Source organism: Centropristis striata, chromosome 18 (assembly GCF_030273125.1).
Source record: "Centropristis striata isolate RG_2023a ecotype Rhode Island chromosome 18, C.striata_1.0, whole genome shotgun sequence".
NCBI lineage: Eukaryota > Metazoa > Chordata > Actinopteri > Perciformes > Serranidae > Centropristis > Centropristis striata.
This window is the reverse complement of record NC_081534.1, coordinates 27,221,831-27,325,755: the sequence shown is the minus strand read 5'-3', so window position 1 is coordinate 27,325,755 and position 103,925 is coordinate 27,221,831. Positions and strand designations below refer to the sequence as shown.

Genomic DNA, 103,925 nt, shown 5'->3' with positions numbered 1-103,925 from the left:
ATTTAAGTTGCCCATCCCTGTCTTAACTACACGTTGCACTGTAAAACAACATAAATTGAGTTAAATTAACTACTCAACAAGTGAAACCGACAAGTGAAAATTTCCCTGAGAAGTAAATAAGCAAATTTAAAGATGTTTTTTCCAACATGCTGAATCATTCTTATTCAATTAATCGCAGAGAGTAAGATGAGAAGATTGATACTTTCCCTTTATCTCTACAATAAATATGTCAATTAACCTAGCTTAGCATTAATACTACAAAAAATGAAGCATCTTTTCTGTAAATAGGCAACAATAATTATCCAACAAGCATCTCTACAGCCCAAAAACTTTCTGTGCCAGACAAAAAAATGGTCTGACATACTGTATAACCCTCATTAAACAAAGACATTTCATTTTCACACTTAGGTTTTTGTATGATTGAACAAAAGTTCAAAGGAAGTTAATTTGTTAGTTTAAGAGGTGCAGATAGGCGGCAAGACTTCAGGAACATTGCCGGGTTTTGAAGCTAATTTGCACAGTGGCATTCAAGTCATGCAACTGTGACTCATTCACTTCTCGCTTTATGTTCAATTTTTACTTCTGCCAATTGTATTGACACTTCAAATGTAATTAAAGTGTTGTTTATGTGTTAAGATTATCTAAAGAAAACATGCAAGTACCAAAACTTTGTTGTGCACAGAGCTGATTTTCTGAAAAAAATCCAAAATCCAATAAAAAAATTGTCATTGTCGAGCAAACCAGGCCGAGTTTAACCTCCAAAATCAACCTGGTCTCACAGAAATCCGTGAAATAGCCACGGATTTCGCTTAACTCAAAATCCGTGGAATAGCCACGGATTCGCTCAAATTTCCGTGAAACTGACACGGATTTCGCTACAATGCAAGTTAATGACATAGTCATATCCCGTGGCTATTCCAACATACAAAGTGATTATGTACATTCACTGAGTGAATATTTAGAAAATAAAACATATATTTCTCGCTACAAATGTGATCAAAATCCATTTTTATGCAGAACTTAAGTCAAAATATTGATTTTTCACTAAAAATGAGAGAACTGTCCGCCATGTTTTTTGTTCTGACCGCTGGGACCTTGAAAGTCACGTGACTTGGAACAAACCAATAGCCACGGGATATGACTGTCATTAACTTGCATTGTAGCGAAATCCGTGTCAATTTCATGGAAATTTGAGCGATTCCGTGGCTATTCCACGGATTTTGAGTTAAGCGAAATCCGTGGCTATTTCACGGATTTCTGTGAGACCAGGTTGTCCAAAATATATTATCTGTACAGCAATCTATAGCCTCCAACCTTTTTCACATATGCAGCAGCACCTTCCAACACCTATAAACTCTCTTTGATGTGTTAAATCGGCGGAGTTCTCATTTGAAATTGATCTTGATTAAAGTGCTTTACAGTGTGACTAAAGCACTAGATATTAATAATTTGGGGACTTTACACTGGCCAGAGAAGATATTTCACATTAGAACAAAATAAGCATAAACAGATTAAATCTAAATATATCATGTATCAGTGTTGGTCTTTAAGGTACTGTATGTTTGTGTTCATCATCCCTCCCTGAACTGAGGCAGCTTTGTCCGGTGCAGCCGCCTCCCTGCAGCACCAGCCAACACCGCCACACTCTGAATGCCTGCTTTGTGTTCACGCTCACCTCCTTTTTTGCAACAAATATTTGGGTGAATGAAAATCATTGCACGGTATTGAACTTAGAGCGGAAACAGAAACAAGACGGTTATTGTGTTACCTTACAGCTCGCAGGCTAATAAAGCAGCTCGAACACTTTATAAAACTGGAAATAAAACCATAGAAGTGACCTGACACATACCGAGTTAGCTGTGTAATGAATTGACTTTTTCCTATTTTAGAAGCATTGTGCAGCTCTGAGAAGTCTGCAGATAGTTGGAAATGTGATTGAGTCATCCATGTGTTTTTGTACTGATGTGGTAAGTGACCAAAGTATGACACAAATCTGTAATTCAGTCATACTATATGAATGTAGAGCCACAAATGACTATTTAATTTGATACATTGTAATTGTGGGTAGCCTCTTCAAATTGGTTTCACCCATTGGAAGATTATGGCACAATGAGCTCAACGGTTTTCTTCTTTTTTCTTTATTTGCATCTGTTTTTGGTCAAAACATATATTTTTTTAGAGTTTAAATGTCTCTTTGTGGTGATTTAATGTGTGGTCATTTTCTATTTGTAGTCTTTTTTCGTCATTTTTTGGTTTATTTTGTATCTCTTTTGGAATTTTTGGTGTCTTGTGTTGGTTGTTTTATGTTTCTGTAGTCAATTCAAGTATTTTTGTGACTCTTTATAGTCATTTTTATTACATAACACAAATAGAAAAACAAGTTATTGTTGTATTTTAGAAGCCAAAGGTTGACAATTTTTGGTATTTCTACTTTGAGAAATCACAAATAATATGAAAAAGTTTCAAATAAATTGTTTGTTTGATCGACAAAGCAATTAATTGACGAATCATTTCAGTTCGAGTTTGATTTTTATGTTGCTCATTTGATTGTTCACAGTTGGAAACCATGAACAACCACAAAGGTCAAAACAAGGATGAACACTTTTTTCAGGAATCCAAACTAAAGTCTGGAAAAAGTTTGAAGTCTTGGACTCATGGAGTACTGGAACAGCTGTGTGAGTGCAGCCGTCCTGCAGACTCACACACATCTGTAGCTCTTTGCTGAGAGCAGACGCTCGCTGTCCCAGTCAGTCGCTCCTCCCCGTCTCCAAATCCCAGAGCCCTGCCTCAGTCGCTTTCCCTGGAAACTCTGCTGCTGGATTCTTGTGGCATTTTAACTGGCATACCTCCTGTTACAGCCACACACACACATACACATACACAGCCACACACACACACACACACACGGAGACATTTCTTTTTATGTCATCATTTCCCCTGAATAGATGCTGATCGCCATATGTCTCTTACTGCTGATTTATTTAATTTCACTAGAAAAGTCTGGTAACCAGGCCTGACATTTAGCCAAATTAATAAAAGGCCTGTTTATGTGTGTAAGAGACAGACAGACAGACAGACAGACAGACAGAAAGTTTATGACCATGGTATGCTCATGTGTACAGGCATGCAGTGTTTTCTATTTGCAGCAGCCATTTAAGCCAGAAATAAATGTTAAAGAAGTCAAAACATACAAATTGTACATAAAAACATGACACCTTAACTATTTAACCCTTAATAGGGCACTCATTGAAATACTTGCAAATTCCAAATTTCAACCCTAGAGAATATTGGAGGATATTACATACTGCCAGAGTGTGTTAAAAAAAAAACATACGGACCCAGGGGAGGGGGGTAATATTTTGAGAAAAAAAGTTTACGAGATTAAGGTGGCAAATGTGAATCTGCAAAAAAAAAGTTGCTTTTTTCCACTTTTTTCTCGTAAATCTGCAACTTTTTACGCGCAGATTTTCCACTTTAAATCTCTTAAATCTTAAAACTTTTTTTCTTGTAGATTTGCCACTTTAATCTAGTAAATTTGCAACTTTTATTATTACTTTTTTTATTCATACTTGGCGCTAATATGCCGTCATAGTCAAGTTCTCCTCGTACAAGTCATTGAAGAATAACTCTGTACGACTGTTTCTTGCAGATTTTTTTTCTAAATTTTTCATTTTTACATTGGAGGTCAAGGTGAATAAAGTTAATATTATTATATTATGATCATACTGATTGGTCAGATGTCATGGTGTCACCGTCTGTGACGTAGCCTGATCTTTGCTGATTAGCTGAAGAAATCCATGTGGTTCTACGACCAAACAGAGAGACATGGGGACCCATTTTGATATCCACTGAAGTTACCAAATATAGTTCTTCGCCCGATAAAGGGTTAAAGCAACTGCAAGAAACTTTCATTTTGTGTTGATTTTTGGCGCCCCCTGTGGACAAAAGCAGTAGTGCTTCTATGATATAGCATAAAATTAAACTCTTGCAGATTTTTTTTTTTTTTTAGGTGGCTGAAATATGTTTTCTGCTGCTCTCATTTCACAGCAGTACATTGACTAATACACTGACTAAGTACCTCATAGAACCCCACTTTAATAAATCTAAGCTATTCCTTTAAGCTGATTTAATCATTTAAATATGGATTAGCTGAATGAAAGTGCATCATCACAAAGCTGGGAAGAGGGGCTGTGTTTTCCTCAGCTTATTAAATTGTGGACATATGTGGTTTACTTTGGACAGTGATGAAATCCTTCTTAATAGGTTTTGAAGATTCGTCTGTCTTTGGCTACAATAAAAAATCGTTCAAAGGCTTAAAATGAGTTATAAGCTCTTGATAGGTGGACACAGGAGATACATTTGGACAGGGAAATGTTCCTTGAGCTTAACTAAAACCATTTAAAAGGCTGGAAAAAGATGCATCACCTGTGATGTTATCCCCCTGTGTAAATCTGCAGAGTTCACACAAAGAGTGGAAATGGGAGGTGGGAGCAAAAACACAGCGATTTCCTGTTGTTTGGCAAGAGAGGAGAGACATCCTGAACGAGGCAGGGTGAGAAAACAGACAACAGGGATGTGATTTGGATTTGTTTTTAAATACCTGAGATTTTTAGCTTCTGTGTGTTTTCTCTCATTCACTTGTTTAATGGGAGATTCCTGCTGCTGCTGCTGCTTTCCAGGATCACATCTCTGAGGGAAGAAGGGTGAGGAGGGAGTGAAAGAGAGAGACAGACAGTGCAGAGAGAGAGAGAGAGAGAGAGGGAGACTCAGAGGGAGTTCTGCTGCTGAAGTAAAAGCAGAGTTATTAGGAAGCAGAAAATGGGACCGGCTGCCACCTCGCTCGCTCTCCTGTGTTTATGTTCTCTGGGTGTGTGTGTTCCTACAGGGACGGACGACGCAACACAGGTCAGGACTGTTTATCCTCACACTCAAATAATGTGCATTTTTTTTGGAGATGTTACTGTTGCATGCCTGTTTCTTTGGGGGAAAAACACTGTATCCATTCACACGGAGTACTGTACACGTGTGTAGCAGAGATTCAGGTCAAGTAAATCAAGAAAAAGATCACAACATTTAAGATACTTGAGATATATATTAAGCTGAGATAGCTGAAGTGCAAACAAATGCTAGGCATTAAAGATTATTATTTATGATCATATAGAGAGAAGCAAATCAATCCAGCTGTTTTTTTCATCTACTAAGACTTCATGTGTGTTCCAGACTTCAAAATAAAATACCAATCTTCTTCTGTGAGGCGATAATTCACCGAGGGAACATGTTGATGTGATTATAATACAGTTGATGATACTGATGATAGTTTTTGTTTTTACAATATTAAAAGTTAAATACAAGATTGCTAATACCCCATCCGGCATGTAATTAAAATAAATACAGTTAGCTAAACATCTTTTTATGATCCTTGTAAAAGTAACTTAAGCAGTGATGGAAAGTAACTAAATACTGTACTTAAGTATAATTTGAGGTAATTGTATGAGTATTTTCTGCCACTCCACCACATCTCAAACTGACAAATATTGTGCTTTTTTACTGAATTAAATCTATTTGATGACTGTAGTTACTTAACGAGATCATTTTATTGTTATGCAATACGAAACAGATATAACAAAAAAGTTCTGTATTATTAGACGTTGCCTTTACCGGCTGCAACATTAAAATGATGGACAAATGAATGCATCAATAATTATGATCCAGTCAAATAATATATGCTGCATTCAAAATTAGTTATTTTACCTTTACTTTAAGTATATTATGATGCGAATATTTTAGTATTTCTTACTTAAGTATGCATTTGAATCGGTTTGAATGCAAGACTTTTACTTTAAAGTAGTACTTCTTGTTCTACATTTTATGACTGCAAGGAAACATAAAAACAAACCTACAGCTCCAGAGACCTGCAGCTTCTATCTATAAAGATCTAAAAAAAAAAAAAATTAATTAATTGAGCTTCCTCGTTCCATAGCTTTCATGAATCTGTAATTGTTGCCACATTGTCTTAACCTGATTTCCTGTTTCTACTATAATTAAATAGAGATTTTAAAGAGGTCCAGATGTGCACAAGTAGATAATTAGCATTTTAGATATAAACCTAATGAGCCTGGGTTTGATTTCATGGTGAAACAAATAAGTGTTGACACATTTTTCTTTGTGTGCATCAGGCATCCCTGTCAGAGGTGAAGAAGGCGAGAGGGGACGTTCCTGATATTCTTCCAGAGCCTGAACCAGAACCAGAACCAACCAGCCCATTGTCGGACTTTGAAAACTCATACAACTATGTCTGTGAGTCTCTGCATTCAGATCCAGTTAAAGTTTAGACAAACACTATAACATTACTGTGTAATATCTGTAATATCTGCATTATCATCATTAGTCTACATAACTATGTTTACTTTAATTCTACCTTTTTCTCCTCTATCCTACTTTATTCTGTTCTGTTTCCCAGTGTCCAGACTGGCCGGGATGGACCAGGCCATCCACAAGCTGAATGTTGGTCACTACACTCTGGATGTTAAAGTCAGCCAGTTAATGGACCGTCTGATCAGGATGGACTGTAAGACGATCACATTCCCCCACAAATGTTCCATATTTCTCTCTCTTTATGGACTTTTTACTTTCTTTTTTTTTTAGAAATGTATTTTATTAATTTCTGTGGGTCATCATATTAGGTACCAGGAAGTACATCAAAACAACAAAAATTTAAAAATAGCAATTTCAGAATTTCATCAGTATTTCATCAAAATCAAAGTTACTTCAGAATTTCATCTGTCTTATTACGTTCAATGCTTCCCTCAATACTAATAATTGGTTGCAAACAACCTGAAAACACCTCTTGCACAAGACTACTCTATCTCAGTGCTGGTCCACATTAAAGACCGGACACACACAACAACAAAAATTAAAAAAAAAAAAAATCTTTCTACCAATAATGCATTGCACTTTTTAAAATCTATATTATCCACATTTCCACTACGTCCATCAACTTCTTTGTAAAATGGACAAATCAAGCATTAATGTGGCGCGCCCCTGTGCTTAAAAAGTGTAAATTTTCTGTAAAATAAAAACAAACTAAATCAATCAACTTGAGCTTCATTTGTCACAATAGATAAAAGTCAGGAGCATACTGCCCTGCACCGACTTTGACTTTTGTTTTTGTTCCTGTCACCAACAGCTAAAGTCGGGGAGCTGGAGGACACCATCCGAGAGGTCTACCAGCACAGTAAAGACAACCGCAAGCAGATGGGAAGACTGGAAGGTATCAGTTACTTTAACACAAACACAACACCACAATAATGCTAATTTAGCTCTGTGTCTGCAGTGTAAAATAAACATCAGTTTATTTACATTTAACATAACTTCATGAGATAAGTTGACGCTTTATAGCTTGTTGTGCTGCCCCCTGGTGGCAAAAAACCTGTATCTACCTTAGTTGTACCATATTGTTATACTTTTAAAATAAAATGAAAAATCTGACTGATAGCCAAGTTTGTGTGGAGAAAAAGGACAGACTGAAAGATGCTAAACAGAGACAGAAATGAATGCATAGGAAGTTGTACTTAAGGTTGCCTTGGTAGGGACTTGTCAATCGCAAGGTAGCAACACCCCAAAGCATACCCTGCTTTATTGTCCATTTTACTCTAAATGGGGCCACTATTTACAAAAAGATCATCATGCTGTATTGAAGGAGACCTGAAAGTAGCCTTAAGAATCTTGAAGTAATTAATCAAGTGAGAGGTAGAGTAATTTCTTCATAGACTTTCATACAATCTGACTACTTTTTGCAACCAGTCGCCCCCTTCTGGCCGCTAGAAAGAATGCAGGTGTTAGGAATTTCACATTGGCTTCACTTTTTAGACCCGGAGGTTACATCTACTTCTTTTATATAGTGTATTGTTTTAAGACTGAATGGGTCTTAATTGCTAGTAAAAAATCTTCTTCAAGACAATTTGATGTTAATAGTTTAAATAATGGCCCCATTTAGAAGAAAATAGAAGATAAAGAATCATATGATTTGGGGTGTGGCTACCTTAGATTGACAGGTGGCTAACAGGGCGAGCTGTCATCAGGAGAGAAGCAGAACAATGCGTATCCACGGAAACGTGTCAATAAGATTATATATAACGTTATATAAAAAAGGACGTTTACCGGTTTGGTCTCATAACTTTGACCCTTTCACTGTATTTTCACTTAATGACAGTTTATTTGAACATTTTGTTCAGTAAAAATGTCTTGTTCAGCGTTTGGTTGGACTAACAGACACTCTAAGGAGTCGCTGTTCAGTTTTCTGAGGTCAGCAACATAAGTTTAGTTTGTTTTTTGCTAGCCAAAACTAACATCCCAGTTAATGCTAACATGAATTAGCGGCTTCTCTCAGTCAGGTTGAGGTGTAGAGAGGCTGTAGTCAGTGATCAGATCCCTCTCGCTCCTCCACAGTCCAAATATGGTCTGCTATGGTCTGGTTCTTTTTGTCTATATGTCTTTTTTTGTGTATTCTAAACATGTGATCAAGCATCTGTCTTGTTTTTCTCTGCTTCTTAGGCTGCCAGAAGGGACACAGGATGGGTTACAAGTGTTATCTTGTGTACAACAGCCATGAGGACTACGCCGGAGCGGCCCGGAAGTGCATAGAACGCGGCGGCCGCATGGCGATGCCCCGCGACCGCAAGGAGCAGGAGGCCCTCGCCGACTACGTCAAGTCCTTCTTCCACCCGGGGAACTGGCCCGTCTGGCTGGGCATCAACGACCTGCGATCAGAGGGCATGTACCTCTTCGATGACGGGACTCGGGTCACGTACTTCCAGTGGCGCAAACACTTCCTGTCCAGCCAGCCGGACGGCGGGAAGCGGGAGAACTGTGTGGCGATGTCGTCAGACGATGGAGACTGGTGGGACCACTACTGCGATCGGACCATGAACTATCTGTGCGAGTTTGACGACAGGGTGGGACTTTAAAATGAACTCTTGTTTTATCTTTGACCTCCATCAGAAATCAAAGTCCATTATATTTTTAAATAACTTATTGCCCTTGAAGGGACACTTTAAACTTACCTGGATTGGCTGTAATCAAAGGTAAGGTAGTCCTCGATTCTCTTTAGGAAAATTACGTAACACTTTACAATAACCATCATTTATAAATGGTAAATAGATTATAAACCGTTTATAGGCCATTTAGAATGGTAAATACATAATTTATTACTGTTTAACTAACTAAAGCATTTATAAATGGGTAATAGATGGTGTATTAATGCAAGTTTATAATTAATTTACCATTGACAAGCAATTAAATTATAATTAATAGTTTATCAATTGTTTTAGTTGCACTCATAACATTTTTAACACCATATTTAGTATGTTAATGATTTTGAAATTATCCATATACCTTTAAGAAATTGGTTGAAACCATTCAAAGATTAAATATGTATATAGCACATTGTAAATGGTTAATAATCGGTTTATAAACCGATCTAAAATCTATAAACATTTCTTAGATGGTTATTGTAAAGTATTACCGAAAATTATTATTTTATTTCTATATGCAAACAGTGTAGCAGTTTCAGTATATTTAGCAGTATTTCAGTTTTTCAGGTGTCTTAAATATGCAGAAAATTCATATATTGTTATTTAACTGACTGAATAAGACTTCAAATTATGTATGTATTATAAATATTGTATTATTCATGCAGCTGCAGCAGGTGATATGAATGTAAACCAGTCAGGACTCTGAAGTGATTACATGCCTGGAATCCTAAATATTTGTTCAAAGTTTCCAAAAAAGGGAAAACCTGAAAAGCTGGAAGACTTTTTACTTCAGGATCAGCACATACTTAACCTCTTCAAGACATAAATCAATGTGTGTTTGGGCTCAACAGGATATATGGAGTGCTCCTGAGCTCCGAGGGCATTTTAACAAAGTCTGGTTAAACTGCTGATTCTTTAACATCTGTGACAAAAACCTTTTAACCATGGATCCCTTTTCACCCCCCCAAAATGACCCATTATTACTGTATGTAAATGTATTCTAAGTCCTACAGTGTAAGTGTAAGAAAGAAAAAAGAGAGTTGTATATAAAACGCTGATTGTTAATGTTTTTCATAAATCTTTACTAAAAGTTCACATGGTTTACAGCATCATTCTCTGATCAGTCAACAAAAGTTCAGTAGGTAAAAGAGAGATAGGTCTTATCAGATGGGCTGGGTATCGTTTTAGATAAAATAATGTCTTATTTGTCTGATTAGTTCAATTTGGTCGCCTGTCAGTAGGGTCATATCTCCTTTGTGCAGGTGTCAGCACTGTCTGCCAGAAGCTGTCATAAACTGAATTTAATCCAGTTTTAAGCCACATTTTTATAATGCACTTTATAGATCTTGGTGGTTTGTAACACTAAAATTAAAGTAGATAAAGGTTTATAGAAATCTCACATCTGGATCTGAAGTTGTCAGAGAAAAAGCTGAACAATTATCATCTCAGGTTGCAGCCTCTGCAGGAAATACTGTGTTGGAGAAACACAGATTTTTTTAACATGAAACCACTTTATTCAGTGTTTTACCAGTTATCATCACCAGGTCTGTTTATTTTGGAGTGGAGGATATTTTGCCGATAAAAACGTCTTAAAGAATTAAACCTGAGGGAATCCAAACCAGGAGAAGCTACAGGCTACATCTGCACAATATTTAAAATCTTCTGTAATTGTTTTAGCAGGAAAGAAGTAGACATTCTAAAATGTTCCATGTTGTCATTTACATGGAACTATACAGTAACTTTGTCCAAAATGGCAAAAAATATATATAAATTACATATTTAAATATTGGATGCAAGTTTTTGGTACTTAACTTTTTAGATACTCATGTGCTATGGACACATTTCAGTCAGCTGTAAAAAGGTATTAAGGTTTGATACCCAGCCCGACTCATCAGAAATCACAAGTTCTGTTGAGTAAAAGTGATTTTTAGCATAAATGTGCTAACAGTACGTGACAAATGATGTGCTTATTGTATTTATAGATATAAACAGATCAGATTTCTTTTCACAGCAGGAATCATATCTTCTTTTTTTTTATCTCAAAGTGCATTTTTATCGAAATATGTACCTTAAAGATTTAGAAACAAAGGATGCAACTGAAGCTGCAAAGCTGCTTAATGCACCTTTAAAGTAAAGTCTTAATAAATGCCATACTGTTACAGATCACATGTAACATTGCTAAAATCAGTGTTTTAAAAAATTAAATAACATGTATATGATATAAAATTCATTATTATAAAATTACACTGTAATCAGGTTTTATCACTTGAAAATACTCCCATCACAACACTGACACAACAGAGGAGATCAGTTGTCTTTGACTTAAAGTTCTGCATCGGTCACATTTCTTCATGGTGTCATGAGTGTGACATGTGACGTCATAAACGTGAGTCAAAGAGCTGCTCTTCCTCTGTGGTGTCAGTGATGTTGTACAAAAGGGGAACCACTTAAACTCCCGTTGTCAGTGTCTCCAGTGTTGACACATCTCTCACAGCTTGTGGTTGGTGGAGCAGCCTGGAGGGTCGGCGGCCTGCAGGATGGTCTTCACAGTGGGCCGGTCCATCGGGGTTTTACACGGGTGAGAAAGAAGGACGTTCCCTGCTTCGTCCAGCAAAAAGTCACCTCCCATCTGAAAAACATACGAACACATTAAAGCTGCGTCATTCAATACTTCTGACAGTGTTTCAACATAATGCCACAGTTGATTTTTTTTTCTTTGTTTGCTTAACACTATTCTTGGAAAGTGGTGTTCCTTTTTTTCATAGTGACAGTAACTGCAACGACTTTGAGGCATTTCATTTTTTGGTGTCAGATAAAAAAAAATAAAAAAAAAAACTTCCCTAAGATACCTTGCACACTGAGATTATTTTTTTATTTTTTTATTTTTTTTTAATTCAATTTTTAACTCCCCTGATTATCTCATCAAATATTCATTCGTTTTTAAATGCCAGTACCATTACCATCTAAATGCCAGTTTGATTACATCACACTTTATGAGAAAACTACAATTACCATCTTGTAAATGACTCCACAAACCAGCCAATTTGCAGCTTACATCAACGTCTAACCAGACTAAAATACAGCCATGACAATAGACAAAGCTTCAAATATGGATGTTGCTGCAGTGAAGCTAAAAATGTGGATGCTTCACACATCTTTTAACCCAGCAGCGGAGAAGATCTAAACAGTCACCACAGTTTTAAGGTGGGCATGCAAGATTAGTGTCACCAATTCAGTATCTGACCAAATGTGAAATATGATCAAATTCTCTCCTCCTGTCCCTGTGTTATGGTGTTTAATCATGTCCAGAAAAGTGTTTCTGCAGAATAATATGACATCACACTACAGCTGACCCTTTGAACAGAAAAGGGCAGCATTTCATACTTTTATTCTCTTAGAAATAAACAAACCTCACTTTAAAATGCAGGGTTATTCTTCACAGCACAGTGAGTAGAGTTCATGAAGAGTTATGAACATGTCCAGCAGTTAATTCTGCATGCACATAAATCCCGCCCTGCATTTTGGCACTGTTCCTCAGTTGACGTCATTTAGGGCCTTACATCAGCACCTATATATCAAACAAATTGCTGTGTCGTCCATTTGTACCTGGTAGATATCTTCCAGCAGATGAGCGGGGACATCAGGGAAGTCTCTGTCCACAGCTCCGTACTCTGAGTACTTCAGCAGGCAGCTGAACTTCATCACCTTGCTGTAGGACGAGCCCAGGCCAAAACTCCTGTATACCTGCGGCAGAAACCAAATCCGCTATGTGAGGAAAGTTGTGCATTATATTCTGCAGAAATACAGCTTGGCAGTTTATATAATCAGATACAAGACATCCACTTTTCATGCTTAACCCTTAATAGGGCACTCATTGAAATACTTGCAAATTCCAAATTTCAACCCTAGAGAATATTGATATATTACATACAGCCAGAATGTGTAAAAGAAACGTACGGACCCGGGGGGTAATATTTTGAGATAAAAGTTTACGACAATGCGCAGATTTATGAGATTTAAAGTGGTGAATCTGCGAGAAAAAGGTTGCTTTTTTCCCTTTTTTCTAGTAAATCTGTGACTTTTTTCTCGTAGATTTGCCACTTTAATCTAGTAAATTTGCAGCTTTTTTTCTCGAAATATTAGCTGATTAGCTGAAAGAAATCCATGTGGTTCTACGAGCTAACAGAGAGACATGGAGACCCAGTTATGGATATCTGCTGAAGTTACCAAATACGGTTCTTCGCCCGATAAAGGGTTAACGACCTAATCAGTTTCTTCTCACTCACTCACACACTTTAACACACACAGGATTGACGACTGATTCTGTGGAATTTTGAAAATGGTCTGTCTTCATATTTGGTTGATTGCCCTTGTTTCCAGCTCATATCTGCAAACATCTGGTGGTTGACTTTTCAGAATATATGTTTTGGAAGCTTCAGCTTACTGGACTTTATGACACATCGTCAAACAGCTGCTAAATCTCCTGGTTCCCTTGGCTTGTTCACTGCTGAATCACAGTCATTTTGAGTTTCATGCACCCGCCAACCAGCACTGAATATAAATACAGAGACAATATAATATAATATAATGCAGACATACATTTAATGTACTGCAATCCGATTCTTTATACTTTAATTTTACAGAACAGAAGAAGATAAATCCTAGTTCTGTTAGAAATGACTCAATGTCCTGTGTTATTAAAATGTACACTACTGGTCAAAAGTTTTAGAACACACCAACTTTTCCAGAATTTAATTGAAAATGATGCAGTTTAATGTCTCAGTGTACTCTGAAATGAATGCACATTTGCAACATTTAAAATTCTTTATTGAGCAAGATAGTGTTTTGAAAGTAAAAAAAAGATTCAAAATCACATTTTATGTTGGACTAAATTTCTAAAAAAAGACAAAATGACAAAAAAAGACACCAAAAGACACAAAATGACTAAAAAAAGAAACAAAATGACCAAAAAAAGACACAAAATGACTTACAAAGACATGAAAAGAATTCAAAAATGGACAAAATAGCCCAAGACTCCATAGAGTTAAGTTGTTAACCCATTTCTTGTTCCCTGAAAAAGGCCTACCGTACTTGTATAATTCTGAAATGTATTATTTTTCAGTTTTGGTTAACCTTACCTTTTTTTATTTACCTCTGGCAGTTCACCACTTACCTTTGTACCCTTTCAAGCTGTTCATTTGACTTGAACTGCTTGAATTTCAATAAAAAACTGGAAAAATTGGGGTGTTCTAAAACTTTTGACCGGTAGTGTGTATCAGTTGATTGAGGTAAAAACACACATCCTGACCTTCCTCTGTGGATCCAGCAGCATGTCAAAGGTAGATCCAGTCTGCTCCAACCACACCTTAGCTCCCTCCACACCGCCAAAAGAAACCACCAAGACCTTCACTGACCGAGCCTCCAGGCCAGCCTACAGAGACACAGAATGAAAGATTAAAAATTAAACTTGAACACTGCTTACGAGCCACCTGTAGATATTTTCTGTTGCTTCTTGGGGATCTGTTCAATTCACTTCTCCACATTTTTGTTTGACTGCAAGCAATTTATTAATAGAAGAGTAAAGGGTTAGTGGCTGCAAGGCCATGGAAAAAATGTTGGATCCCTTTGTCGCCAGAACAGAGAAAAAAAGATTCAGGAGTCCATGTGATTAAAGGACTAGTTCAACGTTTTGGAAATACGCTGATTAGCTTTCTTGCTGAAAGTTAGATGAGAAGATCGATACCACCCTCTTTAGTCATTATAGCTTGGAAAAGTACTGTGTAATTAACCCTCTGGAGTCTCCAAAAGCTCCAAAGCATGACTTCTTCATGACATCCAGACTAGAAAACAAAGCAGCGTGGAGCCCTACTGTAAATTTACCTCTAAAGTTCTGGCTGTAAACTCCATGAGGCCAGTTTCAGTTTGATGATGATATACCAAGTAAAACTGGAGACAAGCTCAAATATATTTAGTATAAAATGCTCTGAACTGGATGTAACCCTCGTATATGTTATATTTGCAACCTTTGTTCACATTTGCAACATTTATAATTCTTTATTGAGCATGATAGTGTTTTGAAAGTAAAAAAAATGATTCAAAATCACATTTTATGTTGGATGAAGGGAGTAAAAAAAGACACAAAATGACCAAAAAAACCACACAAAAAAAGACACAAACTAACTCACAAAATGACCAAAAAAAAGACACAAAATAACTAAAAGACAAAACAAAAAAAGATACCAAATGACCAAAAAAAGACACAAAATGACCAAAAAAGGCACAAAATGACTTACAAAGACACAAACTGACCAAAATTGTTACGCTAAACAAGACACAAATAAAATAGAGCCACACTAGAATAAAAACCAGAGTTGGATGACAGGATCACACACAATCACAAGATCACATTTATGTCTTTATTTGTTTCAAAATGTTGATCCAGTAAGTCAGAATAAAACATCAGTTATTATTAGGTCATATAGGTGAGGTTGTGCTGAAAAAAAAATAACAACATGGCATTTAAACATTTTTAAGTGTTGTATACAGGCAGGATGAAAAGGATTCAAAAATGGACAAAAAAGCCAAAGACTGCAAAGTAATTTTGTTAATCAATACAAAAAGCAGGTTTGCAGTGCTATGTGAGGACATGCTGACAGTCGAAATTATTATCCAATAAAATTGAATAACTACCATGAGATTAAAATGAAGGTAAACTCACCTGACTAGCCTTCAGCTCGGCCACGTGGTCTCGTCACGGCAGTCATCCAAAATGTCGGATGAGGACGAGCAGTGGCTTCTGACCTGGATGCATGTACTGACCCAGGGTCACACTCCTTTATACAGCAATGACACAAGAAAAAAGTGTAAATGGTGGTCTTTATACTGCTAAACAAGCAAATTGTGGTTTTTGATTAACAAGGTTGTTAGAAAACATTCAGGATCAGGCTGTGAGCAGCAGGGCATGAACTCACTTTCCACTTCGTGCATCAGTGAACGGAGTATCAGGGTTCAGGCTGTCGGCCATCTTTCCTCCAGACAGCTGTCTGTCTGTCGTCTGCAGACCCCTGTCCACACTCTCCAGGAAAGAGTCCCACTCACTCTGCACACCAGGGAGGAAATTAAACAAAGCCCAGTACATCAAGTCAATCATAGACTTAAATACAAAAGAAGTTAAATACATAAATTACGTATATATACACACAACTGCTTAATTAAAGTCATTATATGCCAAATTTAAAAACTATATACATTAAAAAGGTGAAAAAGTTTTATAAATACAAACCTCGAGCTCCAGGAGTTCCTCCACCTGTTCTCTCACTGCTGCATGGCTGGAAAAATAGAGAAATTCAGCGATCAAGAAGCATCACCACCATACTTTATATCACATTAAAATAACTAAAAGGACCTTTTTCCTATTTTGTTGATTTTGGCGCCCCCTGTGTCAAAAAGGGGTATTACCATGGTGTTACCATGAGCACCACTGCCTTGTGTCAAGAATAAAGATCTTGATCTGGCGAGCACAACCATATTTTTTGGGGGGTTGAAGAATGACGAAACTAATTTTTAAATACCATTTTTATTTTTCAAACAAAGCTGTTTGTTGGATGCATAGCTGTTTGTTGCTTAGTATGACTAATAACAGTAATACGACAACAGAGCAACAAAGTATTGAGTAAAATGTAATGTTTGACAAAGAGGTCAGGTTATAATATATGTGTTCTCTTCTCTGTTTTTTTTTTTTGCATTTTGCATTTTGCTTTGTTAAATGTTAAGCGCTGTCTTGTTTGCTTTCTCAGTGTTTTGCCTAAAAAAAAAGATTTCTTACACAGACAAATATGTACACTATTCCAAATGCTGGAGGCATTACAAGCAGGGACAGAAATTAATGACAGAAAACCTGTAGTAACACCTAAATAACTCACTCACTCAACATGTCTCAGTCACATTATCATGGCTGGACTACAAATTATAAATACAATTTCCATAGTTACAAAAATAACATATATATATCCCATTAATTTGATTATGCACTTACTGATAAAACTTCTGCCAAATGTCCTCTGCTTCATTCTTCTTCTTCACTCCAAGGCTGCACAACAGAACAACACACACAATTAATTCAGACAGTATAAACATATTTAATTGAATATTTGAATTAAAACATATTGACTTAATTATTCTTTTGTAGGTGACATGTCCAAATGATTCTGCAGGTGCTGTAAGAACCTCACTTTTTGTAGAAGTCTGCTCCAGCACTGATCAGGCCTAATAAAGTGGTGATCTTATGTGGGACAAACTTCTCCAAGGAGTCTGTATGAGAACAAAGGGCCATTGGTCAGGGTCATTTGTGCAGTGTCACTGTATTGGCAAAACGCATGAGAGAGATTACATTTCAACACGTCCAACACGGTGACTTGATCACACTGATCTGCTTTAACAACTCACAAGGTGTAGCCAACTTGTAAAACATTCAAAAGGAGACTTATCGGAAGTTATCATTAAATTACATTATATGGCAACTGGGTGAACAGAGTGATAAGAAATGCATCTGTAGCATGACAGCAGTGGTGAAAAAAATACTGAGAGCTATTACTTAATTAGAAGCAGCAAAAAAACAATATAAATATTCTCTTCTTAACTACATAAGTACTGGCATTAAAATGTACTTCAAAGGAAAGAAACGCTTGACTTATACATCCTTTTGATGAGGAATTTTAACATTAAAGTTAAGATCTAAAATGTAAAATTTTCAGCAAATTTCCGTTTTCAGAGACTCATTTAACTTCAGGTCGACAGTAGACATCCTCAAGAGTGTCCCTCAATTGATTTCAGGACATTCTGATGTGGATTTCAAAATAAAATACCAACAGGAGAATATTGCAGGGGATTTTGACACATTTTTGGGGGGCATTAATCAGGTTTTCCAACAATATAAACTACATAACTAATTGGTATTATTAAAGTGGAAAAATAATTGACTGAAATAATGTTTCTAAACTTTTTGGGGAGTTTATAATAATAAATATAACTGCTACCATCATTTATAAACATTTTAGCAGCTCCTCCAAACAGACATCAAATCCAAATTTTAAAAAAGTAATGCTATTCATTGAAATATAACCCCAAAATGTCAAACAGTAGTCAGATCTATAACAACGCTATTTTATAGTTACTTTCAGAGAGACTATCAAGTATTTTAGATATAAAATATTGCTCTATAAAAGTAACTAGCAACTATAGCTGTGTAATAAATGAAATGAAATAAAAAGTAGGCTACACTATTCCCCTTTAAAATGTAGTTTAGTATAAGTACAAAGCATAAAACTGAAATAAGTATTTCAAAACTGTAGTTTAGTACAGTAATAAACTGTAATTAGTTATTTTCCCCCAAAGCTTAAAAGTATGCTATTATATTCATTCCAACTACAATGGACGTTTTACCCATGGTAATGAAAATGAAACTCAAACTACATTACTTGCATTTTAATGCTGTTGTGCTTGTTGGGAAGTGCATTTATGTGATCAAACTAAACTAAACATTATATGCGAATTTATGTTGTCTCTTCTTAAATTCGGCGTACATACAATATATTTCAAAACAAGAATTGGACTAAAACCTTTTATTATTGTTTGACATGCTTTTCCTACAATCGTCTTCTCAGGTTTAATTACAGCACAAAATTAAGCGGTTCTTTATATCTTCTGTATGCCGAATTACTCTTAAGACGAAACAAATTTATTTGACATAGAAGTCATAATGAAGGTGGTGAATACCTCTCTTGGCAACGAAATACATGAAAAAGGTTAAAACTTTCAATGAAGTCTGTCACTACATCCTTCTAATCGCTCCTACCTTCCGCCTCCTGTTTGGCTGACTGCAGGAGGACTTTTCCCAAGTTGACCAACAGAGTCAGAGCGCTTGTTACAGTCTCCTCTGACACAGACCCGTCCTCAGCCATGACCACCGGCTCTTCTCTCACGCACACTGACAACTGAGAGTAAACTGACAGCCATGTGAGCTACAATGGATGCTGACCACGTGACAAAAGCATGTGACGTTTAAGCCATGAATGGGATTCGCCAATCAGCGCGGTGAAGTTAGTGTCAAGTTGGATATTCAACACTCATATCGTCACAGTGTTAAAATAATCGCCTAAGTAATTTTTTTGTCAAAATTGTTTTTTTTTTTTGCCTAAATCATCTCCTCATAGCCACATATGGTAAAATCACCTCCATCCTCAGTTGATCAGATCATGTGATTTTACCCCTTTAAGATAATGGCCTATGTCAAGTGTGTGACTTAAGCGGATTTATTATGCCTAAATCAAAATAAAATGTGACTTAGGCAATTTTTTTGAACATGCCTTTGTGACTTAAGCAAGATATGGTAACACTTTATTTTGAAGGTGTCTACATAAGAGTGACATGAGCGTGTCATAAACATGACATGGGATGTGTCATGAACATTAATGACACTTTGAAGTAACATTAATGCTCATGATATTTGTCATGTCATGTTTCTGACAGGCTTGTGTGACTCTTATGTAAACACCTTCAAAATAAAGTGTTGCCATATCTTGCCTAAGTCACAAAGGCATGTTCAAAAAATTGCCTACGTCATTTATTTCTCTTAAGTTACATAATTTACACACAGTGTTATTACTATGCCAATAGCCATCCTTTGTTACATCCTTTTTGAGTGAAATGATCAATAAATGTCGTATGTTACACTTTTGGTGAAGTTTTTTGTGTTTCCTGCAAAACTTGAAAAAGTGACTTAGGCGATTATTTTAACAGGGTGACGATATAACTACAGTTCTGTATCTATCATTAAACAACCATACATTCCGAACAAGTATATTGTATCATACTTATATCTAACTCATATCAACTTGAGCACAGCAAAGAGAAACTTATTTTTAATACAACATTTACGCCTTATGAATACTTTTATTTGTGATTAAACTAGATGACATCACAACCAAACATCAAGCAAGTGCAACAATGCAAGCCTACTTACTAGTCCAACAGCTTTATGTCCAGCTCAGAGTCTTTTCTCCTCTAAATTTCCTCCGTCCACTTCTCAGAGCCTTTCCTGAGTGGCCCTAATCCTCTTCTGTGGAGTCGTGGCAGAGCAACCGGTGGAAAATATTTTCTCCATAAATTATTATGCCGCTGTTGTGCCGTATTAAGCACCCCTGCCGTGAAAAGCAGCCCCTCGTCGCGGGGAGTTTACTTAGGAGTTTATATTCAATGATAAGTAGACCAAGAAAAAAAACAACACACTGACACTTCAATATACATATATATACATATATATATATATATATATATATATATATATATATATATATATATATATATGTAAATATATATAATATAAACTCCTAAGTATGTGTTTGTGTGAGTGTATATATATATATATATATATATATATATATATATACACACACATATATATATATATATATGTATATATATGTATATATATATATATATACATATATATATATGTATATATATATATATATATATATATATGTGTGTATATATATATATATATATATATATATATATATACACTCACACAAACACATACTTAGGAGTTTATATTATATGTATTTACAAATATTATGGAAGACAACACAGTAAGCAGGCTATTAATTAATGACATCAATAACCATTTACCCGATTTTTGTTATCTGTGACTGTGATTGTGGGAAAGTATGACTATTGTGGAATCCATGAGCGCATTTAAACATGAATCATTAACACAAAACTGGACGCTAAACAGAACGTGACATGGAATGAGAATATAATTTTTGTCATTGTGTGTACGTTGTCATGTAGTAAATTAAACATGAGCATTTAGTTCTTTTTTTTTTTGTTTTTTTAGAAACAAGAAAAAAAAGCATTTTCTCCACCAGCAAACTCCGTAAATCACGAGGCAGAGCAGTCAGAGAAGAAAAAAAAAACAGAAAATATTTTCTCCATAAAAACTATTAAGGGTTACTTGGAGCTGGTGGTGTATCAGTGCCATAAAGCTAACGTTAACCGTTACTTTTCAAAGCAGCTAAACACAGGTAGGTCAGTGTTGCTAGGCAGAAGTTCAGGTAAAGCAGGTGCATAATTATTTCTGTTGAAAGAGGCAAAAAAATAAAATAGTTGAATAAACAAGTATATCATATGTTGTCTAATTAATTAACATATTCATTTTTAATATAATTGTATCCCCTTTTTTAAAAATGATTGTCCTAATGTACCTGCCGATACATGTAAAATCAGTTAAATTTTAAGCGCAGGTCTGTAACATGATTCTGTTCAAATTAATGTAAGAGACACATTTAAAAAATATATAATATAAATTTATCAGAAACAGTCAACAACTCAATATAGTAAGTCAACATGTTGACCTCATTTCAGTTTGACAAATCTTATACATTGTTTCATCATTTTAGTCAAATTTTGGACCTTTTTCCAGGTTTGAACTAATTCAATGAGTATTTTTACAGTATCATACTTAATTTATTTCATGTTTGGTTTTTTAAAATAATCTTGGTGTAAGTAGCTTCCAAACTTTCCAGAGTATTACAAAAACAAAAAAACAAAGACAGAGCTTGTTAAAATTGTCAACCAGTTTTATTGACTGCTGAACATTCATTCAATAAAAAAAAAAATTCCCTCCTTCAAGTTTTAAGCTTTAAGAGCCCACCATAGCACTTAACGACTGGGTCACCCAGTGCAAAACAGAAAACAAAATGACAACCAGTCAGCACAATCATTGATATGAATAAGAAAAAAAAAGCAAACAAAGCAGACGGTCAGTAATGCAGGAAATAAATTAGATATGCCATTGAACAGATCAGTTTGTTTTATGGATCCAACAAAATGACAAAATTAAGAAACTGGACATTCAGTTGAGAACTACTGCATTAGTGGCATTAAAGGCCTCTAATTCATTACAGATGCAATAAAAGAGAAAGAAGAATTGCTGAAATTTGTTCAGATATTTCCAGGTGAATTACCTGCAGAGCTTGTTTCCTCCTTGTGCTTAAACCAACATTGATAAGTCATTTAAAAACACAGGCACTAATGTAGCCTCAATATCACGTTTGTTTCATATGGTTGTAAACATCACATCCTCTTTGTAATAATCAAGTAATGTCCCTTGCAGGATCACAGAATTTCATCTCAAATTATGAAAATTAAAAAATCTGTTTCATGATTTCCATAAAATTACTTTTGTGTAGCCAGAATTCAGTCTTGTCACCTGATCGTACTTTTTAAACTTATAAACTTTCACTACAGAGAAACAGAAAACCACAGACTTTTTAAAATTTGCAGCCGATTGAACGTCTCTCTGAGGATTTCTGAGACCTCTTTATAATGTTTTTATGACCAGTTTTTTTTAGCGATATCTGTGGGTTTGACAAGAAAGAAATGTGGCCATGCAAAGTTAACTCAGTCACTTATGTTGAGACAAGTTTAGACAGTATTTGATGGGAGGAATATGAACTATTTCCTCCCAAACTATTGCTCTTACAAAATGGCTCATAGAAGCAAATTCAATCAATGACATCATAAGAAAATCCAGAGATGTGAGAGACGCAGACGGCCTCCGATGAGAGCTAAAGGAATGAAGACGATAACAGTATGTGCTGTGCTTTTACCCCAAACCTATAATTAATCCTCGACAAGACCCAGCAGTCAGAGACGTCAGAGAACATTCAGGAGTCTTTATTTCTGTTGTTTAGTTTCATTTTGATACGAGACATGTAACAGAATAAAATTTAGTCTTTCTGTCACATCACTAAAAGGTGCATTTCTGCCAATGTGATATAGAAGTTATAATGACAAACTTTCTCAAAATAATGACCAAGTATCTCAACTTATTATCTTTTCAGAATGTTTCAAATTATTTTTGAGACACAAAGTCATTTTTTGGTAAAGTTTCTCATTATTTTGAAATAATTTGTGATTCTGAAATACAAGGTTTCTTTTTTAAAAATGTTATTCTGGCGAGTTTTTCCATTTTTGAGATACAAAGTAATTTTTTTGAGATAGTAAATTATTATTTTCAAATACTACCAAAAAGCAACTTAATACCTACTTACTTAATATTTTTACGAGGAAAAAACAGGCCATGTTTGATAATTTTGTTCAATAAATCACTTAAATAATGAATTTGTAAATTAATTAAACAAAATTACATTGAAGGGACTTGAAACCAGGAAATGTTTGGCTTTTTTTGCTAATAATTTTTCACTAAAAAGATTATTTGATTGTCAAAATAATTGCCAATTGATTTTCTGTCGATCAACTAATCGCTGCAGCTCTACTGAGGACTTTCTCTCTGAATCTCAATCAATCTCTGACTGTTGCTCTCGTACTAGTTCAGCAGCCAACCCATCTTTATTGGTCACGTTAAAAGAAAAGCGGGGTTCAGTACCCGATAAGAGAAGTGACACTTCCTGCAAGTGTCGAGAAAACAAAATTAAAAAGAGACTGCTTCAAGTATCCCAAGTGGAATTCAATAGCCCTGAAGGTTTTTGTTTCATTTTTTTTTAAATCCCAGAACTCCTTCTCTGCTGATAGGCTGGACTCTGTGTGTGTGTGTGTGTGTGTGTGTGTGTGTGTGTGTGTGTGTGTGTGTGTGTGTGTGCACAGCAGTGGTTAAAAAGTCATTTTTAAAGTGCCAATTACAAACTTGAATGTTAAATAACACCTGATTTTAAGTTCAATCAGCGAAAACTAAAGCTAAGATTTAACCCGAAGATAATTAATGATTTAACCATGACTGTGCAACGTAAGATTGTTCATGCTGATGATCATGAGATTGAGGACCGTGTGCTTTGTGTGTTTCTGTGTGTGTGACGCCTATAAAGCAGAGAAAAAGAGAGAGCGGACAGAATCGCTTCTGCAACCCAAACTGTGTGTGATGGAAAATTGTCTCTCATGGTCCAACAGCATCTGATAAGTTTAAAGTCACAGGTTTACGTTTAACTTCGAAATAGAGATGTTGGAGGTTTATTGTCTTATGGCTCTATTGTTGATTATATTTTATGACATCACTCCGTTTGATGATGGTCACAATTTCCTCTCCTTTTAGAATATTTTAACCGCTTTACCTTGACATCAAACAGCACTGTTTAACCCATTTAAGCCAGGAAAGTATTACCGCATTTCTACCATTAAAACCGGGGGCGCTTTTGCGTTATTCTACCATTAAAGCTGGGAAAGCGGATACGTTGTTTTGTAGTATTTGTAGTTTTTTCCACCTATTTTCGGTCTCTTGGCCAATGAAATGCATCAGAATACATGTGGGAGTGTCGCAATGCAACATGGGACTTTTCCAGAACTGAAATCATGGCGTAAGACGACTATAGCGGAGGGAGCTCAGATATAACAGCTATAAGCTCTCAAATACTTTTTGAATTTCATTTCTATCCGCTACAGAGGCTGGAAAATCTATTATTTAGTACACTTCTGTTGAATTTCCAGAAAAACTTCAGGTTTTAGGGGTTATTTTAAAATCGCCCAGAGGTTTTACAGGCATTTTAGTCCTAAATGGGTTAAGCTTGTCTGGGGGGAACTCAAGCTGTTCCTTCTGCTCTCTTAAGTAATTTTACCTTGCAGAACACAGCAGTTTCTGGTCTACTGCTGCCTCGATCATTAAGTTTGTTTGTGTTATTGTGTGACTTTGGTGAATCCTGAACTAACCCTTTAAAAACACCAAAGTCACACAATAACACAGACAAACTACCTGATTGTGTCATCAGTAGACCACCAACTCCTGTATTCTGCAAAGTAAAATTACTGTTCTTGTCAAAGGAGCCTGGTGGTTTGGAAGAGAGCATAAAGTCATTGAAAAAAATATTAGACCATTGTTTTCTTCAATTTCTTGTTAATAACCAAAATCATTATCAAGAAAACCATGGGAAATGTCTAGATATCAGCTCTTAAATCAAACTCTTATGAGCTTTCTTTTGTTGCTCTGTTAATTGTTTCTTGTGGTGCTGAAGTTATTATTTTAGTGCTGACAGCAAAGTTATGATTTAGGATTCCTGCCAGCATTGGCATACAATGCATTTATGAGTGGTGTAAGAAGTCAAACTTTTAGAGAACACAGCAGTATTTTGAGGGGTAATTTAATAACAAAATAAAAATGTTTGTAGCTTTCTGCAAAAAACAAATAATTCTCAATACTTCACAGAGGGATAGCCTTTTTGTAAAATAATGTTAATTGCCTCAGATCTATCCAAATGTGTCATGACTTTAAAATGAAAAAGAAAGCCATTAAAACCATTAAGAAGCTTTTGGAGGACAGTTTAGTTTGGGTTGCAGAAGAAGACAGTCCCTTTGTTCTGCCCAGTGTCGAAGCTCCATTATTAAGACTTGAATTAAACTTTCTGTGCAGAAGTTGTGTTAGGACTTCTTCGGACAGTGTGAGGATGAGTCTGTGTTGAGAACCTCTATCATCGTTCTGGTGGACGGGAAGGTCTCTGCTACAGACGGAAGACTCTGGTACCAAGCTGGTAAACTGTTGGAGGAAGTTAAAGTGTTAAAAAATAACAAAGTCTCTGCCAAGAAGAGGAATAACACAAAACAAAGAACGTGTTTTGTCTTCCTACCTCTTTAGGTTCATCCAGTTCTTTGCTGTTTTACTGAAGCCGTCTGGACTGGGTGTGGTCATAGCCTCGAAATCCACCAGCTGAAACCATATTTAAAGAACACAGTTAAAAGGAGACAGACTGTGGGTGCATCTTCACATAAATAAATATGCATTTAAGGCTTACCAGGGCTGTCATTGATTAGAATTAATTTTAATTTAAGAATAAAACTGAACATAATGAAGGACATTCAACAAGCTCTCTGCCTGAAGAAAAAGTTCAGTTGAACTGTTCATAAACTTCAGTTTTCTGGAACCTGATCAGATTTCTTTATTCTTTTTTGTTTCTGGAACAAAACGTCTGCTGGCAGTTGTATTGGGTGAGAATTACAGCCAAGCCTCTTCTTCCAGACGGCTGGAATAAATGTGTTGGGGGTGGGACGACGACTTGTAGGGGCTTTGTTTTCATCAATGGAGTGGATGTCTGGCTCTTATGTAATGTACACCTTTCATTTGGACACCAGAAGAGAGATAGGATTCACTGATCCTCACCTACGTATCCTTTTCCATTCTGTATTTTATCCTCACATTAACACCCTTTTCAGAAAATCAAACATTGTGGTCTGTATTCAGCTGTAAAAGAATTGCCTATTGTGATTCAGACATAAGTGTCTTTTACCCTTTATTCAGATGAATCTCCGTGTGCTTATGAGATATTTGGCATCTGCCACATAAGAGCAAGCGATACTACAGCCTAAGAAAGAGGGTAGTATGGTAACAATGGAGAAGTAACCATTTGTATTGCTGCATAGTAGAATTCTCCCAAATGTGATTGTTTGTGTCTTCCGCTCAGTTGGGTTAAAGTCCCACCAAACCATCCCCTTGGTTGGGTTAAAGTTCCACCAAAATTTCCCCTCAATTGGGATTAAATCCCACCAATTCTTTCCCTCGGTTGGGATTAAATCCCACCAATCCTTCCCCTGTGTTGGGTTAAAGTCTCACTAATCCATCCCCTTGGTTGGGTTAAAGTCTCACCAATCCATCCCCTTGGTTGGGTTAAAATTCCACCAATCCATCCCCTTGGTTGGGTTAAAATCCCAACAATCCATCCCCTTGGTTGGGATTAAATCCCACCAATCCTTCCCCTTTGCTCGGTTAAAGTTCCCCCAGTCCTTCCCCTTGGTTGGGTTAAAGTTCCACCAATCCATCCCCTTGGTTGGGTTAAAATTCCACCAATCCATCCCCTTGGTTGGGTTAAAATTCCACCAATCCATCCCCTTGGTTGGGATTAAATCCCACCAATCCTTCCCCTTTGCTGGGTTAAAGTTCCCCCAGTCCTTCCCCTTGGTTGGGATTAAATCCCACCAATCCTTCCCCTTTGCCGGGTTAAAGTCCCCCCAGTCCTTCCCCTTGGTTGGGTTAAAGTCTCACAATATTTCCCCTCGGTTGGGTTAAAGTCCCACCAATCATTCTCCGTGGTTGGGTTAAAGTAATTGAATTCAGACGTGTCTCTTGTTAAAAGTTTTTTGTAAAATACATTGTCACTCAAGGACAGACCCAGGAAGAGTTGCATCAATGCACAGGGCTCATATTTACCTTTCCTTTCGGGATCCTGCCAATGACTTCTTTACCACTCGCCATCAGCGCCCCCATTACGACTGAGTAGGCCACCACACTGAAGAGAAGCACATCAGGAAAACACTCTTAAACACTAGCATCATCTCTACAGTTAAAGGAATAGTTCTGTTGATTGGGGTTGTATGAGGTACTAATCCATGGTCAGTGTATTCACTAGCCACTAGATGGCGGTTGATATGGCCGCAGTTTGGAGAAGCAGGCAGAATTACGGATATCGAAGCTGAGAAATATACTGCTATGAAATTTACTAAAGCCACATAAAACAAATCGTGTACAGTATTTTGAGAATATTTTCAGTGCTTTACCTTGCCGTCAGACAGTCCTGTTTGGGTATATGCTAGGGAACTCGTGTTGTTTTCTCTGCTCTCTTCAAAGCCACCAGACCTCTTTGAAGAAAACAGTAATTTGATCCTGGAGGTTGTTTTTTTTTTTTTTTACAGCAGTTTCAGGTCTACTGCTGCCTCCATCAGTTAGTGTATGATTATGTGACTTTGTCGAATCAGAACTATATAAACATAAAAAGGCCTGCATCGCAACAGGATGAAGCAGTAAAAAATACTCTACATACAGCGTACACTTAATCTGATATTGGGGTTTTTTTTGGTGGCAAAAATACATTTCACCCCTGCTCACGTACACAGCAGTATATTGCTTATCTATGTCCTTGCTCTTCCCCAAACTTGGGTGTGCCCGTCACCATCGACTAATATCTCTAGTAATACACTGACTGTGGATAAGTATCTCATACAACCCCACTTCAATATATTTGGCAGGTTTCATCACCAGAGACTTGCCAGAAACCCCATGTGAGTCAGAGGCAAACATCTCTGGTTTTATTACCTGTAATTACCATTTTTTTTCTCATGTTGTTCTCTCTGCTGTCTTCTAAGCCACCAGACCTCTTTGACAAAAACAGAAATTTGATCCTGGAGGGTTTTTTTATTTTTTTATTATTACAGCAGTTTCAGGTCTACGCTGCCTCCATCAGTTAGTGTATGATTATGTGACTTTGTCGAATCAGAACTAACAATTTAAAACACCAAAGTCTAAAGTCTAAACTGACCAATTGAGGCAACAGTAGACCAGAATCACCCATGTTCTACAAGGGAAAATTTCTGTTTTTGTCAATGGAGTCTGGTGGCTGCAAAATACATTTTGCTCACGTACACAGCAGTATATTGCTTAACTTCCATGTCTATACTCTTCCCCAAACTTGGGTGTGCCTGTCACCATCTACTGTAGGTAATACACAGAGACAAACATCTCTGATTTCTCATGTTGTGGTACGTGCAAGCCTAATGTCAACCAATCAATGTTGCTGTCAGGTATGCCACGCTGTTTTTGCCAGAGGTGAGCTGGCTCAAAGCCAATTAACTAAAGTACTGACATTTTAAAATGGGAACACAGATTCTCTTTGTCCCATAGGTGATTTCGTTAGGTAATAGTGAACGTTATTGCTTCAGGACTGTTTCATTGACACATTACCTGGATCCTCTGGAGAGGGGCATGAGGTTGCAGAAGTAATAAACCAAGGAGAGGATGAGGTTACACACGGCATCTGCATCCTGAAAGAACAACAGTGATCACAAGGTCAACTGTAAAGCCACAAACTACATGAGTTTCTACAAGCATGACTTTTTTAACCATCGTCACTGTGTGAAAAACACAAAAGGGAATATTCATACTGTTCCAAGTATCTGATTTCAGATCAGATTAAACAAGTGATTGATGGACTTTGTTAGACGTCACAGCTTTCAGCATAAATCAAGTTGCAAAAACAGAACGCTAAACAATAAGAGAAACTAAGCCAATGTTGACTTATTATCAAAGCTTGTACATTCCCAGAAAGTGTGTGCGGCAAAAATGCCATAAATTAGGTATTAAAATGATTTTCCAATTTAAGTCAAATCTTTTAGCCAACATCAGCCCTGATCCAACAGTGATGAAAAAGAAAAATTTAAGAATTGAATGATTTTCCAAAAGTTCCAGGATTTTTTTTGTTCTGTCTGGATATGTCAGTGATTAGCAACAACATTTATTTTTAACACTGCAGTGCTTCATAATACATCAGTAATCACCTGAAGGGGAACCAGGAAAATAGGATGTATTTTTTGCATAGGGCAAAACATAACAAAATGGCTCAATGAGGCTCAACTTTGAAGCCCGGGCTGTAGATTGAAAGCCTGATCAATAGAATACATAAGTGCTGTTCCCGGAATGAGGCGGGTCTCACTCGCCGAAACGCCCCTAATTTGATTGTGAGCTGTCCCTAGCGGCCGTTTGACCAGCCAATTTTTGGCCCTGTCGAAGAGCAGGGCCGTTTTTCTCCCCTGAAAAAAGCCTGGTTGCTTATTGGATAGAACGCTAAGCGGGATGTGACGTAGCACTCGACGCCACAAAAACATGCGCCATTTTTAAAAGCCGGTGAAGTAGCGAGTAGTCACAACCAACAAGAATCATAAGCCCCTTTCATAGTGCGGTCCTGCAAATGTCTGGCTATATTGCTGGAAAGATCTGTGCTGGTTTTTTGCCTTAGGGCGTTCATAGTGATCCCATGAAAGCAAAGTGATTTTCTTCATAGTGCAGTCCAGCGTTGTGGAACGAGGTGCACAGTAGCACAGTGCTAATAGGCTACGCAGTATTTGTCCACTTAGCGATCTCTGTTTGTTTACAACAAGCACTGGACACTGTGCACAGTTAGCGATGCCAGATGATTTACAACCAGCGGCGACCCTTTACCCTAATGGAAATGCATCTCATCATGTTATGCCATAATGGCAGTTGGAGCAAAAATTGTGGATTTTAATGGGTTCGAATGGGACACATTTGTCCTAAAGGTCCAGAGTGTCACAACAGTTTTTTATAGGTTCTAAAAACAAACAAAACTATCCACACATCATTGCCAAAGTTGATGTCATATACATCATTATATCCAAACTGATCACAAAGTGTCTTTCCAAGAATGAAAGAGTTGATCAGGAGCCTCTTTCACGCAGAGATGTTGCTCTATAAGTGGAATTAAGGTCGGCCGTTACGACGGCCTTGCTTTGTTACACTAGACAAAACAAAAGCGGCCTTATGTCGCCTGACAGTGTGTTATCTTAAAGGTCATGTGATCATGTGGCAGCATTTCTGGAGCAAAAGAGAAGTGACATGTATGCAATAGCAATGGCTTCAAAGTTGGTTTGTGAGCCAACCACCCGAAGCCAATTTGCCAAACTGACAACTTAATGAATAATTGTAGAACTCTCAGAAAGGTGAGAGAAGGACAGAGACAGACTGGTGTGTGTGTGTGTGTGTGTGTGTGTGTGTGTGTGTGATAATGTGTGGAAGGACTTAATACTAATTCTTAATAACTTAATAACTTTGACCCCCTGTCAGTCAACCTGCACATCACAAGACTGTGAGCATTCAGCCATGCTGGATGTGCCTTTTACACAAACATCAGCTCACCTCGGTATTTTTTTATACAGACAGTAAGGCAGAATATTCCTGCCTTGAACAAGGTGCGTCAAGAAAAAAAAGGGCTGGCTGAAAGGGCTGTACAAAAGTAAGCAGTAAAGATAATAAAAGGGGACGCTTAGAACCTACTTCCCAAACATTTTAAACTAACCATTAGCACAAAAGACTTTAAATTATTATTGAAAAACATCTCTTAAATTGAGACATATACTAGTTATTAATAAATGCACTCCATTAAAGGTATAGAATAATATGGTTCAGTAAAGAATACGAACCACTACGTAATAAACACAGCTATATAGTATTAAACTATATATAACATCTAGCTTTAAGTAATAAAGGGATATTAAATGTAAAGATGAAACAACATCTCCTAAATGGATATATATGGAAATTATTACTATCAATTTACTATTAAAAATATAGAATAATATGTTAGTAAGGTATATTAACTACTATGTAATGAATATAGCTACAGTGTATTAAACTATGTAGGAAATCTATCTTTAAGTAATGGATATTAAACACAAAGATGAAGAATGAAATTCTAAAATGTAAAGAATATATAAAAGAGTATATAGAATGTATAAAAGATCCTGATTTTTAAGCTTTGCTATCTTTTATATTCTTGGTTTTATTTTTGTTTTTCTTAGTTTTTTTGCTTCACTATTCCCATTGTTAACTCTTTAAGTTTGTTTTAATTTAGGTTGTATGTACTGTATATTATATGTCCGACCCCAGGAAGAATAGCTGCAGTTGTGCTGCAATTTTTATTTGTAAAATTACTGTGATATTCTTCAAAGAATTAATTTAATTCCCTCCTCCTGCACAGGGGAAGACAGGAATTACTTTCTGTCTGACCATCTCCTGCTGCAGTGATCCAGTTCACAGTATGTGGACATAAAATAATATGTTTGTGATGGATACAACTGCAACACAGGGTGCCACCTAATCATAATAATTAATTATTTTACCTTTTAATCAAATTGTTGTTCATAAAATCTCATGTTTCTTTTTCCCCCCAAAAAAGGTGACATCTTGAAATGCTTCGTATTCTCTGAAACCCAAAGATATTCAATCTGCCACAATATAAAACCGAGAAAAGCAGCAAATGTTCATGTTTGAGAAGCTGCAAGCAGAGAATGTTTGTCATCCTATTTTATTTTCAGAGATTAAGAGATCTCCTCCGCAGTCTGACTTCTGCCTACAGAAGCTGCCTAACTCAAAAATAAATAATTAAAAAAATGTTTTAAAAAATACTCAATAAATATATTTATATGCAATTAAATGTACCAAAATAGTATTACATTAAAAAAATTAAAATAAACTCAATTAAATGAAATGTAGATATTTATTTACTGATAAAATATGACATAAATTGATATTTGTTTTAATGTGCTTATTTCTTTACCTTTTTAATAATCCCTTTTTCTAACCAACTTTCTATATGATTTTCCATTTTTATTTATTTTCATACATTTTTAATTAATTATTTTTGCATTTATTTACACTTATTTAAAACAACTCATATTACGTCACATTTTATAAATTAATTAACGCTATTTTTTTCAATGCCAAATTAATGCATTTATCATTAATGTATTTTATTACCTCCCATCCTCTGAACAATACAACTCAGGTGAATGGAAGTTTGTTTGTGCTGTCTAAAGCATTTAAAACATCCTGGTAACTTTGGACTCTAGTCCATAAATTTAATATGTTGTCATGTCTCTAATCCCTGTAATAAAGATGAGTCTGCTCTCTGTTATGTGTGGAATGCTGATGTCATTTCCAGAAAGCAAAACTTAACTTCCAGTTAAGTGCAGAGATAAATCTTACCCCCAGTTCAGTGGAAAGCATTAAAGCTTTTCCTTTTGCGGTGAGATCTTTGTAGATAGACTCGATCTCAGACTGATACTGCTGCGTCCGCTCTTCTGTCGTCTGAGTCTCTACTGAGAACAACATGTTGCCCACCCTGAAATACACAAAACAGTTCACAAGTGGAAATTAATAATCAGTTAATCTCCTTCTGTCGTCATAGCTCAACCAAACTGTCGCTGCCTGCTGTAAGAATACGTTTTTCAATGTACTTTAACTCTGGTGTAACAATCAGAAACTCTGTAGATCCGTTAATTTCATTTATATTCAGTCAGGTTTGCAGAAAAGTGTTATTTTATCCTTGGATTATTTTCAAATTGGGACAAAATATCAACAAAAAGAAAGACACGATAAATTAGTAAACAGAAAAAAAACAACTAAGTAGTAAAAAATGGAAGATGTTATAAATAAGTAAACAGCAAAAAAAAGGTATAATAACTGAATAAACAATTTTAAAAAACAGTTAAAAAGGCATTTAATAAATAAACAGTAAAAAGCAAATAAACAGAAAAATATATATTGTAAATAACAGCAAAAAGATATAATAACTAAATAAACCATTAAAACAACAATATTTAATATATAAGTAAAAAAGTAAAAATAGTACAAAAAAGAAGTAAGATATAATACAAACAGTAAAAAGCAAGTTAACATTAAAAAAGAGAAAGAATGATATCATAAATAAATATAAATATATATAAGTTAGTAAAAACTGTAAAAAATAAGTAAATAATAAAAGCAAGATATAATCAGTAAAAACTGTAATAAATAAATAAAAATAAAAACACAAAAGCAACATATAATTAAAAAATAAAATAAAACGATTGAAAAAAATCAAGATTTAATAAACAAGTAAATTATTTAAAAAAGCGAGATACAATAATATACAATAAAAAACTGAAAAAGTACAGAAAAAGATTTAAGAAATAAATAAAGTAAAAATCAAATTACCAGTAAAAACAAAAAACAAGTAAACAGTTAAAAAAAATTAAGAAATAATAAACAGTGAAGAGCAAAGTGTAACGGTTGAATTAAAACATTAGTACTGCACCAACCAAAGAAATTATAATAATGCATCTTAGTATTGTCTTTCTTAAAATAAATACAGCAGAAGTTGACAGCTAAAATATTCTCTGGCAGCCTGTGGTGTCATGGTACCTGTCTCCAGTGATGGTGATTGTGAACCCGTCGTACTCTTTCCCGAGGTCCTTCATGCTCGGCACCTTGGAGTTGACCGTGAAGCCATCTCTGGTTTTACTATTGAACTGCTTCAGGAAATAAATCACACACAACCATCCTGGGTTTTCACTGCTGCACTGCTACAAAACATAAAACAACCTTTAAGAAAATAACAACTAAATGCTGCGCTGCTTCAAATATCTCAAACAGTCAATTATTTGGGCACTATAAACCAACTAAATGTTGATTATAGAGACATATCTTTTTTTCTGGTGCATTTAACAACAGGGGTGTCAAACTCAAATACACAATGGGCCAAAATTTAAAACTTGAATAAAATCGTGGGCCAACATTGAACAAATAAACCTTTTAATATATACCAAACATGTTTTGCTTTAACATTAAATATGGAACCAGCTACGCTTATAAACATACAATATATAACCAAATAGTGCAGACATGCAAAATCAAATTTCAAATTAAAAAACACATCAATGTCATTAATTTATTAAATAAAAATCGTATGCCTCTTTTCTATTTGCATCCTTCTGATTTAAATATCAAAATAAACTTTTTCAACAGGTTAATACATTTAAAAATAATATTAGCAGTAAATGCGCTGTATAATACCGGCGGGTCAGCTTTCATAGTACAATAATAATATAATAATTTGGTATTGCCTCGCGGGCCAAATAAAATTACACTGCGGCCCAAATTTGGCCCGCGGGCCAGAGTTTGACACCCCTGATTTACAACATGCGCACATTACTCTTCCCGCTTTTCGTCCTTACCTTCATTATAGGAAGTAGATCTTCCACTTTATTCACATTTTCGAGAGCCTGCCGGACCTCTAAGAGTCCTCTGGGGTTGTACGCCCTGACAAACAACAGCAACAGGAGCTTGTTAATTAAAAAAGTGGCAAGGAAACAGAAGAGTGAATAAAATATTCATTTATATATGCATCAGCACTTCCTCAACACTCTCATGTAAAAAAGGAAAACATCATTTACATAATCCTCATCATAATTCTGCTTTGTATGCAGCATACAGTGGGAAACATTAACATAACTGCTGTCAAATATTTTAGGTGAGACATGCTGATTGGCTTCTTGCATTTATGGCTCTTTTTTTAGATTCATTAAAGTGTTTTAATGAATGCAAATAATGCAAGAACTCAGGTAGTGCACATTATTATGATCAAGTGTGTTTTTGAAGTCACAGAGCATAAATCTGCATTTATTTATCTTATTTATTATATAATCTATACCTATATTTATACTGCATTTTTATACAATTCATTCCTGTATATATTGCAATATGTTTCACAATTACTGCTTAATGCACTTCTGGTTAGATGCTATCTGCATTTTGTTGCTTTGTACTTGTGACATGTGCAATGACAATAAAGTTGAATCTAATCTAATTTAATCTAATCTAAAAACGGCATGAAGTTTGGGTGTAATTTACCCGTGATACACCAGTATTCTGTCTTTGATGAAGTCGAGGATGTTGTCAAAGTACGCCAGGTATCTGATGTTGATAATCTGTCCCCTGAGGGAGAAAAAGGAAGAAAAAATGAGTTCAGCAGTGGTGTTTTCTTGTCAGACTCAAGGCTACTGTTCATTAAAAACTGAAAAAAGTGGGTCGTGTTACAGAGAATTTAGCTGAATGTTTCTGCAGTACAGAGTTGAGAAAAGCAAAGCTTGGCTCAAGGGACTGATGAATGATGAGTGTATGACGCCACCTGCAGCCAAGTTGTTACCTGATGAGGTTGATGTGATTGTTGAAGCCTCGACTGAGACTCCTGGCGGGCATCTGGTCTAACCACAGAACTGGCTGGTCTGGATCTGCGATCCTAGGAGGACAGGAAAAACCTTGTTAGTCTGTCAGCGATGAAATACAACCAGCTAAGTACTGAGGACTCCTTGGTGGAACGTGATTTTGGTCAGAAGGACAGAGGAAAAGTTTACTCTCTTCCATGTCTGCATTTGCTTTAACCCTCTGGGGTCTGAGACTATTTTGGCCGTTTTTTAATACTTTTGATTTTGCCCTTCATGTACCACATAAAAAATGTTTACTATACCCATATTTGGTATCTTTTTCACCTATATGATCTGACAATATTTTTTTATCACTTTAACCTACTTGATCAACATATTGAGCCCAAAAATCATGAAATCGGGGTTGAAAAATTATACTTTTTACGACAATAAAAACCCCAAATATGTCCAAGGCCATGTTTTGGAACTTGAAAATGTAAACATAGGATGCAAATATGAACATATAAAAAGGTAAACATTTAAATATAATAAAATTATATACAAAAAAGTCCCACAAAAACATTTTTTTCCTTGTTAGCTGCAACTCTTCAAAACAAACTATGTGTGAAATTACACAGAGAGCTACACCAACGCTCACATTTTTTGTACTATCAAATTAAAACTATCATATCTTTGGTTTTACATGACCTAGGAATGTCAAACAAAAACTGGGAGAAAGTTTCAAGTCTGTACTTTGGAGTGAAGTTGATAGCAGCGCTCCATATGACCTGGTTTTTTTGTTAAATGTCACATAATCTGATAATGCCTAAATCATTTATTTCTCTAAAGTTACATAATTTACACACAGTGTTATGACTATGCCAATAGCCATCCTTTGTTACATCCTTTTGAGTGAAATGATCAATAAATGTCATATGTTACACTTTTGGTGAAGTTTTTTGTGTTTCCTGCAAAACTTGAAAAAATGAGTTAGGCGATTATTTTAACAGGGTGACGATATTACGATAATACGGCCTGAAACTACTCAGGGTGCAGAGGGTTAATTTACGTACATGTCTAAATACGAGCTTCAGTCTAGACTCCTTTTTGTGAATTGGTGGTTATCACATATCAACATCTGTCTTCTTCTTCTCCCTCCTTTAATCCCGTGTGTTTCAGGGTCATTTCCTGCAGATGATTAGGATTCCACAGTTGCTCCTGAGCTGCACTTAATTTCTCTCCAAGAATTTTTAGGCGTTTTGGCCGTTATTCTCATCAAGCCAAACCAAATTCTCTCTTGGATGTTTAAAAGTAACTCAACACTAAATCCACCTTTTGAGTCAATTAATTATTTCTACAGTCTGACTTTTATTTGGGACAAACACAATGTTTAATCTGGACAAACTCCTTTTGGGCTTCTACGTTCAACTTCCACTCTCATTAAAACAAAATAATTACTTTAAATCTTGAGTGTAGCTGCTAGAAAAACAATTAGAAAGAAAAAAGCTTAAGACAGACTACATTAGAGGACTGGTATGATGTTAATGAAGTCTTTCTAATGAAAATAATCCCCTTCGACACGAGGCCTCGGGAAATTAAATTTGAAGAAAATAATAGAGAAGTGGAAAATGTGTATTTCCCCAAAACATCTTTCCTTCATTTAAATGTGTTTATTTAAACTTTTTCATCACTAATGAAAAACACCCAAAGTTCTGTTTTTGTGTTTTGTTACATTGTTAAAAGCTGAAAAGATGGAACATTTGGTAAACATATTCTGTGAATGATGACTGTGTGAACATCTGCTGTTAAGTGATCCCATATGCAAATAAATAAATAAATAAAAACTATTTCTACATTCACTGTATTATACTGGATCATACCCCATTGATCCTGTTCTATAGCGTTCTAAACAACACATTATATTCACTTTTTTGCATTTTTCCAAAGAAAGTATTCTCGTAATGTCCTAAAATGAAGTCCTGTTCACCCATCTCCCCCCATATATATACAGTGCTCAAGAAAACATAAAAGCTTGTTAAAAACTAAAATGTTATGTTATGTATTTGGTAAATACCAAACTGAATTGACCTTTTTATACCCAAATTTGAGCCTGAAGCTGAACATTCAACGACTAAAAGGTATTTTTCTGTTCAGGAATGCCAGTAAACAACTATAATTTGACATCTTAATCAAGAAATAATGACGTGCTTTACTATTTTTACAGTTTTTTGGGAAAACAGTAAATTTGAAAATTCATGGATAACAATAAAAATTGTATTTCATGTCTCAAACTTGCGGCCAATTCCGGCCCTCATGACGATATTTTGTGGCCCCCACCTTGATATGAAAGTTTAATGTGAGTTTTATATGAATGGCACTTTACTGTGTTGTGTGTGGAAGGTCCCTTTAATTATTTTTTTGGTAATTTTGTGTCATTTTAAAATAATTTTGTGTATTTTTTAAAATAATTTTGTGTCTTTTTTTGGTAATTTTTTAAAATCTTTTTTTGTTATTTTGTGTCCTTTTTTTAGTAACTTTGTGTCTTTTTTTTGTATAATTTTGTGTCTTTTTTAGGTAATTTTGTGTCTTTTTGTAATAATTTTGTATCTTTTTTAGTAATTTTGTGTCTTTTTTTGGTCATTTTGTGTCTTTTTTGGGTCATATTGTGTCTTTTGGGTAATTCTGGGTCTTTTTTTGGTCATTCTGTGTCTTTTTTAAGTTTTTTTTTTTCTGTTATTTTGTGTCTTTTTCTGGGTCATTTTGTGTCTTTTTTTAGTAATTTTGTGTCTTTCTTTGGTCATTTTGATACTGCCTCCAGCGGCCCCCAGGTAATTTGAGTTTGAGACCCCTGATCTAGGACATGCTTTATACCAGAACAGGTGGTTTTAAGAAGTTAAAGAAGTGTCCTCACCTCCTCCATTTGACAGCTATGTCGAACATGTCTCTCCACTGCATTTGCCTGGTCTTGCCGTTGACTCTCACTTTAGAGTTGCTCCACGTTCGATGCATGGCCTGCATCACCTCCAGAGTTGCTAAACCCATGGCTAAAAAAAGCACAAACAGCTCTTATTTATTGCTACTGCTGTTGTTAACATGTAAAGCAGGCATGTCCAAACTATTCCAGAAAGGGCCATGTGGCTGCAGGTTTTCCTTCCAACCAAGCAGAAGCACAACAGGCAAGAGTCATTTAATCAACTGATCTCAGGGTTCAAACAGCTGATCAGTCGAATCAGGTGTGTATGACTGGTTGGAACTAAAATCTGCAGCAGCACGGCCCTTTGTGGAGTAGTTTGGACCTGCCTGGTGTAAAGTATGTGTGAGAACATCAGTGGTACCTCTGTGTATTCTCCTGTTAGGTAAGAAACCAGGAGTGTCGTACTGCATCAGCGCCCCCAGGTGGTCGGCTGTGCAGATCAGCTTCTGGACTTCGTTGCTGTAGCTCTCAAAGTTCTGCGGCAACACGTCTCTGCAAAACCACAAACACGGGAAGAAATGCATTTTCTGGACTGTGGCTACCTTTCAACCCAAGAAAAAGAAGTTTCAGTGTGCCGAGAGAGGCATGAAAACATCTGCCCTGAACACTGGGGCTGTTATGCCTCGTAGAAAACATAGAAGGTGTTAGCTTTCAACCACAAGAAGCCGTTTGACTCGACTCTGGGCTGCAGAAAACTGGTACAAACTGTGGTGCAGGAAATAAGTTTGGTGATGGTTCCTGATTTCTTAGACTGAGTAATGATGACTCACTGGAGGTCAAGTGCAGGACACCCTATAATATCATCTAATAAAACCCAAGAAAATGTATAACAACTGGACTGGAAAATGAGAATCAAATCAAAACATTGCAGTTTTATGGCCTTCCCTGTTACCATTCAGCTACCAACTGATTCATCTCTTAGTAGTTTTGTTTTTGTTTGAACTTCCTTTTATTGGCTATAAAATGCTCCAGCTCGTCGAACCTACTTGATATGTGGCTGCAGGCCCGGCTGTTCTTCGTAGTCTTCTATTAGAAAAGGGAGGTTCTTGGCCCAGTGGTTCTTAAAGTTCCCTGGTAAGTCCTGGTCCACGTTGTACTCTGCCACCGGGATGTCGAGGTGGGAGTGCAGGTAGCGAGAGTACTCTGGTAGAGAAACACGACAGAGAGCAAAGGATTTTTATTAATAATCTATACTTGGTCTGCTTCCACCTTTACCTACAGTTCTACATCTTTAAAAAGAGTATGGGAAGTTATTGTGTTTGTTCCCAGTCAAAGTAAAGTCAGGCCTGAAACAGGGAAATAAGGTGATTAAGTATGCTTTAAACTTCTTTAAAACAACTGTTATCTGAGTAGTTGTGATAAAAGCATTTTAATAGAGTAGGATGTTCAATATCGTCACACTGTTAAAATAATCCCCTAAATCATTTTTTGTCAAAAAAATGTTTTTTGCCTAAATCATCTCCTCATAGCCACCTATGGTAAAATCGCCTACATCCTCAGTTGATCAGATCATGTGATTTTACCCCTTTAAGATAATGGCCTATGTCAAGTGTGTGACTTAAGCAGATTTATTATGCCTAAGTCAAAATAAAATGTGACTTAGGCAATTTTTTGAACATGCCCTTGTGACTTAAGCAAGATATGGTAACACTTTATTTTGAAGGTTTCTACATAAGAGTGACATGAGCGTGTCATAAACATGACATGGGATGTGTCATGAGCATTAATGACACTTTGAAGTAACATTAATAATAATTAATTAATTAATTAATAATTATTAATTAATAATTAATAATACAATAATACTTGTCATGTCATGTTTCTGACAGGCTTGTGTGACTCTTATGTAGACACCTTCAAAATAAAGTGTTACCATATCTTGCTTAAGTCACAAAGGCATGTTCAAAAAATTGCCTAAGTCATTTATTTCTCTTAAGTTACATAATTTACACACAGTGTTATTACTATGCCAATAGATATCCTTTGTTACATCCTTTTTGAGTGAAATGATCAATAAATGTCATATGCTACACTTTTAGTGAAGTTTTTTGTGTTTCCTGCAAATAAAATATGTAAATGTGTCCATTATATTATCGTGTGTGTGTGTGTGTGTGTGTGTAGGGACACCAACCTCTGAGGTATTTCACTTTGAGGTATTCAGAGCTGGCCTTCTGTCCCAGCAGAGGGTCGTTCAACATGACTTTCGTCTGAGCTTTGATGCCCTCGTAGAACTGCCCCATCGCCACGTGACTCAGACCCTTCATGTACTGACACACCTCGTTGTAGGGCTCCAGCTGAAGACACCTCTGCAGGACCAACAGGAGGAGAGACATTCAAAGTAGGTACAAAAAAAAAATTAGAAAGGTACAAAGGGCTGGACAAAAACAAATGCTAGAGATAAAGTCGGGGTTCGTACACTTTTTCAGTGGTCAAATTCAAGCACTTTTCAAGGACTTTCAAGGTCCATTTTCAAGCTTTTCCAGGACCTTTCAACGGTTGTAAGTTGCATGTTTTAGATGAGTACTTACATGCTAAAAGGGGTAATTTCACTCAATGATACCGGCAGCGATGGTTTTACGCTTTTAACAACCAAAAGTACAGTTTGCTAATTTCAATATTCAATTTAGTATTTTTTTCATTGGACATGTGATTATCTATTGTCAGACTGCATGAGAAATCATGCAATACAGAAAGAATTTCAAGCATTTTCAAGCACTTTATCCAAAATCCAAACCTTGAAAATACAACATTAAAATGTAATCATTTTCAAGGATTTCAAGCATCCGTATGAACCCTGTAGAGTATATGTCCTAGGGCTGCACCAAATAGTTTGAAGCTTCATTCATTAACAGTGCACTCTAAAAACAACAATCTAAAGCTATTATATTGAGGCTACAGTAGGCTGGTTGGTTGCATGTTCCCGAATTTACAGCCTCCATTCTTCAGACCAAAACTTCTGCACCTGCTGTTCGGACTTTAAGTTCAAAATGAAGCAACCACTTTAAGTTTTTATTGCCATGTGTGTTCTATTGTGACATAAAGTTGCTATAAGCCTCAGGGTGCAGTTATTATTATTTTATGGCATTATTGGCTTGGCTGCCTGCCTACGTGTATTTTCATGTTGACAAAGTTATATTAAAAAAGAAAGTCTTACTCATTTAATCTGATGAATTACTTTGTTCAAATTGTGGATTTTGTTTAGTGACTTTAAGAAGGGTGATGTAAAGTCTGACAAAAGACTTCCTCGAAGAAGCTTTATTCAAAAACCTCAATAGAAGCTTTGAATGTAAATAATGACAATAGGTGCAGCCCTGAACTATGGTATAAAAGAAGTTTAAATCTGTTGTCTAAATGAGTATTAGGCCAAAAATATGTACAACCCCGAATCCAGGAAAGTTGGGACATTGTTTAAAACGTAAATAAAACAGAATGTGATAATTTGTTAATCCCTTGTGACATATATTCAATTGAAAACTGTACAAAGGTGATACATTTAACCTCTGAAATGGGGAAGGGTAAGACAAAAGAGCTTGGATTGTGTTTTAGCAACATGCACAACACACACAACTGCAGAAACTAGAAGATGTTACCTTTCAAATAAAGCCTCATACATATATTTTGGTCTTAAAGTTCAAACTTTTATTGGTCTAATCCTAACCCTTCCCCTACCTCTAAACCAGGGATGCATTTGAGCATGAAATCTTAAAAGTTCAGTGTAAAAATGCACAAAATTACTTCTTGCAATTAATGTTGGTCTGCTGTTCTTGCACTGAAAAGAAAAAATCACAGTGGTTATTTTTTATTTGCTCCAAACCTTTTGTATTCCTATTTATACTGTTATACACTGCAAATTATAACAACGAACTTAGATTTAGAAGTGTTAGATAATTTACCTTGTTTTAAGAGTTCATTTCTTATTTTAAGCGTTCAACATGCCTTTTTCTAGATTTAACAATCTTAATTCATGACATCTTGTCAAGTGAAATTATCTGTCCATGCAGATTTAGTGTTTTTATCTTGTTTTTAGACACCTCTTTTTTGCTGTTATACATGCATTTGAGCATGAAATATGTTAAGTTACTGCACTGTAAACATATTTAAAATAGCAGTTTCATCATATCTGGTTAAGTGCACGGTCCTATATGCTCTATATGCAGCTCATAGCAAAAATCCAAGAGCATTGAATACATATTTTCTTTGACCCTTTATAACATATACAATCTAAAGTCACTGTAATATGAATTATAATCTATTTGAACATTTTTTTATGTATTTTCTGACATTTTTAGACACTGTGAGCAACAAAATTCATTACTTTAACACATTTTTTTTAATAGAAATAAAAAAAACAATGAAAGTTTTTTTTCTATTTTTTCTTTGGCAAGCACTTAAATATGCTCAAGGGTAGCTGGTATCACCAAAATGTATTTTATTAAAATGTACACATATTTTAATGCAAACAATTCTATCATTACCGTAACATTTAACCATTTTTTCTCAACAATTTTCATTCAGATTTTGTTCTTTATACATTGTTAAAAACAATTATATTTGATTATATTCTGTTAAATTATACATTTTTAAACAAATGTATATTTATTTTTATAAAGTTTATTAAATATTTATTGTATATAAGTGTGGGGAAACCATGACATTTTATCTGGACGCATTACAGTAATGAATTTGTAACTCAAAAATATGTTAAGAAATATAGAAAATATTATTTTAGCGCAAAACAATGAATTGTGCCTCATTATGGCTATAGTGTTCATTCATATAAAAGTGAAATATATTTAGTATTTAGTATTTTAGTATATTTTTATATTTAGTTTCATAAAGTATGTCCTTATAATCTTCACAGACAGAACTCAGACTGGCTACATGAGAATCACCCAGGTGGGTTTTAAGAGGTAGTTGTTTAAACTTTAATTTGTAGATTTACACATTTCTGTGGATTTTCTTTAACTGTGGTTTTTCCCACCTTGAAGTTGCCGATGGCCTCCTGCAGCGAGCCGTGGTGGTACAGCATCATGCCTCGGAGCTGCAGGGACTGGATGTGGTTCTGGTTCAACATGAGGGCTTTCTGGAAGCTCTCCATGGCTGACTCAAAGTCCCCCAGCTCTCTGGAAAGAGGAAGAAGAGATACCAAGAGAGCAACATGTTGTTAGTAAGGTCGGAGAGAGGAAGAAGAGGTAGGCACTCTCAATTCCTTAAATATAAAAGGGCACCTTTCATGTTTATCCACAGTGTAAAAATAGTAAAGTCTGTACCTGTAGGCCTGGCCGAGGCTCTTATAGGCATCTATGAAGTCGGCCTTTAACTTCAGCGCCTCTTTGAATGTCTCAATAGCTTCCTGGCAAGAAAAAGCACAATAACTATTAGCAGGAAATTGCAAAAGGGAACGTGTGGAGAGAAAATACATTCAGATTCAGCAGATGGTTCAGAGCTTTAATCAGAAATATCCAGATTGTGTTGTTCACAAACATAATCGCAGTGTGACTCAGACGTGGCATACTGCAAACTCTGGCATTATAAAAGAATGTGGAGAGTAAATAAAATGAAATGGAATAAAGAAAATATAATGATAATGATGGGGGAAGTGGGCCGCTGCTCGTTCAGCAGACAAAGGGCATGTTATTCACACTATTTTCCTTTCTCACAGAAAAAAGGCCTCAGCCACAGTTTGCACTGATAAAAAGCAGATTGTGCAATGTTGACTTTGCTTCCAGGAGGACTGGCTGCAGCAGATTCTACTATCACCAAACGGCACTTTGGTACAACTCTCACTTCAAAATATAGCTTCACGACCAGAGCGACAACTCTATCTGATGTTTAGTTGCAATGCTGGCTCTTTTTTTTTCGCTACATTTTTCAGTGTTGTTGTTGTTTGCAGTCAACTGTAGATGTTGTTCAGGGTTTCCCCCCAGGAAATTGGTTAGCTAAGGGTTAGCAGTGGTGATAGACATGACCACACACACACACACACACACACACACACACACACACACACATTCTTGTACTTCTATCTTTGTGAGGACCCTCATTGGAACAGTGAATCCCCTTGCAAGGTTATTATAGTTTTGGATTTTTCATTAGTTTTAGTTTTTTTTTTTCTTTTTTTTTTTCAAATTCAGTTAGTTTTTAGAGTTTTTAGAGTGAGTTTGCTAGTTTTAGTTTAGCTTTTATTAGTTTTAGTTTTTTGTAATGGGGTAATTGTTGGGTGGGAGATTAAAAGAGGTCACAGTAAATTTTGCCTTTATTTCCTTTGCCTTATCCATCTTCATAATGTATGAAAAACGCTGACAAAGACGAAAATGAAAGACATTTTCAATATAATTTTAGTTAGTTTTGTAACCACACAATACAGTTTCAGTTAATTATCATTATCATGTAACCTTTAACCCTTAAAACAAAGTCTGAAATCTCAAAAAAGCCTTTAAAGAAGTGAGGACCGGCTGAAATGTCCTCACTTTGCAAAAATGTCCTCACTCTGTTGGTTAAAAACGTGTTCTGGTCCTCACTATGTAGGAAGTACAAGAACACACACACACACACACACACACACACACACGTGACTGGATGAAACACAGCGACTGAAGGCGCTTTGCAGACATGCAGACAAGCTCTGCAGCTGAAAACCTGCAGATGAAAAAGCTTTTCAGAGTGACTTTTCAACTAAAATTGCAAATGGACTTATTTTACAAAACTTGGTCAAAATGGACAGAATATGTTAAGCCTACAAGTTCTGACTTTATGCAACTAACAACGACTGCTGCAAATAATGATGCTAGGAGAAAATGATGATGCTGTGTGATATGGGTACCCCCCACCCCAACTGTTCCTGTTCTTTGTTCTGTATAAAATGTTTAAAAATTCCTCAATAAAAAGTGAATTTAAAAAAAAAGAAAGAAAGAAAAAGCTTTTCGGTGCTGAATGAGGCTAAAATTGACTAGAAAAACACAATTAGAAGTAAAAGCTACTACAACTGGTTATGTAACAGCGTGCATGGAGCAATGAGTTTTGAGTTATTTGAGCTGCTTCACTGAATAAAAAGTATTTGCTAAATTAACAAACTAACTGATGAGAGGAAAGAGCAGTCAACTGTTCTGCTGGCAGCGAACTCTCTTCTTTTGTCAGTTTACTGAAAACAAAAGCACCACATTGTATATTCAATATACAGCCTTTAATGTATGAACTTTGAGGTTTATTAGGGCCATTAGACAAACTGCCTCCATAACAAATTGATACAGGAAACAACTCTTTACTGAGGCTCACTCATAAAAACTCAGCGTGATGAGGTTTCCTCTGGTAATATCATGTTAGCCGTTATAAATGAGGTAATATAACACACATATAATATGCATGCAACACCATCTGTCTGGTGCAAGTCCTCGTTGATACTGTGTCTCAATCTCTTCATCTCCTTTCAACATTTCGCTTATGACTAAATAATTCTGCATGTTTCAAACGTAGTATCAGTTAAGCTTGTAGTTTTTTGTTCTCATTTTCACCATAAAACAAAGAGTGCTCCAAATAATTTGAATAATCGGTGGTCTTTATAATCCTCTGGGGTCTATGATTTGTTTGAAGTTCCGAGGTCGTGTAAAACCAAAGAAATGATCGTTTTAATCTGATAGTACAAAATTATTTAATCAAGTATAAAAGTAGGATGGGACGGGGCAGACGTGGCATTTTGCAAAAATGGAAAAAAAGGGGGTCTAATAATCTAACACTGCTCCTATAAATAAACATATTTTATGGTAATTTTCTGTGCATAGTTTTATTTTATTTGAATTTTACCTTTATATGTTCATTTGCAACCTATGTTTACATTTTTTAGGTCCGAAACAGTTCATTGAGCATATTTGTGGTTTTTATTGTCTTAAATAGTATAATTTTATTGCAGATTTCATGATTTTTGGGCTCAATATGTTAATAAAGTGTGTTAAAGTGAAAAAATAATTGTCAGATCATGCTGAAGTTGTGCTGAGAAAATACCAAATACCAAACATGAGTATAGTAAATATTATGTGGTATATAAAGAGCAAATAAGCTCAGAGCCCAGAGGGATAAAGGGGACCCAAAATGACCCAAAACACACAAGACAATTTCTCAACACACTGAAAAAACTGCTCCACCAGTCTGACAATACTAGATGTCTAAAAAGAAAAAACAAATTTGCATTTTCAGGTTGTGTTCCAATGAAACGACTGTCCCAATAATATCGCCAATAAATAAATAAATAATGCAACAAGTTAAATATAAGGCTTCAAGTAGACATCATAATTGTGATTGGTGATTTTAAATGTTAAATTCTTTAAGTCCAATGTCATTTCTTCTTGTGGTTTTATTTTGTTGTTGTCAGTTAATTGTATTTGATCTGTTTTATTTCTGTTGCACAGCACCTTGTAACTTGTTTTTGAAAGGTGCTATATAAATAAATAAAAGTTATTATTATAATTATTATTTCTTCTATAATTGAATTATTTCTTCCAACAATTATTAAACAGACCGAAAAAATCCTGTTCGGAGTATCTTCATATAAAATACACAGATTTTCTTAAAGCAGAGCATTGATTTAAAGTGATTCATGTCCCTAAACGTGTTTTTAGTGCCAAGAGGAAACTGTTCACATCAGTGTACAGTAAACAAAAGCTTTTTATCACGTTGAAAGGTCATAAAAAGCAATAAACAGATTGTTTGTACAACGAATGGTATTTCAGGAGCCAGATTTCCACCTGATCCTTTCATGATCAACACATGCAAAACCAAATGTGAAGATTTGCATCCGTACCTTGAGCATGCCTCTGTGGAAGAAGGTGAGGCCTTTGTACAGCATGGCGATGGGCTGATTCTTCTTCAGCTCCAGAGACTGCTGGAAGTCTTCCATAGCTCCCACATAATCCTGGGGAAGAAATGCAAAGCACGGGATCAGCACATGAAGGTGTGCATGTTCAAGTGCATGTAGAGAAGATTTGATAATCACACCTCTGAGATGAAGAGCAGTGTCCCTCTGTGTCTGTAGAGACGGGCTGAGGGCTGCAGCTGGATGGCTTTGGTCAGATCGCCCAGAGCTTCACTGATACGACCCAGAGGAGACAGGATCTGCAACAGGCACACATTCAATAGAGGAATCCTGAAAATCATGTGTTTTATACAGAAATGCTGTTTTTTTTTTTCTTTAAGAAACATTTCTTGGCTATTAAATGTCTTTTCCTGCAGACTAGTATAACTCATGGGTTTCAAACTCGCGGTCCGTGGGCCAATTGCGGCCCTCGTGATGATATTTTGTGGCCCTCACCTTGATATGAAAGTTTAATGTGAGTTTTATATGAATGGCACGTTACCGTGTTGTGTATGGAAGGTCCCTTTATTGTGCAAGCTGGAGCTTTGTTTCACTTGTTTCTATGACGATGTTAACAAAAAGAAAGGCAGCTGCTACCAGACCGTTTATTATCTGCCGTGTTGTTGTTACCGGAAGAAGTGGAAATGTTATGTGATGTAATTTTGTGTCTTTTTTTGTAATTTTGTCTTTTTTGGTAATTTTTTGTCTTTTTTTAAATAATTTTGTATCTTTTTTTTTGTGGTAATTTTGTGTCTTTTTTAGTAATTTTTTGTCCTTTTTTGTAATTTTGTGTGTTTTTTTGTAATTTTTTGTGTTTTTTGGTAATTTTTTGTATTTTTTAAATAATTTTGTATCTTTTTTTGGTAATTTTGTGTCTTTTTTTGGAAATTTTGTGTCTTTTTTAGTAATTTTTTGTCTTTTTTTAAATAATTTTCTGTCTTTTTTTGGAATTTTGTGTCTTTTTTGGGTCATTTTGTGTCTTTTTTGGTCATTTTGTGTCTTTTTTAAGTAATTTAGTTTTTCTGTCATTTTGTGTCAATCTTTTAAAAAATAATGTGGGGTTTTTTTGGTAATTTTGTCTTTTTTAAGTAATTTAGTTTTTTTTCTGTCATTTTGGTTTGTTTTTTTTAGTAATTTTGTGTCTTTTTTGGGTCATTTTGATACTGCCTCCAGCGGCCCCCAGGTAATTTGTTGAGTTTGAGACCCCTGGTATAACTGGTTTGATCATTCCATCTGAAAATACTGAAAATCAATTTGCATGTGATCCATTATTTCTGGTTGATGTAAAGTTGTGCAGGATTTCCTCTTAGAGAGATCTATTCTTCTACAGGAAAAGGTGGAGTGAGCATTTTCAAAGTAAACCTGATCTTCAAGATTAGGATTTTAGGAAGACAAAAGCAAAAAACTATTTAGATCATGGACAAAGGTTGCCACGGTTAGAAAGTATCACAGTTTCACAGTATCATGGTATACGCTATAACACAAGTATTATTATTATTTTTTATTTTTTATTATTATTATCAGTTACAATTACCCTTAAAAGGAAAACTTATTTGGTTGAAAAGATACTTTATTATAATTTAAACTTGAAACCATTTTTTTATGACAGTATGTGTGAAAAAAATATTTTTTTAAAAGTAAACACAGAATTTGTATATATTTATTTATATACAGTATATGAAAGAAATTTTTTTTTTAACATTTACCATGAAACTGGTGAAATGCTGCAACCCTATTAACAAACTTGCCCTTTGGGTTGCAAAGTGTTTTTGAATTGATTTAACGATTTGTTGTTGATGAGTGTATTAAAATGTAACATAAAGTGACATTCAGTCTCAGTCAGAGTTGTGTAAGTGTTTCTATGTGACCTGCATGTCTGGTTGATTGCACCAGAGCTGCATTCAAGTAGCTGACGACTCACAAAGAGGAAGCAGCTCGAGCTCAGAGTGAAACCAGGGGAAGGAGACAGTGGTGAAGATAAAGTCACGTGACTTTGCGACCGTTTGTGTGTCTAAATATACACAATCAGAACATCGTATGTTCCTTGAAAACGAATGAACTCCTCTCAGGGAGTCCCCAGATCAGTTTGGTGTGAAAACGCCCGATGACTCCTAGAACATCTGCACACAATCTACAAATTATTTTGCCAAACAACAACTTCTGACTGGATCTGTAACAGACTGTGCAAATCACACGTTTCCAAGGAGACAGTGGTGCCCGACTGATCAACATCTAAACATAAAGTTGATCAGATAAACTGAAGAGGGGACTAATGTGCAGTTTCAGGTTAAGACTTGTATGAAAACATAATTAAAAAAATGATTTTCAGGGCATCTTTGATGCTTTTTCTTATATTCTATACAGGGTTCGTACACTTTAGCAGTGGTCAAATTCAAGCATTTTTCAGGACTTTCAAGTTTTTCCAGTATCTTACACCTGTTGTAAATTGCATGTTTTAGATGAGTACTTACATACTAAAAGGGGGAGATTTCACTGAACCATACCAACAGTGATGGTATTACACTTTTAGGAGGAACGGTCTTCATTTCAGATAGGCTACTCATTATTTTTTACATTGAACATGTGATTATCTATAGTCTATAGATGGATATAGTCAGATTGCAAAAGAAATACAGTAAGAGTTTCAAGCATTTACAAGCACTTTATCCAAAATCCAAGCACTTTTTAAACCTTGAAAGCACCCATACGAACCCTGTCTATCATATATACACAATGTTACAGTTTGTTGTTCATACCAATTGTGGCGAAAAACTTCAATTAATACGGTAAACATGTGTAAAAGTAATTCCTTAAAAGGAAAAACCAGGTTTCTGATGGTTCTGAATGCTCTGTTTCCAACAGTTTTTTCTACTCTTGGCTTAAGCTGACTTCTATATATGGTCATCTGATCCAGGCACGCTTCAGCAGTGATTATCAGGAAAACCTGTAAGCTTGGCTGTTCATTTCTCCCCAACTTCCAGTTACACTCCTGGAACATTACTTAGTTAATTTTTGTATTTAGCTTTTAATGGTGATTTTTCACCGCAAAAAGTGCTGCTTCTGTTTACAGTATTTTCACTGCTTAAGGTATATTCATGCAAACATCAGGGAAACCTGTAATCTTGGATGCTGATGTTGTTAATTTCTTCCCAATATTAGATCCTATTCCTGCTGCAACATGTTTGACTGAGTAGTTTTTGGTTCAGAAGCTTTAATTGGTGTTTTTTCACAGCAGCTATATGCTGTTATAGTCATCCTCAGATTGGCCGTCTAGCGGCAAAGACAGTAGTGCAGAGAAAAAAAAGCACTAATGTGGAAGTCCCGGAAACGCTGACCAATCAGAGAAGATTTGGCTTTTCAGAGGGTGGGCTTAAAGAGACAGGTGCTCAAACGAAGTGTCTCAATAGAGGTGCAGCAGCCGTGAGCAGAATGAGCAAAAAAAAATGTGTTTTTTGAACATTAAAGCATGTAAACATGGTCTTGTAGAAACTAAAAATACAAGTATGAACCTGAAAATAAGCATATAATGTCCCCTTTAAGCATCTTAAAGCACAGAGACACGAAAGCACTAATGTAGAAGACCCAGAAACGCTGACCAATCAGAGAAGATTTGGCTTTTCAGGGGGTGGGCTTAAAGAGACAGGCACCAAAATGAAGTGTCTCAAACAGTGGTTGAATAAAGGTGTTTTGAACATTAAAGCATGTAAACATGGTCTTGTAGAAACTAAAAATACAAGTATGAACCTGAAAATAAGCATATTATTTAATTAAAGGGTGCAATTAATTAAAGAGTGCAACAAAACCGACATGTGCAATACAATTGATATGTGCAAAACACTCAATTCACCTCATGTATAAATTATAGCATTTTAAGTAACCATTTATTTATTTTTATACTTATTTATTACATCACATGTCCTTGTTCTTGTTTTTGTCCTTGTTTAGCTCGGTATTTTTTAAATGTTTTTACTCATGTTGTTTTGTGTTATGATTGTCATAACTTTGCACCTTATGCAGTGGCACTTTCAATTTCGTTGTATAGTGAACTATATAATGACAATAAAGACTATTTGATTTGATTTGATTATGTCCCCTTTAAGCATCTTAAAGCACTTAAAATCTCCTATAAAATGAGTTTGTGTCTCAGAGGCCAACCCATAACGATGAGGAGTTACTGGCTCACCTCTGCTCTCTGTTCGTAGACCTCTGGCCAGTTCGGCTCGAGGGTGATGACTCTGTTGAGCTCGTACAACGCCAAGTCAGCATTCTTTATATCCTGGCACGGAGAGACAGGAAAGGGGGGGCAGTTACATTCTGTTGACATAAACTTTAATATATGGTGGACAAAAAAACTAGGAGCAGAGCCACGAGAAACTATGAAAACAAAACCGTCTGTCTGCCTTTTTTCTCCTGGAGGGCACAGTCTCAGAAGCGCAGAGTCCTGGCAGGTTTCATTTGCATTCACTGAATGACACGGTGAGTCATTCTGCCGTTACCTGAAACTGCTGCTGTCACCAAAATACACGATGCCTTTTATTTTTCCGGAGAAATAAACCAAAGGCATCCAAAAAATGCATGCAGACAACAACTATCTGTGCTGCCGAATGGTTTAAAATCTCATGCTGGCACAAAAAGCATGAATAGGAGTGCAGCAATTAAAGCAGACTGAACTTTTAATGCAAATAAAGGCAGTGGGGTGATTCTCATGAAGACAGTCTAAGCTACGTCTGTGAAGATTATAAGGACATACTTTATCAAACTAAATATATTTCACTTTTATATGAATGAACAATATAGCCATAATGAGGCACAATTCATTGTTTTGTGTTTAAAATAATATTTTCTATATTTTTAAACATATTTTTGATTCACAATTTCATTACTGTAATGCATCCAGATAAAAATGTCATGGTGCACTCTGTAATCTAATTTAATTATTTTTCTTCTACAAATCTATCAGTGTTTTTGTTCATTTTCGTTTGTGTATGTGTATATGTGACTGTTTACATGTACATATATGTATAAAAAATAAGAAAAGGATAATTGTATTCCTGTAATTGGAAATGTTTTTATTGTATTTTTCAATAAAAATATAAAAAAATAAAAATAAAAAAATGTCATGGTTTCCCCACACTTATACACAATAAATATTTAATAAACTTTATAAAAATAAATACACATTTGTTTAAAAATGCATAATTTAACAGAATATAATCAAATATAATGTTTTTTAACAATACATCTGAATGAAAATTGATGAGAAAAAAATGGTTTAATGTTACAGTAATGATAGAATTGTTTGCATTAAAATATGTGAATATTTTAATAAAATACATGTTGGTGCTACCAGCTACCCTTGAGCATATTTAAGTGCTTGCCAGTGTCTCTGAAAATGTCATAAAATACATTAAATTTTCAAATAGATTATAAATTCATATTAAACAGTGACTTTAGATTGTATATGTTATAAAGGGTCAAAGAAAATATGTATTCAATGCTCTTGGATTTTTGCTATGAGCTGCACCATGTTCATGAGAATCACCCAGTGGATCAATAAAAAAACAGACAGAAACTCTGGAGCTGGTGAAGTATGAGTCACCTGCTGTGATGAATAATCTAAAGACCTTGATTAATGCGACAGCAAAGTATTGAATTATGCGTTTCCAATAAATAATCGAGCAGCAGCATTTTCTCCAAGAAATATTATTCGGGTTAGAAAGTGTTCATATCTTAATGAGAGCAATAATAATAACTTAACTCCAGCTATAGCTTTATCATTCAGTTTATTACATTGTAAATGTACTTATGGACCTAAAGACAGTTTAATAACTGGCTGCTCATAGTTAATGTGGCTCATTTCTCCTGTATTTTAATGGCTGGTAGAGAAGTAAGTAATTATCTTTTTATTGCTTATTTAAAAAGACAGTTATATTAAAAATAAATCAATAAATGACTTGATGAATACATTATGCCATTAAATTGACCAAAAATAATATTACACTTTAATTTAAATAAACACATATATACAATAAATTAATATATCATGTTTAAAAAGCAGGAAAAGTAAATAAATGGTGGAATCAGTGCCAGGATGAATAAATAAAGGGGCAAATTAAAACAGAAATATCAATAAATATCACATTTTATCAATTAACTATTGCCTACATCTATTTTTTATATTATTTTGGTAAATTGAATTGCATACTTATTGATCCATTTTATTTTTCTATCAAATCATTTATTTATTTATTTGTGATTTTGCAGCTTCTGCATTTCATATTACGAGGTGGCCCATTAAAAACAACAAAAAATACAACAAAAAAATTGTTGTATCGAGAAATAAAAAATTAAAATAAAAAATCTTAAAAACTTAAATAATTCTAAAAGAAAAAATGTACAATGCACATGTGCACAGAACTTAATTACAGCCCCATAAAACCCAACAAAAAAAATCCAACAAAATTGTCAGATAATAAAAATAATAATAATAGTAAAAAATAAAAAAAACATCATTATTATCAAGAAAAAACATTTATAGTGCATATTTCAGGGAACTGTCGACAAATAAAAGAAAATATAAAAGCCATTATTATTATTATTATAAAGAATATTCAAGGTTCATACACTTTTTGAATGGTCAAATTCAAGCACTTTTTTGGTGGTTTTACACTTTGAACAACCAAAAGTACAGTTTGCTAATCTCAATATCAAATTTTTTTTTTCATTGAACATGTGATTATCTATAGTCAGATTGTAAGAGAAATACAGTAAGAATTTAAAGCATTTTCAAGCACTTTAACCAAAATCCAAGCACTTTTCAAACCTTGAAAATACATTAAAATGTAAGCATTTTCAAGGATTTCAAGCACCCGTACGAACCCTGAATATTATTTTTGAAAAAGATGTTTTAAAAAAGTGTTATTCAGGCCAGACAGTGCAGTTGTATTCCACGTCTTTCACTCACCTGAAGACTTTTCTTCCCGTAAGCTATCCCTCTCCCGTAGATGGCACTGACCAGCTCTGGGTCGCCCTTTAATCAATATAAAAACAAGTCAGGAAAAAAATGTTTGGCTTCAAGACAAAGACAGTAAGTTGTGTTTTGATTTTAGGTTGAAGCAAAATAGCAAAGTGGCGCAAAACAGAACATCTACTGAGTGAATATCAGACACACCTGTAATAAGAGTGAGAAGTGTTTGATGGCTTCATCATAAAGACCGTTGCCTATCAGAACGTAGCCTATAGCTGCAAAGACAGAACAAATGAGGGTGAATAACTGGGAACATGTGGCAAAAAATCATATAAATCCATCCAGCATAAATACAGTTTTTATTCAAAACAGCATGCAAACTTACCTAGTTCCTCGTTTGTGTTGTGGTTATCTACAGGGAAGGGGATTTTTTTCTGTTCTATAAACAACTTGGCCTGGTTCTGTGAGAGATAGAGGCGAGATAAAAACATAAAGGTGAAAAAAGGGACACAGATCAGTAGGCAGCACTGGCACGGAAAAAATAAAAATAATGGTTTCCTGTGTGAAGAGCCAAGAACTAGTTTTATGTTTCTTTGAAAGTTTAGTCACTGCTGACACTTTGCTGTATGAAAAAGTATATTTAATATATTTACAAAGCAGAGAAAAGTGCTGTGAATTAATGTCTTTGTCAAGAACATTTTGCTCAGTAAAAAAAGGTTATTTTTTACAAGCTTTCCAGCATCTCACAAGGTTATTCTGAGAAATTAATCCCCGGGGAACGGAGAACACAATCCTTTCAAATGTCAAGGGCGTTTACGACTGCCAAGCCAAATTCTTTGTGCAGCAATAAATATTGTGTGTATTGCATCTTTTCCTCCTTCTCACAGTGCCACATTGTATTCGCTGTGTAATCCCGAAATGAAGAATGGCAGCACGGGATGCAAATTTGACAGCATGCAAATGTTGCTGTGGCGGCGCTTCGGGTTTCCAAAACGGCAACGAGACAACTGACGAGGCGAATGCTTGCTGCATTTCTATCATCAGGAAGCCTTACATGACAAGTAGCAGCAGCCACATCATCACAATGACACACTCAGGAAGATATTTTCTTCACTGCTCAGATATAAACATTACAGACTTTTGTTAGGCTTTTCTAGGGATGAAACAAAACCTCCAAGTCTTCTGATTTCCAGCAGTGATGTAAAGGTTTACTAAGGCTGCATTCACACCGAATTAGACAGTGCAGCACAAACGCCAGCAATCCCATTTATTTGAGTGGGGGTAAGTGTGTTTGTGCTGCAGCAGCCAGCAGGCAGAAAAGTTGAAATGAATTAAACTTTTGGAAAACAACAGCCCGAAGTCACACTGCAGTGGCCAACCACGTAAGCAGCGAATTAGTGGGTAAAGTAAAAATCCCTGTGTCTCATGGCTAGGGTTGTCAAAAGTATCGATACTTTTTTGAGTATTAGTAAAACGTTGTATCCGGATACAGTACTCATTTTCAAAAGTATAGAGTGTCTGAAGCTTGTTATCATAGTTGCAGTTTCTTTTTTGCACAACTGTTTTTTATTATAAATATTTAACCTGTGGTTCTGTTAATGTTTACATGTTGCATTTTTATTGTTAATAAAAATATTTCTGTTAAATTTTGGGGTCTTTGTTTTGATCCTTGTGGTATCAAAAATGGTATCGAGTATCAAATATTTTCCTGAGTATCAATATCGAGTTGAAAATTTTAGTATCGTGACAACCCTACTCATGGCCATGAACAGCTTTGGCGTAGGGGTGCACCGATCTATCGGCACCAATTTCATTAATTTTGCGGAATCGGCAATTGGCCGATTCTTTTACGTCAAACCGCAAAAGTCTGAAAGTGCGTCTGCACGTACGCGTTCTTCTGCATGACTGTGTTGTATGTATGTTGTATTATAACAAAACCAAAAACTCAGGACACTTTATTTATGGTTGCAGTTCTTTTGTTAGTTTGTCCTGTAAATTGTTGCAATTTATTTTTAGTTCAATATTTTATTAACTACCTCAGACATTGTGATTTCCTTTATTTGTTAAAGAAAAATACTGCTGTGTTATTGTTCTTCAATAAAATACGATTCAAACATTGAAGGTGTATGCTGTGAGTTGTAAAAAAAGAAAATCGGAATCAGCAGGTCAGGCTTTTTAAAAATCGTGATCGGTGATCGGCCAGAAAATTGCAATTGGTGCACCCCTACTTTGGAGGAAGAAAGTTTTAATAAACTATAATGGTAAAAAAAAAAACAGAATAAAAGCACCTAGCATCTTTCCTGCAACAAGCTCCTGCAAAACAGAGTCTGTCCACCTTTTCTTTCTTAGCTGTTGCGATATGAAGTCGCCTTTAAGTGTGCAAAGAGGTGTCAAGATCTTAGAGACACTCGGAATCAAAAACAATAATTGTGAAAGGACATTTTTCCCACACCCTGCAGCTAATCGTTGCATCACCTGATGGTGTGACTGCAGCCTCAGGGTGTGGTCAGCACACTGACATTACTGCTGGCTGTTATCACAAGAGCAGATTTGAAACTGTCAACCAAAGAATGTCACTGATTCTGTTCAGCTTGGTAATAAATCAAAATGCTTATTTATCGTTGATATGCATGTGTTAAATTGTTGTTTCTGTGAATCAAAACTGTCTTAATTTTGTCTCAAAAGTTGTTGTTAAACTAATAATCAAGGAAAAAGTATCAAACTAAAACATGAGCATAGTATAATGCTTCATCTTAAAGAATGAGAAGTTTTCTCACTTAATTCAAGAATGTAAGACTGGAGAGCTTGTAACGCTGCTTTTTAGATCAAATCCAGCTGTTAGACACACACTCGACTAGAAATTATATTTTTAGAACAGTTATAGACTTTGGATCTGTATAATGTGTGTGTGTGTGTGTGTGTGTGTGTGTGTGTGTGTGTGTGTGTTTGCATGTGAGATCTCACCAGTATCTTCTCGGCGTTAAGTGAGAAAACTGACTCGCAGGGCGGGTTGCTTCCCTCCTCACAATCTGGGTCTTCCAACTGTAAAATGGAGGATTCTGAAAAGAGAAATATTCAGCATTTAACAGAGGAAATGTTATATATTTGAATTTCAGACCGCTATATGAATGTTAAATACATTTTTCAAGCTCCAATCCTGCCGAACCATTACTCCTTTAAGTTAAATTTAAACAGTTTTATACTTCCAGGAAAAACGTGTCTCAGATGTCAAGCAGACCTGACCCAGTCCTGTTGGCATGTCAGCAATGTGGTTTCTAATAACTCCATTAAGTTCTGCAGACCAAATGTCACTTCACTGAGGAGTTGCAAAAATGTAATGTAATGGATTCGTCTACAGCTTTTTTTCCACATTTAAAAATTAGTTTGATCAGCCTATGGCAAGACCCATGCACCAAACTCTATTAAAATCTTGGGTGTTTAAAAATGCAATTTTTAACAAAAGTATTTTCGCATGTTTTAGTCAATTTACTGCCAGGCATGCAGATTTTGTTAAACAATTTGTCCCATACACTAACGTTTGTGAATTTTTCAAGGTGGATTTTTGCATGGCAACAACTAACACCATGGCAAACACACCATTTCTTCAGGTTTTCTTCAGAGATAAAAATGGTTTAAAACATGCACAGGTGCTGATTTTTTAAGTTGTGATTGAATTTCCAAACAAAGATGTAACTTTGATAGTGATATAAACTGACTCTTTGTTCAGAGAGATGGATTACACAACACGACTGCAGAGGAGGAAGAAAAAACGCTCTGAAAAGGTCAAAATCTATGTTACACTTGGACTGAACCATGCAAAAAAAACTGTCAGGAATGACTTACAATATTCATTTAGCTCAGTTCAAAGGCATTGAAACAAGCAGCTGTAATCTCAACAGAATGTCAACTTGTTCAACCAGTTCAACTGTCAATGTCTTACTGTCTCCTCACCAAAAATACAATGCCATCTGTCCACACAACCAGTCCTGGACACATCTTTCAACATCTTTAAATGATCTGATACATAACTGCACTACAACTTTACATGATGTAACGTATGTATGTACAGAAAAACTCTCCTATTTTTCATTTAAGTCATATTCTTGTATATTGCCGTTAAGTATTGTCATATTTTTGCTCTATTTTTGCCTCCTTTTTGCTTCATTACTCAAAGAGTTGCAGGACAAATTATATATCAAAACGTGCAGTTTGATCGGGATTGGTGTGCTATTACTTTTCTCAACGGAATATGAATTTTTAGCAAAAAATAACAATAATTAGAGATTTTCAAATGTCTACTTCTCCGGCATAATTTCACCTAGAGACTCCATTTAAACTTTAAACAGTAGACACAAGTCTTGCGTATTGGTGTGTTAACGCACGTTTCGATAGGTCATATACTTTTTTATCAATCCCTGTTCAATGACCATGATCATTTTTGGAGAAATTCTGAGATTATAATGGGTGTGTATTGCATGGAATGTTCATGTCAGAGTGTGTGACATCATCGCTCAGAGTGGGAGAAGTGGTCTGAAATTGTCTGAAATGTTTCTCTTTCCACACTCCTCCTGGCCACAATTTACACTCTATACACATTATTTTTTTCAAATTTGTAGACAAACTTGTTATGTCTCTCACAATGTGCTCAAAAAATCTGAGAGACATATGGAATTTAAATGGGCAGCCTCCAAGTGCGGCCACGTATTTCTCTGCTCCTCATTGACTGTAATACAAATATTTTCTGAGAAAAGCAGAACGGACCCGTTTTAAAATTGCACATGTTTGTAAAGTATTTACTGTAGAAACACCAAAATCATATCAAAACGTTCAGGAAGTCCTTGTGATGCTCACGGTCTGGGTTTTTTTCTGATAGGAGCTATCGTTTGGTCAGAATAAGCCCAAATGTGAGACGAACGCAGAGGAGGAAAAAACTCTTTTTCTCAATGTTTCTGTGGGTCTCTGCCTAGGTTGCCTCTGTCGTCATTGACAACCACCTGAAGTTGCCATGGTAACCTCTGAGCCTCAGGCCAGAGCCACAGTTAATTTACGGCTGACCCCTGTCTCCCATACAAAAATATCAAGTCTCTGTCAAACACACACACACACACACACACACACACACACACACACACACTTTCAGAATTTTCCCAGAGGAAATGTTCTTGTTTCTACATTTCTACACACTGTGTCATAAAAGCTGCCGCGATTTTATTTTTTTAATTCTAATAAAAATAAAAACTATACAGCTTGGTGCATCAGATTTAAGCAGAATCCACCAGAAGCGAATTGCCTTCAGAAAAATGTCTCATTTACACTCTGATAAACGTGTGATTTTTCAGTGGAGTAAAACAAAAACAAAATCGCGTATTTTTTTAATGGAGTTTGGTGTTGACCTCTTGGGGTAAGCTAAAACATGCCGGGTTTTTTTAAACCGTTTTTTGTCGAGTTTCCTTATTGTTTTGTACACAACAACACACTCCCACTCCTTCGTTACTGCTCTGCCTCTTTTGTCTTCGGGTTTAATTCCCGTTTAACCTCTTCCAGCTGTAAGAGCACGAGCTGATCTCAGGTATCTCTTCTCGGCTGTCACCGCTTGTTGTTATTAGCTTATCTCTCAGTTTAGCTTAGCTCCGCGGTGACAGTCGGACCGGGGAGGACGTGGCAAAGTAGCCGAGCAAAGGAGAGACTTTTACCGCAGTCAGCCGCGTACTCTTCCCACTCGGACAGCGAGCTGCATCCCTGCTTGTGGAGCTCGTTGTTGAACAGAGTGAGAGTGGAGAAGAACTCGGAGGAGAAGATCGCCCGGCTCAGGTAGAGCACAGAGAGCGCCACCACAACAACAGCCCGGCTGGCAGGGGCCATGTTGTGCTACATGTGTGTGACGCCAGAGAGCGGAAGCTGCTGCAAAACCCGATCAAAGCCGAGCGGACACGCCCCCCTCACGAACGAGTCACCGCAGCCGGAAAGGGCGGTTGAACTACAGTTCCCAGCGTGCTCTGCGGCTGTCAAACCGGTTCCTCTACTGTTAAGCCGGACAGAAAAGAAACAAATTGTTTCCGTCATAACTTTCAAATTAAAACCAAACTCATACTTTGTGTCGTTGTTATAAATATTTTTTTTCAACAATCTACACATACAGTATATTTACAGATTCATGTGTTATTTTCAGACAGATATCCCCTCCCTGTCCAATAAAAAAATAAAGATAAATAAAATAATAGTGTGCACTCCCAAGGCAGCTTTGTGTTTGGTTTGCTTGAATTTGTTTAAATAAAAATGTGTCAATTAAAACTTATTTACTAATATATATATATATATATATATATATATATATATATATGCATATATATATATATATATATGCATATATATATATATGCATATATATATATATATATATATATATATATATATATATTCATATATATATAAATTTTTTTCATATATATATATATACATGAAAATTAAAAATACTGATATTAATAGCAATCAAATTAAGACAAACATGTCATTTGCTTTTCAGATTAATTTAGTCATTTAGCAGATGCTTTTAGCCAAAGCGTCTTACAGGAAAAAAGGGAAACAATCAAGGTATAGTGCAATAAAAGCCATTAGTGCAGCAATAAGTGCTAGTGACGATTCTTTAAGAAGTAGAGTTTTGGTTTGGTGCTAGGAGAGAAGGTGCTCTCTGAAGAGCTGGGTCTTCAGGAGGTTTTTAAAGGTAGAGAGGGACGCCCCTGCTCTGGTAGGAACTGGTAGTGTGTTCCACCAACGGGGAACAAGAAATGCAAAGAGTTTGGATTGCCTTGGATGAACAGGTGGCAGAGTCAGGCGCCGTTCATGACAAACATAAAATATTCTTAAATAAAAAGTAGCTCAAAATATATTTTGTATAGTATAAAATTGTACTATAGTATGAATATATAGTTTTTGTGTCCACAGTATTTACTTTATTCTAACATGTCAGAGGGTGTAAAGTATAATTTTTTGTTATTTAAATGTAATTTTTTATATGTTTATAAATGTATAACCTTTAATAGACTGTTATACACCACAATATCAGAAATCAAAAGCATACATTAGTGGATTTTAACTACTGATGCTGATAAATAAATATTTGCCTCTGAAATGTAGTGGAAAAGAGGTATAAAGTAAAATAAAAATGGAAATACTCGCGTAAAGTACAAATACCACAAAATTGTACAGTATAGTAAATCTGTACTTTTATTTTGAAGGCGAAGCTGTTTGGAACCGTCTTATTTCCGCTGTGGTTGCCTCACATGCTAGTGGTGTGTTTGTACAGTTTCCAGAGTAAATAATGGGGAAAGATGGCTTTAGATGTGTTGAATGTAACGAAAAAGCAACGGAGTTACACCGGGATTACAGTAACGGGATCCTGACGATAACCATATGTGTGCGTCCACTATTCTTCTTGTATTTGAGTCGTTTTGGCTTCTGTTTATAATGAAGATGCTAGCTAACAGCTAACGTAGATCTGTCATTCCTCTTCTCTAAAACTAAACTTTACTCTGTGTGTGTTTCTGCAGGAGTCCTGCCACAAACCAGTGGACAAGTACATTGAATATGACCCAGTTATCATCCTGATTGATGCCATTCTGTGCAAGACGCAGGCCTTCAGACACATTTTGTTCAACACAAGCTTGAATGTAAAGTAACATCCAACTATTTTAACTCCTTTTGCAAAAATGCACAAACAGTAATATTTTAATCTAAACTAGATATTCTGACAGTGTGTAAATACATGCATGTCTTGTGATCATAACACGACTAAGCACATTTAATTAAGTATAAATTCGAGGCACTTTATTTGAATATTGAGTATTTAATGCAAGTTTCTATTTCACTTTAAACTATATTATTAAGTAATAAACAGTTTGAAAGGGATCATTCTGCATAATTAGTACTTTTTTGTACTCTAATTTTATTTTGACTCTAACACTTTAGTTAAATTCACTCAAATGTTTCAATAAATGACTTTTGCTCAGTGTTTGAACATAAGTATGTACTTACGTTCTTATACAAATTTGAGGTACTTGTATGAGTTTTTTCATTTTTTGCAACCTTACACTTCTACTCCACTATACCTCAGAGGTATTTATTGCACTTTTAACTCCACTACATTTATCTGACAGCTTTAATTACTTACTAGACGCTCTTTATCCCCTTCCTGTCCAGTGAAAACCATCTCCAGATGTGTTGATATTGAATATTTGTGTTAAACTTCCTCATGTGTTGATGAAATTCTCCTACTTCTGAAGCTAAATAAAGTTAACAACCTTAAACATCTAAAGCTGTAATGTACAAAATGCAAATTAATGCAGCAGTACTATTGATACAAAAAACAGATATGATAGTAAAACTGTAAAATAGTAAAACACAGAATAACAAACTGCACAAATAAATGCACTTTTACTTTGGATATTTTAAGGACATTTTGCTGATGAGACATATTTTTACTTGAGTAAGGTTTTAAATGCAGGAATTTAACTTGTGGTGGATTATTTTCACAGTATGGTATTAGTTTTATTTATACTGATGTAAATACTGAATCACTGGTGTTCAGGTATACTTAATGTGTGTGTTTGTGCGTTTTCTCCAGATCCACTGGAAGCTGTGTGTGTTCTGCCTGCTGTGTGAGGCGTACCTCAGGTGGTCTCTGCTCCACGGCTCCGAGCCGAGCAGCGACCCTGCTGACATCATCAGGTACACCAAGGAGTGGGAGTTCTACGGCATGTTTGGATTGGCCGCCCTCGGTAAGACGATGAACCCAAAAGCTACATTATACATCTGTTATTCTGCTGCAGTGTTAACATGGAGCTCCAGAACCACAAATCTAACTGGAACACATGGATGTTTACAGACTGTGGTGAACTGTAACAAAGTACATTTACTTAAGTACAGTTGGGTTTTTTTAAATACTCTTATTGGTTTTTCAATTTTATAAGCACAAAAAAAAACAATACAGACAACAAAGCCCAAAACAAAAGAAGTCCCACCCCAAACTAACAGAGCGTTGCACTATATATTTCTATTTTTACATAAAATAAGTAAGTAAACAAAAAGACGACAAGAAACGGGTAAACGAAGAGTACATACATAAAATAAATGAAAGGGCAGACAGTCCTCATCTTCAAACAAGCAAATTAAGAGTTATAGCTTCTGTAAAAAGCAATGCAATGGTTCTCAGATCCTCCAGAACTTGTCCGATTTGTGATTAAGGTCATGAGTCAACTTCTCGGGAGGAATAAGAGCAGAAATCTGTGATATTATCCACATGTCAACTGTAGGAATCTGGGGAGTTGACCACTGCACCAAGATACATTTTTTAGCCAAAAACAAAAGATTTTTCAACAGAGATTTTGTGTCCGTGCCCGAGAAATTGTCTGAAGCATGATTAAGTAGATAGAAAGAAGGAGTCAACAAAAACTGTTTACCAGTGACCTCCTGGATTACAGAGTGATCCCCCTTTCAGAAAGTCTGGATGTGGTCACATGACCAAAACAAGTGGATAAATGTACCTTTGTGTATATTACATTTATAACAAAGGTTGCAGGTGTTAGTGAACATTCTCTGGAGGCGATCTGGTGTGTAATAAGTTCGGTGAAAAAAATTAAAGTTCTGTTCATGTAAAGTACAGTTTTTTTAAGGTGGGCCATTTTGCCTCAGGGGCTGCTTGATTATGGAAAAAACTTCAAATCACGATTATTTCAGTCAGTATTTAGATTATGATTATTTAACATGACATGAGCAACATTATGGCTTTAATATATATTTTTTTAAAGTTTGGCTTTTTAACAATGGATTGTCTTTAACTTCAAATAGGAATCATCTGAAAATAAAATAAAATGATCTTAAATAAAAAATTATGAACCGGGTTCGTACAGGTGCTTGAAATGAAACCCTTGAAAATGTTTGAATTTTAATGTTGTGTTTTCAAGGTTTGAAAAGTGCTTGAATTTTGGATAAAGTGCTTAAAATTTTATCTGCATTTCTTTAACAACAAAATCCTATAGAATAGAAATATAATTAGTTGGAGAACCTGTAATGAAAATGTAAAATAATCATTTTCAGTATGTATGTATTCAAAAAAATATGTAATAGCTGTAAGATGCTGGAAAAGCTTGAAAATGGACCTTGAAAGTGCTTGAAAAGTGCTTGAATTTGACCTCGGAAAAGGTGTACGAACTCTGTATAAAGTGTTAAAAGATAAATTGAACAAATAATACACAATATATAATGACAATAATTAAAATAAAATAATAATAATAAAAATACAAATAAATAAAAAAATAAAATAAAATAAATTGGATCAAAATAAATGAGATCAACTATGATATGATCAATCTACATAAGATATATTCAATATATAAAAATAAAGAAAAATAAATGAGACCAAATAAATGAGATACTACATAATAAGTACTAAGTATAAGTACATTTTGATGTGATTTACAGTTATTAATCTATTCATGTGTCTGTCGTTGATGCAGAGCTGATGGCGTTCTGCGGTGGCGTGCTGTGGTTCCTTTGGGTGGTGGTTGGCGGTCTGCAGGGCGGGACCCTGGAGCTCCGCCTGCTGCTCAGAGCGCTGCTGCTGTCCTGCTACGGGAAGGTGCTCCTCATCCCCGCCGTCATCTGGGAGCACGACTACTCGCCGCTCTGTCTGGGCCTCATCAAACTGTTTGTGCTCACCTCAAACTCCCAGGCCGTCAGAGGTAGGAGGACGTTTTCATTTGAATCATATTCTGTCATTTATTGAAAATAATAAGTATTGAACCAGGGTTCGTACGGGTGCTTGAAATCCTTGAAAAGGCTTGAATTTAAATGTATTTTCAAGGTTTAAAAAGTGCTTGGATTTTGGGTAAAGTGCTTGTAAATGCTTGAAATTCTTACTGTATTTCTCTTGCAATCTGACTATATCCATCTATAGACTATAGATAATCACATGTTCAATGTAAAAATAATGAGTAGCCTATCTGAAATTAAGACCCTGTTGGTATGGTTCAGTGAAATCTCCCCCTTTTAGTATATAAGTACTCATGTAAAACATGCAATTTACAACAGGTGTAAAATACTGGAAAAGCTTGAAAATTTACCTTGAAAGTCTTTGAAAAATGCTTGAATTTGACCACTGCTAAAGTGTACGAACCCTGATTGAAGTAAAAACTAATTTAAGACATCAGCAGCAGCACCGTTTATAGATAAAATGTCCCTTTGACTCTGGTTTACAGTCAAATTAAGGTTCACTTTTAAGTTGTTTTTATTAAAATACCTTGATAAATATTAAAGGTATTGTGTCGAAATGATATACCATTTAAGATAATATTAAATAAATAAATGAATATACCTACGAAATGAATAAATATGGCTACTAAATTAATCCTGAAATGAATACAAAAATAGAAATAAAAGTAAATATATAAATGAGTCAACATAGTTAAATAAATAAATAAATAAATAGTATTTTATTCAAATTTTATTTGAAATTTCAAAGTTTTTCAAAGGATTACTTTTATATATTTCAGGGAAGTTTTATTCCATTTTTTGACATTTATGTTTCTTAAAAAAAAATCTAATAAGAAAATACATTATTTAAATAAAAACAATATATCATTAAAAAATAGTGAATTATTTCAATGAAAAAATATATATATTTAACTATGTCTACCCATCAATATTTGTTTAGGATTTTTAATTTACCCAATACTCACCAAGAAAATTATGTTTTAGAGAAATTAGCAGTAACTTTGATTTTGAATTTGAATCCTGAAATAAATACAAACATAGAAATAAAAGTAAATATAAATATATAAATGAGTCAACATAGTTAAATATATAAATAAATAAATAGTATTTTATTTACATTTTATTTGAAATTTCAAAGTTTTTCAAAGGGTTACTTTTATATATTTCAGGAAACTTTTATTCCATTTTTTGACATGTATGTTTCTTTAAAGAATTCTAATAAGAAAATACATTATTGAAATAAAAACAATATATAACAAAAAGATAATGATTTCAATGAAATATAAATATAATCAATAAAGATATTGATGGGTAGACATAGTTATATATATATATATATATATATATATATATATATATAAATATAAATATATATATATATATATATATATATATATATATATATAAATATATATATATATATATATATATACTTTGTCTACCCATCAATATTTTTTGTAGGATTTTTTTTTATTTTTTTTTTTTATTAATTTAAACAAAACACAACATAAATCACCAATGGACAAACACAGTAAAAAAAAAAAAAAAAAAAAAAAATAGGATTTTTAATTTACCCAATACTCACCAAGAAAACGTGAGTTTTAGGGAAATTAGCAGTAACTTTGATTTTGAATTTGAATAGACACATCAGGGATGAACATTAAAGCTCCAGCAGGTGGCAACTAACTCTTTGTTTGAAACAAATCCCCCCTGCTGCTGCTGCTGCTGCTGCTGCTGCTGCTGCTGCTGCTGCTGCTGCTGCTGCTGCTGCTGCTGCTGCTGCTGCTGCTGCTGCTGCTGCTGCTGCTGCTGCTGCTGCTGCTCAGAACCCCAGACCCTGAGAATAAATACATTACATAACAGAAAGGTTTCAGTCCACGTTTTTCCACATTGTGCAATTATTTCTTCCTCTGCAGCAGCTCTGGAAACATAAATCTGCTCGCTGTGCTTGGCAGCAAACAATGACATGTTGAGTGATTGATAGTCTGCTGCTCTGACGAGGACTTTCTGTCCGTCATATTCATAATCCAGAACAGCATTTCTGCTGTCAGCTGGAACAAAGTATTGAAATCAGCCTTTTCACTGATACCACATCGACGTTCAGTGTTTCAATAGGTGACTTTCACTCAGTGTTAGAACATAAATAAGTACATTTACTTATGTGCTTATACAAAATTGAGGTATTTGTACAAGTTTTTTTAATTTTATGCAACCTTATACTTCTACTCCACTATACCTCAGAGGTATTTATTGCACTTTTAACTCACACTACATGTATCTTTCAGCTTTAATTACTTTTTAGACAGTTTTTCATCCCATTCCTGTGAAAATCATATATCTTCAGATGTGTTGATTTTGAATATTTGTGATAAACTTCCTTCATGTGTTGAGGAAAGTATCTTACTTATTAAGCTAAATGCAGTTTTAAACAACCATGAACATCTACATCAGGAAAAACCAACATACACATTACTGCAGCAGTAATGTTAATCCAAAGATACCATAATAGTAAAACACTGACAGAATATTTTTTGCTGATTAAACATTATTTTACTTGAGTAAGATTTTAAATGCACTACTTTAACTTGTAGTGGAGTATTTTCACAGTGTGGTATCAGCACGTTTACTTCTTGACTCATTGACATTCAAGTTTTAAATCAAAATTTTTTTGGCCAATTTACACTCTGTTTGAACTCAGTATTACTGTACAGTTGCACTTAAAGATTAGATGCCTTCACCTGTACTAACAGCAGTCTAACAGCAATCTAACAAACAAAACTGACGAGTTATGTTCATTAAAGAAATCTTATTAAATTAGAAACCAAACAGAAAAAGACTAATAAATTTAATCAGATGAATCACCTTATTCAACTTGAGGATTTTTTTAGGGTGAAAATAAATATGAAATGTGACAGACATTCAAGGGTTAATTCAAAAACCTCAATAGAAGCTTTGAATGTAGAGTAAATAAAGTCATTAAAAAGACATGACAGCTTTACTCTTTACTGCTTTATTTTGATTCTCTATAAATGCATTGCCTCTTGTTTGTACTAGGGATGCACAATATTATCGGCACGTTATCGGTATCGGCTGATATTGGGCTCCTGTTTTAAGTTAAATTTGAATTTAAGCAGCAGTCTGTAAGGTACATGTAGTTTTATTCAATTTGGGTTTAATTGCTCTACAGTCACATGTTCCCAGTGAACACAGGTTATGTTTAGGGAAAAAAATATCAGTATCGGTAATCGGCTAAATGAGTTGTAAAAAATCGGCATATCGGATATCAGCAAAAAAATCCTATATCGTGCATCCCTAGTTTCTACTGTACATAGCAGCAGGTATGAATGTGCTTGGTGAAGGTTTGTAGGCTTAGTAATGTTAAATCTCACAATATACTTTAAGACTGTCATGGTTTGTAGTTTGTTGCCCCTACCTTGCAAAATTAAGGGGTAACTCCTAAAAAGAATGGTGTGTCAGTCCTAATTTTAGGACTCTTAAAAGCTCTAAAAGTTTGATAAAGCAGTTTAAATCGGCTCCTAATTCTGTGTAGAAGTAGTCAAGAGGACTCAATAATCCTAAAAATGGATGGAGGACAGTTTTCTAGTGGTCAGATAAAGTGTTTTTTGACTACAGACATACCTTAACTAAAATAAAAACAAAAACTTTCTCTCGAAAAATAAAATGTTTTTATATTTGTCTTATCTTCTGTCTCTCCTCCAGTGATCCTGAACAGCAGCAGACGTTTATCTCTGCTGGCTGTGTGTGTGGGACTCCTGTCAGAGACCTGCGTGGCTCAGGCCTGCAAGAAACTTTCATGGAGCATCCAGGACATGTTGATCTGAGTGAAGGACACAAATGTCAGCTATCTCTGGGAGGAATATATATATATATACGTCTGTGGACACCAACCTGTGCCAGAGAGAGACGGTTTAATGAAGCCAGCTCTGAAACAGAGACAGAAAGCTGCAGAAGAGACGTTATTCCTGTTATTATCGTCACCCTGTTAAAATAAAAGCCTAACTCATTTTTTCAAGTTTTGCAGGAAACACAAAAAACTTCACCAAAAGTGTAACATATGACATTTACTCAACACTCATATGACATTTCACTCAAAAAGGATGTAACAAAGGATGGCTATTGGCATAGTAATAACACTGTGTGTAAATTATGTAACTTAAGAGAAATAAATGACTTAGGCTTTTTTTTTGAACATGCCTTTGTGGCTTAAGCAAGATATGGTAACACTTTATTTTGAAGTTGTCTACATAAGAGTGACACAAGCCTGTCAGAAACATGACATGACAAGTATCATGAGCATTAATGTTACTTCAAAGTGTCATTAATGTTCATGACACATCCCATGTCATGTTTATGACACGCTCATGTCACTCTTATGTAGACACCTTCAAAATAAAGTGTTACCATTGCTGAAGTCACAAAGGCATGTTCAAAAAATTGCCTAAGTCACATTTTATTTTGACTTAGGCATAATAAATCTGCTTAAGTCACACACTTGACATAGGCCATTATCTTAAAGGGGTAAAATCACATGATCTGATTAACTGAGGATGTAGGTGATTTTACCATAGGTGGCTATGAGGAGATGATTTAGGCAAAAAAAAAACAATTTTGATAAAAAATGACATAGGCATAGATTATTTTAACAGTGTGACGATTTGTACTCTTTATAGAGAAATAGATCAATCTTCATTTTGGAGGGATATTTAAGACGTGGCGGCGGTTGTTTTTCATTTTGTTTTTAAAGTGGACGACAAGCTCAAGATTCCTGTGAGATTTTTATTTGATGGAGGGAGGAGGTGCATCATGGGAACGTCCCCGGATCTTAATGATTGTTTCTCAGGGCGGCTCTCTCTCTCACAAACACGACTCTGAGGTTGTAATGTGACAATAACTACTCCTCTGTTTGGACACGACCCAGACAACACTCCTCACATTCTGCAGCTCATTGCTGAAATGCTTGGCCTAACTGACACATACATAAACACACACACACACTAACACACAGGGTGAATTGTGTGTAAGTGAAATAAGAAGAAGTGGATAAATAAAGCAGACAGAATTTACTTTCCCGGTATTTATTTCTATGCTGAAAGTTTTTGTGTCAAAGTGACATTGAAATCCAGGTTTAACAGGGTTTAGTCTTTTATACTGTCAGTTATCAAGATTTTATTTTTATATTTGACATTATGAGGGCTGGACCTAACGACTCATTTTTGAACAATCAATTAATTGTTAAAACCTGTCAGGAAATAATTGAAAATGAAAAAAGACCAAAAGTGAAATGAAATAGTGTAAATTAAAAGCCCCCTGTCCAAAAAAATGATATAAAAATAAGAACTTTGTTTTTCCTGAACAAAGAATTGATGAATTGAAACTTAAACCATTGGAACTATTAAAAAAAAATAAAAAAATAAAACTGATGAAATTCTTAACTCAATTCAACTTTATTTATAGAGCGCATTTCATGCTTCACAATGGATATACATAATTACAGTTAAAAAAACAAAACAAAACAACAGAAAACAAACAAACAAAAACAAACAATTAGAAAAAATCAATTACAAATAAATTGAAGAGTGCAATCTATGCCATATTCACCACATACACACTTACTTACTCACACATGGGCACCCACTCCTACAACCACACATGCACGCACGCACACAGTTCAACCGAATGCTGTTGAAAAAAGATAGGTTTTTAATATATTTTTTAAAATGGCTACTGATGTGGCATGTTACAGCAGGGTTGTTTATTTGTCACGTTTTACTGAATGTCGGCTTAAATTCCTTCAACATCAAACTGCTGCGTGAATCTCCCCAGACGTCTGATTCACAATCACCATAATTAAACACTTTACCAAACCTCCACTTACTGCCCCAGGACGGTATTTGTCTGTAAACAGAACAACGTCCAATCAGTAAAACAAACATCTGCAGCCGTCCGAGAGTCTGAGGAATGAGGGGAATGTATTTACTGCACCTACAGTATGAAGGGACAGATGAGCGGCCCCGGCCCCGGCCCCTGGCGTCGGCCCCCAGGACTCTCTGCTGCCGGACACGATGACGAGAGGAAAGGAGGAATTCTCTCTGAATAAAAACCATCTGCTGAAGCAGATCTGACCAAAAGATCACAGATAAAGTGATGGACTTTGGTGCTTTCAGGGATAAAGTTTCAAAGCTTCTTCTTTGTTTATTTCCCTTTAAATAAAATATCTGATATCACTGCAACTGTTCCTGTTTTTATTTCTTCTTTTTTTTTGTCATTTCCTTTTTATTGGTTTTTGAAATGAACAAACGAACAATCAACACGAAGACTTATAAACAAATACAGAAAATATCAAGGAAAAAAGTAAAAGTGTACAAAAGGGGATTGGAAAACACCCAAAAATAAATGAATAAATAAAATAAAAAGGGGAAAGGTACAAAGAAATGAAAGTATTCTGATCGTCCAGTCTGAGATTCCTGTTTTTATTTCTTAACGTTGTCTCTCTTCCTCCTTCTTCAGTGTTTGTTTTCTTTATCTCAGAGATAAAAAGAGACATTTTACCATCTGAATCTCACTCCTTCCTCCATCTGGTGTCTATAAAGAATCTCCGCCTCCTTCTGCCGAGTTTGTTTCGTTCACCTCAGATGGTCCTTTATGCTGTTATTTATTTGTTGTGCTGTGGATGTAATGTGTGTGTTATTTGTGGCCTGTATGATTTGATTTTGTGGCAATTAAGTTTCCCCCACTGAGAATGAATAACGTTTTCTAATCTAATCTCAAACGGCACTTACAAAATGTTCTCCAGTTACAGGAAATGAACAAAAGCGACTCTGTTGAAGCCACTTTAGGTCCTTTGATGATGGTTTTGAGGGCAGTTGTGTGTGTGGATTCCTCAAAAATAATCATATTTTCATGTTAAAATTCTAAAAAAATTTTACAGAGTGAAAGTTTTCTCTCTGGAACTCCTGAATGTTTTTTTGCACCAAAGTCCTGTGTCAAAAGTTAATATTTATATCAGAGAAATTATCCTAAATATTCTGTTATATTCAATGCAAATCAAAGTGTATTTTTCCTTTGTTGCAAAATAAACTAGAAGGACATTTACACTGCAAAAAAGCCAACTTGTATTTTTTTGGCCTAAAACAGTGATTTAATTTGCTAAAACTTGGAAATATAAATTACTGACATTTAGGGCAATAATGTAAGTTAGCACAACAAAGGAAGCCAGTTGTCTGCTCAAAAACAAGTTTGTGAGTTGTTGTTACTTATATCTTTAAGTTGGGGTTCAAAACAAGGGACAATAGTTCTGCTAACTCTTATTTCTTTGTTGTGAAATGCGGGAAAGAGGTGAAATTAATTCGCGAAAGCGGCTAACTGATGCTAGCGGCGCTGCTTGTTACAGCTACAAGAGTAGCCATTAGCGTATCAATGCTAACTCAAAATTGTGGTCACAACATTAGCTGACATTCATAGCGGCGTTACAGTCATGCCAGAGAAATTCAGAAATGAGCAAACTCAAAAACAAAACTTAAAATATTTAGTTTAATTGTCCAACTTAAAATTTTATCGAAGTTTGTTGCCTTGAAATTTTGAGTTCACCCAACTTTTCTTTTTTTTGCAGTGCAGAGAGCGTAGATCACCAATGCAAAATCTCTATCTTGCAATTTGAACGCAACTGAAAAGATATTTGTGTGATTTGCATCCACTCAATGAAACTAATCCCTGCAGTTTATCTGTAATCCTCCTGACAAACAACCCAAACTGGAAACATAGCATCCTTGGTGGAGTTAATAATATTAAAATATCTGTGGCTTTCTGTAAGAGACGAGCCCTGAAATTTGGCAGCACCTTCTGTTTCTGTGACAGATTAAATAAAATGAACTTGTAGAGCGAGTTGGTCAGGAGCTGCAGAGAAACTCTGGTAAATACTGCAGTATGTGCTCTCTGAACTGTCTGTTGATGACAAGATTAAATACAATATTTCTATTTTTAACACAGTAGATGTGTATGTGATTGGTGCATGTATCTATATGTGTGTGTGCTGCGTCTGCGTGTTATTACAGGCCTGTGAATAGTTGAGAGACAGCACACGAGTGAGGAATGTTTTGTTAGGTGTCCTCACCCTGGGTGGATCTCTGCTCCCGTCTCACTGGAGACAAACTCAGTCTGGATCATTATCAGCTTTAAGGCAAAACACTACAGGCAGAACAAATAAAAACATTGTTTACTGTCATGCACTGGGTCATTTTTTAGAGATTTTGGAGACTTTTTTGCTTACATACCATGAGTGGCTGAAATAAAGCTTCCGAAATACACATTTAGGTGTTTATTTTACAAACACACACAATTTTTTCCTTTTTATATTTTTATTTTTGTTGCATTTATTTTTATTATTATATTTTTTATTTAACTTTTTTTTAAACATTTTCTTTTAGATAACGATATCATTTGTTGTTTAAATAATTATTTTATTGTATCATTTTTTATTTTATTTGTTTTATTATTATTATTATTACATTTATTTATTTTACAATGTCTTTATTTTAAATAATGAGGTATATATTTTTTGTGGTATTTATTTTTATTGATGTATATATATATATATATATATATATATATATATATATATATATATTATACACCTTTTAAAAACACTTATTTTACATAATGATGTAATTTATTATTTAAATTATAATTTTTTATTTTATTTGTTTTGTATTTGTTTGATTGTTAATATTATTACATTTATTTTACAAATGTTTTATTTTGAATAATGATATATTTTTTTGGTATTAAATTTATTATATTTATTTCTTTTTAAAAACATTTCTTTTAAATCATTATTTTAGTAATCATTAGATTTGTTATTTAAATTATTTTATTGCATTATGTTTTTATTGTATTTTTTATTATTTTATTTATTTAACAATTTTTAAAAATCTTTTAAATATTTATCTTTAAATATATTATTTAAATTAAGGGTTATGGGAGACTCTTTTCTCAGGTATGCTGCAAATTTTCAGATGCTTTTCTGACCTGTTTTTAGTCTTTTACACTCTTCAACTGACACACAAAAGTGGAAATAAGCACAGTGCTCAACATGTGTTGTGTCTGTCTAACTTGTCTAACAGTGTTTGAGTCCTCAGGACAAAATGTTTGTCAGCAAAGCAGGTTTCTAAAGGTGGAATCTGGAAAGTGTTGGTCAACTACTGTGGCGTGCAGAGGTTTAATCTGACTAATGAGATTACTGTAACAGCAGTCACCTCTCAGCCGTCACCAGTCTGGACCAGTGAGGCAGCAGCCAAGGAGCTGGAGGCTAAATCCAACCTTCACTCAATTTAGACTCTCCTGGTACTAAAAAAATGATTGCTTTTGCTCAAAATTTAAATTAAAATGATTTTTACCTCATAAGATTAGACTGGAGGTCATATCTGATGTCATTTTTCATCTAATAATGCATCATTTCAGCCTTTTGTATAGCCACCCTCTCCCTCTGGAACTCTATCCCTAAAAACATCAGAGACTGCTCAGACCCATCCACCTTCAAAAAACGTATCAAATCTGTTCAGTGTGTCTAACTAAAAAAGACAAAACAAAAAAGACAAAATGACAAAAAAAAAACACAGAAGAAGACACAAAATGACTGAAAAAGACACAAATTAACTAAAAAAGACACAACAAAAGACACAAAATGACCAAAATTGTTACGCTAAACACACAAGACACAAATAAAATAGAGTCACACTAGAATAAAAACCAGAGTTGATGACAGGATCACACACAATCACAAGATCACATTTATGTTGGTTTTTCTTTGTTTCTTTTTGGTTCAAAATGTTGATCCAGTAAGTCAGAATAAAAAAATCAATTATTATTAGGTCATATAGGTGAGGTTGTGCTGAAAAAAATATACCAACATGGCATTTAAACATTTTTAAGTGGTGTAAACAGGCAGGATAAAAAGGGTTAAAAAATGGACTAAATAGCCCAAGACTCCACAGAGTTAATGCATGTACTATGTGTTTCTTTGATGGAGAATCCACACCGTGCAGCTCTGATGTGTCAGTCTGTCCCTCCCTCCCCGCGGAGAGAGTGATGCGCACCTTGGATTTGCTCGCTCAGTCAAGATTATGTTAATCTGCTCTAATCTCCCAACAGACGCTCAGACGGGCAGCACGAGACCAGAGCACAGAGCCCAGAGCAGAGAGGCAGGAAGACAAACAGGCTTCACATGATGAAGCACACTGCACAACTGTCTGCACAGCAATAACACATCAAAGCCCCTCTATGGAGCTTTAAATGGACACTTGTTTTCTGATTCAGTCACTTCGTTTGACGTCAGCTCTGCTGTAGTGCAGCTGCAGGGAGGTTTCACTGGTTTGTTTTTCAATTCTGGCAGCAATATCTTGACTTTGAATGGCTTTTATGGACCTAAATGCTGTTTTGGATCTCTCCCAAACTGATAAGGAGAGTGGAAGGACAAATACTGAATAAAAAACACTTAATTTTGTATTAAAAGCTTACATTTAAACATGAATGTATATGAGGTTGAAAATAAATTATAATGGACAGCTTAAATCAAAAATATATTGCACGGCCACAAAAAAATTAAGCAACAATACAATGAAAAATAAAACAGTTAAGATGCCAATAAAAGGATGAAAAAAAGACCAAAAAAAAGATAAATTACAAAATAAATATATTTTTCTTAATTTAAGCTCATGAAAAATGTGTTGCGTTTGTGTTCAATCAACAAAAGGATGAGAAAAATACACAAAATATGAAATTTAAAATTTACTTAGTTTAATTGAGTTTACTTGAGAAAAGTGTATATATTCATTTCAAAATATATGTATAAAATTGAAGACTGAAAATGCTCAGTGAAAAACAAAGCCTGAAAAACATTTAAAAAAATTATTTTAACTGCCCTTTTCTTTTTTCCTGTTTTTTCCACACATTTTTAAAAAATGTTTTAACTTACTAACTAAATCAATTATATTTCAAAAATAAAGAAATATATATTTATTTTAATAAATACATTCTATAAATGTATTGAAATTTTATTTTATATATTTTTTAATATATTTTATATTTTTTTCATTACAATTTTTTTATTGTGGGTTATGGGAGACTATTTTCTAGAGTTTTTTCCAGTTTTTTTTTTTTTTTAGATTTTGTTTTTATTTAAATCTTTAACATTTCTCCAGTTAAATGAATTAAATTGTTTTTTTTAAAAACCCCACCTTTCTGATTATTACAAACTCTGTGATTTTAAAAGAACAATAATCCCACAGCAGTGACACCAAACCAGCAGAAACATGCTGCACACATGCAGTCGAAACAAGTGTTTCGTGACCCATTTCTTCAGTCTCACAGGAAGGTTTGAGTGTGAAAATATAAACAGTGTTACCATCATCAGTAATTCATCTGCAGCTTCCCCAGCACGACGAGCTGCTACATCAAAGCCGTCACATCCTGCTGCAGTAATGATCAATTAAAGCGGAACCGCTCCGGCACCACAGACTCAGGACCAAAATGCAGATCGGTGCATTTAAATGCAGGTCAGAGGGAGATGCATTCAGGAGAGAGAAAGGAGGAAGTAGGAGAAGAAGAAGTAGGGCAGCAGAGTAGAAGAAGAAGAAGAAGAAGAAGAAGAAGAAGAAGAAGAAGTAGGGCAGCAGAGTAGTAGTAGAAGAAGAAGAAGAAGAAAAAGAAGGAGAAGAAGAAGTAGGGCAGCAGAGTAAAAGAAGAAGAAGAAGAAGAAGAAGAAGAAGAAGTAGAAGTAGAAGTAGAAGTAGAAGTAGAAGAAGAAGAAGAAGAAAAAGAAGGAGAAGAAGAAGTAGGGCAGCAGAGTAAAAGAAGAAGAAGAAGAAGAAGAAGAAGAAGAAGTAGAAGTAGAAGTAGAAGTAGAAGAAGAAGAAGAAGAAGAAGAAGAAGTAGAAGTAGAAGTAGAAGAAGAAGAAGAAGAAAAAGAAGGAGAAGAAGAAGTAGGGCAGCAGAGTAGAAGAAGAAGAAGACTGCAGTTTGGTCCGAGAGCTGTAAGGTTTAGATTTTGTGGAATGAAGATAACAGCTGATATTTTTATTGCTTTATTATATTTAATTGGCTTTTTGGAGGCTGATCCAAACTGAAATATCTCAACATCTATGGGTTGGATTGACATGAAATTTTATAGAGACATTCATGCTCCCCAGAGGATAAATCCTACTGACTTTGATGAAGCTATGAGGTTTAAGTTTGTAGTTTTAAAAGAAATATCTCCAAAAATATTGGATGAATTGCCACAAAATGTGGTTATTTTTTCCCCTCTGGGTGGATTGTAATGATTGTGTTGATCTTTTAATTTTTTTTTCAGGTCAACATTTATATTTGTCAAATTATATTACACATATTTAAAGTATATTATTATTGTAAAAAAATGTGTTTTCTATTTTACAAGAAATAAAATAGTTCATGCATAAAACTGCTTGCAACAAGGCATCTGGAGCTGAATAACCAGCTCAGGAATTCTGTTTTTCTATTATTTTTAATTATATTTTTGCGCTTTGAGTACCATAAAAAATTGCCATCTAGTTTTATTATATTCAAAAGAGGAAGATTTTGATTCTGGGTTGAACTGTCCCTTTAAGACTCTCAAATGAATCCAAGATTGATATATTTGTCATGCAATGTTCCAGTTTTGTTTTTAAAGAAACTTGACAGCTATTCAATTAAGGAATATATTTTAATAAGTTTAAGATATGCAAATAAAACCAACTTTCTACAACTTTTTTTTGCATTTTGTCTCCTGGTCAAAGACAGACTTAAACTTGATTTACGGCCAATTTAAATATTTATTATATTTAAAATATAACTGAGTACAGCTTTATGCAGCTACCATAACTTATTGACTTATGTTGATTCAATTTCAAGTAGAAGAATTAAAAAAAAAAAAAGCTCACAGCAAACCTGAAAAGTATGGAATCACTTTATTAAATCCATATCAGTTTAATAATAACTATGATAGCATTGAGAGTAATTGTCCAAAGAAACAGTAGTATGGTCATTCATAGATCAAAGAACAGGAGAGATGAAAACAACACAGGCTTCACATGTTCCAACACAAAGCACATTTACACCTTTTTCCACTATTATTTAATGAATGATTATGATGAATGATGATATACAGTATAAATATGAAGTCAGACATTTCACTTTTCTTTTGTCTCAGATTCAGATGATTTAAATGGCTGCAGCCAGTAATTAGAAAAGGTAGATAATAGGCTGATTATTCAGCATGTCGATGCTAATAATTGGCTGTAAAAATGATTAAATTACATTTAATACCTCTTTTATTCGTCTCAATTACAAGCTACAGTTCAACTGATATAACCCAGGTCTTAAACCAGGTCTAGTTAAGGAGAATGAATTTGACTTTTAGTAAAAAAATTCACATTTTTTATGTATTTTTGGAGTTTTTCAGGAGGAAAATGTTTGTCATTTCACAGCTCATCTCCATATAAATCAACACGATTGGAGTTATTTTGTGTCTGCATCTTTCCTACATTTCCCAGAGTTCTTAGTAACAACCACTTAAGCAGGGCGTGAAGCGAACACTGAGGCGTGGTTGTGATTACAGCACTCACTTTAGTTTTAGGCCACTCTGAGTAGAAAACTCTCGTCCCGTCTCTTCTAACAACTGATTTTTCTTCATGCGATTGTCAAAGTTGGTGCAAAAAACGGCAGCTTTTGAAAGCGGCTTTGATTAGTCAGAGAGTCGCACCAAAACTTGACACTTACAGAGAAATAAATCCATTATAGTTGCTGAAAATATACCCAGGTGAAAAGAAAAGGACACTGAAGTAAAGACTCAATTTAAAGGGACAGTTCACACCAAAAAATCACGAAAATAGATGTTTTTTCTTTACTGTAGTTCTGTTTATCAATCTAGATTGTTTTGGTGTGATTTGCAGACAAATATCTGGAAAGAGGCATTGCTGTAAAGTTCTTTAAATGTTTTTCTTCTTTTATGGCTTTTTAGCACTACAAACAGAGTGGAATAGGAATTTACAACAAGAGGTCGAAAGGCTTGGAAGACTTATTGATTTAAAGGCACTTAAATATACTTAAATAAAACTTTTTACTAATAAAAACCTTTTAAAAATACACCTTTTCCCAACTTTGTCTCAACTTAAGGTACATTTTAATTATATTTTAAGTGCAAAATCATTCCAAATTCTAGTAATTTATATTTAAACAGTATCAACCACACTTTTTGAGTAAATTAGAAATATATTTCTAATATCTTAGTGCATAATTAAATCAGAAAACTACATTAAAATAGACTTAAAGTTTTAAAAAAAGTACTTAAGTATATTTAAGTGCTTCTTAATTGTGTTTTTAAAATAGTAAGGTACACTTAAATTGTATTTCAACACATCTTATGTATCCTAAGTACATTGTACATTTTAAAAAGCACATTTTTAGTATATTAATCACATGGAAATATGCTAATATTTAACTTAAACTAAGTGTACTTCAGTGAGCTTTTATTCTTTACCTGGGTATATGTTTGAGACATCACATTATGTACATTTGGTTTTCTGTGTAAATGTTAAAAAACACCACCAAATAACAGCGTGTCACATTACAATCGTGTTCAAATGTTTATAATTTTTTTTTTTTTTATCCCTCCAGGGTAAAAGACATGTTGGTAATTTCATCAACAAAAACAACATTTTGCCATGTTTACCCTGAGATGACATCACCACGTTTACACATCCAATAATCACGTGAAAAGGGGGCGGGGCTGTAAAAGTAGGAAACAGACAACAGTTAGCTGGTGTTTAATTTAAAACACGTTTCTTACTCTTTCTTTTGTGCTGGATTTAGTTACTGAACAAGGAGCACCGTGTGCCACATGTGTAATAACACAAAGAGGATCAGGTAGTCGTACTTTTTGGGGGGGAGATTTAACACACAACAACCACAAACAAGTGCAAAATCTTAGTTAAATACTTGTTTGAACAAGTGAGGAGTGCACCATGTGGTTTATTTTTGCATGCGACATGACTGGTTTTAAGGCTGTTAACAAGTTCTGGGAGTTAAAGCTGCTTCGTGTGGAAGATTTTAATGGATTTCGGGAGTTATTCCATGTCCACGTTTGTGTACAATGTCTGGAAAACATCAACCAGAGACAGGAACTCACATTTCAGAGGGAGGAAACATTAGAAAAACACGCCACTCCCTGCAGCTGCATCCTCGTCAGTAAAATGAAAAACCTCCAAATCTCTAAACACCTTTTTTAATCAGCTCTTGCTTGTATTTTCCGGATTTGTGTATTGCTGTAATACACCACCGGTAAGGGATTAAAGCAGGTTGCAGAAGTCGTTCAAATTCTACACGTAGCAACTTTAAGTGCATGTCGAGCAATTCAAATGATAAAAACAGTTTAGGTTTTTTTATTCTCGTCCTCCACTTGAACAGCGAACCGCAAGTCTGAAACCTGCCGGTTCACAAAGGCACTGATTGTGTTGACATCCAATAAAACATGTGGGGGTCAAGTTTGTAGAGAAAAAAAAACGGCATCAAATAGATTTGTTTGATCAAATGTGCTTCAGATTGGGTTGGAGGGATACAACAACAAGGTTTTAACTGGAAATACTAACAGCATTCAGATTAGGGCTGGGCAATAATTCAATACATCGTCCTTCATTGGCATCATATGGTGATAAAAACAAATATCAAGATATCGTGATACTATATTACAGTCTGATTTGATACTAACAAGCACTATGGCTGGGTGATATGACAATATTTATCACCTGAACAATATAAAAATGCTTCTTGTATAAATTTTTCTATAATACTTTTACCACAATGTCAAAAACTAGTGGCCCAAATTGCATTACAACAAGGTTTACGTTATTTATGTTCTTATTCTTGCAGGTTGGGGCTGTAGTTTTTTCATATGGACAATTTATCAACCAAATAACCAGAAAACATTCTATATTGTGATATGAATCGTTATTGAGATAGTAAATTATCTATATAGGGATAGAAGATTTTGGCCATATCGCCCAGCCCTAATTCAGATGCAGATTTACTGCAAAGGACAAAATGTTGAGTTTTATAAACTGTGGCCCTTTAAGGACTGGGATTTGTATTAGAAAACATTCAATCCACCCACTGGTTTCCCCTCAGTTTACACTGTTGCTGTTTTTAGGATTATTTGTGATTTTGTTAGCAACATTAGCTGCTAATCGCTGGTTCCCACTGCCATGTTGAGATCCTTAAACAGGCAATCGATATGTTCTGAATTCAGTATACAGCCACTTTAAACTTCAATACAATACAAAAGATACTCGATACATTGTTTCGATACCACTTTCGACACCAAGTCCTTGGTACACAAAAAACAATGTTTTTCTTCTTTTTTTAAAATTTAACCTGCACACAATGCTGAAAATAGTGACGAAACAGAATTTTCTTCCCTTTGTGCAGCATCAGGTTCAAAAATTGAATTATTTCTAAACTTTAAACACTGTTGCATAAGTAAGAAAGATTGTATCATTTAAAACAGGTGGTATCGAAAAAAATATCAAAGTATCGACAGTTTTGGCAACTTTAGTTCTATTGCAGACTCTTGGGATGCAAAATGTAACTAAAAACAGAACGTATCCAATTCAGAATTCATAGTGCATTTTTATAAAAAAATAAGGTTTGTCAGTTTGAAGATTAAATATTGTCAGTTTTTTTAATTGGATATGTCAAAAAGGAGTAGTACATTCTGGTTTTATTTATGTTTTAGACAACATCCCAATTTTTTGGGACTCAGGGTTTTATTTAGAAACTTGTATTTTGGGCAAAAACATGACAAGTTTTCTTTATTTTTGAGTGACTAGATAGTGATATGTTGACTTGTATGAAATCATGGGTTTGCTCACACTGGCTGATACTTTACTTTGGATCCAGGGCTCTTTACACACTGTTTAGTTGCAGATTTGTTCAGGAATAATGAAGCAACTGAGACTTTCACTTGTCATTCAGCGACAAAAAACATAGGAAAAAAACATTTTCTGTCTGTTTGAGAGGGCTAAAGGCAGAGCTGTCACTGCTAAATGACAGGAAACATGTTGAGAACTGTGGAGACATTCTTCAGGACATCAGATGTCATTAGGAACTTTTGAAATAAAAATGTAACCATTCATGATCAGTTGAGTATGAGAAACTTTTTCCAGCACTTTTAACCAAATACATTTCATTTTGAGTGCTCTAAATTTTCTTTGGTTTTGTGTTTCACAAGCACACAAATAGTGGAGCGGCCCACGAACAGATGGCGTCATACGATCCGTACAGACACAAAATCAAAACACGACTGAAACGTTCCGCACCTTCTCAAAGTGGAGGTGGGCGCTGAGTGACACAACAGCTGCTGAGTGTTGCATGCTACAACAAGTCAGAGAGAGATGTTTAGATATTTAGGAAGACTGCACTGATAAGTCATATGTGTAGCAGAAATATTTGCACATCCAAATGTCTTTGCACGTCGCTGGATAACAGCATAAAAACAACAATTTAGAGTCCATTTTCATTATTTTTCCGCCATCCGACTCATCGATAAATGGACTAATCGCTGCTGCTCTAGAAGTTTTTAAACAGCAAGCAGAGATCCAACAGGAACTCCTGAATTAAAAACACTAGCTGTTATAATATGAGCTCCCTTTTTCTGTCTTTACTGTGTAATAAAACAGAAAATATTTTGCAGTATCGATAGTATTGCTCTCAATCAAAAATGCTCCATTGAAAGTCGAATAAATGTGATTAAAAATGTATAAATGCAAATCAAACATTAAAGTTTTCAGAGTCTGATTCAAATGCAAAACTTTTAGATTTGCAACTAAAAGTTTTTGATTCATATTAATACATTTTTTATCACAAATTTGCAATAAAACATTTTTTAATTGCAGCGGCCAACGTTTTTCGCTCAAATCTTTTGTTTTATTACATAGTAAAGACACAAAAGTAAGCCCGTATTACAATATTCTTAGTTGTCTTGTATTATAAACTCTCCATCTACTTCAGTTTTAGGAGGCTCAGATACTTAAACAGCCTGTAGAAAGTTTGCAGGTAAGTTGAAACAGTATAATGATATCCATATGCGTGAAAAGCATATAAACGGATGGATATATTCCTGTATATTACCCGTTACATGCCTCAGATGTAAGTTAAATCGCGTCCAGCCTGGTGTCGAGCCTGTATAGTGGAACTCCAGGTACCTGCTGGATGCTGCACAGCATCAGTTTAATGTAAAATACAAAGTATTAGTAGAAAGTACCCTGTATTCAGCTCAAAGCTGCTACCAAGCCTGCAGCTCTGTGTTTACAATGCGGCAACATCTGAAGGTTACCGTGACAACAGAACACATTAGTTCCAACAAAAATTGAACTTTCCCCATCAGATTTAACGTCACTGTGATATATTAACAGACAATCCAACTGCAAGTATGCGAGAAGTTGATCACAGTTTCTCATTTCTTGGCAACATTTATTCGATAGAGCATATTTAGAAGAAAAGTCTCAAAGCTGGTTATGTAGGAAAAAATGGCAGAATAAGTCATTTTTCCTGGTTATTTTTAATCAATGCTGGCTAGTTAACATTTGCTACCTGGCTGTGTTGATGTTGATTATAACTTCAGCCTTATTTTTTTAATAGTTTTCATAGTCGTTTCTGTCAGTTATGATGATTTTGCGCAACTTAACTGCTGACTTCCAAGATTTCAGAGCCGGAGTAAAGTGTTATTACTGATAGGAATGACGGCAATGACTATGAGAACCAAGTTGCAATAAGCTAGGATTATGCTTTAACTCCTCAGTCGATGCTTCATGAAAGAGATTATCCACAGCTGAGTAGAAAACAGAACTTTCCCAGATCGAAACCATCTGGGCCTTTCACCAAACCAGCGAAAATTTGCCCGTAATGCATCCAAACACTGTGAAGGTTAAAACTGTTTCCAGCATTTTGAACATTTCACATTTTCAGAGCAATATCTGCCCCGTCGAAACAAAAAAAAAAAAGGCAGAAAAGTGTCACTCCTGCACCGAAACTCACTCAGTTTCAAGCATTTTTACACTGCGAGCGAGCCGATACGAAGACTTCACCTCTTCTTTCTCCATTCTTGAAGTCTGAAAACTTCTCTTCAGACCTTCTGGATTTAGATAAATGAATGATTTCACCACTTAAAAAGTAACACACACACACTGTCTCCATCGGCCGATCGTACGTTTGCAGAGTTCAGGTCTTCCGTCCTCTGTGCGTTCACTTTTGAAGCCCCGTTTTCGGGACCTCCCCCAACCTGTAAATGCTGTACCCTTGTTGCCGGGTAGAGTTGCAGTACAAAACTTCCGTAGAGAGAGAGAGTAACAGGAAAAGCAAATATCTTGTTATTTATATTATATAATAAATAATACAACTTTGTTCATATATTTTGTATATGTAAAAAAAAAAAAGGTTCTGCCAAAAAAGGGTGACTGGCGAGCAAAACCACTGGATATAGAAGCAGCAGCAGAGCCGTTTATAAAAAGAAATTATATATATATTGCCTAATTTTGAGTATATGGAGCCTTCGAATACAATCCATCCACAACTCCTGAGTTTTAGAGCAGCCGGCCGATCAGCTCTGCAGTTTGATGAAGCTCCTGGTCGCGCTGCAAAAAAAAAAAAAAAAACTTCTGCAGCACAAGCAGGGGCGTGTTTCACCTGAGGGGGCAAGCTGGAGATCCAATAAGCTGCTATCGCTAACCATCTAGTTCATTCTCAGGTCTTTCACCCCCAAAAATATGCATACATCTGCAGAAAAAGGCCGAGAACGAGGCCTCAGATGGTGACGTGAAAGGAGTCCCAGCTGTCGTCTTTGCCGCCGAGGCTCCCGTTCTTGGCGGCGCCGTCCCCGACGTCTCCGTCCGGCTGCTCCCCGGTGGGCGTGGCGCCGGGCTCCGGGTAGTACTCGTCGTCCTCGTCGAAGTAGCCGTTCTCCATCATGCAGGAGGAGGCGGCGCTCAGGTCCTGGCAGCTGCCCTTGTACTCCTGGATGGACTCGTGCAGCGACCACAGCTGGCACAGCAGGGACATGTCCTGCTGACGCAAACCCACCTGGAGGAGAGACGGCAGCAGGGTCAGGATTAATACGCATTTATGGTGGAGTCATTTCATGATTTGTTTCAACAATTTTTTTATGACAATGATTTTTAACTGTGAATTAACAGGCACACAAACAATAATACAAAAAATATATATATACATATACATATATACATACACTACTGGTCAAAAGTTTTAGAACACACCAACTTTTCCAGAATTTAATTGAAAATTATGCAGTTTAATGTCTCAGTGTACTCTGAGATTAATGCACATTTGCAACATTTAAAATCCTTTATTGAGCATGATAGTGTTTTGAAAGTAAAAAAAAGATTCAAAATCACATTTTATGTTGGACTAAAGGACAAAAAAAAAGACACAAAATGACAAAAAAAAGACACAAAATGACAAAAAAGACACCAAAAGACACAAAATGACCAAAAAAAGACACAAAATGACAAAAAAAAGACACAAAATGACTTACAAAGACACGAAAAGAATTCAAAAATGGACAAAATAGCCCAAGACTCCATAGAGTTAAGTTGTTAACCCACTTCTTGTTCCCTGAAAAAGGCCTACTTGTATAATTCTGAAATGTACATTATTTTTCAGTTTTGGTTAAGCTTACCTTTTTTATTTACCTCTGGCAGTTCACCACTTACCTTTGTACCCTCCCTAGCTGTTCATTTGACTTGAACTGCTTGAATTTCAATAAAAAACTGGAAAAATTGGGGTGTTCTAAAACTTTTGACCGGTAGTGTACATATACATACTAACTTCAGCTACAAGGAAAAATGCGAAGCTGTGTAGTGTAGTTCTGACACAAACTGCAAAAATCAACTGTATGCACATGCATGCATGACCATAAAGTATCAAAAACACCCAAACTAAACATTAAATCTGCTTTTAAACAATGATTTTAAAAGTAAAAGTGATACAAGATCTTTCTTGAGATAATCATTATGTCATCATTTTGTCCGACCACCAGTCAAAACTTAATAAATCTGATATATTTATTTATTTTTTACTACGAAATGCAGCAAATCCTCAGACTTAAGAAGCTGGAACTAGCATGTCATTGTATCTTAATGGTTAAGTTATTAACAAAGGAATTACTGAATTACTTTTTTGTCAAAAAAGCAATAAAATCGATAATGTTTTCAGCTTTTCAGACACCTATTAGTCAAATTACATCAATAACACACCAACAGTGCTAAAACAAAGAGTCAATCCATTGATTATTTGATCAAGAGAAACATTATCTACAAAATGTTTACAATTGATAAATCATTTAAGTTATTTAACAAAGAAAAATGTCAAAAAAATTGACTGGTTGCAGCCTCTAAAACCTCAATATTGGTGCATGTGTGTATATTTTTGCAGTTTGATCTTTGGACTATTGCTCAGACAAAACAAGTGAAGCTTGATGGTTTGTGTTGACTTTATCATGTCTTGTATGAACTTTTCTTTCATCCAAAAATATAAAAACAGGATAAACAGGAGATGATAATAATCCTTAGTTGCACGCACCCCTAACTGACATTATGACATTATATATTCAGGGCTAAAAAAAGGCTTCTGACAGGGTTGAAAAGGGCATTTCTACTGCATACCACTCAGCTGACAGTGCAGTATGAACTGAGGGTCACTGCATTGTCTTGCACACAAACTACAGAGGCAGACATGAAAGTCAGACACAGTTAAAAACAGCTGAAAACGAGCGCTTTGCTCCATAAACCAGAGGAGCGGCCTGCAGATTCTAACATATTGGACCAAAACAAGTTATTAGACAATGAACTGCAAACTCATAGTAATACATTAACAGCAACAATAAAAGCAATAAGCCTGCAGTAATGAGGGAGCTGCTGCAGGGAGGGGGGGGGGGGGGGAGCATGTGAGGCAGAAATAGGATTTACTAAAGCCTGTAACAAAAATCCAAATGGCAAAGGGATAAAGTTTCTGCAACAGTTTAACCTCTTTCATCTAAATTACTAGCTATGAGAAACAGCCTGTTGTTATGTATTGACCAACAACCATTAAGAAGTCTGCCCTGACAATGAAATCTGGTCTGGTTCTGTTATGAAAAATCCCTGCCACAGGCAAGGGAGTGTGAAAGAGTGTGCCATAAGTCTTTCTCTGTTTACACCTCAATAAATGTGACATGTATTAGCTCACTGCAGGGTTTAATGCTTGCTCGTGTGCAATGAAAAAAATTATACAGAAGCTAAAAAGGTATTAAATTGAGCTTAGAATAAAAATCAGCACGAACCTAGTGGCTTAAATTGTCTCATCCAGTGCAAAGCTGTTCCTTATCCTGGTTTCTTTTGACTCTGGGGTTCTTAATGCCAGACTTCATTTGCAAAAAAACGCTTTTTATCTTGTCATGCTTACAAACGACTTTGTACACTGAGCAGCATATAGAAAGCCACACTTTAGGAATCAATAGGTCATTTCCATAAAATCGGCAGACATACTAATCACAAAACAGAGCTGATGACAATGCACAAAGAGGCTAGTCATTTTGGGCTTTTTTTTTAAGCATGAAATCTTAAAAGTGCAGTGTAAAAATGCACAAAATTACTTCTTGCAATTAATGTTGGTCTGCTATTCTTGCACTGAAAAAAAAATCACAGTAAGTGGTTATTTTTTGTTTGCTTCAAACCTTTTGTATTCCTATTTATACTGTTATACATGCATTTGAGCATGAAATATGTGAAGTTACTGCACTGTAAACATATTTAAAATTGCAGTTTCATCATATCTGGTTAAGTGCACGGTCCTATATGTGGCCCTGTGGTAGTGAACATGAAAAATTGTGGCCCCCTCCAGTATTTAAGTTGCCCATCCCTGCTCTAATATATAAGAGGGCTGCTGCTGGAAAAGCGAGATCCATACCAGAAAGTAGACATGTTCTTTATAAAATGTGGTTTATGTTAAATTGTATGCATGCCGAATTTACCAGGAGACTCTATTAGTTTGTAAAAGCCTTAAGTTGGGTGCTAAAAAGAGTGCAAGTTTGTGCAAAAGCCAGGAAACACCAAAGTACCCGAGTTTCTTTAGGGAATTTGGCTGTATGCGAATGCAGCACATAGGGATTAAACGGCGTGAACAAACCAGGGGTGAAAAACGGAGCACTTTCTGTTCGTCAAATAAAAATGAACACAGTGGTTGAATTGTTACCATTTCTTTCCGCAGGAGAGCCAGAGCAGCGTCGAGGTTGGCCGGCTTGTTGGCCAGCAGGTTGTCGGTGTTGTTCCTGCCCCGGCTCAGGTCGTCCTGGATCATGGTTTTCTTCACGTACATCCTCTCCATTTCTCTCCAGGAGCCGCCGCTCGAGTTCAGCAAGCCGCTCAGGCTCTTCGGCAGCGGGGGCAGACCCTCGATGCAGGCCATCCCCCCCAGCGAACCGTTCGTTGACTTACCATTCATTGTCCCGTGAGTTGCTGAGCGAACAAGTGCTGCGTTTCAACACCGAAGTTGACTGCTGAGTGATTAAATCCTGTAAACGCTGAGAATAAACAGCCGCCTCCCGCACCAAACAAACCGAGCAACAGCCGTGGTTTTCTCTGCCCAGGGCGGCCAGCGACGCCACGTCAAGCTACCCGGATTTAAGTTATTGGATTTCCGGTACGAGTATCAAAATAAAAGCACCGTTGATTTTTATTTTTTTAACTAAAAAGCAGTGGGTTCTGAAAGCATTTTTTAAATGTCTCAATACAAAGCTTCATTTTAATGCTGGGTTAGGTTTGAATAGACATATTGGTTTTCCAGTGTACCATATGACCACCTTACAAATTGACCTTCTCCATCCATTGATATATGGGTCATTTACGTGATCTAACCCAGTGTCAGTTGGTGTAACCAGTAATTTTCTTCCCATAAAAATCTGATTATATACAGGAAAATAATTGTGAACTAAAATGAGAAAAAAAAATACAATCCACGTCTACATTACAACACTGTGGTATATTACACATTTGACATAATTTGTCAAAAATTTAGAAAAAAATGGTTGTATTTAGAATATATTCTGCTCAATATTGACAAAAATGTGTAAATGTAGAAATGCTAAAAAAAAAAAAAAGTGATGTTTTTTAAAAATTATTTATGATTTATTAAGGACACACAATTATCCATAGTGCATAACTTAAACACACAATTTATGAAAAACAAGACAAAAAGTAAATACATATGACTATATATGCAAATTCATGTAAATAGGTAATGATGAATTAATTACTTAATATGGTACACATGTGTCTTTTATTTTAATCATGCAGTATTTTGATAACCATCCCACTCCAAAAAAATCTTAAAGTATTACTATTAAATAGCAGCAAGAATAACACTGACAATTAAAAACAAAACAAAAAAGATAAAATGATTTGGAGAAAATTCTGCAAAATTATATTTCGTTTTTTTGAGGGTCTCAATGTGGTGTTGACATTTTGTGGGTGCCAAATAAAATCAAAACAATACTAGCTATTTGGTTTCAACCAGGTCATTTTGTGAAAATATCTCCAGGCTGAAAACTACTACCAATGCTAAAATAAATTTTTCACAGACTATGGTGGTGTTAACCTTTTGATCACCAATACAAATCAAATTTAAGACATATATCTTGTGGTGTAGCCATCAATATAGTCTGCCATTCCATTTAAAGTACTCAGCTTTTATTTAGACTTGTGACTTCCGGTCTTGTTATGTTATTGTGGTATACTTGATGATGCTGGATTGTGGCTGAGTAGTAAAATCCGCTTCCTGTCCTTTTAACACAGTGGCTGTTGGGCGTCTCCCTGCCAACACTTTACAGGCAGGAAAACTGTGTCTATTTTTTCCCAACTGTCATGTTAATTCATATTTCATTTCACATAATACACATTTAATAAATTATTTAAAAAAATATTTATTCAAGTGTGTGATCTTTTGAATGTATTAATCTTTACTGTGAAATAACCTGTGTAATGTTCTCTCTCCAATAATGAAACATTTAGTTTTTAACATTAAACTGAAATGCCTGCCTATTGTTTTAATGTGAAATTGTGTTCTGTCGAGTCACTATGATAAAATGAACTGATAGATTTTGCCCCAGCAGAGTGCAGACAGAGGGTTTGAGGTCATGATGGGAGTGTGTGTGTGTGTGTGTGTGTGTGTGTGTGTGTGCAGGACAATAGTTTAGAGTATAAAGGACAGATGGTGGGCTTCACTTCCCCCCCAGCCTGCAGTCCCGTCACAACAATAACACAACAATAACCCTGAAATCAACACACAAAAGCATCACACACGCTCCTCTGCAAAAGAGGAGCATGTGCTGTACCACACACACACACACACACACACACACACACACTGAGTCAGGCAGATGGATGACGCCTGAAGCCTGGTATTTCTAATCGTTCTACTGAAATAAATTAAACTTGACTCATTTCCCCACAGACAGTTAAGACATAAATACTCGTAATGTGGTTCTTATAATTACCCCGCAGAACAGCCAAGTGTCAAGTTTAAAAAAAAAAACACAAAGAAATAAATATTTGATGATATTTAACTTTCATAAATCAAAGTATTGGTCAAAATTTAATTGGCTGTTTCTAAAGCTGGCAGATATTGTAATTTCTTAATAGGAATAGTATAAATTTGCATATATTTGATATTTATAAAACCCTGAAATACACAAAATGTAGTGGAAGGTCATGAGACAAGTCAGAAATACAACTTTAATAAATAGTATTTAAAGTTAAGTAATTAAAATAGAGTTTTAAAAGGAATATAAATCTTTATCATTTTCCTTCAATCAGTTAGTAACAAAAGCTAACTAGCTAATGCTACCTAGAAGCTAACGATAAGGAAGTTAGCTAGCTAACTCCTTTGATATTTCTTTGATACTTGGGGAAAAAATTAAGTTAAATTAATAACACACAAAACATAAACAATAAAGTTCAATTTATTATGTTATACACCAAATTAATAATAATAAGATAGTGGCATATTGTGAACTTCTAGTTAGCCATAGCTAGTTAACTTTGTTAGCATTAGCTTGCTTTTTTAGGTATCGTTACGGTTACAATAATTTATTACTTAATGCTACAACCATATCCAGTACAGTACATAAATTATTAACACTGGGTAGTGTAGTTTTATGAGTAAAGTTAGCCAGGGTAATAGTTAAATAAATATCTAACTATTTTATTGGTGTGTTAACTGCTATGTAAGCTAGTTAAAGCTAGTTAGTATATTAGCTTGTTGGCTCCATGGAAAAATTCTGGACTGGGAAAATTCATGCAAACGCCCAAACAAGTCAGAAAAATACCTTGGAAACATTTTTGTACCCGACTTGCTAAGTTGACGTCATGTTTGGTAGAAACATGGTGGATGGAAGAATCCTAAAATAAATAATAAATACGATAGAAATGTTGATTTTAGGAAAGTTTTATAAACACTTTGTAGTTGGAAGAACTCCTTCCTGACTTGGGAAACTGGGACCATCCAAGGAGTTTGTGAATGCACCATTAAATGCACTATAACACACATATCTATACTGTTTCTCTGTTTATAAGTTTTGCCAGTTTCAGGCTCCATATAACAATAATAGGACCAAAGTTGTTTTTAAATCCACCTTAAATATAATCAGAATGCTAAATGTGGACATACAATACAAAACCATTAACTGTGATTGGTCTGGGATGGATAATCAACTTACTATATTACTTTTAAACCATTTTAATTAATGTTATGAGCCAACACAGTATTATATGTTCGACCTTTAAAGCATCACACCCCTGTGCATACAGCCTAATCCTGCTCTCAGAACAATTAGCCATCAGCTAACGGTCCACAGCTGCACAGTTTAACGAGACTGATCAAGGACAATCTGTTTGGAGTGAGGGCTTTATGAGCAGAAGGACCCATCACCACCATCACCACCATCACCACCATCATCATCATCATCATCATCACTGCCCCCTGTGATCAGAGGATTAGGCGTATGATGGCACCCCCTGGGGATGCTTGTAACCGTAGCAGGCTTTTGTTAATCTGCCTTGCTAAAAAGCACAATGCATCAGTTAACGTAGGCCGGCTAATAATGGTATAAATATATCCGCTTATGTCTCTGCTGGAAAGCAATATATCTTACTAAAGACAAACAAAATTGCATGAAGCACTCATGTCGGCACACGAGAGCACTTGATTTCTCTTTTGTTTACCTTCATTTTACTTTATTTTGATATTTTTCTTCTTATTGTGTTTTTAATGTTGTTTTGTGTCTTATCTTAAGCTACTTGAACATCTGTTTATAAAAGATTATATACAATTTGTCCATCAGCAGGAGATTTACTCACAATTTTGATAATTAAATGATAATTTAAGCGTTTTATCAAACTAAATGTCATGTGTTTGCCGACTCCAGCTTCTCAAATATGATGATTTGCTGCCTTTTTCTGCTTTTATATTACTGTTATTTGAATATATTTGGGTTTTAGACTTTTGTTTAGACAAAATGAGCAACTTCAAGACGTCACCATGTTATCTTTTGGGAATTGTGACGGGTATTTTTCACTATTCTAACATTTAATAAAGTCATTAATTGATTAATTGGAAAGTATAGAGTTTCAGTTACAGAATAGCTGATCATTAAAGTTAGCATTAGTTGCAGACAAATAGTACGAATGTTGTACATTTGCTTTGCCTAGTAAGTGCCTAATAGTATTTCCACCATGCACAGAATGTACTATTAATATTTGCCATAATAAATAAGTCATTTGAGGTTTTCCACTACACTTTAAATCACGGATATGGCATCTATTATAAAAAAAGAGCATAACTCGTCTTTAAAAAGCTGCTGGAGTTTGGTGACTTGAAATATTTTTACATAATACAGACTGCAAAAATATATTTAAAATTCATAAGCAATATAATTTGCTGATAAATGATCTTTGCTGTGAAAAGAACTGGTGCCTCTACCAGAAACAATCACCCCAAAGTGTGCTTCAGCCCCAAGCAGTCGGCAGAACAATATTGCATTGAACTTGGAGCTTGTCTGGGATGCATCATTGTCAGAGAGACACAATAGGGTCTGAGGGGAAGCAGGGAGGGTGTGTGTGTGTGTGGTGTGGTGTGTGTGGTGTGTGTGTGTGTGTGTGTGTGTGGGAGGTCAGCTTCCTACGGTGTGTCAGTGTGCAGCAGGTCAGGGAAGCAGAGTGTCCGGTAAGAACAGCTGCTGTCACTGACGTGAGTTTTCCTCTGCTGAGGGGCCTCTGGAGGGGAGAGGGAGCAGGATGACGTATGGTAATTGTAGGAAAAAAGGGTGTATACTGGTATGCTTTATAATGTAAAACCACTAAATAATGTATATCGTCACCCTGTTAAAATAATCGCCTAACTCAGTAACTAAGTTTTGCAAGAAACACAAAAAACTTCACCAAAAGTGTAACATATGACATTTATTGATCATTTCACTCAAAAAGGATGTAACAAAGGATGGCTATTGGCATAGTAATAACACTGTGTGTAAATTATTTAACTTAAGAGAAATAAATGACTTAGGCAATTTTTTGAACATGCCTTTTCTGACCTAAGCAAGATATGGTAACACTTTATTTTGAAGGTGTCTACATAAGAGTCACACAAGCCTGTCAGAAACATGACATGACAAGTATCATGAGCATTAATGTTACTTCAAAGTGTCAATAATGTTCATGACACATCCCACGTCATGTTTATGACATGCTCATGTCACTCTTATGTAGACACCTTCAAAATAAAGTGTTACCAGATCTTGCTTAAGTCACATTTTATTTTGATTTAGGAATAATAAATCCGCTTAAGTCACACACTTGACATAGGCCATTATCTTAAAGGGGTAAAATCACATGATCTGATCAACTGAGGATGGAGGTGATTTTACCATAGGTGGCTATGAGGAGATGATTTAGGCAAAAAAACCCAATTTTGACAAAAAATGACTTAGGCGATTATTTTAACAGTGTGACGATATGTGGAATCAATGTATGCAATAAAATATAATAAAAACACTAAATTATGCGTTCAGGTTCAAAATGCACTTGACATTCCTCTGCTCTGATGGGTAAAACAGCCTCTTCCTCCTGTTGAAGTCAGGAAACAACAGATTATTTCTCACTGTGGTAATGTGTCTGCTGCCTTCAAGTTCTTCCCCTTGTCAACAACGTCTGAATTTAGAAGACAATGGGAAAGTAACAAAGCAGATTTACTCTACTTCAGTACAATTTCTGAGGTATTTTTGTTTTACTTGAATATGTCCATGCTACTTTTAACTTATTCTCCACCCCATTTTCAGAAGAAATATTGTACTTCTTACTCCACTACAATTATTCAACAGCTACCTTTTGTTGTTACTTTTCAGCAGTGGTGAAAAGTAACATTTACTCAAGTACAATTTCGGGGCACTTGCACTTTACTGGGTTTACTGACACTTTTCTCCAATTTAAGCTACTTTATCCTTCTACTCTGCTCAATTTTGCAGGAAAAACTAGTATGTTTTACGTTCCTAAAATGTCTTTGATAGCTTTTGTCAATTTGTTTTTTTATATTAATACAAATCCTGAATCAACTAATAAAGTATCATATATTATTTTTACATTAAACTGCCCAGCAGGATATACAGGGACACCCATAAAGTTGTAATAATTTTGTTTTCGGACACAATCCTCTGCTAATTGTGGTTTTATTTTCATTGTGATATATTTGGAAGTGAGTAAAAAAGTGCTGAGGAGATATACACTTTATCTGTCAAGAATAAATCCATTATTAGTAAAACAATATTTAGTATTATATTAGTCACAAGAGCCACTTTTTGCAGAGCAAATACCTTAAAATTTGATATCCTAATTTTGATGCATATACCTAAGTAGGATTTTACTTATACTTGGAGTATTATTGTTGTATTGGTACTTAATAAAGTCATTCTTATCATTTTTAGGCATTTTAAAATTTCACAATTTTTAACAAAAAACGACATGCTATAGTATAACTTTTTTGTTTTGGTCCAAATTTTCTAAATCCCATAATATGGTGTTTTTCTGTATAGTTCGACTTTTTTTGTTTCAGTCCAATTTTTGGACAAGTGAAAATATGGTCTTTTTCTGTCATGTATGGACAAATTATATTCTAATATGTATCAACAGACTATAATAAAGTCATTTTTTAAAATCATTTTTAGGAATTTTAAACTTTCACCATTTTTGATAAAAAACAACATGCTATTTTAGTTTCGGTCCAATTTTTGGAAATCCCATAATATGGTGTTTTTCTGTCATTTATGGACAAATTATGTTCTAATATGAATCAACAGTCTTTAAATGATCTTCAGACGTCTGCCACACCATAAAAGTGGATATGATCAAGGAGACAGGGAACTGCACTTGTGCTCACTTAGGCCTTCATCAGGTTAAATTAAGTTAAAATGACTTGTTGCTCTTTCAAGTCCAGTATTTCACTCTCAGTTTCTCCTTGTAAGGCGTTACTTCCAAGTGCAAACGTCAGAAACGTGCCTTATCTATTCCAGCAATGAAGGTTGGAAATAACAAAGCAAGATCCTTTTTCTTCCTCTTTGAACGTCACATTTTGGGATCTCAAACATCAGAGGAAAAACCTGCTTTCTCTCAGATCTTGTTCACTTCAAAGTGTGGTGCACATCAGCTGTGCACGTGCAGCCAGATGGTAATCACAGATCTGAGCAGCAGCAGACTGTGGTAATTGAAGTGGGATGGCTGTATGCTGACAGGCTTTGTCACTGCTGCTGGCCTCGCTCCAGTCTGTCCTGCAGGGACACGAGGGCGTAGTCCTGATCAGCAGCTGGCCTCCCCCCTGACTGACCTCTGACCCCCCCTCCTCCCCCAGCAGCTCTGTTACACACTCTCATTCAGATTTTTCCTCTCAGTGAAACTTCTTTTACTATGAACAGTTTTGAGCGCTCAACGTGGTCTTCAATTGTTTTTTTGATGCACTCTATATGAGACTTAGCATTTTTAACATGTAAACAGGTAAAATTAAGTGTTTTCCAAACTTTTCAGAGTTTGTACAAGCCCTGAGATTCATCAAGTGTTGTTGTAATATATCATTTCAATAGTTTGAGGTGAAATATTATTATATTACTATTACATATTATATACTGTCTAGTCACTATAACATTATTACCATATCATCAGTATAATTACCATCATCTTGCCACTGTACCTTACCCACCAACTTATCTTCTTTTTAATTCCTTAAGTGTCCTTGTTGTATTCTGTGTTTTTTCTATTGTTGTTTTTATTCATTCTACCTTGGTATTTTATTCTATTGTATTTTATTTGACTTAAATATTGGACTACTGTGTCAACCGAATTTCCCTTCGGGGATGAATAAAGCTATCTATCTATCTATCTATCTATCTATCTATCTATCTATCTATCTATCTATCTATCTATCTATCTAGATTATTAACAGTTACATACTGGCATGAATGATGCTCCACACAAAATTCTCAGGTAAATAGAACAGTAGAAATATTTTATTTGGCAACAAAATCTAAATATATTTAGCCTTAAAAACAAATGCAACACATAACAGTGGAACATAGATATGCTTTAACAGTAAAATCAGCATTTCCAAAATACAAAAATGTCAATAAAAGAACATCCTCTGTCTTTCTCCTGCAGATCTGCTTGATGAAGTACATCAGTGTCTCCGTGCACTGTCTGACCCTGCAGTGTGAATGCGAAAACGTGCAGAAAATAAATAGCTTGCGAGCTTGAAATCTGATTCCTGCAGATCAGCAGAGGTCAAGTCAGTGTCTCCTGCTGTCTGAAGGACAGCAGATGCAGATTTGAGGTGAAGGATGCAGCAGGCGACAGGAAGCAGCCAACACATCCATCCATCCGCCCCCAGAGGAGGCTGGAATAACCTTTCTGCACACACAGCTCTGCAGATTCTGGTTTCATATCGATCAAATTAAGTCTCATCAGTTGCTTCAATACTGCAATACTGCTGTTTGCAGCCCTACAGTGAAACTACAGAACAGATCAGTTTGATAGAAAGTTCTATAAAAATGTTGTCCTTTCAATATTTAACATGGTTAAAACAAGGATGCTTCAGTTTCCGATACATAAAGTCGCACTTGCCACCAGCAAGTTTACAAAAAAACACCAACAATTCAGTTCTATGAAACAAATTCAACTAATTTCCCATCTTACGATGTTGAATTTGCTTTATGGAACCAATTAACTTAAAATGAGTCAAAGTAAATAAAATAAGCCTGGCTTATTTAGTAAACTGGCTTCATGGAACATGTCCCAGACAGAATTGACTGAAATTGTGTGTTTTTTGTCTGAGTAAAATGACAATTAATTCAAGTAAAATCCAGTTAAATGACATTATCTGTGAAGCCCTGCTGTTCTCTTGGTACACTAAGGCACAAACTTACAACAGGCTCTCCTGAGAGAACAATCACCATAATTACAGTGAGGTTAAACTGACGACCACAGAGAAAACAATCCAATCAGGTGGTAACAACTGTGTGTAGCCATTCATTTCAAAACCAAAGTGGAATCATTTCACTTAAAAGGAGAATCTGTGCAACACCAGATGACCTCAACACAGCAAACTCTCTGAAACTCAGTTAGTTAGTGCACCTACAGTACTGGACACACCTTCTCATTCAATGCGTTTTTCTTTATTTTCATGACTATTTACATTGTAGATTCTCACTGAAGGCATCAAAACTATGAATGAACACATATGGAATTATGTACTTAACAAAAAAAGTGTGAAATAACTGAAAACATGTCTTGTATTTTAGATTCCTCAAAGTAGCCACCCTTTGCTTACTAGAATATAAGACATGTTTTCAGTTATTTCACACTTTTTTGTTAAGTACATAATTCCACATGTGTTCATTAATAGTTTTGATGAATTTACAATGTCAATAGTCATGAAAATAAAGGAAACACATCGAATGAGAAGGTGTGTCCAAACTTTTGGCCTGTACTGTATGTCCCCTGTCACTGTCTCAACCTGCTCCGAGGCACGAATCAAGATGCTGGTTGATCTTTGACTCCTGCACCTTTGCTTGGCACACAGGACAGCTGACCATCAGCGCAGAGGAGGAAGAGGAGGAGGAAGACGAGGAGGAGGAGGGAATACTGTGAAGAGAGGAAGCTGAGGAGGATGAAGAGGAGGTGGCAGTGGCGGTGGCAGTTCTTTGCTGCATTGCAGGTGATTTCGTCTCCCTGGACGCTGCTGAGCTGCTGCTTAATGTCTTCTGGAAGAAGTCAAAGATGCTGGAGGAGCTCCTGCTGTCGTCCCAAGACCTCTTCCTCGACGCCTGATTACCAGCAGCAGCACCTGATGTACCGTCACTGTTAGAGTGGCTGAAATACTTTGACTGTGTTGGTTTACCAGGACTACCTTTGGTTCCTGAAGAAACTACAGAATGGCTACTAGGCTTAGATGTTCCAGGAGAGGAAGCTGAATGGTTATTTCCCTGTTTAGAAAAGATGGAAGATGTACTGTTTGTTGTCAATGAATCTCTGGTTTGTGTGTTTGAGGCAGAGGTTTGACTCTCTGACCTCCTGAGGTTTGTACTGTTGAAGAGGTCTTGAATAGACTTCTGTCTGTTTTTATCTGCTGCTTTGCTGCTGTGGGGTTTGGGGATTTTCACCGGTGAGCCGTTGATGTTGATAAAAGCTCTGGTGTTACCGACAGACCTCTTAACAGGGGGCTTCTGCCCCGAGGAGGTAGCTGGTCTGCCGGAGGGAAAGACAGGAGAGATTCCTTTGTTATTCAGACTAGGACGAACCGGAGAGGTGAGACTTTTCGCTGGAGATGAAGGGGTGAAGGGTTTCTGTGGAGATGAAGGCACTACTGGTGACTGAGAAGATGTGGAAGACTGTGATTTCCCTCCGAGTAGGAAGCCTTTGCCACTGAATGGGATGATGTTCCTTATGTCCTGTAATCCAGGACCTGAGGGGAAAAATAAGCAAATTTGAGTCAGAAAACAGACTTTTTTTAGATGTATGTGGATGAGTATATGTTTTGTGTTTATGTAAATCTTGTAGGGTTGTCAAAAGTATCGATACTCAAAAAAGTATCGATACTCAAAAAAGTATCGATACTAAAACCTTTTATCCGGATACAATACTCAGTATCTGAAGCTTGTTATCATAGTTGCAGTTTCTTTTTGCTGTTTTACTGTTTTTTATTATAAATATTTAACCTGTGGTTCTGTTAAATTTTACATGTTGCATTTTTCTTGTTAATAAAAATATTTCTGTTAAATTTTGGGGTCTTTGTTTTTATCCTTGTGATATCGAAAATGGTATTGAGTATCGAATATTTCCTGAGTATCGGTATCGAGTTGAAAATTTTAGTATCGTGACAACCCTAAAATCTTGTGGTATTTGTTTTTAATTAATCTTAAGGTCATATTCCCAGCACACGAGTAATGAGTTCTGGGTTTGAAAGGCATGTTTCTCAACAAAAAAAAGTGCCAAAATTACACTTATTTTCATAGCCAGAAACCGTAAAGACAGAAATAATCATCAGATGGGCAAATTTATGAATCTCCTCGAATGAACCGTGCAGGACAACCACTTCGCTCAGGAAAAAATAACAAGATAAAATCTTAAAGTAGTGATATTTAATCCAAATAAAATATTGCCAAACAAATTGCACTAACCAGATCCACTTAAAAACATTCAATTCTGAGCTTCACAGTGCACCCGGGAAATCATGAATGACTCAGCTGAGACGAACTGTTGTGACTAAAATTAATCGAAAAATTAACAGAACTGCAAGCTGTTCTTAAGGAAAATTAAACTTCTTTCTGACTATATGTTCTCTACTTTACCTAACTGATTGTGCAGTTTCCATACTTGGGGTTCAGAGGGTTAAATAAAAAATATTTCCTGCCTTTTAAGGTTAATAGCTACTTCAGAAGAATATGCAGAAGAGGATCAAGCTCATCACCTGGAGTTGTACTTGTAGGCTTTCCATTTTCTGGGGCCTTCTTCTCCGAGGTCTTCCCGTCCTTTTTACTGTCCTTCTTGCCTTTCTTGCCGTATCCTTCAGGCTCTTTCACCTTGGTGTAGGTCCCTCCACACGTCCTCCTGTGGTCCTCCCACCAAGGATCCTGAGCAGATGGAGCCCGGTTCATGGCCCTCTTCACAAACCCGAAATAGGGCTTGCGGTTTTGACACGGCCCGTTACATTTCCACCAGTGCTGCCGGTACACATCAACCTCATCGTGGAAGCTGTGGTAGACCTGAGAAGAGGACAAACTTTATTTTCTTCTGACAAGATAAGACAATATCAGCCAAATATCGTCACACTGTTAAAATAATCGCTTAAGTCATTTTTTGTCAAAATTGGTTTTTTTTTGCCTAAATCATCTCCTCATAGCCACCTATGGTAAAATCGCCTACATCCTCAGTTGATCAGATCATGTGATTTTACCCCTTTAAGATAATGGCCTATGTCAAGTGTGTGACTTAAGCAGATTTATTATGCCTAAGTCAAAATAAAATGTGACTTAGGCAATTTTTTGAACATGCCTTGTGGCTTAAGCAAGATATGGTGACACTTTATTTTGAAGGTGTCTACATAAGAGTGACATGAGCATGTCATAAACATGACATGGGATGTGTCATGAACATTAATGACACTTTGAAGTAACATTAATGCTCATGATACTTGTCATGTCATGTTTCTGACAGGCTTGTGTGACTCTTATGTAGACACCTTCAAAATAAAGTGTTACCATATCTTGCTTAAGCCACAAAGGCATGTTCAAAAAATTGCCTAAGTCATTTATTTCTCTTAAGTTACATAATTTACACACAGTGTAATGACTATGCCAATAGCCATCCTTTGATGCATCCTTTTTGAGTGAAATGATCAATAAATGTCATATGTTACACTTTTGGTGAAGTTTTTTGTGTTTTTTGCAAAACTTGAAAAAATGAGTTAGCCGATTATTTTAACAGGGTGACGATGTGTCAAACATGTAATAGAAGATTCACCTACAGATATTTTTGTCCCAGTGGCATCGTTGATCCGGTTCATGTGTTTGCAGAACTCAGGGCCGTGACCATCTCTGTCTCTGTTGTTCTGGGTCACAAACAGCAGCGCGTGAATCATTTCGTGAAGGAGAGTCTGCGGGAACAAAAGAATTATAATAATGAATAATGATTCATCTGGGAAATTCTGTCAAAGGAAGGACATTTGTTCTTTTTCTTTGCATTTAATAATCTGCGTCATACACTGACACACATTTACAGCTGGAACATGGGAGCTGAAGGCAAAAAGTCTCTGACATTAAGAGGATGAATTGTTGTTATTAAGTATAGAGGGAATTTCTTGCTTACCTCTTTAAGTATTCAGAATTTTAACATCTAATGCCATGATAAGAAAACCGTTTGTTTACATTTCAAGCCTTATAACAAGTAATTGTACCAGTGTAAAGAAAACTTAAATGATACTCAGCTGTGTGGTCTATTTTCAGTGTTACTCTCATCTTTTTATCTTTAAAGGGATTGCTATTTTGAAGCAAATCCTTCTCTGTACTGCCGATTTAAAAAATATATTTTTAATAACAGATGTCAAAGAGGAATTTGATGAAATCCCTTTTGAAAATTGAACATCAATGTAACCTTTCATCTCACCTCCACCAGGTCTTTTCTTGGTCTCAACTTCAGCAGAGGCTCACTGAGTCTTATTGAACATAGACCACCTCGGCCCTCATAAGAACAAACACCAGCACACCTGCAAAAAAGAAAACATTAGAGACCGACAGTCCTTTCATTAACCACACTAGAAAGATAATTGCACCCTACAGCCCTGGTCTACTGTGTTGTATAACCCTTTGATGCACCACATATAAACACCTTCTAATGCACAACATGGGGCAAAAATGACCCACGTTAATTTCCCATGTTATTTAATGCTGGCTGTGTGTTTGAATATGTATTTTTTATTACAACAGATCATTATAGCCATTTTTCCTTTCATACTTGAAGAAATATAGTTTTTGTATTATTACATCAAGTTTACACACGTGGGTCAAAAATGACCTTGTGCATTAGAAGCGTAGTGATACAAAAAGTGATACACTAAATTAACAATTTGAGGATATGTGTAACTATGTTTGTCTTATTTTTAAGGTTTAACTTTAAAATAGTTGTTAGAACCACCAGATTACATTGGAAAATCCCATATTTTAACATTTGAGACTTATATTTTGTCATTTTGTGTATTTTTTTAGTAATTTTGTGTCTTTTTTAAAAAGTAATTTGGTGTTATTTCAGTCATTTTGTGTCTTTTTTTGTTGTAATTTTGTGTCTTTTTAAAAAATAATAATTTTGTGTATTTTTTGGTCATTTTGTGTCTTTTTTTAAAGTAATTTTGTGTCTATTTTTGGTCATTTTGATACTTCCTCCAGCGGCCCCCAGGTCATTTGAGTTTGAGACCCCTGACTTACAGTGTCATCCTTGCGCTCCACTTCACCTCGACACCGCTGAGTTTCCCCCAGAAAAACGTGTCATTAAACTCCAGAAACATGGCTCTGACATCGGGGTTGGGGTCCAGTGTCTCCCAGGACGAGTCCACGATGGACAGCGGCCTCTCGGGCTGCGCTTTCGGCTTCCAGTAGGGAACAACATCGCTGCCACCTCCGGCTACCTCCACTTTTCGTTTCTTGCTGCTTTGTCCGAAGTCATTATCATCAAAGCCGCTAGATGAAAATGATGACGTCTCGTATTCATTGTTAAACTGCTCCTGAAGTTGGATGGCGAGCAGCAAATCCGCATCCATTAAAACAGAAACACTAGAAACAGGTGACGTAAGCAGAGGTAGCTAACTAGCCACGTAGCTGTTGTTTACGTTGAGTTAGCTTGCTGAAGCTAACCTAACTGGCTAACTAACGTAGCTTGTACAGGACTCTCAAACAAGTGACAAATTCACCAGAGCAAGAGTACAGTCAAAACATGTACAACCCGTACAAATACTCAGATTTTATGTCATGATTCGATTAAAAACATTCATATATTCATGCTGGACGAAGGTGTTACTGCTGTCAGTCCAGAGCTAGCGCCAACGGTTGGTGCGTCAAGTTTACCACAATGCAATCATAGAATATCCGTTAGGGATTTCAAAATAAAACTCCAGTATATGTCTTTACTGTAATTTTAAAAGATATTTTCACTTTGACGATGTAGTATTTTTTTCGTTTTTTTGAAGTACATTTTAAGCAAAATATATTTGTACCTCTTCTATAACTGAGGGTAGTATACTAATGCTGTTACAAATCGTTGTAATATTTGAATGACAGTTATTTCCGGTTTAGAGTTGAGTAATTCTCGCACACTTGATAAAACTTCCGCTTGTTTCGAATCACAGCAAAGCATTCTGGGAATTGTTGTCCTCTTTATTTCCAGTAGTTGGCCAAACTAAAAAGCACTCGGGGTTTTTCTTTTGTAGGTTAATAATTTATAATTACCTACAAATCAAGTCTTATAATCTAAATTTAAAACGCCATGATGAAAGAGCGTCTTTGACTTAGCTATATGATCGAGAATGGGAAACTACTATACACTTTAGCTTACATTTACAAACCAAATGCCCCTTTTATTTTAATTATAAAAAATGTTAACATAAAAACTATTAAATATTGTA

The 103,925-nt window shown here is 35.4% G+C and overlaps 6 protein-coding genes across 8 annotated transcripts; 2 read left to right on the top strand and 4 right to left on the bottom strand.

Moving 5' to 3' along the window:
* Positions 1-4,731: 4,731 nt before the first annotated feature.
* clec11a (C-type lectin domain containing 11A) lies at positions 4,732-9,230 on the top strand. Its single transcript, XM_059356737.1, has 5 exons — positions 4,732-4,905; positions 6,177-6,297; positions 6,461-6,568; positions 7,187-7,270; positions 8,554-9,230. The coding sequence occupies exons 1-5, from the start codon at positions 4,819-4,821 to the stop codon at positions 8,964-8,966; spliced, it is 813 nt and encodes a 270-aa protein (XP_059212720.1). The 5' UTR covers positions 4,732-4,818; the 3' UTR covers positions 8,967-9,230.
* Positions 9,231-10,101: 871 nt separating this feature from the next.
* selenol (selenoprotein L) lies at positions 10,102-20,100 on the bottom strand. The gene is made up of 10 exons (XM_059356386.1): positions 20,053-20,100; positions 18,886-19,035; positions 17,264-17,342; positions 17,068-17,121; positions 16,315-16,360; positions 16,004-16,131; positions 15,751-15,865; positions 14,341-14,463; positions 12,639-12,776; positions 10,102-11,661 (listed from the first exon to the last, which is right to left on the bottom strand). Exons 2-10 carry the CDS (start codon positions 18,989-18,991, stop codon positions 11,521-11,523), a joined length of 930 nt encoding a protein of 309 aa, XP_059212369.1. The 5' UTR covers positions 18,992-19,035; positions 20,053-20,100; the 3' UTR covers positions 10,102-11,520.
* A 1,555-nt stretch (positions 20,101-21,655) lies between these two features.
* Positions 21,656-60,227, bottom strand: ttc13 (tetratricopeptide repeat domain 13). 3 transcript variants are annotated; one of them, XM_059356040.1, is made up of 23 exons: positions 60,038-60,227; positions 57,309-57,403; positions 54,730-54,805; positions 54,549-54,619; positions 54,342-54,407; positions 51,561-51,653; positions 47,521-47,637; positions 47,327-47,437; positions 43,803-43,885; positions 43,514-43,655; positions 40,664-40,838; positions 39,519-39,675; positions 38,894-39,024; positions 38,470-38,602; positions 35,561-35,653; positions 35,266-35,349; positions 34,590-34,674; positions 33,778-33,938; positions 32,581-32,716; positions 28,765-28,844; positions 27,238-27,316; positions 25,664-25,743; positions 21,656-25,572 (listed from the first exon to the last, which is right to left on the bottom strand). In XM_059356040.1, exons 1-23 carry the CDS (start codon positions 60,204-60,206, stop codon positions 25,458-25,460), a joined length of 2,532 nt encoding a protein of 843 aa, XP_059212023.1. In that variant the 5' UTR covers positions 60,207-60,227; the 3' UTR covers positions 21,656-25,457. The 3 variants fall into 3 exon arrangements, with proteins under 3 accessions (XP_059212023.1, XP_059212024.1, XP_059212025.1); XM_059356041.1 differs by having other exon boundaries at positions 33,778-33,887; XM_059356042.1 differs by having other exon boundaries at positions 33,778-33,884.
* Positions 60,228-61,618: 1,391 nt separating this feature from the next.
* On the top strand, positions 61,619-69,197 carry arv1 (ARV1 homolog, fatty acid homeostasis modulator). Its single transcript, XM_059356633.1, has 5 exons — positions 61,619-61,758; positions 61,892-62,011; positions 62,965-63,118; positions 64,856-65,080; positions 68,832-69,197. Exons 1-5 carry the CDS (start codon positions 61,663-61,665, stop codon positions 68,951-68,953), a joined length of 717 nt encoding a protein of 238 aa, XP_059212616.1. The 5' UTR covers positions 61,619-61,662; the 3' UTR covers positions 68,954-69,197.
* A 14,358-nt stretch (positions 69,198-83,555) lies between these two features.
* Positions 83,556-88,793, bottom strand: fam89a (family with sequence similarity 89 member A). The gene is made up of 2 exons (XM_059357226.1): positions 88,419-88,793; positions 83,556-85,250 (listed from the first exon to the last, which is right to left on the bottom strand). The coding sequence occupies exons 1-2, from the start codon at positions 88,665-88,667 to the stop codon at positions 84,975-84,977; spliced, it is 525 nt and encodes a 174-aa protein (XP_059213209.1). The 5' UTR covers positions 88,668-88,793; the 3' UTR covers positions 83,556-84,974.
* Positions 88,794-98,150: 9,357 nt separating this feature from the next.
* On the bottom strand, positions 98,151-103,378 carry sprtn (SprT-like N-terminal domain). Its single transcript, XM_059356499.1, has 5 exons — positions 102,733-103,378; positions 101,918-102,017; positions 101,280-101,408; positions 100,224-100,518; positions 98,151-99,218 (listed from the first exon to the last, which is right to left on the bottom strand). The coding sequence occupies exons 1-5, from the start codon at positions 103,062-103,064 to the stop codon at positions 98,266-98,268; spliced, it is 1,809 nt and encodes a 602-aa protein (XP_059212482.1). The 5' UTR covers positions 103,065-103,378; the 3' UTR covers positions 98,151-98,265.
* Positions 103,379-103,925: the final 547 nt, after the last annotated feature.

Coding starts and splice junctions, on each gene's coding strand:
- arv1 (XM_059356633.1), top strand. CDS start 61,663: ATGGGGAAAGATGGCTTTAGATGTGTTGAATGTAACGAAAAAGCAACG. Junction 61,759..61,891: donor TCCTGACGATAACCATATGT/GTGCGTCCACTA, acceptor GTGTTTCTGCAG/GAGTCCTGCCACAAACCAGT. Junction 63,119..64,855: donor GTTTGGATTGGCCGCCCTCG/GTAAGACGATGA, acceptor TCGTTGATGCAG/AGCTGATGGCGTTCTGCGGT.
- fam89a (XM_059357226.1), bottom strand. CDS start 88,667: ATGAATGGTAAGTCAACGAACGGTTCGCTGGGGGGGATGGCCTGCATC. Junction 85,251..88,418: donor CTCTCCTGCGGAAAGAAATG/GTAACAATTCAA, acceptor TCTCTCCTCCAG/GTGGGTTTGCGTCAGCAGGA.
- sprtn (XM_059356499.1), bottom strand. CDS start 103,064: ATGGATGCGGATTTGCTGCTCGCCATCCAACTTCAGGAGCAGTTTAAC. Junction 101,409..101,917: donor CAAGAAAAGACCTGGTGGAG/GTGAGATGAAAG, acceptor TTGTTCCCGCAG/ACTCTCCTTCACGAAATGAT. Junction 99,219..100,223: donor GCCTACAAGTACAACTCCAG/GTGATGAGCTTG, acceptor TTTTCCCCTCAG/GTCCTGGATTACAGGACATA.
- clec11a (XM_059356737.1), top strand. CDS start 4,819: ATGGGACCGGCTGCCACCTCGCTCGCTCTCCTGTGTTTATGTTCTCTG. Junction 4,906..6,176: donor GGACGGACGACGCAACACAG/GTCAGGACTGTT, acceptor TGTGTGCATCAG/GCATCCCTGTCAGAGGTGAA. Junction 7,271..8,553: donor GCAGATGGGAAGACTGGAAG/GTATCAGTTACT, acceptor TCTGCTTCTTAG/GCTGCCAGAAGGGACACAGG.
- ttc13 (XM_059356040.1), bottom strand. CDS start 60,206: ATGGCCCCTGCCAGCCGGGCTGTTGTTGTGGTGGCGCTCTCTGTGCTC. Junction 54,806..57,308: donor TTAACGCCGAGAAGATACTG/GTGAGATCTCAC, acceptor TATCTCTCACAG/AACCAGGCCAAGTTGTTTAT. Junction 43,886..47,326: donor TCCACAGAGGCATGCTCAAG/GTACGGATGCAA, acceptor TTTTCTTGCCAG/GAAGCTATTGAGACATTCAA.